The sequence below is a fragment of the Coenobita brevimanus genome, chromosome 46 (genome assembly GCF_032717465.1).
Source record: "Coenobita brevimanus isolate Jiangsu-jjx chromosome 46, ASM3271746v2, whole genome shotgun sequence".
NCBI lineage: Eukaryota > Metazoa > Arthropoda > Malacostraca > Decapoda > Coenobitidae > Coenobita > Coenobita brevimanus.
Genome location: NC_136999.1, coordinates 46027643 through 46171821, shown reverse-complemented (window position 1 = coordinate 46171821; position 144179 = coordinate 46027643).

The following is a 144179-nucleotide window of genomic DNA, read 5'->3' as shown; positions in this document are numbered from 1 at the left end:
GGACTGGCAAGCACCTGTATCACGATATATTTTAACTGATTTCCTGTCATTATTGTCCAGAGGACTGACAAAACCATCAGACAGGAAATTAGCACATGAACTCTTGAGAGGTCACCCACGTTACTGCTCAAAAGAGGAGCTCCATCATGAGAATTTAAGTTACCCCTCAAAGCAGGTTCAGTTAACTCAGTTAAAGAATTCTGGGAACTCTCAAGGGTGGACACTAGACCAATTGACTGAATATTTAAAGACTCCTTTTTGTTCACATCACGCTGTCTCCTGAAACATTTCTCCGTAGTATGACCAAGCTTACTACAATAAGTACATTTACTTTTCTGAAATCTAGAGGTGAAGCTGGTATTTACTTCCTGAGAAACATCATCTTTATTCTCTTTCTTGTTACCTGTACTCTGAGTAGAGGCAATGTCCTTACTCTCAGCTTTCCCTTTTTCTTTAGAATATCTCTTGTGAGTGAGAACATATTCATCAGCTAAAACTGCAGCATCAGACAAATTATCTATTCTTTTTTCATCAAGATATAGGCTTACATCTTTACTAATACACCTTTTGAAGTCCTCCAGCAAAATCATCTGCTTAAATTTACCAAAATCAGAATCCACATTCTTAGAATTTAACCACTGCTCTAACAGATCTTCTTTGATTTTTGCATACTCAACATGGGATTGCTTATCTTGCTTATAAGTTGTCCTAAATTTTACTCTATAGGCTTCAGGAACAAGCTCATAGGCCTTAAGAATCAAGCTCTTAACTACATCATAATTATCAGATTGATCCTGAGGCAAAGATGCATAAGTTACTTAAGCTTTACCGGTGAGAACAGTTTGAAGGAGTACTGGCCAATACTTTTTAGGCCAATTAAAACCTGTAGCTACCCTCTCAAACAACTGAAAATACTTTGTTAAATCAGATTCATTAAAAGGAGGGACAAGTTTAACATTTTTAGCCACATCAAAATCATCAGAGCTAGATGATCCAGTTCCACCTTGTTTCATGCGATACTCATGGTCTGCCTGAATCTTAGCAATTTCAACTTGTGCCTCAGCCTCCTTAGCACGAGCCTGAAACTCAGCCTCCTTAGCATGAGACTCCGCCTCCTTAGCCTAAGACTCCGCCTCCTTAGCCTGAGACTCAGCCTCCTTAGCACGTGCTTGAAATTCAGCTTCCTTCACACGAGCCTCCTGCAGGGCTAGCTGTAACTTAGCTATTTCAATCTGCGTTTGCTCATTTGGAGGAGTTACATTAAACAAGCTTTCATTAATCATGTCAACAATTTGATCTTTAGACTGATGAGAGCGAACAGCAATTCCCAATTGTTGGGCAACAAGCTTAAGTTCATTTTTTGTTCTGTTTTCTACATCACACACTGTTTGCACATTTGACAAAAAATCTTTGGCTTCATCAAGAATAGTAATAGTAGACATCATGAATAAATCACAGTCACAAAATATCGAGCAATATCCTTATGATAATATCCTGAATATCCTGATACGAGGTCGCCAAATTTATGTTACGGAACAGAGAAAGATGATGTACACTTTAAGTGAGAATACTAAAAATCACTACTGTCCTGTAAAGTTCCAGGTTCAAAACAAAAGAGTTAGGTAAAATTACAAGTTAAAGTTTAATGCTCAAACTAACAACAAAACATTCAGGACTCATAAGGATAATGTAATGGCAAAAAACAGGTTAAATATATGACTAACTGCAATAGCCTCTATTAACACGAAATTAGCATGAGTAAATTTATCTAAGTCAGCCCTGATAAAATGACAATACACTGGATAATGCTCAGTTAATGCAAGATAACTTATTACAGATACAAACTATTATTAACAATTGGCTGACATAAAACCTTACATTAATCACAAAAACCTCACTAGGCCTAAGAATTAACACCCCATGCTACACAGCACAAGAAAAAATGCAATAACAGTCATACTCAAATCACACAGCTGCTAGATGGTTGGAGACTTCCTGATCACTCACAACTCTACAGGGGAGGACAGAGATGTGAACAAAATGAGGAGTAGATCTAAGTGGCAATTAATGTAGAGACTGAGCCCATTATATAGGGGCCGGCAGAGCTTGATACAACTTGTAAGAAGGACGCACAAATGAAGCCATGGGGACAAAGAGTTGACAATCCCGCTCTGAACAACAGAAAGAACGACTTACTCTACTATAACGGTAGAAGGGGGGAGTGAGGTAGAACACGCTCGTGATCAAACAGGCAGCACACTGTACGTTAGAATTACACAAAGGATGATGAAATCATAGGCTATGTAACAATATATATATATATATATATATATATATATATATATATATATATATATATATATATATATACTGTATATATATATATAAATACATTATATATATATATATATATATATATATATATATATATATATATATACATTATATATATATATATATATATATATATATATATATATATATTATATATATATCTATAAATATATATAAATACATTATATATATATATATATATATATATATATATATATATATATACATTATATATATCTATATATATATATATATATATATATATATATATATATATATATAAATACATTATATATATATATCTATCTATCTATATATATATATATATATATATATATATATATATATATATATATAATCATATGTTGCCCCATGAGGAGGTAGAGCCCGGGGCTAGGGAAGTTGGTCCTGACATTGAAGATGAGAGTGGCCAGCCTCACTCATCCCTGAGTGGCATTATGTGAGCAATAAACCCCAACCATCCCTTGGATATAAACCTTCACTGGCTTAATGCGATTGGAGCGCCGTAATTACCCACTAAACCACCAGACGCCAAAATTTGGTTATATGGTTACCACCCTGCGTAGGTGCCAGCCATTGTTCGACCTTTTTTTTTGGCTAGAATGATAGATTTTGGTGTGAAAACAACGAATTTCGCCATTAAAATGCTCATTGAAGCTCGGAAATGGGTTTTATTGAGCCCTGCATACTTGTATACAGGTATACCTGCTCTCTCACGCTCACCAGGTAGGTGAGTGAAAGCTGTTTTCTATGTAAGATATACACTGGTATTTATGCTGGGAAGCTATAGCTATGTTCAGTACCTTTTCTGATTACTTATTGCTTCAACATCTATCACAATTTGCATGTCTTTCTCACTGTGAATGCATTATCTTACACTTACTTGAAGATAGGTACAACTTGACTTCATTATATACAGTCCTGGCACTTACAAGAAGGTATTTACAACTTGACTTCACTATAGTCCTTACACTACAAGAAAATATTTACAACTTACACTTACGTGCAAATATATACAAAATGCCTTCACCATGTACAGCACTGGGTAAGGCACACAGGCAGAGTGAGGCAGAGCGAGTGTGAGGGGGATAGCGAGTGAGTGTATGGCCTTGACGGCCTGGGGGATGGTAAAGGAACAGTTACCATACATGCCTGCCAATTTTTATGTGTGAATTTTGAAAAATGCAGTCACAGTGATTTTTTTTTATTTTAAACTGTTTTAAAACGGCACTGGCACTGGCTGCAGAATTATGTCAGGCCGTTTTAAAATGGCACTGGCACGCAGCAGGTAAAAAATATCAAGGGCTACTGCATGAGTTTCTCCGTGCTGGTCAATTGACTGATGGATGGTATGAGTTAAGAGAGTGAGTATTTCAACAGTGGATATGTCAAGGCAAAAACCATACTGTCTATCACAAACAATTAAGTTGTTGGATTCAAGATGTTTAACCATGTGGTCATGACTTACAATCTCAAATACTTTACCAAGAGAAGATGTGATAGCTATTGGTCTGTAATCATGGGGGTCAGAGGAAATTCCTTTCTTTGGAATTGAGTGGATATTGGCTTCTTTCAAAGAATTAAGGAATGAAGAAGCACGCATGGATAGTCTGGATAATTTAGCTAGAACAGGAGCAAATTCTGGGGAACACTTTTTGAAAACAACAGGAGGAATTCTATGTGGACCTGGAACATAGTTAGTTGGTAAATTGTCTAGGATGGATTTTACGTATCTTATCAGTATTTTAAGTGGCGCAATTTCGGGAGAGTCAAGTTCTAGTGCAAGGACGTTCTGACTGTCTTCTTCTGAGGTAGAATTTCTGGCAATGTACTGGCAACGATGTTTGCCTTACTATGCGGGTCAGTAAGTTTATAGTGTTCCCATCTGGAGATTTTAGTGGGGGAATGGGTGATGTCAAAGTTGCTATTGAAAAAAATTTAGGTTTGACCAGAATATTCTTTTGTCATTAGGATTGTTTAATAATTTCGTTGCTTGGTTGTGAGTTGATTTAGCAAGATTTATTACTGCTTTTGCATGGTTTCTAGCAATTTTAGATTGACTAATGGATTCAAATACTTTTATTTTAAGTAAGAGTTATTTGCTAAGGACTGTAGGGTCGTTGCTCTGGCACAGTAGCTGTCAAACCATTTTGGTGAGTTAGATCTTATAGTGAACTGTTGACTGGGTATAAACAATTCCATACCATCTTGTATTAAGTCATTAATATGCGCCTGGTGGTTTAGTGGGTAATTACATCGCTCCAATCGGATTGAGCCGGTGAAGGTTTATATCCAAGGGTTGGCTGGGGTTTATTGCTCACGTATTTCCACCCAGGGATGAGTGAGGCTGGTCACTCTCATCTTAAATGTCAGGACGAACTTGCCTAGCCCCGGGCTCTTATACTTTTCATGAGGCAACGTAGGATTGGATGATGGATGGATGGATGGATGGAGATCTTTTAGTGAACTGTTGACTGGGTATAAACAATTCCATACCATCTTGTTTTAAGTCATTAATGTGGGAGACGATTGAATTAATGTCACTGGAGAAGAAAGACTGCCATGGAATATCATCAAGATAAATTCTAAATCCATCCCAATCTACCCTATCAAAGTGCCACCTGGTCACTCTGACAGGTTCAGAATGGAATGGTTTGGGGGAACTGGCTAATGAGGCTTTGATGAGGTTGTGGTCGAAGCATCCAAGTTGTGATGGTACTTCTATCCTGAACTGATCTGGATTATTTGTCAGGAATAGGTCCAAGAGATAGGCGTTATGGTCATGATTAACTGGTATCTTGCTTAGTTGTTTTACCATTTGTGTGAGATTAAATGATTCAGTGGACAACTCGCATTCCAGACCAGTACCGTCAGTCCTGGCACAATGCAATACTCATTCTACATTATGGACATGAAAATCACCCAAAACAGTAATTTCAGTGTTAGGGGTGAGGTTAAGGTTAGGCAACTGTGTGGATATGGAGTCAAATATGCTGGGTTCTGAAGAAGCATTGGGGGAGCGATAAACTACACAGATATATTTGGTAATGTTTAGATAATTTAGTTTATATAGTGAATAATCAAAATTAGCTGAAGTGAAATTCAAAATAGTGTCAACTGCTAATATAGATTTGATATATCAACAAGTGTCACCCTTGTTACGGAAGTCTGTGAGGAGATGGTAACCAGGAAAACAAAATGAGGATGTGTCAGTAGGAGAGATTTGGGGTTCTGTGAGGAACAGGGCTAGACGGGTTATTAATTGGAGGAAAAAGGGACTGGCATTCAGACTGGTACTAAGACCATGGATATTAGTGAAATATAAGGCCAAATCTGTGTTTCGCTGCTGATGAGCATGAAGAATGTTTGCAACAACCGCTGTCGGTACATTCGCTTGATTGCTACCAGGAGGGCCCTGTGCCACCAGCCCTACCCTGTCGTTGAAGGTAGACGATAACGCTAGTTTGATGCGAAACGAGATATAATGTGGTTTTGTGTTGTGTACTATAGATTTGACTGCTTGTGTGCATTAAGTTTGATATGGATATTTTGTAACTGAAGGGTGAGGTAGGTGTTGGAGAGGAACCGCTTCATGCTGTGGCACCGACATAGTCAGGTGGGGGTGCTGCTTGGTCAAACAAATGTCACTTAGCTCTCTCCATGTCCCCAGCAAGATGGATGGTAGACTGCTGAAATTTGTTAACTTGAGCCTGAAGTGCAGCAGGGTCACGTTTCATCTAAACCTAGGGCTACAACAACAGCAACTACTACTCCTGCTACTACATCATTTCTACTACTACTACTACTGTTATTACTACTACTACTAGTGCTGCTGCTGCTGCTGCTGCTGCTGCTGCTACAGGGATAAGACAGGAAATGTGCATATTGAATCGAATAGGTTGTGGGGTAAATAATATGCAGGTATGTATGAGGTGTGCATGATGCTGTGTGGCGCAGTGTAGTGTGGTTTAATGTGGTGTATGTATGAAAGTCGGTGTATTGTGCTGTGTGGATTTAGAGATGGTGTTTTGATGTGGTGTGGTATAAAATATTTCAGGTAACTGCGTTATTATTCTGATTTGTGTTGTGTGTGTGTGTGTGTGTGTGTGTGTGTGTGTGTGTGTGTGTGTGTGTGTGTGTGTGTGTGTGCTGCAGCTGCAGTACGGAATGTTTTTTTTGTCTCGAAATGTATTGTAATCCGTGCTATAGTGTTGTGTAGTGTGGTGTGGTGTGATGTGTTTTGTTAGAATGACTTGCGTACTATTCTTTACAAGTAAACACATAACAAAAATCATAGCCTGGTGTAGAATATTTTTTTTTGTTGCGTGGTGTTATATAATGTACTGTAGTGTGGCTTGGTGTAGTGCATTGTTGAGTGCTATATGTGTCGATATGTGGTAGTGAACTTTTGGTGTAATATGTTGCTTTTATGCCGAAAAAAGACCCTTCCAAAAACGTCAAACAAGATAAAGCTAAATACAGATTTGTGTCAAATAATCTAAAGATACATGAACACAATTCTGACAGTAAAGAGTCAGACTAACATAAGTTGATCGGGTAAGTGATGAACAGGGTGGTTTTACGCAGTGGTAGAGGATCTGTTAATTCGATATGGGCGATGATGAAAACAGTTGATAAAGCATGTGAGAAGGAATGGAAAATACTTATGGAATTTATGGTACAGAATGAGGGAGGGCAGGTTAAACAGAGTGGAAGTATGGAATAAATGGTTCAAAATAAGGGACAACATGTCAAAAAGAATGGAAACATGGAAGGAGGTATATTCTGTATGTATGTATGAATGGCAAGGATGGTTTAGAATAAGAGAAAACAGGTTAGACAGAATATACAGTGCGGAATGAAAACTGCTCGATGTATCACTGAAAGAAATGACAACTTTTAACAGCTTTTTCTCGCTACATCTAGACAATTTTATCCAATTTAAGAAAGGCTACTAATTGAAGAAGTTAATGAGGGCTATATCTAACCATTCTAACTCGAAGAGTTTTTCTGAGACAGAATTAAATAGACTGGAGTGGCATCGATAAAATATGGACTACGGCACTGAACTGATGAGGTTAAAAGTCATTCTCGTGGCAGCGATGCATAGGTAAATATGATTTTTGGTATGTATCTTACATGATTTCCTGTAAAATATGCTACTGTGAACATGTATTTTTAAACAAACATTTCTTGCTACAGAATCTTGCCGTACTGGTGGTGTGTGGTGTTGATGGCAGTCGCTTTGGGAAGATTTTGGCTTGGCCTGTGGGTGTCCTGCCTCATGGTCTACGCCCGCCTGCCCCGATGCTGTGGTATGGTGTTCGCTTGTAATTAATTATGCTCCGTACCATCACACATGTAATTTTATATGTAAAAATTGTTTTACAGTGCCTTGGGCTATTAAAAAGGAATAATAATACCCATATCGAGGGAGTCAAGGGCCTCTCATAGCAGTTTTATCCAAAAGCAGGTAAAATTCTTATGCTCCTTTAAAGTGTGAGGTCATCATAAAGGAGGAAACGGCATTAATGTTACATCACACCAAAATACCGTGACAGGAAAAAGGAGACAAAATATTACACGAATTTAAGTACCTAAATATCCAGAACATTTACCATCCCTCGAGCATAGAAATATAAGTACCTGGTCCGTTAAAATTTGCAAATGATAAGATCATTTTAATATGCCAGACCTTCTGTAACGATGTGGAAAATATTTATCTCGGGCTATGGTGTGTAACAATATGTAAAATGCAACTCATTTTCTATCTATCTATCTATATATTGCCAGAAGCCTGAATCCCATTCGGGGTGGCCACAAACAAATCGCCTCTACGTCTCCCCGTCCCCCGCCATTTCACTGCCCCGCTCCCAACTCACACACCCCTCTCTCATATACCTCTCCACCCCATCCCTTCATCTCATCCTCGGCCTCCCCCTGCCTCTTCCCCCCTCTACCTCACTCACATACACTCTCTTCGTCAGTCTTTCACCCTCCATCCTCTCCACATGGCCAAACCACCTCAGTGTATTCCTCCTAACGTTTCCTATCACATCCACATCCACACCACAACGCTCCTTTATATTCTCATTTGTGAGCCTGTCTCTCCATGTGACTGCACAGGCTCCTCTTAAATAACTCATTTCCACTGCTCACACTCTTGACTTGTGTCCTTCCAGCAACGTCCAAGCTTCACTTCCATACGTTAGAGTTGGTATCACAATACTGTCATGTAGTAACTTTTTCACTTCCATGCTCACTTCCCTGCTTCTTATCACTGCTTTCAAGGAACCAGCAACCTTTCTTCCCTGCTGTACCCTTTCAGGCACTTCACCCTCCAAACCTCCATCCTTACTCATCACACTACCCAAGTACTTAAACGTACTCACATTTTCCAATTCCTCACCGTCCAACCTCGCTGTACATTCACTGACTTCACCTCTCTCAAAGACCATCACTTTACTCTTCCCTACATTCACCTTTAGATTCCGTTTCCTATACACTCTCCCAAACTCATCCACCAAGCCTTGCAGGTCTCCTTCGTCTTCACTCAACAACACAGTATCATCTGCAAACAACAGCACAGGGAGCCTGCAGACACTACCCCCTCTCTTCAGGGCCACTCCAACATCCACCACCCTACCTTGTACCTCTTTTATTACCCCATCCATGTACAGATTGAACAACCATGGAGACATGACACATCCCTGTTTCAACCCAACCTTCAAAGAGAAAAATTCACTCAGTTCACCATCGACACGCACTGCAGCCTTAGCACCATCATACATACTCTTCACAGCATTCAACAACTTCCCATCTACTCCATATATTCTTAATACTTTCCACAATCCTTGTCTATCCACCCTGCCATATGCTTTCTACAAATCCATGAAAGCCGCATACAACTTCTTTCCCTTCTCTAGAAAATTTTCCACTAAAGATCTAAGACTGAATATCTGATCTACACAACCTCTTCCCTTCCTAAAGCCTCCCTGTTCTTCTCCAACTAATTCCTCTGTTCTTTCTCTAACTCTCAATAAGTATCCTACCATACACTTTTCCTATTATACTAAGAAGACAGGTGCCCCTATGGTTATCACACACTTCTTTTTCCCCTTTTCCTTTGTACAAGGGAATAATTATACCTGACTTCCAATCTTCTGGGACTCGACCTTCCTCCCAGGCCAATCTGCACATTTTCCACATCCATTCTACTGCTGTCTCTTCCCCATACTTCAGCATTTCACCACATACTCCATAAATTCCTGGGGCTTTCCCAAATTTAACTTTCTTCAATGCTTCCACAACTTCTATTCTACTGATTTCTTCCTGTCTTCTCACCTCCCTCCTTCTCCCAGCCATTCCCCAGCCACTTATATTCGCATTACTTCCATCCTCTATGTTCGACAATTCCTTAAAGGTTCTCTCCATCTGCTCACTTTTTCTCCCTTCTCCATTAGTAATCGACCATTTTTATCTTTCACTCTGCTGCTAACTTCACTTCCACCCTGTCTTACTCTTTTCACCTCTTTCCAGAAAATTTTCTTAGCCCTTCCACTTTACACTCAACTTCCTTCCAAATTCCTCATCCGCTCTCTTCTTACTCTCCCTTACTAATCTTTTCATCTCTCTCTTTCTTTCTACATATAACTCTCTCTTCCGCCTCTCAACTTCTTCCACGCCCCTATATTTCATCCATTCATTGTATGCTTTCTTCTTTTGTGCCACAGCCTGTCTTACCTCTTCATTCCACCACGCTGTTCCTTGCACACCCCTCCGTCTTCTCTTCATCCCACACACCATATCACATGCTGCACATATTTCTTCTGTAAATATCCTGCACACACCTTCCACGTCCCCCATCTGTTCCAATTCATATTTGCCCAATCGTTCCTCCACTTCTCTCTTATACTCTGCCTTTTTCTCATCCTCTTGTAACCTTTCCACTCTCCTTACAAATACTCCTTCTTCCCATCCCTCCCTCCTTCTATTTCTCCATCCTAATTGGACCTTGATTCTGGCCACCACCAAGTAGTGGTCAGAAATTCCACTCCCCCAACCTGTATAAGCTCTTGCATCCATTACACATTTTCGCATCCTTTTATCCACACACATATAATCAATCATCGCCTTCCTTTCATTCAGTTCACCACCCACCCTTCTCATCACTCGCCATGTATACCTACAGTATGGATCATCTTGTGCCTGAAGAGGGTATTGGCTATCACCAACCCCCTCCCCGCACAAATGTCCACTAACGCACTGCCATTCTCATATATCTCAGCAGGCACACTCCACTCACCAACTATTCCATCCACCTTCATCATTCCCTACTTTATCATTCATATCACCGATCAAAAACACTCTCATATTCCTTCCAAACTTTTCCATGCACACTTCCACATTTGTCCAGAACTCTTCTCTCACTCTGCTTGCACGATCTTGCATTGGCGCATGCACACACAGAATCGCCCACATTTGTATTCCAACTTTCAATCTTACCTACACAATCCTTGACCCAACTGATCCATACTGTCTTATGCTCTTCTTCCATCTTTTACTCACAACTATACACTCTCCTGCTTTTGCCCTCTCATTCTCACCTACTCCTGCACATATACCCAATCCATACTCCCATTCTCTCACACTCTCACCTCTCCATTTCGTTTCAGTTATTCCGCATACATCAACTTTCGCACACTCAAGTACCTGGACAATCTCTCTCTCTTTCACCTCATCATTCGCTCCCCTTACATTCCAAGTTCCAATTACCAAGTCCTTTGTCCAGTCCTTGGTCGTCATCTTTCGGTCAGTCCTTGTCCGAGGCTTATTGTTTGTCTTTTTAGTTAGTTGTTTTCCGGGGAGGGGCACTAACCCTCCGCCAACCCTTTTAGTCGCCTTTTACGACAAGCAGGGATACTGGGGAAACTATCAGAGTTCCACTGAAATGAACTAGCGACAGTTCACCCATCTTTAAAGTTTGAACTTCAAAAATTCATGGCAACACCTTACTGGCTAAACGAATCACACAAATATTAGCTTCGAAATACGTTGTAGGTTATGAAGAGTGGTACGCACTTCTCCCACTCTGCCGGCCGATGTTTCGTGTGTTGCGGGGACGGCTCCTTCGGTGTTATCTCTGTCTATACTGCATAATTTATTAATTCCCTACTCCCACTGTTATACCCATGCCTACACCAGCAAACTGAGCCATCCATGCAATACATAAGATACATCCAGGTGAGTTCTACTGGAGCGCTCTTTACGGATCGCCCTAAGCAAGGTACTGAACTATTCAATTTCGTGATATTCTTTTGTTCTGATACCGGACAGGGACGCCTTCACGTGGTGGCACCGATATAACTGAGCGACCCTGCCTGCCAGGTTGTATAAACGTTTCTCATTCCTCGCTATCTCCTGAGAGTAAGAGGTGAACTGCAGGAGGAGGACAACTTGCAAATGTCGGGTCCAGGGGTGCACCCAGCAATATTTTTTTGGGGGGGCCATAAAAATGAAAATTGTGGCTAGGAAAGAAGATACACTATTAGTGTATTTCGTTTCTTACAAGGAAGGAAATTTCGGGGGGTCCATGGCCCCCTTGCTCCCCCCCCGGGTGCACCCCTGGTCAGGTCTGAGACACCAACCACCATGTTGATCACGTGATCACTCCGTGGGTATGGTTGCGGGACAACTGCCCGCTCCAATATCTTCCTCCCTTGTGTCGCTCTTGTAGGGGAAGGTCATGTCGGTCCGCTCTCTCGACATGCTTTGTCGATAGGCCTATTTTTGGTCACACCGACCCGACGTTTGTATTTAAGTATATATGTATATATATATATATATATATATATATATATATGTGTGTGTGTGTGTGTGTGTGTGTTGTGTGTGTGTGTGTGTGTACATGATTTTAGTGAATATTGCTCTACAGAGTGACTGTTATGGTGAAATTATGAACTATAGAAATGATATGTGTCACTGATGACCTCTGTGAGTGGTGAGGGTGATGAACTAATTTGTTTTTCTTTGCAGGTATTGAATAATCTTTTCCAGAGATATAACCTTATGGAGGAATAAACATCTTTTACTGTGCACTTACAGGTGTAAATAACCATAAAAAAAAAGGTTCTTTATTCCATGGATGTCCATTTATGACTGAAAAAAACTAAGTAATGATGCTTTGGGAAGTAGTCAGTAAATAAAAAAAAAATTGGTTTGGAAATCAAGGTGTATAGCCTTAGGGAGGAATAAACATCATTTATTGTGCATTTACAGGTGTAAAAAAAAAAATTCAATGGATGTCCATTTATGACTGAAAAAAAACAAAGCAATGATGCTTTGGAAAGTGCAGCATTCGGTATTTTTTTTTTTTTTCCGGTTGGAAATCAGGGGTATAGCCTTAGGGAGGAATAAAAATCATGTAGTGTGCATTTACAGGGGTACATAACTATACAGTAAATTATTATTGCATGTACATTATTTTTTGACTCTAAAAAAAAAAAAAAAACTTTTTTTGTCAAGCTCCTTTACAATGAGCTGTTGTGCCAGACGGTTGTGCCTGCCCCAGCTGATGGTCCAGGGACCTGGGAGAGTGTAAGCATAAGGACAAGTCCTTAGCTTTCATTTACAAGTTTATCATTTAGTTATCTTTGAACATGTAATAATTTTTGCCATTTTTCGTTTTTTTTTTTTTTTTGTCATCCCAGAAGAGTTTAGTTTTCTTTTGATTATGGTATTTGGGTGATGAAAATAAAGTAGAAAGGGTATATTTATCGTGTGTATTTTTGGATTTATTAAATTTTGATTACAAGTGTGGTTTTCGATTTTTACAAAAATGAGTCTGTCACACTCGACGTTTGTGTTAAGTACAGTAACACAGGATGTTTGTGTTCTAGGGTTAAGCCTGCAGTCCACTAGGGTCACGTCTCACATGAATCTGGGGCAGGAACTACTCTACTGCTACTACTACCATTAGTTCTTCTCCTACAACAACAACAACAACAACAACAGCAACAATAACAACAACAATAACTACTACTACTACTACTACTGCTAATACTACTACTGCTACTACTACTACTACTACTACTACTACTACTACTACTACTACAGTTACTACTACTACTACCATTATTACAACAACAGTTACAACTACTACTATTGATACTACTACTAAAACTACTACTACTACTATTACGGTTGTTCCAGACCTGAGTCAATCTGCGGGCAACCTCCATGCTGCACTGGACGCCATGTTGGCCACACAGTCATGCAGTCGCTCCTCCGTGTTTGTGCTGACAGATGGCTCGTACTGGACCTCCCTCGTGTCCAGGGTTAGCATTATATTATCTGCTATTCCCTCTTTTTTATATGCTGGAATCTGGGCATAGGCTTAACAGTCCGTTCCCTTAGGCCCAGCAGTCCTTCGATGTACCACATGACACCACTTCGGCACTAACACCCACCATCCATACTAATCACATCAGGGTTTAGAATAAGTGTGCAGTGATCACAAATTGTGCAGTGATCAATCTGATTTCTGAATTAATGAATCTGATTTCATGTAGTGAAGAAATTGATTATTTGCAATCAAAAATACTTGTTTGGGTAAACGGAAAACGTTGGCAATGTAGCCTACTCAGAATTTCTATAGTAGTCTCGCAAAATTATTTACAAAGAGATAAGTTTAATTTTATTATTTAAGCTTTTTTATTTTATAAAATAAAAAAAGCTTTCCTAAATTTCCCTTTTCCTTTTATATTTTTTCTGGCGATTTTGGCAATCTCAGGACAGGAAATGGGGTCTGAGAGTCTCACAGACCAGTGTATCTAGCAGTCTTGCTGCGCCCGATTTTGTATCCTAAAAACAATAAGGATTGTGAAGATTACCCTAACTTTACTTTTTCTGTTAAACATGGGTAAGGGTGAGAGCAGGATTTATGTTTGAAATAATTTTGTTTTTTGTAAAATAGTAATTAATCTTTCCATTGGTTAAACCAGAAATTTTTAAGAACAGTGTTCATTTTAAGTGTTTTCGAACACAATTACTCAAATTATTTACTTGTACAAATTACTGCATTCATTAGCCTCCATTTATTTCATAATCAAGTTTATGGAAGTGTGTAAGAAGTTTTTTTTAGGCAGCCATAGTTATTTTTTTACTTATGTAAATTAATCTTATTACTAAATATATTTGGTACACGAACTCAAAATTGTTATACTGGGAAATATGACCTTTATATATATATATATATATATATATATATATATATATATATATATATATATATATATATATATACAGTATAATGGATTTCGAAATTTTGCTTTAGATGTGCAGTGATCATATTTCCCTATTTTATACCCAGGAACACATGCTAGGGCTGTCTCATACAGGACTGATGTTTTGATATTAGTGCAGGTGATTTTATGACATAACGGCGGTCCTACGGTAGATCGGGAAATTTTACCTCACTGAGATTCAAATTATTTAAACTGTTCCCTACCCTAGGCAGGATTAAAACCCGCGACCAATGGAACCGTAGACCAATCTCTACTGACTCGTCCTACAATTATCATGCATCTATCAAGAATGCTGACTTGCAAAAACTGATTAGCATAGAATGATGCCTGTCACAAAAAAGTGCCCTGGGGAGGTGAAGAGTCATATATCACAGAGAGTACATTTTACACCTTGCATAGCACATGTTGAACAGATGTTACAATGAGAATGCACTATACATGTTATAGTTGATTTCATTTATATTGGCAAAGTTATGTAACCCTCAATAAGCTAAACTGATCGCCAGATGCTGTGAAATGGGAGAGCAATTTCGACTAAAAATCAAGGAGACTCGTTCCTAACTCATGACCAAGGCTCATCGAAATTCACACAACCATAACTTAAGTATCTGAGTTTTAAGAGTGGAAGCGTTCCGTCGTATGAGAGTAGACAGGCTAAAATGTCTCCACCCCTTCTCTAGAGTCACTATATTCGTTTTATTTCAACAACCTAAAATTGCCATCTCTTCCTTATGAATACTGAGCTGGAACAAGACTTTAACATTCAAATATAATGCTAGTCACAAAGAGATCCTTTGTAAAGGATATAGAGCCCTAGTATTGGCCTATTCTGCCACTGACCTGCATGGTATCAGCTCCAAAAGGACGAAAATCAGGGTCAAATTAGAATGAAAAGGTTACAGCAAACAGCCCCACTAGAACGTATCCAGGGTGTGGCTCTCCGAGTAGCAGGCCAGATAGAAGAGAAGGTCATGGCTAATAATGTATTCCACTGGTACAGGATCTGCCTATGCTGCAAGCACCCTGGGGACTGGCAGTTTTTGAGAGCAAGATTCACGGCCAAGACGAGAACACGACTCGGAAATATATTATCCAGACCGTTAGTGAAGCTGAGAGGGTAGGTTGTATGATACTGTAGTAAAAGTAGATCTACGCACATAATTTTACATGTAGTGTTGTTATAATGACAACAAATCTTCATATTTACTTTATTATTTAACAAAGTAATTTGCTTTCTGTAATAGACGGATTGCTGTCTTTAGCTTTCTTTTCCTCATTTGGTTTTTGTTTTTGACATCATCTTTAAGCAGGTTAATATATATATATATATATATATATATATATATATATATATATATATATATATATATATGCTTATTCAGTTCCACTGCAGGTGGGAGCTACACCAAACTTTGCAATTTATCTTTGGCCTTCTCAAACCCATGCCTCATTTCAATGTGAGTTGCAGTGCAAGTGGTAATTCCCGCCTTGATCGCAGTGGAGCTTGACGTGGGGGAATTCACGTTTTCTGTCGGATCTCTCCACTCTGTTCTGAAGGAATCGAGGACTGAGATCGCTGAAAAGATCAAAAAAGTTTTCCAGACACAAACACCCTTGATTCTCCATTTTGATGGAAAGCTCTTGCCCAACATCGATGGCAGCGGCCGCAGCGATTGCCTGGCGATTGTTGTTACAGAGATTGGAACAGAGAAGATCTTGGCGATCCCTGCTGGAAAGGGCGAAGCAATGGGAGTGGTAGTGGTAAGGACTCTAGATGAATGGCCGGAAGAGAAGACCTGGATTGCAGGGCTCTGTTTTGATACTACAGCATATAACACTGGGTTTCACAACGGAGCGTGCTTTGTCATTGAAAAACGTCTCCATGTCCAGCTGTTGTTCTTGGCATGCAGGCACCACATGTGTGAACTCACAGTGGCAGGAATCTTTGACCTCTTTCTCTCTTCTTCTGGTCCTGAAATTCCTCTCTTCACTCGATTCAAAGAGTTATGGAACAAAATTGACACAGATTCCTTCGATCCCTACGATGATGACCTAGATGAAAAATCTCAGTCGTGGATTGCCAACAGAGCCGAGGACATTGAACACTTCATACTCAACCAATGGAGCATACGCAACCCCGTGATGACTACCTTGAGCTCCTCCAGCTGTCACTGGCTTTCCTCGGCAAGAAGCCAGCATGGATAACCTATCACCGTCCAGGTGCCTATCACAGATCACGTTCGATGACCAAAGGCCTTTACTGCCTCAAGATCTTCCTTTTCAGAAATCAACTGAAGAATGCAACCTCCTTCCCCTTCACATGACATCAAAAGAAGGCCATCAAATGCATCTGTGTCTTCCTTGTCACCGTCTATGTGATGCACTGGTTTGAAGCCCCAGATGCTGTCGACACTACAATCGATGACCTCAATCTCCTGAAGAAGATTGAAGAATTCAGAGAGGTGGATCCCGATGTAGCAAAGAAGGCATTCAACAAAGTTAAAAGCCACCTTTGGTACCTCAATGAGGACCTGGCTACACTAGCCATATATTCGGACAAAGTTTTTGCTGAGGAAAAGCAGGAAATGCTGAAAACTATGAACACAGCACTGCCGAGGGAGAAGGGTCTGCGAGCCGTTTGAACATGAAGATGATTGATAAGGCATCAGATACATGAAGATGATTGATAAGGCATCAGATCTGAAAATCTCTAAGTTTGTCACACAGAAGTCGGAAAACCTCTTCCAGTGATTGAAGCTGATACTCCGGCAAGCATCCATGACCTCTGCTCCATTCCCGATGTCAAGACCCACCTCAAAGTGGTCAGTGACACTGCTGAGCGGCCAGTCAAACTAGCAAAGGACTACAACAGTGGTCTGAGAAAGAAGCAAGAAGAACGACAGCTGATCGTCCATGTTGTGCAGCACAACAGTGCCCTCTATGACTCGACCAAAAAAAATCCCACATGTATTAAACTGATTATGCTTGTTGTATAACTCAAAATTCTTGTTTCTTTTTGTACCACATTGTTTATTTTTACCTTTCTCACCATACCCTTCACGTACTCAGATCAGTTAGATTTACAGAATGCAGGGGTAGTGAGACATGACTTTGCATTGATAAAATAACATAAAAAATTTTTGCTTGAATGCTTTGTTTGTAAAGTGGAATCGATTCCATACTTTGTCCAACTAAATATCCCTTTTTTTTCTCACCTATAAGTGCTGAACACTCTAATATATATATATATATATATATATATATATATATATATATATATATATATATATATATATATATATATATATATATATATATATACACATATATATATATATATATATATATATATATATATATATATAAATATATATATATATATATATATATATATATATATATATATATATATATGCAGAGACTTCACTTCACCGTGAAGATATGTATGCAAACTAACCACAGGAGAAATGAAAGGAGCGACAGTGAGTACTTTCGTATATCACATCTTCAGACAGAGTGAGACAGAAACGTAAAGGGTAGAGGTCTTTTATGCACACCCGCAGCAGGTAGTGGCACACAGAACAATGGATGACCTGAATTTTTACCTGCGGATTAACTTAGGGTCACCTGCAGCAGGGAGTGGAACACAACAAAGGATGACCTAAATCTAAAAAAAAATGCAGGTGACAAACGAGGAGGGAGTAGGAGGGGAGGAAAGGGGAGTGGGAGGGAGGGGGAAGGGGAGAGGGGAGAGTGAGGAGAGCATAAATACTGCTGCTTAAGTTAAGCAGCAGTATTCATCATCGTTGAACATGCTTGGGGTTTCATTCGCTCGGGACTTATCTTGGAAAGATCATTTTACATCTCTTGTAAAATCTGCTTCCAAGAGATTGGGTGTGCTAAGCCGACTCCATTCCTTCTTTACCCCTGCACAATTGTTGACTCTATACAGGGGTTTTATCCAACCTTGCGTTGAGTACAACTTTCACGTGTGGGGAGGCTCCCCACATACAGCTCTTCTCAATAGGGTTGAGTCAAAGGCTTTTCGCCTCATTAACTCTCCTCCTCTTTCTGACTCCCTTCAACCTTTGTCTCTTCGCCACACTGTTGCATCTTTATCTCTCTTCTATCGCTACTTTAATGGTCACTGCTCCTCTGAACTGTCTGCATTCATTCCTCCACCTCAACGACAGGCGCGTAGCACCCATATAGCAGCAAACTCTCATCTCTTTTCTGTCCAACTCTCTAATGCAAGAGTTAACCGTTACTCCCAGTCCTTCATTTATGCAACAGGTCAACTCTGGAACTGTCTCCCTTTGTCTGTGTTTCCTGCTTCCTATGATCTCCAGTTTTTCAAACGCAGTGTGTCCAGGCATCTCAAAATGATCTGATCTTGAATTTGGCTATCTCTTGTATTTTGTTTTTCTCTTGGAAGGAACAGTTTTGCGGGCTTGTTGCCTTTGGTTCCTTCTTCCTTACATAAAAAAAAAAATCAAACACATTGATTCGCATCTTAGCCCCAAAGAGAAGAAGGGACAGATCCTCACTGCACCACACCGCACGAGGGTCAACTGAGCAGTGCAATTAGTGACATCCGCAAACAGCATATCTGGTTTACCCCTGCCACGTCATAATAGGCCCATCCCCTTGCCCCCTCCTGACCTGATCAGCTGATCAGAGCAAATGCTGAAGAATATCCCCTCAGGGCTGCGTCATCATTTATTCATTCACAATTTCTCACCATTTATTTCTGTCACGCACAACCACTCATCCTTGCTCAACAGACATCCCTCTTGCATTCAACGCTCTCTTCACACTGTCCATCCATCCTATTCGTGGTCTTCCTTTCAGCCTTACACCTCCCACGTCAGATCTAGTTATCTTTTTCACCAATCGCTCATTATCCATTCTCTCCATATGCTCAAAACATTGCAACACCCTCTGCTCAACTCGATCAGCCATCTCCCGAACAACTCCAGTTCTTCGCACTTCATCATTTCTCATTCGATCCATACGCGTCACACCACACATACTCCTCAGACACCTCATTTCCATTACATTTAAACTTTTCCTCTCTGCTAAACCCATATTCCATGTTTCAGCCCCATATAACGCAGTCGGTACCACAACACCCTCATATAGGCTTCTCTTTACATCCATTCTAAGCGAACGACATCTGAACACTCTTTTCATTCCTCCCAGCGCTTTTCCTACTTCATTCATTCAACACTTCTGCATCTATTCTTCCATCCACAGCAACATGTGACCCTAAATACTTAAAACACTCTACCTCTTCAAGCAACTCACCATTCAAATCTATATTCATCCTCCTACCATCTACCGACCTCGTATACTATATATATATATATATAATCAATTGGAAATAGCTAGCTGTGTGTAGGTCATAGGTATTACATCTTTTTAATGACAAGGGATTGTGTATTAAAGTCTTATAATGTAAAGTTGCAGACTCACATAATTACTGGTTGATATATTATTGTAGAGTACAGTACGACTGACGTATGCCGCTAGATCTGCATACTTAAAATCCCCTGTATTCATTAGCATAAAACTCTTACTCTTACCTGTCAGTATATCTTACGCATTAAAAAATCCCCGGGTATCAGTGTATATACATGAATGCTTACTCTTATCCACTTGGTACAGAAGAATAAAGATAAAAATTTCTTCCGGAGGACTTACGATTTCCTTCATATAGCCTTCAGACCTCATCACTAGGGGATGATATACCATCATGTCTCTTGTGATGTGATAGGTATATTTTATTAAGGAAAATAATTCAATGGTTTTTCTGCATTCCTTTTCACATTACGTGTAAAGTTAAAGAAAATTTACCGCCACAGAATGAAGAGGCAATCTGAAATGACATTTTCTATCGAGGAGCAGGAAATAAAATTTATTATCCGAGAATTGCACAAAGTTTATGGTAGGATACTTACTGACAGAGTTAGGGGAACAACTGAAGAATTAGTTGGAGAAGAATGGGAATGCATCAGGAAGCAAAAAAGATGTATACATCAGATATTCATCCTTAGGTTTTTAGTGGAAAAGTTTCTAGAGAAGGGAAAGATGTTATATGCTACCTTCATGGATTTGGAGAAAGCATAAGACAGAGTGGATAGACAAAGCATGTGGAAAATATAAAAAATGTATGGAGTAAATTGCAAGCTACTGAATGCCATGAAGAGTATGTATGAAGGTGCTAGGGCTGCAGTACGTGTGGATGGTGTACTGAGTTAAATTTTTTTGTCTGAATGTTGGATTGAAACTGAGATGTGTCATGTCTCCATTGATGTCCAACCTGTATATAGATGGAGTTATAAATGAGAAACAAGGTACTGCAGTTGATGCTGGAGCAGCCCAAATGAGAGAAAGCAGCGTTTGGAAACTTTCTGTTCTGTTGTTTGTAGGTGATACTTTATTAAATGAAGACCATGGGGAACTGGAATGTTGATTGATTGATTGAGAATAATAAATATCTGGTGGCTAAACTGCCAGGGTCATATGCCATCAGACAACAAGGCAAAAGACACCGGAAGAAACTTCTGTCTATTGCTAGACGTCTTAATCCCGTAAGGGATTTAATGGTCACTGCTCCTCTGAACTGTCTGCATGCATTCCTCCACCTCTACGACGGGCGCGTAGCACCCATATAGCAGCAAACTCTCATCTCTTTTCTGTCCAACTCTCTAATGCAAGAGTTAACCGTTACTCCCAGTCCTTCATTTATGTAACAGGCCAACTCTGGAACTGGCTCCCTCTGTCTGTATTTCCTGCTGCCTATGATGTCCAGTCTTTCAAACGCAGTGTGTCCAGGCATCTCGAAATGAATGGATCTTGAATTTGGCTCTCTCTTGTATTTTGTTTTTCTCTTGGAGGGAACTCTTATTGCGGGCTCATGGCCTTTGGTTTCTTCTTCCTCGCATAAAAAAAAAGGGGGTGGCCACAAACAAACCGCCTCCATGTCGCTCTGTCCCCCGCCATTTCATTCCCTTGCTCCCAGTCAACACCCCCCGTCTTTCATATACCTCTCAACTCCATCTCTACATCTCATCCTTGGCCTCCCCCTCCCTCTCCCCCCCTCCACCTCACTCACATACACTCTCCTCGTCAGTTTCTCGCTCTCCATCCTCTCCACATAGCCAAACCACCTCAGTGTGTTTCTCCTAATGCATCGTATCACACCCACACCACAACGTTTCTTCACTTCCTCATTTGTCAGTATCTCTCTCCATGTGACTCCACAGGCTCCTCTCAAATAACTCATTTCCACTGCTCTCAGTCTTTACTTCTGTCCCTCCAGCAAGGTCCAAACTTCACTTCCATACGTTACAGTTGGTATCACAATACTGTCATGTACTAACTTTTTCACTTCCATGCTCATTTCCTTGTATCTTATCACTGCTTTCAAGGAACCTGCAACCTTTTTTCCTTGCTGTACCCTTTCAAGCACTTCACCCTCTAAACTTCCATCCTTACTCATCACACTACCCAAGCACTTAAATGCACTCACATTTTCCATTTTCTCCTCATCCAACCTAACTGACTTCACTTCTCTCCGAGACCGTAACTTTACTATTCCTTACATTCATCTTTTGATTCCGTTTATTTTTTTATTTTTATTTTTTTCACACTCTCCCAAACTCATCCACCAAGTCTTGCAGCTCCGCTTTGTGTTCACATAACAACACAGTATCATCTGCAAACAGCAGTATAGGGAGTTTCCAAACACTGCCCTCTCTCATTATGGCCGCTCCAACATCCACTGCCCAGTCTTGTATCACTTTTATAACCTTATCCATATAGAGATTGAACAACCATGGAGACATGACACATCCTTGTTTCAATCCAACCTTCAAATAGAAAAATTCACTCAGTTTATTATCCGCATTCACTGCAGCCTTAACACCCTCATACATACTCTTTACGGCTTTCAACAACTTCTCATCTACTCCACATATTCTTAATACTTTCCACAATCCTTGTCTATCCACCCTGTCATATGCTTTCTCCAAAACCATGAATCCCGCATACAACTTCTTTCTTTTCTCTAGAAAATTTTCCACTAAAGATCTAAGAATGAATATCTGATCTACATAACCTCTTCCCTTCCTAAAACCTCCCTGTTCTTCTCCAACTAATTCCTCTGTTATTTCCCTAACTCTGTCAATAAGTATCCTACCATATACAGTACTTTTCCTATTACACTAAGAAGACAAATTTTCGTATGACTACCACACACTTCTTTTTTCCCTTTTTCCTTTGTATAGGGGAATAATTATACCTGACTTCCAATCCTCCGGGCCTGTACCTTCCTCCCAGGCCACTCTGCACATCTTCCGCATCCATTTTACTAATATCTCTCCTCGATGCTTCAGCATTTCACCATACACTTCATCAATTCTTGGGGCTCTTCCCATTTTAATTGTCTTCATAGCTTCCACAACTTCGATCCTACTGATTTCTTCCTATCCTCTCACATCCCTCCCCAGCCATTCCTCAGCCACTTATACCCGCATTACTTTCATTTTCTGTGTTCAATAATTCCTTAAAGTGTTTCTCCATCTGCTCATTTTTTCTCCATTCTCCACTGGTAATTTACATTTTTATCTTTCACTCCCCTACAAACTTCTTTGGCATCCTCTCTAACTCTCTTTACCTCATTCCAGAACATTTTCTTACATTCCTTCCACTTTACACTCAAATTCCTTCCAAATTCCTCATCCACTTTCTGCTCACTCACTGTTACTAATCTTTTCACTTCTCTCTTCCTTTCTACATATAGCTCTCTCTCTTCCGTCTCTCAAATTCTTCCACGCCCCAGTTTCTCATCCACTCTCTATATGCTTTCTACTTTTGTGCCACAGCCTCTCTCTTCTCTTCACTCCACCATGCTGTTCCCTGCACCCCCTTCCGTCTTCTCTTCACCTCACACACCACCTCCAATGTTGCACAGATTTCTTTTGTGAATATCTTGCACACACCTTCCAGGTCCCTCATTTGCTCCAGTCAATATTTACCCAATGGCTCCTCCACTTACCTCTTATATTCTGCCTTTTTTCCATCCTCTTGTAAACTTTTCACTCTCCTTGTATGAACTACTACCTCCTGTTCTTCCCTTCTTCTATTTCTCCATTCCACTTTTACTTTGATTCTAACCACCAACAAGTGGTGGTCAGAAAGTCCACTCCCTCAACCGCTATATACTGTTGCATCCATGACACACCTTCTCATCCTTTCATCCATACACACATAATCAGTCATTGCCTTCCATTCATTCAGTTCACCATCGACCCTTCTCATCACTCGCCACATATACCCATGAATCATTTTGTGCCTGAAGAGGGTGTTGGCTATAACCAACTCCCTCCCGGCACAAATGGCCACTAAAGCACTGCCATTCTCATCCATCTCTGTAGGCACAACTCACGCACCAACTACTCCATCCACCTTCCCATTCCCTACTTTTCCATCCATATCTCCAATCTAAAACACTCTCATTGCTTTCAAACTTTTCCATCCACGATTCCACGTTTCTCCAGAAGCCTTCTTCTAAATATTTATAGAAAATGTTATTTGGTTGAATCGTCGATGGGGGAGTCGCTAGGAGAGAGTACTGGTGAGGCGTGTAGAAGTCAGTGAAGGCCTTCTCTGCTCCGATATTCTCTTCGTATTTTAAGTGGGATGATGAAAAAGGCAGATTTGGGTCGGAGGGGTGTACTACAAGACACTTGAATAAAAGTTAAGAGCTTGGCGTGACCGGTATAGTCTATGGTTAGTAGCAGTTTGTGCTAGTGGCTGTCCGTCTACTGTACTCTCACGCTCCTACTCCCTATCTCCTGCCTGCGCCCCGATTGTGCTCTCGGGTCTACTCTCCAACTCCTTCTCACTCTATCTGACCCTTGTGTTACCGGGTCTTCTCTCCAGCTCCTTCTCTTCTCCCTGTTCTCTCTCTATCCCCTTCTGATCTGAAGGGAAGCTCTCCGACATTTTATACACCTTGGAGAGGATGTGTATGTGGGATGTAGTGTCTAGTTACTCACGTGGACTACAAAGAGATTGTTTGAGATACGTCATATGTTAAGAATTCTTGATGGTCTGGGACAACAAGATTGTGAATATATATTATGTGGATTGACATTCCTAGTGAGAAGCTGTGTACGTCTCAAACAGACACTACATCCTGTACATTGTGTTTATGAGATATATACTGATGCCTATATAATGTCTACAGTACATATCGCTCTGTCACGCGAAACTGGCGTACCATCGACAGCAAATATTGTCCTAACATAACAATGCACACTATATACAGTACATATTACAATTAACTTGTAACTTAATTAAGTGAAATAAATAATACTGTAAAAGTAACATAACTGTATGAATATTGTATAATTGCAGTTACACCGCGTTAATGCTATTGTAGTTACATAATTTTAATGCAACTGTTACCCAAGTGTGACTGTAACATAACATTGTGTTACTGTACCTGTTACATAATTGTGTTGGCCATAAAATTGCAGTTACATATTGTTAAAGTAACTGGTACATAATAACTGTGTTGACCATAAATTTGTAGTTACATATTTGTAGCATTTGTAACATAATTCTAGTAATGCTATCGTTTGTAGTTACATAATTGTAGCAACTGTAACATAACTGTAGTAATGCTATCGTTTGTAGTTATATAATTGCGGCAACTGTAACATAATTGTAGTAATGCTGTCGTTTGTAGTTACATAATTGTTGCAACTGTAACATAATTTTAGTAATGCTATCGTTTGTAGTTATATAATTGTAGCAACCACGGCTGGATTAAGCATGTGGGAGGCCCGGGGCCCGCTTGGAAGGGAGGCCCCCTTTCCAACTCCCCCAGTGGCATACACCACAGACTGGTAACCTAAATCCTAATATATAAATAGGACACTTTTAGTTAGGAAATACTGAACGGGGACTATTCATCCAATGCTGTAATATGTAATGCATAAACTCAAAATGAAATGAACACAAGTTGCTCTGGTGGGAGGCCCCCTCTTGGTGGGTGGCCCAGGGCCCGGGCCCCTTGGGCCCCCCCCTTAACCCCTTAACCACGGGGCGTCACTTTCGTGACGCTCGGCTACAATGGATCATACCGCGGGGCGTCACTTTTGTGATTCTGTGTTATTTTGAATTATCCCGGGCTCTCAAGTGGTGGCTTGTATCATATATCAGTACTGCCAATGTCCAACACTAGTTAGCACTCCAAATCTCATCTGTACTCCCATCCATTGTTGACATTTTAGCTATTTTACCCCCTTCCTGACTCCCCTCCCTACCTGCCCTCCATTACCCTCTCCTCTCACCTCCCACGCCGCGCTGCGCTACGGAAATTTCCCCCTTCTCTTTCCACAGATTTCATCCATTGAAATAAACCCTATGCCCTATATTTTTACCCAATAATATATACCAAAAATAAAAAAGGTAAGTGATAGTGTTATACTCCAGAAATTGCCTAATTATCACCTGACAACACCTCACGTGCATTCATTCGCTACATTACCATGGTAATTTCCCATTTGATTTATGCCTTGTAATCGATGTCTGTAATAAAAATATATATCAGAAAGGAAGGGAGAATCCTAATTGACATTTACATTCACCTGGAACTACCTATTTCTTTATTTATTGCCGAGATTTTCTACCTATAAAAAATTAGCATGTAAGTTAGCAGCAGTAAGCCTAAAGTGTCATTGTCAACCCTTCCCTTCTCAGATAATTTACCCCCTTCGTGACTCCCCTCCCTATCTGCCCTCCATTACCCTCTCCTCTCACCTCCCACGCTGCGCTGCGCTACGGAAATTTCCCCCTTCTTTTTCCACAGATTTCATCCATTGAAATAAGCCCTATGCCCAATATTTTTACCCAATAATATATACCAAAAAAAAAACAGGTAAGTGATAGTGTTATACTCCAGAAACTGCCAAATTATCACCTGACAAAACCTCACGTGCATTCATTCGCTACATTACCACGGTAATTTCCCCTTTGATTTATGCCTTGTAATCGATGTCTGTAATAAAAATATATATCAGAAAGGAAGGGAGAATCCTAATTGACATTTACATTCACCTGGAACTACCTATTTCTTTATTTATTGCCGAGATTTTCTACCTATAAAAAATTAGCCTGTAAGTTAGCAGCAGTCAGCCTAAAGTGTCATTGTCAACCCTTCCCTTCTCAGATAAGTCGCGGCATTTAGTTCCTTGTCCTCCACTGCAGAGACAACATGTCGCACTCGCGCCCCGTCATTCCTGCCGCTTCTGCGCCCATTGCAAAGGGCCCCGTGACCTCTACCCCCAAGAAAAGTGTTGAGGCAAGCAGGAAAGGCCTCAGTGACTCTGCAGTGGCACGAGAACTTGCTGAATTGTCGATGATAATAATGGACAGCGATTTTGACGATTCCGGTGAATCGTGTGATGAGTCGGGTGAAGTTATCGCGCCAGAAACAGCGACAACAAGTGCTCCTACCAGTGAATCTGTGTCTAGCTCCAAGGGAAAGGAGCCTTTAGTGCAGGAAGGAAAAGAATTTGGGAAGGGAGTGAAAAGGCAGCGTGTTAGCCCCAGAACAATGCCCCCACGTGACCCAGCCCGCCATGAGTCACGAGAGCATTCACCTCCCCGTTCCCCAAGCCCCGCTTTACTCATCTCGTCATCATCGTCGGCTGAGTTATCTCCGGAGTCTTCGTCGTCGGAGTCACCACCAGTATCAACAGTGAAGGCCGGCCATAGATGTAGAGGTAGATCTAAGAGAGTGAGAAGTAGTGTAGCTAGTAGGGTAAGGGCTGCTAGTGCTGTACGGCAACCTAGGGTCAGTGCGAGTGACCTTGACCGAGATAAGCCTCCCTCTCAGCCAACCTCCACCACCACCACCACCACCATCCCTCCACCGCCACGCCAGGGAATCCTGGACGCCTTCGCGTGGACAGAAGGGTCAGATTTTGTCCCCGAAAACCTGGTTTTCGATGAGAGCTCGTCAGGAGTTCAGCCTGCCTTCACTATGGACGAAAATGCTGAGTGTGTCGACTACCTTTTGGCCTTCCTAGATGACGAAGTCATGCAGCACATATGTGATGAGACCAACAGGTTCGAATCACAACGTGCTGCTAGTGGTACAGGTGCAGCCAAGATGCAACAGTGGACCATGCTGGGAGTGCAGGAGCTGTATGGGTTCTTTGCCCTCATGCTTCTTATGCCACACTCCAAGAAGCATGAGTTGGAAGAATACTGGTCCATGGACCCCTTACTACCCTCACCGACCTTCAACAAGTACATGGCCAGAGATCGCTTCCGGAACATCATGGGAAACCTGCACTTTGCCGATAATGATGTACCTTCCCAAACCGACCCACTCTGGAAGATCCGGGAGATTCTGAACAGAATGAAGGATAAGTTCATGTCATTCTTCCACCCATTTCAGAAGGTTGTCATTGATGAGTCCTTGGTTCTGTTCAGAGGATGTCTTCGGTTTGTCCAGTACATTCCAAGCAAACGCCATCGCTTTGGAATTAAGTTCTTTGTACTGTGCGACTGTAAGACGGGGTACATCCTTGACTTCGTCATATATTCAGCCAGCACTGTCGATCTCGATAAAACACACCCCCTTGGCTTTCTCAGGCTGTGTAGTGAAAGTGCTCCTAGAAAAGTATTTTGGTGGGAATCATGTGCTGTATACAGACAACTACTATACAGCACCGAAACTTGCCAAATACCTTTCTGAGCACGGCACTGGCTCCTGCGGCACTGTGAAAAGTAATCGTGCCAACTTCCCCAAATTCCCAGAGGCGGGAAACTCGCAGCGAGGAGACGTGCACCTACGCAAGTCTGAGAAGATGCTGGCAATACGGTGGCATGACAAGAGAGTCGTGCACATGCTCACCACCGTACATAAGGGGGAGATGAGAGACAGTGGGAAGGTCGACCGTAGGACAGGCGAACCTGTGATGAAACCTGATGCTGTGTTGGACTATAATATAAACATGCGGCTGGCGGACAAGTCCGACATGATGATTGGTGAGATCGACTGCCTCAGGAAGAATACTAGGTGGTACAGGAAAGTTTTTCTGCATCTCATAGATATGACGATGCTGAACGCCTTCATCCTGTACAAGATGAAGGTAAAGCCACCCAAGTCCTTCTCCCTGAGGTTGTTCGCCAGGACTTGTGTCCAGCAGCTGCTGGAAAATATGGTAAGGTGCAAGCAGCAACTCCAAGGCGCCATCCAGTTACACTTCCCGACCGACTTGAGCAGAGGGCGTATATGGATCGGCACAGACTTGAGCTAATGCCTGCCACAGGGAAAAGGAAGGCTGCGATTCGCAGGTGTCAGGTATGTGCGCATACCACACGCCGCATACCTGAGCATAAACGCACCTCTTGGCAGTGTGCTGAATGCCAGGTTCCCCTCTGTGTAACCTGCTTCTTCGATTATCACAGCCAGAAGCAGTTCTAACAGTGCAAGTGTGGAAGCAGAATTATTTGGAAATAATGTGTAAATAATGTGTAAATAGAAGGTGAAAGCAATGGATGTTCAGTTCATATGATTGAACAGTGTATTATAGTTTCATCTTACTGAAAGTGACAGTGAATAACATATTGTAAGTAAAATAGAAGGGTAAATATTGAAAATAGAATAGAAAATGTAAATAGTAATGTAAGTAATTAGTAATATAAGAATATGAGTACAAATAATTTATGTTATAACAGTGAGAGTGAATCCGTGGCTTTCTCTACGTATTTTACTGACTGAAAAATAGAATGACTTCAGTGACAATAAAATAATACGACTGAAGGAAACTTATGGAGAAAGACTCCAGATATATATAAGTGTGATATAGTAATAGAAATATAAAGTGTGAGGGGTTTTATGAATAATAAATGACAGAGTGCCTAGAGCGAACTAGCGCAAGTGCGGCGATCAGACGCGCTCGTAATTTCCATTGCTTTCACACTGTTTTTTTTTTTTAGTATGGATCCCAAACTACTTGAAAATGGCAGAATAGTGTTTATAGTGTTTGTATCTGGCTGTGGTAATCATATAACGGGTTGTCGGGAAGTGTAAAGTGGAGACTTAGTTACCCTACTTCAGAGGTCTCCACAAGTCCTACGGAAACTGACGAAGGCTCAACAATCATTCCAGGAGAAAGCTGAAGGTATGTGCTATAAGCATAAATAATTTTATTATTCTAGGACTAATAACTGATTTTTAGCAAATATTTTTTGAGAGTCTGTTGGAGCCCAAATAACCCCGCGGGACACGCAAGTAATTGGTAAACAAGCCCCCGGTGTAGGGGTTAATCCGGCGGTGGTAGCAACTGTAACATAATTGTAGTAATGCTATCGTTTGTAGTTACATAATTGTAGGAAATGTAACATAACTGCAATAATCACAAGTGTGGCCATTGTAGCTATAAAACTGACACATATGTATAAAATTAATACAATAATAGCAGTGCAATCATATTATGAATCTGCCATAATTGATGTAGTTGTTCATTTGAGGCGTATTGACTTAGTTATGCAAGACACCATAGGTGTATATCAGCTTAGTTATGTGAGACACAATATATGTATTAGCTTAATTATGTGAGACAGTTTGATTTAAGATGACACTCTATGTAACCCTTATTTTGTTATTTTACACAAAATTAAATAATATTTATAATATGTACAGCATTCACATAGTTTCGCACATCACTTGATACTATTGTCCTCCAAAGGTTGTGAAGTCAACCTATTTTGTCTGCTCATTTATAATTCATCTTTAGGTATTGGTTGCAAGTACTAAGTATGTGGCTGTGTATAGTACACTGTTGCTAGCTCCTTTTGTTTTAGTCATTTTCACTTGCTTTCCCTTGTCACTGTAATATGAAGGATACATGTGTACTTATATTTTGATTCTCTGGTTTTACTAGATTTTCATATGTTTGTATTATATGTTGATGTAAAGATATTGTCTCTCACTGTGTAGTTTGTAATATTTATGATGATGAATATATATATAATTGCTTGGTTCGTTAACTATGTGATATTATTTTATGGATAGTTATGTGAGTGGTGAAGTGTTAACTAATACAACCTTGGTTAGAATAAATCAACTCACTAGAACGGCAGTGGAGATATAGTCGTGGTGTTTGTTGATTGTTGATTACATCTGGGGTCAAGACACTCGCTCTCCTCTTCCTGGTGGTGGAGGTTAGATGTCACACACGTCACTCGGTAGGGTTTGGTTGAGGTAGGTTAGGTCCTGGTATGACAGTGTCAGCACTCGGTGTCGTCACCGGGTTAGGCAGACAGGCAGGCAGGCAGGCAGGCAGGTGCAGGATGGTGTTGTCAGGCACTTGGACTGATTGACGGGTTATGACGATCTTAGCAAATGATGACACTGCTGACCTGCTGCCTCACTGTGGTAGTGGTGGTGAAGAAGATGGTGGGGGCCATGGTGGGCAAGGTGGGGGTCGTGGTTAAGGGTGGTGGAGGTTCAAGGAGGGACAAAATGTGCTGATGTTACATCACCATGCTGGGTCAACACACAGATGCACTTCCTCCTTCCTCACTCTCCTTGTTCGCTTCTTTGTCTTCTTAACTTGTACTGATTGATTTTCCTTACTTGTTGAGATTATCTTGCAGATTAACGTAGTTTATCATTGCTACTGATTCTCGTAGATCGTGGAGTTGCGTTTGAGGTGGTTAGAAGCGAGTCTTGTTTGTTTGTTAAATTGCTGATTGTTGCTTGTAGAGGAGTCGCAGACTTTGACTGAGACGTTAGTCGGTTTCGTTTACAACTCGCCACCACTCTCAGTGAACGTTGTGAGGTAGATATCGTAGTATAAACTCGTAAGGCGTAGTTTGTCGTAGTTTACCACTGTTCAATCTCGAGTGGCATAGTTTATCGTAGTTGGTTCGTTATTACCACTTGCCACCAATCTAAATATTTCTATAGATAATGTTATTTGGTTGAATCGTCGATGGGGGCGTCGCTAGGAGAGAGTAATGGTGAGGTGTGTAGAAGTCAGTGTAGGCCTGCTCTGTTCCGTTATTCTCTTCATATTTTAAGTGGGATGATTTAACAGGCAGATTTGAGTTGGTGGAGTTTATTGTGAGACACTTGAATAAAGGTTAAGAGCTTGGCGTGACCCGTATAGCCTATGGTTAGTACCAGCTTGTGCTAGCTGGTGTCCGTCTACTGTACACTCACTCTCCTACTCCCTATCTCCTGCCTCTGCCCCGACTGTGTTCTCGGGCCTACTCTCCAACGCCTTCTCACCCTATCTGACCCTCATGTTAACGGGCCTTCTCTCCAGCTCCTTCTCTCCCTTTTCTCTCTCTATCCCCTTCTGATCTGAAGGGAAGCTCTCCGACATTATATACACCTTGGAGAGGATGTGTGTGCGGGATGTAGTGTCTAGTTACTCACGTGGACTACAAAGAGATTGTTTGAGATACGTCATATGTTAAGGATTCTTGATGGTCTGGGACAACAAGATTGTGAATATATATTATGTGGATTGACATTCCTAGCGAGAAGCTGTGTACGTCTCCAACCGATACTACATCCTGTACATTGTGTTTATGAGATATATACTGATGCCTATATAATGTCTACATTCTTTCACTCTGCTTGCACGATCTTGCATTGGCGCATACACGCACACAATCACCCACATTTGTAGTTCAACTTTCAATCTTACCCACACAATCCTTGAGCCAACTGATCCATACTTTCTTATATTCTTCCTCAATCTGTTACTCACAACAATACACACTCCTTCTTTTGCCCTCTCATTCTCTTCTACTCCTGCGCATATACTCCATCAATATTCCTATTCTCTCACACTCACACCTTGCCATTTAGTTTCAGTTAATCCACACACATATCCACTTTTGCACCCTCATTCACCTGGACAATCTCTCTTTCCTTCAACTCATCATTTGCACCTCTTACATTCCACATAGCTATCCGTACCATGTCCTTTGTTCAGTTGTTTGTCATCTCCTTTTGGTTGGTCCTGGTCCGAGGCTTCTTGTTCGTATTTTTTGGTAGTTGTTTTTGGGAGAGGGGCATTAACCCTCCGCGAACCCACTTGTTGTCACGTAGGGAACACGTGTTGGTTGGTTATAAGGCTACCACCCAGCATTGTACATGCTTTCCTGGTTTACAGGAAATCATTTGGCTTGCCACCCAATGCAGAGCTACTCTAAAAACGGAGTACCAAGACACTAGGTTAATACCCGTTAGTAGAAATAAAACACTGAAAATTACAAAAGAATAGTTTATAAAATATCAATTATTTATAAAAGAGGAAGGAGGCCCGCCTACTGAAGAAAACTAAAAACATAAGTAAAATCACTGGAGGCTCCACCAAGCATCGACGACAGAGAGTAGACACCATCTGCTCCCTTATGCCTATGTAGGAATCTCTGACGTAGGTCCCCCAGACTTGGACATTCGACAAGCAAGTCATGGACCGTAAGGGAAACAAGGCAATCATCACATTACAGTTGAGTCCCAACAATCATCAGGAACCCATGTGTAAGCCGAGAGTGCCCAGTGCGAAGCCTGGCAAGAGCCACCTCCAATCGCCGAGACATGGAGGGGAGAACTCTTGGCACAAGAACTCTCTGAAAGATATCTTTTAGCTTATTATGAGCAAAACCATCCGAATGTCTCTGCCAACACGTATGAATCGCTTACCGCAAGTAAGGTCGGGTAGTTGAATGAGGGCTGTTGAGACGACACAGCTTTAGCTAATGTGTCTGTCCTCTCATTGCCCACCACACCAACATGTGTGGTAACCCAACAGAATCCACACGACGGCCATGACAGCCAAGGAGAGAAGGCCACTCTAAAATTGATAAAACCAATGCATGGGATGCATTAACTCGTGCATTGCGCAATTACCTTTTTTTTTTTTTTTATCCCACCCCGTGGTGTGCACAAAATGAAGGAAAAAAGTTTTGTTTTTTAGTTTTTGTTTTTATAAACTTGTAGATAAACATCCAGGGCATTATCTGGTGAAAAAGAAAATAATCTCTCTCTCTCTGTCAATGTGTAGGGGAGTGGTGTAAAAACAAAAATATTTTTTTTTTGCTTTTGTTTATTATAAACTTGAAGACAAACATCTAGGGCATCATCTGGTGAAAAGAAAAAAAAAACCCTCTCTCTGTCTTTGCGTAGTGCCATGCGTAAGTTTGTGTAGGGGAGGAGTAGTTAGCAGTGATGCACAGCCAGCACAGCCTGAGCTGTGGCTCGCAATCCACGGGTTAAAAGACTCCAGTGCAGACAGAGCACTACAAGCATCACTGAAAGTCACAATAACAGATTGGGGGATAGTAAACATGATTTTGAGAGCATATAAAATAGCAGTAAATTCCGCTGTATACAGTGAAGTAATACCAAGAAAGTTACCACCGTTATTCAAGAAAGGAAAGACAACACCAAAGTCTACTCCAGTATCAGTCTTTGACTCGTCAGTATAGATCGGGGACAGAACCCTCATGAAAACAGGTAAGTTCTAAAAAGAGAAAAGGGACACTTGAGAGGGAAGTGAGCTCTTTTTACCAACAACGGGCCTACAAAATGTCACATGCGGGAGTTATCAAAAACCCACCCTTGCGATCGGATGTGGACAAACTGCCAGTCTCGGAACAGAGATGGCTTACATACAGACCGGGCCATGTAACCAAAGGGTGTCACGAAACTAAGACAGGTTTCATAAATATAAGATTGAGAATCCTGGAAGACGATGGCACAAGAAATTAAGTCCGGAATGCAGTGAAGACTATAATAACACATCATCAATGACTGGCGATGCAAACCCAAGGGTAGTACATCAGCATCCACCAACAAACGTAAAATCGAGGATGCCATGAATGCCCCGGTTGCCAGACGTACACCAGCATGATGCAAGAATTTAACAACTGGAGACGGGTATCTGTTGCAGAGGAGTAGACCTCACACCCATATTCAAGTTAAAAAAGAATAAGAGACCTATGCAAGAGGAGGAGGGTCTAATGGTCGGCACCCCAAGAGGTATGAGCCAAAACCTACAAAAGACAGAACGAATATGAGGAACCCAGGTTCCTTGTCTGTCAAACAGAAGACCAAGAAACCACATCTCTTCCACACAGGATATTCTCCGACCACAGAGATACAGGTCAGGGTCTGGTTGAACCCCCTGAAGATGAAAAAAAAAAATGCAGAGTCACTGTCTTTGTTAAAGAAACAAAGAAGCCACGAGACTCTGCCCAGTCAGAAATTCTATTAAGCGCCAGCTGCAACTTCCTCTCTATCAGAGACATTCTAGATACGGTGGAGGAAACTGAGAGGTTATCGGCATATAGAAAGACTCGTACACCATCAGGAAGTTCAAATCATTACGCTGTTGATGGCCACAGCAAAGAGAGTAACACTAAGGATACTTCCCTATGGGTACTCCATCTTCTAATGCACGGGCATTAGAAAGCACTCCTCTCACTCAGAGCCTTAAATAACGGTTAGATAAAAACTGCTGAAGAAAAACAGGCAAGCGCCCATGAAGACCAAATTCATGAAGAGAAAGTAAAATGCCATGATGCCAGGCAGTGTCATATGCCTTCTCTAGATCGAAGATGACCTTGACCTTGTGTTAGTTAATGGAGAAAGCCTCAGTGACAGAAGATTCCAAGGAAAGTGGTGCATCAGAGGTAGATCGCATTTTTCGACAACTATACTGGACAGGAGATAAGAAATCACCTCTCCAAAAACCACACACGCCTAACACTGACCATCTTTTCCAAAACCCTATATATACAAGAATTCAGAGAAATGGGTCAATAATTCGTCACCTGTAGGTGGTCCTTACCTGTTTGGGGGATGGGAATAACTACTGCAGCTCCCCAACAAGCCAGAAACTCACCAGAACACCAGATCTTATTAAGTAATGACAGCAAAAACGATAGGGACTCATCAGATAAGTGACATAGAAATGCATAAGGAATATCATCACAGCCAGGAGAAGAATCATGGCACTGCGACAGAGCTGCCTGGATTCAGAAATGGAAAATGGGACATTATAAGATTCTCCACCAGAAGAGGCAAAACTGAGACCACAAGACTTGGCGCGGACGTTGACAAGCCGAAGGCGAATCTGTATCCTTCCATGACATACTGGCAAAATGATCATCAAGCAACTCTGCAACAGCGAAATGATCAACCACAGTTCTACCTGCTGCAGATAAAACAGGAGAGGATCGGAATAGTAAATTTTCCTGAAAATTTCTTTACACAGTTCCACACTTGAGTTAGAGAAGTACTCGAATTGATGAAAGAAACATAACCCTTCCAGGATGAATGCCTGGCCTCCTTTGAAACCCGCATTATATGAGCTCGTGCCCTCCAATACACCATCAAATACTGAGGATCCCCTCGGTGATGACGAAGTCGAGAGAAGGTGACTCGTTTGCTTCTCACTGCTGAACTGCACTCAGAGTTCCACCAAGGAACCAGACGTTTAGGAAACTGACCCCTCATTCTTGGAATAAAAAACAGGGCTACAAAGTGCAACACGTCAATGAAATAAGACACCACCTCAGTAAGACAGCCAAATTCAATGAAAGAAAGGGCAATGGAACTTAATTCCCTGAAAAGTGGCCAGTCAGCCTTATCTAGAAGCCACCGAGGAAGACAAGGCCGAGGTCCACCTGCACTAGCAGTTAGGAGTAACGGAACATGGTTGCTGCCATATAGGTCTGGTAACACATCCCAGATGAAATCTAAAACAGCATCAGCTGAACATAAGGACAAATCAATAGCAGTAAAAGTCCCAGTTTAGCTATGGAAATAAGTCATTTTATTGGAGTTTAAAATGCCCAACTCTACATCGTCCACTAAAGAGGCCAGCATAACACCACGACGGTTGGCTTCACTGTTACCCCATAGTGAATGATGACCATTCATATATCCTAATAACAGAAAGGGAGAAGGAAGGCTATGAATGAGGCGTCACCCTCCACCCCCGTTACAGGATGGTTTGGCGAATGAGTTTGGCAGGGTATAAGAAACTAAATTTAGAGATGAATGTAAGGGAGGGTAAAGTTGTGGTCTTCGAAAGCAATAAAGTCACTGAATGCACAGTTTTTTATGCAAGGAAGAAGGAACCAAAGGCAAGAAGCCTGCAAGATTGTTCCCTCCAAGTAAAAACTAAAACAAGACAACAGGGAGCCATACCCAAGATCAGTTCATTTTTAGATGCTTGGACACACTGCGTTTGAATGACAGGCACTAGGAAATACAGAAAAAGGGAGACAGTCCCTGAGTTGACCTGTTCCATACATGAAGGACTGGGAGTAACGGTTAGCTTTTGCATTAGAGAGTTGGATAGAAAATGGATGAGACCTTGCTGCTAGATGGGTGCTACGCACCCTCTGTAATGATGGAGGGATGTAACAAGACAGTTCAGAGGTGAAATAACCACTGAAGTAACGATAGAAAAAAGACAGAGATGCAATGGAGCAGCGAACATGCAGAGGTTGAAAGGAGCCTAAGAGGCGGAGAGTTAATGAGACGAAAAGCCTTTGACTCCACCTTGTTGAGAAGGGCTATGTGTGTGGAGCAATTGCACACGTGAGAGTTGTACTCTATACAGGGGTGAAAAAACTGTGTAGAAAGTCAATAACTGTGCAGGGGTAAAGAAGACAAGGAGTCGGCGTAGCACACCTGATCTCTTCGAAGGAGATTTTACAAGACAGGTAATATGATCTTTCCAAGATAAATCCTGAGAGAATGAAACCTGAAGTATGTTTAATGATGATGCAGGATTGAGTTGGATGTTGTTAAAAATTACAGGATACTCCTGCAGAAGAATCTGTTGGGTTAAAAGATGTAAGAACTGAGTTTTTGAAGCATTAAATAGAACAAGATTATTTTTACCCCAATCGGAGATATGAACCAAGTCAGACATTAGGTGTGCCATGGTCTCATCTCTTGTTTGCTGAAGTAACTGCTGATATGGGTACTCAGAGAAGCGAATGGAAAGGTGAAGGGTGGAGTCATCAGCATGTGAGTGGATAGAGTTAGATGTACAGCTTAGAAAGTCACTGATGAATAGGAGGAAGAGAGTTGGTGACAGGACAGAGCCCTGTGGAACACCACTACTGATGGTTCTATGAAACAAACTGTGGCCATCTACAACAACAGCTATAGAACGACCAGAAAGGAAGCTAGAGATGAAGGCGAGATAGAAGGATAGAAACCGTAAAAGGGCAGTTTGGATATTAATTATTTCTGCCAGACTCAATCGACAGCCTTTGAGATGTCAAGTGCAATGGCAAAGCTTTCGCCAAAGTCCCGAAAGAAAGATGACTAGGAGTCTGAAAGGCAGGTTAGAAGACCGTCAGTGGACGTCCCTGTCGGAACTCATACCGAGTATCAGAAAGAAGATTGTGGGAGGAAAAGTGCTTTAATTTTTTTATGTTAGGATTAGATTCAAAAACTTGTAGAGATACAGGATTTTAAAGCAATTGAGCGATGGTAAGTAGGCTGGGAATGGTCACCCTTCATTGGAACAGGGTGAATGAGAACAAACTTTCGGGCAGAAGGAAATGTACAAGTTGGAAGACAAAGGTGAAAGAGTTTACCTATGCAGTGTGGCCGGATAGTGAGGAAATGGAAATCGTGAGTGCATTTAAGTACTTGGGAAGTGTGATGAGTGGGGATGGAAGTTTGAAGGATTAAGTGCTTGAAATGGTACAGCAGGGAATAAAGGTTTCTTATTGCCTGACAGCAGTAAGTGAGCAAGGAAGCAGAAAATGTCGCTGCATGACAATATTGTGATCTGCACTCTAACGAATGGAAGCGAAGCTGGGTCCTGGCTGGAAGGAGACAAGTCAAGAGTGAGAGCAGTGGAAATGAGTTATCTGAGATGAGCATTGAGAGTAACATGGAAAGACAGACTGGCACATGAAGTGAAGGAGTGTTGTGTTGTCGATGTGGATGTGATATAAAGCGTTAGGAGAAATACATTTAGGGGGCTTGGCCATATGGAGAGGATGGTGAGAGACTAACTAGGAGAGTGTATGGAAGTAAGGGGGGTGGGGGCGAGGGAGGAGACCGAGGACGAGATGGAGGGATTGAGTAGTTAGGTATATGAGAGAGAGGGTGTCAGTTGGTGGGAGGGCAGTGAATTGGAAGGGGACAGGGCGACCTGGTGGAGATTTGTTTGTGGCCACCTCTTAGGGATTAAGGCGTCTGGCTATAAATAGATAGACAGATTGACAGATCTTTTTCGCCAACATTTTTCAATTCCCTCTTCGTCCTTCATCGTTAGCTTAAGCCCATCTTTCCTTCTGAAACCCAAAATTTCAAACGATACCATCCGTCTATGACGTGCTGGGAGAAAGGGCACAGTAGAACAGTGGTAGTTGGGTCAACTTTACCAACTGTGACTGTATAATGCTTAGTTCTTCTGCCAGTGGCATGAAGACATTTTCAACATAATAGTTTCCAAGTTCAATTGGTTAAGAAGTCAAAGTGAAAACTTTTAAAGTTTTGAAATACACCTGAAAAGTCATTCACGTACAGTGTGAAACTTGGTAGATATAAAACAGAAAATTAACAACCAATAAAAACAACGTGATATCAGAAGCTCTGAACAACTTCCTTATTAAACTGGTGTCATTTACAGCTGAGAGAGGTGGTTTGGTGCATGACTGTGGTGGTGGTGAGTGACGATCCAGACTTCCTGTCCACTTTTGCCGAGTCTTCCTTCAAAACTCACCTACTGATGATTCAGACAATGAGGCTGCTTGCCTTCACTTGCCTCCCTCTCCACCGCCTCCACGACCTTCATCACCTTCACAAGACATTCTCTCGCACTGACTCACTCATCGCCATTATTAACGATGATCTGACAAAATTCAGGTAATCCTTTTAATCCAATACTAACCCCTTCACAACAGCGTTGTTCTCATCTGGATGCCCTGTTTGAAGAGATTTTTTTTTTCTTTCAGAATCTGTTAGGAATCTACGTTATCATAATACGACTCATAATAGATAACAACATAAATGTGTTGTCTTAAAAACATGATAATCAAGCTAGCTGTGGGAAAGGAAATGTGTCCGCAAGATTTCAGTAAAGGAATGCAAGATGTGCACCGGAAACGCTACATACTCACAGACACACAGGCTTCTAGAAACTTCACACATGTCCCGTACACGTGACACAAGCCCTCCTAGACAAGAAAGGAGGAATTAGACAGGCAGAAGGAGGCTAGCTACAGGGGCAAGAGGTTGTAGAGGGAGAGAGATGAGAAGAGGGGTCCAGCAAGAACTTAGCTAGCATATATACGCGCCTGTGTAATACACACTGTTTTCAACTTGAACTTTCCTTTTGAAGACAATAATACGATCAAGACCCACTATCCATCTTTAACTTCTCCTGTCACCGACTATGAGTGAATTGAAGTTGTTATCCTCACATATCTACTCACAGTTTACTCCATTTAGGCTACAACTACTGTATTATCAATCTCTAGATTCACATATTTTTGGTGGCACGAACGTCTACGAGCCATCACCTCTACAATGAATTAACAGAAAGTGAGTATACTCCAACAACGAGTAAATCACAAGAAGAAAGGATCAGGAGTACATAGAAAAAGAAAAACAAATCAAGCAAACGAGGAGTGAGAACATCTCACAACCACCTGACCCCACGATTCTCTCCAACCCCCCTCTCCGTTAGGTTCATTACCACACTGACACAAAGGTGAAGAGGTCGTACAACCCAAACAGAAACACCACGCACCTCTCACCCAATTCTTGTTACTCATCTTTACTCACACATTCCTACTCCTACTCATTTATTCTCAAGAGTTATTGAGTGGGAATTCAACATTGTTTGGTGAGGTTCGACTTTGACTGAGGTTATTCTGCATTGCAATCAGCCCTGAGATATCACCAGGCCCTGGAGTTTCCAGGAGTGACATCATCTATCAACACAGCCCTGGAGTTTCCGAGAGTGAGATCATATATCAACACTCCACTGAATTTCCGAGAGCAACATCTTCTATCAACACATCTCTGAGTCTCCGAGAGTGACATCATCTGCCTTTCAAGTGGGTGATTATACTTTTACTTATTTCTTCCCAGTGCTTTAAATTAGGTACAATCACCTCCCTTACTTATTTATATATATATATATATATATATATATATATATATATATATATATATATATATATATATATATATATATATATATATATATATATATATATACTTAATACCTTTCATTTATTACTACTCATTTATTCATCTATTCAATCAATCAATCATTTCCTGTGACACCCCACGGGATGCATAGGGCCTCGATGAACTCACTCCAGCAATATTTGTCTCTTGTCATCTCCTTCAGGTCCCACCAACACTCCTCTCCTGCTTCTCTTTTCATTGTCCTCACCCAGATTTCCCTCGACCTACCTCTCCCTCCTCTTCCTCTAGCAGTCCACTCTGGCATATCCTGTATTAAACTGCATTCTTTTCTGTATATGTGCCCCAGCCACTTCCAGCGAGACAGTCTCACATATTCATTAACTGGTTCCACTCTCATAATATCCCTTACTCCTTCATTTGTAACTCTGTCTTCCCAATTTACCCCAAGAATCCTTCTCAGTATTTTATTCTCAAATCCTAATACTTTCTGATCTGTTGCAATTGTACTATACCATGACTCATGCCCATAAATTAAAATTGGTCTTACCATGGACTTGTAAATTTTCACTTTAGTATGTACCGAAAGCATATTATTTTTCCATACAGATTTCAACATTCCAACAGCTCGCCAAGCCTGTATAATCCTCTCTTCAATTTCACTGTTTAATGATCCATTGGATGATACAATCGTTCCAAGATATTTAAAGTTTTCTACATTCTTTACCACATTATTCCCAATTACGCAATCGATTTGGTTCTCCACGTTCATATTGATAATTTCAGTCTTTCCACAATTTATTACCAATCCTACTTTTTCTCCTTCCTCCATCAGACAATCAAGCACCCTCTGCAACTCGTAATTGCTTCCCCAAATCAGTACAGTATCATCAGCATAGTCCAAATCCATCGGCTTCTTATTTTCTTTCCAGTTAATTCCTGCACCTGTTCTCCTTACAACCTTTCTCATAACATAATCCATAACCAAAACAAACAGCAATGGCGAAAGAACTCCTCCTTGAATCACTCCTGACCTAACTTCAAATGGATCACTCAAAGAACCACCCATCATTACCTTACAAAAAGTACCTTCATGCAGGCTTCTAATAATATTTACAAACTTTTCTGGTATACCATAGAATCTCATAATTTTCAACATAGCTCCACGTGAAACTCTATCAAACGCCTTTTCAAAATCCACAAAACACATACTAAGTGGCATTTTCATCTCATTAGCTTGTTGCATTAGATGCCTTACAATAAAAATCTGATCATTACAACCTCGACCCTTTCTAAATCCTGCATGTTCTCTTAAAATTTTATCAATTACTGACTCTAGTCTGTTCAACAAGATTTTGGAAAAGACTTTTGCAGCTACAGTTGTCAAAGTTATCCCCCTCCAATTGTCACACACACTTAAATCTCCCTTTTTTGGCATTTTTATAATCACTCCATTTTTCCACTCTTCTGGAATTCCACCATTATTCCAAGCCACATTAAAAAGTTTCAAAAGCGCATTCATTAACTCATCATTTTCCACCTTAAGCATTTTAGGAAATATTCCATCCTCTCCTGGGGTCTTAAAATTCTTTAACTCCTTTATGGATTTTGCTACCGCCTCCAAGGTTATATCTCCTGTTTCTATCTGCAGTTCTCTCTCGGCTGGCAAACTGTCCTCTTCAGCTGGGATTGGTCTATTTAGAACAGATTCAAAATGCTCTTTCCACCTTCCTTTTACATCCAAATCTTTAGTCATCAAATTACCATTTCTAGCTCGTACAGGTATTTCCTTCCTTATCTTTTTAGTCCCAGTTAGCTCCTTTATGGCCTGATATGCTGTTCTTGTGCTCTGACCGTCATTTTTACTTAATTTAATTTCTGTCTCTGTTGCCTTCTCATCATATAGCCTCCTCTTATCACGTCTGACGAGTCTTTTTACTTCAGAATGTAAACTCCAGTACCTTGCTCTAAGTACTTCAACTGCTTGGCCATCAACATATTGTTCTTCACTTCTTAACTTCGCCTCTTTCCTTTTCTGATTTGCATTCCATGTTCATTTGACATCCACTTTTTCCTTCTCGCTGTTCCCTTTTTCTTAAAAGTAACCTTGGCACTCTCATGCAAAACCTCTTTTACCTCTCTCCACATTTGATTAATATCATTGTCTTCAGATTCCATCAAAGTCTGCAGGACTAGAAACCTGTTCCTACATTCCCACCGAAACTTTTCCTTCGTGTTCTCATCACTTCTCAGCTCATCAAAATCATAATTATTACCTACTGTACAATTACCATTAACGTTTCTCTTATGTTTTATTTTAATCTTTGACACAACAAGTTGATGATCACTACCCATATCTGCCCCCCTCCTTATGCAAACATCTTGCAAATAACTCCTATGCCTTCTTCTAATTGCAATGTGGTTAATCTGGTTACAATACTTACAACATGGTGAAATCCAAGTAATCTTATGTATTTTTCTATGCTCAACGATAATTCCACCAATTATAAGGTCATTTGCCAAACAAAAGCTTCCAAATCGCACCCCATTTTCGTTTCTTATACCAACACCCTCCTTACCCACACAATCTTCAATGTCATCCCTACAACTGCCAACAATCCCATTAAAATCACCAATGCAAACTAACACATCATGTCTTGCCACTCTATTCACTACATCCTGCAGCTTCTCATAAAAGTCATCCTTCATTTCATCAGCGGCCTCATTTGTCGGAGCATACCCTACATGTAACCATACTGATATTACCATGGTCAGATTTTGAACGAGCATAAAGCAAGCGTACACTAATTGGCTCAGACTCACATACTGCCTTACAAGCATCTCTACTCAGCAGTAAGCCTACTTCTTGGTAATGATTTCCATCACTCCTACCAGAAACCAACATAGTAATACCATCTTCCAAATTCATTTTATCAAGTCCAAGCAACCTTGTCTCTGTAAGAGCACAAATATCCATCTTATATTCCTTGAACACTGAAATAAGTTCTTCCATTTTACCAGCCTGATTGAGAGTTCGAACATTCCAGTTTCCTATTGTTAAGGTTCTTTTTGGATGTATAAACTTATTTCTACACCGTGGGATTCTTAGCACCCCCTGCCCACTTAAGGGCTGCACGGAACTGAGGGCCATTGCTTCGTAAGCAGAGTTCATCAACATTTCTTAAGCATAAAAATATTTTACCCTGGAGCCAGTGGCTCGCAGGAACCAGACAGTGGAGAGAGGAATTTAACTAAATGAAAGTAAAATGCAGAGGGTTGGGACAGACAAAGTACAAGGGAAAGAAAGAGAGCAAAAAGAATTTAGATAAAAGTGTCCCTTTTAGTCGCCTCTTACGACAAGCAGGGAATACTGGGAAAGTATTCTATCCCCCCTTCCCCAGGGGGAATTCATCTATTCAGTAACATATATATAAAATAATGTTCCATAACACCATACCCTATCAAAATGAGTTTATTTTAGCTGAGTGATATGAAGGGAATATTTTTGACACCATCCGTGTTAGTGCCAGATAATATACAGTTAGCAGCCACTGCCGATCCACAATTAGGAGAACAACAGGATAAAAAACCCAACCCACAAAATTCTCCACACAGTAAAGATAAAGAAACAAGTACATCAATTCTAGATGACACTGATGATCATTGGGAAACTCCCTCTCATGTAGCAAGTGAGGACTTCAGCTCTGCCTTACATATCTATGAAAATTTACTTAACCTGCCCCATCCCAGCCAATTTTCCACCACTGACCTCCCCCCAAATCCCGGCAGATTTTGGATTTTTTTTTCTTTTTGGCTCAAACATCCGCTTTTGGTGAGAAACGATGGCAGATCACAGAGAAAGTGCTTACCTGAAAACAGGTGAGCCACCGCGCACGTGGTACCGTATTCTGTAAAGGTGCTCGTCTGCTGTCCCGTTTTCCATGGTTGAGGTACGTATTGGAAATCACTCAGAATTGGTACGTATTTATTAATTTGGAACAAAATAACATGTAGTACAAGAATATATTGGTTTTCACACAAAAATATAGGCGAAATAAGCACTGTTCCATTGAAAGAACATAGTGAAATCGCCCAATTTGGTCACATATGATTCGCTATGACTGTTGTTTCAATATACATTTCATTTTATTTGCTTACATAATAATTTTCCACGAACATTATACCAATTTCCACTTTATAGAACTGTTATCGTATATTTATAGGTCTTACGATTATATGTACAATGAAGGACAAAACTATCTTCCCAATTCTGTCCAAAGATAATTTACACCTGGTGAAATACAATGAGAACCCACTCTCTACTACTGTATTTTGCAAATGGTTCAATTTTTCTGCTACATGTTCGTCAAACTTTGCGAAGATAGTTGTGTCTTTGTACGTAGTGAGTGAACTCGCTATGACTGTAGTTTCAACTTACACTCTGTTTTTCATCTTATATAATACCTTTCCACTAACATTACACCCGTTTCCACTTTATATAATTGTTATCACATACTTACAGGCCTTACAAGTATATTGAGCATCATATTATCGCATATGTACAATGAAAGACAAAACTATCTTCCCAGTTCTGTCCAAAGACAATTTACACCTGGCAAAATAGAATGAAAACCCAAACTCTACTACTGCATGTTGCAAGTGGTTCGATTTTTCCACTATATATTCGTCAAACTTTGGAAAGATAGCTGTGTCTTTGTACGTAGTGAGTGAAACGCTATGACTGTTGTTTCAACGTACACTCTATTTTTCAACTTATATAATATTTTCCACTAACATTACACCCGTTTCCACTTTATATAATTGTTATCACATATTTACAGGGCTTACTATTATATTGAGCGTCATATTATCGCACATGTACATAGTGAGTGAACTCGATATTACTTGTTTCAACTTACACTCTATTTTTCAACTTATATAATCCTTTTCCTCTAACATTACACCCGTTTCCACTTTATATATTTGTTATCACATACAGGCCTTACTATTATATTGAGCGTCATATTCTCGCATATGTACAGGCCTTACTTTTACAGTGAGCATTATATAATCGGAAGCACACACAGTATTAGTAATGTAACAAGGTGTGATATTCCTTGTCAGGGTAGGGGAGAGAGGGTGGTGGGGAAGGGTGGGGAGGTGGAGAGCGGTGCCCTTCCCCATTCACGCTCCTCTTCCCTCTCCCTTTTCCTTTCCTCTTTCCATTCCATTTCCTTCGTTTCCCCACATCATGGGGCTGTGGGGAGGAAGTGCAGGAATACTGCGGGGTGAAAGATGTGCTAGGGAGCAGCTCCTTCTTGCCTGCCTGCTGCCCATGTACACCACATGCTCGCACTGCCTCCCTCCCACCACCACTTTCCCTTTCACCACTCACTCCCGCCACACCACTTTCCCTTTTACCCCTCACTCCCGCCACACCACTTGTCCCTTCCCCAGACAACACAGAAGGACCATACCTTATTTTCCTTCTCGCCGCACCTTCCCTGCGTATACGTACCAAAAATCAAGCACGAAATTTTAAAAATATGCAAATGATAAACCTCGCAATTGAGAAACATACGGATACGTCGTCGGGGGTCACCGTGACAAAATGTGGGAATGTATCCATATGTCATCGGGAAGCCTTGGGTTAACAAAGTTCATAGATCAGGTATAACATATTCCACTATCCCTTCACACAACAATAAAGAACTCCAAGTGAACCTAACAAAACAACCAACCAAAATGAATAACGAAGGCAATGCCACAACCCAAACATACCCACCTCATGTTTACGTTTATAATGAGGATAAAAACATCCCAAAATTCTCAGGCACAGAAAAAGACCACATTGATGTAATGTCACTCATCAACCAATGTGAACAACTATTTGTTAAGCGACATGTAACAGATGAACTGGAGAAAACAGCAATATTTTCCTCCTGGATTAACCAAGAGAGTTGTCCAGCAGGTAATTTACTTAGATCAGATAAGCTCCTTCGAGCTAAGACATATGAATAGTTTAAGGCAGAATTCCTAAAGAAATTCTCTGGAGATATAAACTTTGTGCCAAGTATAATCCCAGAATTACATAAGACTGTAGATCTCGTAAGAGAACATACAACAAATCATGTATTAAGCGAAATAACACCAGATGTTTCCACAATTAAGAGAACATTATTAGCTACTTCAGAAAATTCAAACCGGATAACAGGTGTTGGAAATATGTCACCAGTGCTTGTCATTGACATCATTGGTTATGTAGCTGCCGTGTGTATATTACTTGATAGGCTCCTTAAGATTGCTAAGACGATTTCATGCACCCCAGGAATATGCTTGCCAGATTTTATGAACGAGGTAGAGATGAATTGTAGCAAAGCAGGGGTGACCGAAACACAATCAAATTCTACTAGAATGAGAATGACACACACTGTATCAGCCGTGAAAACAGCTACAGCTGCCCCAAGCAAAGAACAATATCAGTCGTGACCCACAAACAGACAGAACAATTACACACTTAGAGGCAGCGATATCAAACACCAGGTCACAGGCAGTCACATAGGTTTGCATGTAGTCTGAGCAGAAGCCGTGCCACAGATACCACTAAATATGGGAGGTCATCTCGAAGATCACATTCGGGATGTACTAGTATGCTTTGCGATCCAGACTTTAGCGTGGTCAAAATGGGGCAAAAACCAAGTCACTAGTGATGACCACTGCATGCTGGAATGGTCGGGAACTCAGATTGAAGGAGACTCTCTCCCACTAGCGGCCTCTTTGGTTATGCTTGTTACTTTTAGAGTGGTCAAGTTAAGAGTGGTAGCATGCCAAAATGACGGGGGCAGTCTCCAACTCGGGCAACCCAAGCCTGACCTTCGCAATTTCCCAAAATACCCCTGGGTTACACATTAACAAGCTACTAGGTCAACTCTATACCACCAGTTCTCAAGGATTATACAAACAATAAATTTCAAGTTAGAGGAAATGTGTATTAACAGGACCAAAAAATGAGTAGAAATATTCCCATCTGCTAGCCTTACAGAATAATTCTGAATCAGTTGGCACGTTATTCAACAAACATATGACCCTAATATCCACAAAACTTAGCTCCCTTGTCCCAGGTCCAGTCCACTGTAGCTCTCCATAATCGTCCCTCTGAGCTCATAGTTCACTGGTCCGGACTTCTAATATTCTTGACCTTGACTTCCACACTGGGACCTTGACCTCCACACTGGGACTTTGACTTCCACACTTGGACTCTGACTCCTTCACTGGAACCTTGACTCCCTCACTGGGATCCGCTAGAAATTAATATGTACAGTAAATAAGTATTCTCCCTAATTCAAGTACTCCCTTCACATGATCAAGAGTCTCATAATAAAGAAACATAATAACACATGATACTACAGACACATAGGTCTGCTCAAAATAATACAAATTGTAAGGATAACACAGAAAAGTACTGTAACAAACTAGCAAGAATAACCCTAACCTAAACATGAAAAACATCATTGCATCGATATCATTGTGCCACACAAAGTAACTACGTGATCATTAACTCACAACTAGCACAGCCCTAAGAAGTACTGATTTGCAAGGTCTTTCCAACATATTAATAAAGAATTCAGTTCCAGGGCACCTGATATTTGGCCCACAAAAATTACACATTTATCTGAGGTTCAGACAGAACTCTGCTTTTTAGTTACATTCTCATATTCCAGTTATTCACTAAATAATAATGTAAAGTACGATTAAAAATATATGCAAAATACCTCACTATCCAGCTCACAGAATACAAGAATGGTGAGCAGGACTCAGGAATCACTCTTCAAATGAAGCTACTGGTGTCACCTCGCATGATCAACACAACACTTCCTGGGGGACGACAACACTTGATACTAATCCGAGTCCATTTGTCTATTTTCGTCACTATTATCACGAGTGGGGAATCACTTATTTGCACTTCAACATATCAAACATCACCATTATCAAATTTCGGAATTCCTTGGAGGAAGGGGAGGGAGAATGAAGACAGTACCGACCATCCGTCACATTACACGGTCGGTGAGCGAGTGACACGCCAGTCTTGTGTGGTGCAAAAGTTAGGGGGAGGATGATGGCTTACACAATTTAAAACTTTCATTACTATAGACTCGTGATCGACCCAATGTGATGCCTTTCCCCTTACAATTGATTACCTGAAAAAAATGACATTCCCTAGTTACAATAATTACTCTACAACAATCTCTATACCCTTGTATCAAAAAAACACTATAAATCATTGTGCCTTAAATCCCTTTGTGCATGGGTACATTATGCTGGATTACATGACCATAGGCACATATTCCTACCCGCTCGAGATTTTATTTATAAAGAGACTTAATGCTACAGTAGAAAAAAAAATGACTTAAGCACTAGGTGACTTAATATACATTCTGATCATGTTCACATGGAAACAGCCATACCCTTGCCACACTCTCTCACTAAACCGAACTTTTGGTCATGAAATCACCAAAATACAACTCATTATCACTTCCGGGCACTATATCCGCCCACGGTTAGGAAAGACCAAAAGTTCGGGTGACTAGACCTGAACCCCTTGGAAATACCCAGTACCCATATTTAACAAACCCTGTATGTAAATTCACCTACTTGACCAGTCTTCGTTAATACTGCTACTGTGGGGTGTTCCACACACTTCTTGCTCGTGAGGGGAAACCAATCTATATGCCTCCAAAGACACCAGCCAATCTGTCCTATACTGCGACTGTGGGATATTGCATAACCTCCGTGCTCGAGAACAGTTGGTGGCTATCCTGTCTGAAAAAAAAAAAAAAAATCCTCTACCACGAGTAAATATTCTCAAGCTATTCACGGTATGCAACCAACAACGTATGCCACTTTCCAGGTATATTACTCACAAGGAGAATGCCCTGCTACGAGGAGAGTCTTCATGCTGAGCTGAGAGTAACACGAGCTGCTCCACTGCGTTCTGTTCAGAGAGGCCGAGTGAAGCCTACCTACCTCTCCTAACATGCGAGACCCCCATACATCAAGTTCTCCAAGCCCTATAGAGAACCTGGAAACTTCCTCTCTCTCTCTGAGCAATCCTATACTGCAGTTTGTGTATTACACATGGCACTCGAGGTTCTCAAAGCAAGTAGGAAACCAAGTAGAACTGCCCCTCACATGTACAATTCCCTAAATCTGGAAAAAAAATATCCTGTGAAATCTCATTTTCCCTAAGCCAAACAATCTAACTTAAAGAAAAAAAAAAAGATTAGAGACAAGGCAAGAACGACGGTCTATACACCATGGTGTACTCAATTTGACAACAAGCAGCTTCCACGTCTCATTTCTCCAAAAGCTGGACATACCCTAAACAACTACTCAACCCTATTAATCAACCTGAAATTACAACTCATAGGTCTATCTATCTATCTATCTATAGCCTGACGCCCTAATCCCGCAAAGGGTGGCCGCAGACAAAACGCCTCCAAGTCACTCTGTCACCCACCATTTGACTCCCCTCCCCCCAACTCACCCCCCCTCCCTCATATACCTCTCACCTCCATCCCTCCACCTCATCCTCGGTCTACCCCTCCCTCTCCCTCCCTCCACCTCACCTACATACACCCTCTCAGTCAGTCTTTCATTCTCCATCCTCTCCACATGTCCAAACCACCTCAGTGTATTTCTCCTAATCTTTTCAACCACATCCACATCTACCCCACAACGTTCCTTCACTTCTTCATTCGTCAACCTGTCCCTCCACGTCACTCCACATGCTCCTCTCAAGTAACTCATTTCCACTGCTCTCACTCTTGACTTGTTCCCTTCTTGCAAGGTCCACGCCTCGCTTCCATACGTCAGGGTAGGGATCACAATACCATCATGCAGTGACTTCTTAACTTCCATACTCACCTCCCTATTTCTCATCACTGCTTTCATTGTACCAACAACCTTCCTTCCCTGCTGTACCCTTTCACGTACTTCATCCCCCAAAGTTCCATCCTTATTCATCACACTACCCAAGTACTTGAATGCACTCACATTCTCCATATCCTCACCATCCAACCTCACTGCACACTCTGTGACTTCATTCCTCTCAAACACCATAACTTTACTTTTGTTTGCATTAACTTTCAGCTTCCTCCTCCTACACACTGTCCCAAATTCATTCACCAAACCTTGCAACTCCCATTCATCTTCACTCAACAACACTGTATCATCAGCAAACAGCAACACCGGAAGCTTCCAAATCTCACCCTCATTCATTAGGGCCACCCCCACATCCACTGCCCTACCTTGAACCTCCTTTACAACTCCATCCATATATATATTAAACAGCCATGGAGACATTACACACCCCTGTTTCAGTCCCACATTGAGATCAAAGAACTCACTCAGCTCACCATCCACTCGCACCGTAGCCCTAGCTCCCTCATACATACTCTTCACAGCACTCAACAATTTCCCCTCCACTCCATATATTCTTAATACCTTCCACATACCTTGCCTATCTATTCTGTCATAAGCTTTCTCCAAGTCCATGAAGGCAGCATACACTTTCCTTCCCTTCTCTAGATACTTCTCCACTAAACATCTCAGAACAAATATCTGGTCTACACACCCTTTTCCCTTCCTAAATCCCCCTTGTTCTTCTCCAACTAGCTCCTCTGTCATATGCCTAACCCTATCAATGAGTATTCTACCATATATTTTACCAGTCACACTAAGAAGGCAAATACCCCTATGGTTACCACATACTTCTCTCTCCCCTTTTCCTTTGTACAGAGGAACAATTATACCTGATTTCCAGTCCTCTGGAACCCTTCCCTCTTCCCAAGCCAATCCACACAACTTCCATATCCACTCCACAACAATCTCACCCCCATACCTAAGCATTTCACCACACACTCCATCAATTCCTGGGGCCTTTCCCAGCTTAATCTTCTTCATCGCTTCCACTACTTCCGACCTACTGATCTCTTCCTCCCTCCTCTCATCTCTTCTTCTCCCAGCCATTCCCCAACCACTTATACTCACACTGCTCTCACTCTCTACATTCAACAAATCCTCAAAGTGCTCCTTCCATCTCCTCACTTTCTCTCTCTTCACCAACAATCTATTATTCCTATCTTTCACTCCCCTACTATTTCCCCTTTCACACTGCCTTACTTTCTTTACCTCCTTCCAAAACAATTTCTTACTCTCCCTCCATTTCACACTCAGATTCCTCCCAAACTCTTCATCCACTTTCTTCTTACTCTCCTTCACCAGTCTCTTAACCTCCCTTCTCCTGCTCACATATACCTCTCTCTTCTCTCTCTCATCTTCTCCCCTACCTCTACTCGCCAACCATTCACCATATGCCTTTTTCTTTTGTTCCACAGCTCGTTTCACCTCATCATTCCACCATGCTGTCCCTTGCACACCCCTGCATCTCCTCCTCACTCCACAAACCGCCTCACACGCTGCGCTTATCTCTTCCGTGAATATCTTACATACGTCTTCCACCCCTTCCATCTGCTCTAGCTCATACCTTCCCAATCTTTCTTCCACTATGCTCTTATACTCTGTCCTTTTCTCACTATCTTGCAATTTCTCCACTCTTCTCACAGGAGCTGCTTCCTCCTGTCTTCCACTTCGCCTCCTCAACCACTTTCTTTGCAGCTCTACCTTGGCCATCACTAAGTGATGGTCCAAGACTCCATTCCCCCACCCTCTCCACACCCTTGCATCCAACACTTGTCTTCTCATTCGCTCATCCACACACACGTAGTCTATCATTGCCTTTCGTTCAACAAGTTCACCATCCATCCTCCTCATTACTTTCCATGTATACCGGTGGATCATCTTATGACGAAAGTAGGTGTTGGCTATTGCCAACCCCTTACCAGCACAGATGTCCACCAAAGCACTACCATTCCCATCTACTTCAGCTGGCACACCCCACTGACCAACCACTCCATCCACTCGTACATTCCCAACTTTGCCATTCATGTCTCCAATCAACAGCACTCTCTCGCTCCTCTCAAACTCATAGGTACTGGTAAAAATGACAAATACACAGGTACAGTCTGGAGAGACCTGGAAAGGCACACCTGACTCAATGTTTCCAGCTAGTTAAGGCAAGGACAAGACGTGCTCAGAGAAAAAAAAATGAATATGTACAATATATACACCATACATCCATCATCTATGTGTACTAATTAACACCATACTCTTGTTCATTCACCACTTCTGCCACTCTACGCTGCTGTCTATAACCCCTTTCTTTCTCTAATTCTGAAATAAAGATCACGTCCATTCCCAGATCTTTAAACAACTCTAATCGTTCCCTAATGTACTGGGGTACACTACGTAGCACAGCTTTCTTCCACATCTGCTCCACATTGAGAGGGCTAATATGGGGATGTTCTCTACAAATTGCCCTAGTTACTATGAATTGTCTAACAAACCTCTCAGGTGGATCCTCAAAGTTATACTCGCTTTGAGCAAGCTCGCAGAATGCATCAGTGATCCCTGCAGGGCCTCTGAACTCTTGTTGCAATAATGTCTTAATGTCCCCATACGTACCACCTGCCTCACATAAGCTTAACTCTCCCAGAACATAGGTACGCAACTCTGTGTCCATACGGGTGAGCGCTACCGCCATCCACTGTTCTAAGTTAGCAGTCACTGACTCCACCTAAATTAGGAAGTGATCCACCAGGGTCCTAGTATGTAGACCATACATTTCACTTTTCCCTAGAAAGTCAACATCCTTGCACTCAGGTATTACCGAATTTCCCTGATAGCTCTGCATACCTCTTACAGGCAAATTTGACCACTGTGAAGCTGACTGGCTAAACAGATTTCTAGACTTTATGGCGGTATACTGTGGTGGGTGTCCAATCTTGGTCGGGGTGAGTCCAGGTGGGCTTAACATCTCCTCCAAAGCTCTAATACGCTCAAAACACCCATCAATTGTGGATGGTTCCTGCTTTACACCCACTCCCTCAGGCATTTCAGTCTCAAGGTCGATTAATTTTTCAACCCGGGACTCCATCATGAATTATACAAACACAACCTCAGCAGGTGAAGCTCAGCCATTAAAATGCCCAACTGCAACCAAAATATTACACACTACAAATACATATAACCTATAATTCTACATATAATTCCAAGTACATATACCTTTGAGAACTGGGGGATGAGCTATTACCATAATTAGATTTAATGACAATCCTCTAGATGACCTCTCAATTATTGCTTTCAAGGTTAATTACCCTCACATTAATAGGTCACCCCAACGCTGCAACACCACTTGTATGCTCTGTGATCCAGAGCTTAGCATGGTCAAAAGAGGGCAAAACCCAAGTCACTAGTGATGACCACTGCGTGCTGGAATGATCGGGAACTCAGATTGACAGAAACCCTCTCCAACTAGCGGCCTCTTCGGTTATGCTTGTTACTTTTAGAGTGGTCAAGTTAAGAGTGGTAGCAAGCCAAAATGACGGGGGCAGTCTCCAACTCGGGCAACCCAAGCCCGACCTTCGCAATTTCCCAAAATGCTCTTGGGTCACACATTAACAAGCTACTAGATCAACTCTATACCACCAGTTCTCAAGGGTCATACAAACAATAAAATTCAAGTGAGAGGAAATGTGTATTAACGAGACCAAAAATAAGAGTAGAAATCTTCCCATCTACTAGCCTTACAGAATAATCCTGAATCAGTTGGCACGTTATTCAACAAACATATGGCCCTAATATCATATTCCACAAAACTTAGCTCCCTTCTCCCAGGTCCAGTCCACTGTAGATCTCCATAATCGTCCCTCTGAGCTCATAGTTCACTGGTCCGGACTTCTAATATTCTTGACCTTGATTTCCACACTGGGACCTTGACCTCCACACTGGGACTTTGACTTCCACACTTGGACTCTGACTCCCTCACTGGGACCCTGACTCCCTCACTGGGACCCACTAGAAATTAATGTGCAATGAATAACTATTCTCCCTAATGCAAGTAATTCCTTCACATGATCAAGAAAGTCTCATAATAAAGAAACAAAATAACACATGACACTACAGACACATAGGTCTGCTCAAAGTAATAGATATTGTAGGGATAACATAGAAAAGTACTATAACGAATAAGCATGAATAACCCTAACCTAAACATGTAAAACATCATTGCATCGATATCATTCTGCCTCACAAAGTAACTACGTGAACATTAACTCACAGTTAACACAGCCCTAATAAGTACTGAATTGCAAAGTCATCCCACCACATATTAATAAGCAATGCACCGTTCCAGGACACCTGATATTTGGCCCACAAAAATTACACATTTATCTGAGGTTCAGACAGAACTCTGCTTCTTTGCTACATTCTCATATTCCAGTTACACACTAAATAATAATATAAAGTACGATACACAAATATATGGGAAATACCTCACTATCCAGTGCACAGAATAAAAGAGTGGTGAGCAGGACTCAGGACTTGCTCTTCAAATGAAGCTACTGGTGTCACCTCGCATGATCAACACAACACTTCCTGGGGGACGACAACACTTGATACTAACCTGAGTCCATTTCTCTACTCTCGTAACTATTATCACTCGTGAGGTATCACTTATTCTCGCTTCAACATTCAAACATCATTATTATCAAATTACAGAATTCCTTGGAGGGGAGGAGGGAGGATGACGACAGTACAGACCATCCGTCACATTTTAAGGGCGGTGAATGAGTGATATGCAAGTCTTGCGTGGTGGAAAGGGGAGGGGGGAGGATGACGGCTTACACAATTTAAAATATTCATTACTATAGACTCGTGATAGATTCAATGTGATGCCTTTCCACTTACAATTGATTACCCGAAAAATGACATTCCCTAGTTACAATAAATACTCTACAACAATCTCTCTCTATACCCTTGCATCGAAAAAAACACTAAAAATCATCGTGCCTTACATCCTTTTGTGCATGCGTACATTATGCTGGATTACGTGACCATAGGCACATCTTCGTACACGCTCGAGATTTTAATACTAATAAATTACAGTAGGAAAAAAATGACTTAAGCACTAGGTAACTTAATCTACATTCTGACCACGTTCACATGGAAACAGCCATACCCTGGCCACACTCACTAAACCGAACTTTTGGTCGTGAAATGACCAAAATACAACTCATTATCACTTCCAGGCACTACAGGGAGATAGGTCCACACTATGTTATTATTGTGCGAACCCGGGACACACAAAGAATGAATGCTTTATCAAAACAAAAGAAGATAAACAAAAGGCACAAGGGTGTGACCCATACTGTAGACATCACAAGTCCCAAGGTCATTGGATCTCCAATTGTAAGACAGTAGAAAAAATAATTTCTGTATTTAAATCAGGGGAAGGCCAAGTCACGACAAAAAAATTACCAATCGTAGAGAAAGCCAAGTCTAAAATTCACATATGAGGCATTTTGGGAAGTGAGTATATCTTGATACCAGCTGTATGTGAAGGTCAAAACGTTTCTTTTTTCATGGATACAGGATCTCCAGTGAATTTAATAACACAAGAAGAATTAGATAGGATTTTTAGAAATACAAAGAAAGTAACTTTTCTGGAAGAATCTGGTTTAGACTTATATGCAGTAAATGGCAAACAAATTACAGTAAAAGGCATGATACAGTTATGCATCAGTTTTACAGAGACTACAAGACCAATTTCTGCATTTTTCTATATTGTTGAAAACTTAGCAATAAAAGCTATTATGTTGCTAGGCTTAAGATCATTGAGAACAGAGAAAATAACTTTACTCCCACAAATGAATGAGATAAGACTTTAATAATGAGCTCATAGAAGAATTACGATCAGATTTCTCTGATTAAAAGAGAACCAAAAAGAATTAGAAATATTAAAACCTTAAACAGAAATACACAACAGACGAAGGTATAGATCCTCTCACACTACCCCCCACTACCTCCTGGACTAGAGACCGAGGTAAGAGTGTTGATTCATCAGTTGTTCCCGCCCATCTCACCAATGATTTAGTTGTTCCTCCTAACTCATACATGAAATTTACCATAAAGAGCAAATTGAAGAATAGTACCGTTCGTGTCTTAGAGGAATTATGTAAAGTGAATGGACTGTCAGTAGAATACGCATTGTCAGGTGGATGACGATGGGCAAACTCAGGTATTCCTAATTAATCACATGAATGGAGAAGTACAGTTGAAAAAGGGGACTTGTATAGTTAATATTGAAAAATGTTCTGCCCCTGTAATGGAGAGTTTCAGCTGGAATGGCAAGTAAGATAAAATCTACAGGTAAAGAAAGCATAAAGGTAAATTTGATTCACTCAGGACAATTTAATAAAGAAACTGATCTGTTAAATTTATTGGAAAAACATCACTAAATGGTAGCATTACCTGGAGAACAGTTAGGGTGTACTAACCTGATTAATCACAAGATTAACATGCACCCAGACACACGACCTATTTTTGTACCTGCCTATAGGGTCCCACAATCACAACGTACACTTGTGAACCAGTATGTTGACGAAATGCTAAAACTTGATGTTATTGAGCTGTCAGTCTCCCCATGGAATGCCCCATTATTTTTCGTGCCCAAACGAAACGGAGAAATGTGTGTGGTAGTAGATTACTGTAAACTAAATAATCACACATTCCCAGACTGGTTCCTTCCCCATGCCATTGCTAAGTGACGTCCTGCAAAATATTGGACCAGAAAATAATGTATTTTCCAAAACCGATTTGCTTAATGGCTATTATCAGATACCATTAGTTGAGGAGTCATGTAAATAAGCTGCCTTCTTCACAAATACAGGACATTATCAATACAAGCGAATGCCAGTGGGATTGGGGACAGCGCCTGGCATTTTTCAGTGCTTGATGACATATATTGTCCGGAATCCTAGGAAAAGGAAAATTAATCTATCTTGACGATATAATTATTGTAACTAATGACATAAAAGAACATCTCCAGAAATTAGGCCAACTCCTACAAAAGCTTGGTGATGCTGGTTTAAAAATTAACCTATCTAAATGCTAATTTTGCTTAAGGGAAATAAAATTCTTAGGCCACAAACTGAATGCAGAAGGAATCCATACATCCGATGACAAAATACAAGCAGTAAGGGACTTCTCTGAACCAACTAATATAGAGGAAGTTAGACAATTTTTAGGTCTGGCGGGATATTATAGGTCTTTTATCCAACAATTCTCTCATATAGCTTTTCCTCTATTCCAACTACTCAAAAAAAGATGCTATATCCCAATGGGGAGAAGAACAAAAACAAGCATTTAATGAATTAAAAGATAAACTTACAGATGTACAGTGCTTGGCTTATCCTGATTTCACAAAACCTTTTACAATTTGCACAGACGCATTTGTTAGAGGATTAGGGGCTGTATTGATGCAAGAAGATAAGAGAGGAAAGAATCAACTAATTGCATTTGCCAGCAGACAAATAAAAGGTGCAGAGAAAAATTATTGCACTACAGATATAGAGGAACTTGCAGTGGCCTTTGCATTACAAAAGTTTCGAAATTTGGCATATGGTTACGAAATTCATTTATTCACCGACCATAAACCACTAGTGGGTATGTTCAAAGAAAAACTCTCTGAGAGGAGAGCAAGATGGAAATATACAGTCGAAAACTACAATGTATGTACTCACTACATACAAGGCAAAATGAAATTAGTAGCTGATGCATTATCTAGGAACCCGACCACAATTCATGTCGCAGCATTAGATCTCACAGGAATCATCCCAAACCATGAAGTAATCGTGAAAGCACAGAGACTTGATCAAACGTGGTCTAAAGTTATATACAAGTTAGAAAATGGAGACAACGTATATACCACCCGAACAATTCACAGTAATCAATAATGCCTGATACAGGATCAACCCAGGACAACTGAAACGCGGAAGAAATAATAAACATTTAATGGTACCTAATGACGTGATACCACAAGTATTACGAACGATGCATAATAGTCTACATTCAGGACATCCTGGAAAAGACAGGACATTTAAACAAGCACAGCTGTTATACTACTGGTCATCATTACAAAAAAATATAAACAATCATATAGATTGATGCGAATCATGTGCAAAACACAAAGGCTACCCGATTACATTTGCGCCTATAGGTGCAGTAGCAAAAGCAATAATAGATAATGTCATGTCACTTCACGACCCCAAAGGTACTAATAAGCAACAATGGAGTTGAATTTAACTCTGATATCTTACAAGAAATAGGTAAACAATACACTATCAAAAAGGTTAACGTTTTAGCCTATCACCCAGTATCCAATGGGTTAGTAGAGAGACAAAACAAAAAAGTAGTGGATGTACTACGACACATTCTCAGTGAAAAGTATGCAAGCTAGGATTATTGGATTCCCAGAGTAGGAGCATCAATTAATTGATCTATAAATAAGTCTACAGGAGACACATCACATTTCATTATCTACGGAACAGATAGAAAATTACCATATGAAATTCCCGAAGGTGAAATTCTGCCCATATACAATTACGATGATTACCCTAAACTGTGTTTACGTGAATTCCAGGATATACACAAGAAAGTGAAAAAACAATTATCGATGTCCAAGGAAGAAATGACGGAGGCATTCAATAAAAAGACGAAAGAATCACCTATCAGCTTAGGAGACATTGTCCATGGTGTCATTCACACGAGAGACAATAAATTATCCCCCAAATTTGAAGGCCCATGCAGAGTAATCAACAAGACAGCAAACAAAGTTGTAATTAGGCCAGTGTCAAGTGGCAAAGAAAAACAAATTCATGTTGATCATTTAAAACGGGTCCCAAGGGAATTAGCCAGCGATTATACGAGCTCGGACACCACCAAAAAAAACTAACATTACTCATGAGACCAATCAAGAAGACAACAATAATTACAGAAATAAATTAAGGTCGCGTACCAAACAAACAAACATAGGAGCAACTGTTCCTAAATATGCTACAATACAGTAATGACATTATCTAGATATCGATTTAAACTCCTTCTATAAGTGAAACAACAAACAAGTTACTGTTCTCCATGAGCAAACTGTAATGCACATCATCACTATCATCGACCACAGCAAGACTGGATTAGGAAATTAATAGATTTTTTTCGGAAGGTAACAATAAAGGGACTTATACCATGGATTCTCCTCTACATAGCAAGAGGATATGCTCACTTAGACCCTCAACGTACGGCAAGGATGCCTCATTGCTCCAACGGCCTCGACGTCAAGCGTAAAAGATGTCATGAGCACTGAAATCAGTTTGGATTATTTATACGAATTACCAACTTATTTGGAGAATATTGCCAAACCACTGAGAACCCTGGACTTCATGACAGGAGGCTATGTTTCAGAAGGCCATAACATAAAGGAAGTGACTGAAAATGTGAAGTTAGTGAAATGGAAGATAGAACAGCCTAAATCAGTTATGCTCATCATGATCCAAGATCTTCCATCTCATGGAACGGAGGCACTGACTGACACGAACAACATCACATGTACTCGCCAAAGGCGCGGTTTGTTTGACCTGGGTGGTGCAATGCTGGGGAACATCTTTGAATTGGTTACATAGGAAGATCTTCAAGAAATAATCAACAAATTTAATAAAATCGCTCAGGTACTAACATATCAAAACAAGTTCGTTGCCGGCCAAAACACAGGAATGAAGACAATTGCAAAAAAACTAAAATAGGAAGAAAGTATAACTCACCAGAATGTGGACAAAAAAAAAAAAAAAAATTGCCAAGGAAGGAAACATGACACTTTTCCAACACTTCTCAGTCATCACGGAACATATTGACACAATAATTCTGCAGTTAGATAACACTAGAGTTCGTTATAGGGCATTAGGCTCAATCGATAGAGAGGTGGCCTGCCGTCCTAACGGACCTAGGTTCAAATCCCGCTGTGGCAGGGAACAGTTTAAGGATTTGAATTTCATAGAAATCAGACTTTACTGATCTACCAGAAGACCAGCCGACATGTCGTAAAAATCCCCCCCGCTAATACCAATACACCAGTCCTGTATGAGACAGTCCTAGCATGTATTCAGTATGGACGGTGGGTGTTAGCGCCGAAGTGGTGACATGTAGAGGTGTACAGTACGTAGGAGGACTACTGGGCCTTGAAAACAGGCTGTGAAGCCTATGCCCAGAGTCGAACACATAAAAGTAAAAAAATTATGCAAGGAATTGCAAATGCTGGTAATGGCAAGATTACAACTGACCCACTTCCAGTTCATGATCTATGTCAGATAATTAATCAAGGCATACATAAACATGGTTTGAAGCCTTTGTTCTGGGGTAGGGATTTCATGATATATAATCCATATTTAGAAGCAACTCTAACACCAGCATCAGTAGCAGTTCATGTACCATTCTGAACTGACGATCTGTTCACAGTCTATCAAATATACCCCTTCCCTTCTAAGAATAATAACACTTTGGTCATCATCAACATCGACACAGACACTGAACTCATCATGGTCTCCAAGAGACGGGACACTGTCACTTTTGCCAGTGAATCAACGATTGAACGAAAGTGCTGTACATTCATACATGCTGTTCGCCTTTGTCCTACGTACATTTTCACGTTTCAGCCTACTGGAACAGTCCCTTGTGAAATGGCTATCATAAGAAATCATGACATTCATCACCATTGCAACTTCCCATTTGCTTCAGTATTGATTACATTAACCCCTAAACCGAGGGCTTGTTTTGCTCTGACCTGCGTGTCCCGCGGGCATATTCGCGCTCCGACAGACTCTCTAAAAATATTTGCCAAAAATCAGTTATTAGTCCTAGAATATTAAAATTACATATGCATATGGCACATACTTTCAGCTTTCTCCTGGGATGTTTGTTGAGCCTTCGTCGAGTATCGTAGGACTTGTGGAGACCTCTGAAGTTGGGTAACGAAGTCTCCACTTTACACTTTCCGACAACCTGTAATATGATTACCACAGCCTGATATTATCACTAAAAACATTATTCTATGATTTTCAAATAGTTTGGAATCAATACTCCAAAAAAAACACCACTGTGAATGCATTGAAAATTGCGAGAGCGTATGACCTTCCCACTTGCGCTCGTTCGCCGCTGGTGTTCTGATATTTATTATTCAAAAAAACACTCACACTTTATATTCCTATTACTATATAACACATATATATCTTCAGTCTTTATCGATAAGTTACCTTCAGTAATAGTAGTTTATTGTCACTGTAGGCAATCAATTTCTCTTTCAGTAAAATACATAGAGAGCCATGGTTTCACTATCACTGTCATAACATCAAGTATTTGTACTCATATTCTTATATTACTATTTATTTACATTTCTATTTACATTTTCTATTGTATTTTCAATATTTACACTTCTATTTTACTTACACTATGTAATGCAATGTCACTTGCAGTAACTTATAAAACAATATTACACTGTTCCATCATATTTTCATCCATTGCTTTCACTTGCTATTTACACATTATTTACATTTTCCACTTGCACTTTTAGAACTGCTTTAGGCTGTGGTAATCAAAGAAGCAGGTAATGCAGAGGGGAACCTGGCACTCAGCACACTGCCAAGAGGTGCATTTGTGCTCAGGTGTGCGTCGGGTGGTATGTGCGCACACCTAGCACCTGCAGATCGCAGCCTTCCTCTTGGTTGTGGCAGGCATTTGCATCAGTCTGTGCCGATCCATGTACGCCCTCTGCTCAAGTCTGTCGGGAAGTCTTACTGCATGGTGTCTTGGAGTTGCTGCTGTCACTCTACCATATCTTTCAAGCAGCTGCTGAACACAAGTCCTGGCGAACAACCTCAGGGAGAAGGACTTGGGTGGCTTTACCTTCATCTTGTACAGGATGAAGGCGTTCAGTATCGTCATGTCTATGAGATGCAGAAAAACTTTCCTGTACCACCTAGTGTTCTTCCTGAGGCAGTCGATTTCTCCAGTCATCATGTCGGACTTGTCCACCAGCCGTATGGTGATATTGTAGTCTATGACAGCATCAGGTTTCCTCACAGGTTCGCCTGTCCTACGGTCGACCTTCCCACTGTCTTTCATTTCCCCCTTGTGTACGGTGATGAGCATGTGCACGACCCTCTTGTCATGCCACCGTATTGCCAGCATCTTCTCAGACTTGCGTAGGTGCACATCTCCTCACTGCGAGTTTCCTGCCTCTGGGAATTTGGGGAAGTGGGCACGATTACTCTTGACAGTGCCGCAGGAGCCGATGCCGTGCTCTGAAAGATAGTTAGCAAGTTTCGGTGCTGTATAACAGTTGTCTGTATACAGCACATGATTCCCACCAAAACACCTTTCAAGCAGCACTTTCACTACACAGCCTGAGAAGCCAAGGGGGTGTGTTTTGTTCGGATCGACAGTGCTGGCTGAATAGATGATGAAGTCAAGGATGTACCCCGTCTTACAGTCGCACAGTACAAAGAACTTGATTCAAAAGCGATGGCGTTTGCTTGGAATGTACTGTACAAACCTAAGACGTCCTCTGAACAAAACCAAGGGTTTGGGAAGGTACATCGTTGTTGGCAAAGTGCAGGTTTCCCATGATGTTCTGGAAGCGATCTCTGGCCATGTACTTATTGAAGGTGGGTGAGGGTAGTAAGGGGTCCATGGACCAGTATTCTTCCAACTCATGCTTCTTTGAGTGTGGCATAAGAAGCATGAGGGTGAAGAACACATACAGATCCTGCATTCCTAGCACGGTCCACTGTTGCATCTTCGCTGCACTTGCACCACTTGCAGGACGTTGTGATTTGTACCTGTTTGTCTCATCACATATGTGCTGCATGACTTCGTCATCGAGGCAGGCCAAAAGGAAGTCCACACACTCAGCATCCTCGTCAAGAGTGAAGGCAGGCTGTATCCCTGAGGAACTCTCGTCAAAATTTAGATGTTCAGGCACGAAATTGGAACCTTCAGTCCACGTGAAGGCATCCAGGATTCCCTGTCGTGGCGGTATAGGGTGGGTGAGGGTGGAGGGTGGCTGAGAGGCAGACTGGGCTGTTTCAAGGTCACTCGCACTGACCCTAGGTTGCTGAGTAGCACTAGCGCCCTTACTCTACTTGCTACTCATTTTTACGTGTTAGGGATTTACCTCTTCCCCTACAGCCTGCCTTCACTGTTGGTGCTGGTGGCGACTCAGACGACGAAGACTCAAGAGAAAATTCCGCTGAAGATGAGGAAGAAATTAGTAAAGTAGGGCTGGGGGAGCAGGGAGGTGATTCACCTCGGGACTCATGGCGGGCTGGGTCACGCAGGGCCATTATTCCGGGGCTAACCCGCCGCCTTTTCATTCCCTTCCCAAACTCCTTCCCTTGCTGCACTAAGGACTCCTTTCCTTTGGAGCTAGGGATAACTTGGGACACTGAAGCACTCGTACTAGGAGTTTCTGTCACAGTTTCCTCCCCCGGCTCATCTCACGATTCTCCTGAAAGATCAAAGTCACTATCCATCATTATCATTGATAATTCAGCAAGTTCACGTTCCACTGCTGAGTCACGTAGTCCTTTACTGCTTCCCCCACGAGTTTTTCTAGGGGTTTAGGTCACAGGGCCCTTTGCAATGGGCGCAGAAGCGACGGAAATGGCGGGGCGCGAGTGCGAAATGGTTTTACCTCAGAGGACAACAAGGAACTGAATGATGCGGCATATATGGGCAGGCAAGGGTTGACAATGACAACAGGGTGACAGCTGCTAACTTACATGCTAAGAAATGACTGGTAGGAAATCTCGACAATACATAAAAAAATAGGTAGTTCCAGGTGAATGTAAATATCACTTAGGCTTCTCCCTTCCTTTCTTATATATATCTTATAACGAGAATAGATTATACGGCATATTTCAAAGGGGAAATTAGCATGGGAAATTAGCGAACGAGTGGACGTGAGGTGTTGTCAGGTGATAATTAGCCAATTCCAGGTGTATAGCAGTATCACTTACCTTTTTTCTTTTTGGTATATATTATTTGCATAAGAATAGGGCATAGGGTTTATTCAATGGATGAAATCAGTGGAAAATTCCGGGGAAGCTTTGCTTTAGCGCAGTGCGGCCGGGCAGGCAAGAGGAGAGGGTAATGGAGGTGAGATAGGGAGGGGAGAGAGGGTAATGGAGGAGAGGTAGGGAAGGGAGTCAAGAACGGGGAAAAATGGCTAAATTGTCAACAATGGATGGGATTACAGATGAGAGGAGGAGTGCTGGCTATTGTAGGACAATAGCAGTACATGCTAAAAAAAATGATTGGTAGGAAATCTCGACAATACATAAAAAAATAGGTAGTTCCAGGTGAATGTAAATATCACTTAGCCTTCTCCCTTCCTTTCATATATATATTTTTATTACGAGAATAGATTATACGGCATATTTCAAAGGGGAAATTATCGTGGGAAATTAGCGAACGAGTGCACGTGAGGTGTTGTCAGGTGATAATTAGCCAATTCCAGGTGTATAGCACTATCACTTACCTTATTTCTTTTTGGTATATATTATTTTGTATAAGAATAAGGTATAGGGCTTATTTCAATGGATGAAATCAGTGGAAAATTCTGGGGAAGATTTGCTCGGCGCAGCGCGGCTGGGCAGGCGAGAGGAGAAGGTAATGGAAGGGAGGTAAGGAGGGGAGTCAGGAACGGAGAAAAATAGCTAAATTGTCAACAAAGGATGGGAGTAAAAATGAGGTTTGGAGTGCTGACTAGTGTTGGACATTGGCAGTACTGATAGATGATACAAGCCACCACTTGTAAGCCTGGGAGAATTCAAAATAACACAGAATCACAAAAGTGACGCTCCGCGGTATGATCCATTGTGCCCAAGCGTCACGAAGGTGACGCCCCTCGGTTAAGGGGTTAAAGTATACCAATAGGGTATATGTGTTCCCCCAAGACTTAACATATATACAATTCAAATTTCTCTATCGCCTTCCTTTACCCTCGTTGTTTATGGTAGAAAATGCTGGGCCTTGCAAGTATGGTTGCTCATACGTTCCCGTGCCACACTTTACAGTAAGATGGTGTTTGGTTGATTATCATCACACTATATTACACAGTCTTTAATTATGTCTAAACACTTTGTATGGAATACGTAAAAATACTGTGAGACTACAACTCATCATGGAAATGATGTCCAGCACCAGAACACCAGTATCCATCTTAACTTCTCCTGTCATCGACTACGAGTGAACTAAAGTTGTTTTCCTCACATATCTACTCACTATTTACTCCATGTTGGCTACGACTACTATAGAATCAATCTCAAGTCTCACAAAACTACTTTTAGCCTTCAGAAATTTTCAGTAAGTTGCACTGATTAAGATACTGTAACATCATTCCTTGCACAGGAATTTTCCTGGTGTTTCGATATTTTTAGCACTTCCTGCTAGACTAGCTGAAACCGCTATTTCATGCAAGTTGTATTAATTTTGTTAAATACAGCCGGCCATACCGGAGCCCCCAGGAGGCTTAAAATTGGGGTACAGACGTAAATTAGCATGGGGAAGAATGTAGACATGGTGGCATTGGCCTCCGAGAAGACCGTTTTGAGGCTGCTACTGTTATGGCCTCCAGGTCAGGATGGCCAGCACTGCCCTTAGGAGGCCGAATTTGTGATTAACCGCTAAGGTAATTTTCAAATTTATCTTTAGATCATTCTGTTTTCCATTTTTTCTGATGCAGTAGCTTAAGCAAGTGTGTCCATGTTCACGTAGTGACAATGATTCCCGAGGTCGACCATTTCCGGTGAGAGCAGCCTGGCATCAGAGAGCATGAGAGAGAGAGAGAGAGAGAGAGAGAGAGAGAGAGAGAGAGGAGCCCACAGCTGCTCCCACACAGTTTTTTCCCACCAAATTTTGCACACACCTGTGGATGCGCCAATAAACGTCACATGGAAAAATTCATTAAACACTAGTCACTTTGATTTTTTTTTTAAAGAGGGTTAAAAAGCGTCACCCCTTCTTCAACAAATGTCCGCTGCCCAGCATCAGTAGGCGTGTCGTCACCGTGCCAGCCAACAGTCTTGATATTTCTCTCTCTAATGACGGCTGCTGCACCATAAATCTACTGGTCCCCTGCCAGCTTAGGACATCCAACTTCCGAGATTCATACCTTTTTTAATTTGTATTTTTTTTTTTTTTTTTCAGTTTACGACGTCTTATTGTATTGACTAAAGGGTGAAACGATGGAAGTCTGACATTATCAGCATAAAGTAAAGGGAATGGATAGGTGTTTCAGAAATAAATGAGAGCGAAATGGAGTGTATGAAAAATCAGTGGAGAATACAGTCGGCGAAATTCTAAGAATACACACAAAGAAAACGCTTTAGGAGATACGAGAATTGTAGTGGCATCAGAGAGTGTGCATAAGACACACAGAGAGGGGAGCATGCGGCCAATTAGCCACCATTCGTAACTGAGCCAATAGAGCTGGCTATCTGTGTGTGATGTGAATTGAGCAACAAAGCAGTACATGCCAACAACTTATCAGTTCATGGTGCATTACAAACACTCAGAACAGCTTGGTACAGCAAGCCTGTGTTTTGAGCACCAAAGTGCTCCAAAAAATGCAACAACGAACAGCTTGCTATCACCCAGAAATTTCATGGACTGGTGGCTAATGTCTACGCCAAGGAGATTTCCTTAACTCTACCTTATTCCTGTGAGGTGTTTTGGCACCCCAAAATTTTTTTAGAGCTCATATTTCCTAGGTGGCAACTTGATTAAATTTTCTCTGCATTCCAGTACTCACCTGATTCAGTAAGGGGGAGGAGCACGTGGAGTCGCGCGGTCCTGCATGTGCTGTAGTGAGAGAGAGAGACACTTTTTTTCCACCCTTGGGTGTCCAGTCACACCACCAGACTAACTAAGGTATATTTTCACGATTTATGAAATGTTTTTCGTTTCAATGGGGAATGAATTTATGTAGATTTGTTATGAAGAAAATATATCAGTCCTCTCTCTAATATAAGTTTACAATGAATTGATGCTCTCCATGTATTTTATTACTCATTCAGTCATATAATTATGAATTTAGCTAAGACAATATTGCATATTTTCATATATTTGTTTTATGGAAACTTTCTCATTGATAAAAATTATCCATCTTTTCAGGTACAAGATGGATGGAGCCGAGAGGCTAAGGATTCAAAAGATGTTGGAGGAGGCTGTTGTAAGCAGCTCAGAAGATGAAGAAGATGTAGAAGGGGATGAGCATGTTCCTGCCTCCGACACTGAAGGTGAAGATGGTGTCGTAGAAGAGGATGAGCATGTTCCTGACTTCGACTGTTATGAATCAGAGCCAGATGATCTACCAGTTGAGCCCCAAAAGAAAAAGCCATGAAGTGAGGGATGGATGGGAAAAGACAAAACACCGTGAGGGAAGAAGAATGCTCCTATTTTAGTAGGTCGTACCCGTGCTCACAATGTTATCAAATTTAGAGCAGGGCCAAAAGGACCAGCCCTATATTCCCATTCACCTACTGACCTTTGGGCACTCTTCATTGCACCAGAAATAATTGATTTATGGGTCGAGTATACTAACTTGACAATCAATGAGAAGAAAGGGAAGTATGTTGAGCCCTACAGAACACGAGACACTGACATAGTTGAAATGAAAGCATTTCTTGGCCTACTTATGTTAGCTGGTACTTATCACGCCAACAGGCTGCACCTTGCTGATATATGGAAACCTGAAGGTACAGGAACAGAGATATTCAGACTGACTATGTCACTGAATCGCTCTCGCTTTCTGTTGTGTTGTCTAAGATTTGCCGACAAAGAAACACGTGAGGCAAGAAAGAAGGTGGATAAGCTTGCCCCAGTCAGGCAAATATATGAGATGTTTGTAGAAAATTGTAAAAAGAACTACACTTCATCAGAAACTGTGATTATAGATGAAATGCTTGTAGCCTTTAGGGGCCCTTGTTTCTTCAGGCAATATATTCCCAATAAACCAGCCAAGTATGGCATCAAAATACATGCACACTCTGATGCAAAAACTTTCTACGTATATAACGTGGAGATATATGCTGGAATACAGCCAGATGGGCCATACAAGGCTGACATACAAGGCCGTGGTCACAAGGCTCATCTCTGAGATCTCCGGGTCTGGCAGAAATATAACATTTGACAATTGGTACACTACCTTTCCACTAGTATTATCACTACTTCACGATCAGAAATTGACTGCCGTGGGAACACTCTGAAAGAACAGACGTGAGATTCCCCAGCAGTTCTTGGTGACAAAGAATAGACCTTCTTGTGATGGTATGTTTGGATTTAGAGAGAACCTTACATTAGTCTCATACATACCAAACAGTGAGACTAAGAACAAGAAGAAAAATGTTGTACTCGTGAGCAGCATGCACCATGATGACAAAATAGACCCAAAAACTGGTGACGATAAGAAGCCTGAAATCATCACTTTCTACAATTCATCCAAACATGGGGTTGATGTGGTCGACATGATGGTAGGGAAGTATGACTTCTCGAGAAACAGCCGTCATTGGCCCCAAACTTTGTTCTTCGCTCTCCTCAACATCTCCATAGTAAATTCGCATGTCCTATACTGTATGCTCACAATCTACAGAATTAGCTGAGCTGCCGCAAATTCATCATGAAGGTATGTCTGGTGCTTATTGAAGACAGTCTAAAGAGGACTCTGCAGAACATGCATCTCCAAAGAGATCTCAGAGCAGGAATTAGAAGACTGTTGCCCACAGCTGTTGGATCTTCAACAACCTCCCAGCCACAGTCATCACAGAGGACAAAGCGGTGTGCATTTTGTGCCATGTCACAGGATCGAATGGTGAAAACATTGTGTAGTACTTGTGGTAAACATGTTTGCAGTGATCACAGCAAAGGTGATTGTGAGTTACACTGAGTGGCAAGATACACTATCAGGCGGTGAATCAGTGATCGGAAATGGTGAGGATGTTGGGCAAAACCAATGTCTCATCCATGGCTTTGTAATGAGCTCACATGGATTTTTCCTGAAATTTCATTTTTGTTGGAACATTCTGTGGCTATTCTTGATGAGTGATACATTTCTCTATTATTGCATTGGTGTGCTTTAAATAAAATATACAAAATATGTTTACGTAACTTTATGTTAATTTCATTACACTGACATATATTTGTGATTTAGATCATAATGTGAAACAGATTGGATTGGATTTTATTTTCCCATATTTTTTTATGATAATACTGGTAAAAAATAATAAAATTATTTTCCTGCGGCGCTTTACCTAATAAAAATGTTTTGAATCCATTGTTTTCTTTTATTACCATTTTTAATAACTTATTATATTTATTTTAAAATAATAATAAACACCAGCTACAAGGCATTCAATCTGTTCATTAGTGATTGCAGAGATATGCCGAAGCGGCAGTATGAATATATTTAACATGCTGGTATCACTACATGTATTTTTGTACTGGGGTGTTGTAACACCCCACCTAACCAACCATGTTTGAAAACGCCACCGGACTAACGAAGGGTTAAAAACGACCCCAGGAAGACGCCTCATGGACGGGGATGGAAGTCTTCCTGACTGTCAGGAAGTAACTACTATAAAGGCGCAATAATTGTGTAATAATCATAGGAACACTAAAAAAGCTTCACCTATCACGATTTCATCATATGTAGTGGGAGGGTGTGAAGCGTGTAAGTTACATGCATGCGTTTGTGGGATGAAAGACTTGCTTTATTAAAGAATGATGAATAATAAAGAAAAATGGAAGACTGCTAAAGCATAAAAATAATCAAGGTGTCTATCACGTCAAGTTCAGTCGTAATTCGATGAAAGTGTTTTTGATCACTGTGGCTACATCTGGTTCTACGGTAGGTGAGGAGGACAGGTTTAGGGATCAACTAGGTGGAATGATCACCCAAAAGATACAGGGTTTTGTGACAGCGGACTTAAATGAGGGAGTGCACAATGGCACTGTGAAAGTAATGTAATAGGCTGTTCCGGAGTGGAAGGCAAGATGGACAACGGACATTGACTGAAGGCTGTTTATAGGATTAAATGTTATAATATTTTAAGCACAAAGAACTACACAAGTATACGTGATATTGTGAGACTGGTAAGAATGATCAAAGGTGCCTGACGGAATACATAGAGAAAAAGATGTTTGGAAATACTGTTGACATTAGAGTGGGGAATGAAATATGCTGAGGTTTGCCTGTTCATGTGATTTTTCTGTGCGTGGTAAAACCGAGAAGTGTGTGGTTGATAAAGGGAGAAGAGAGTAGCCTACACTGAGAGAATAACTAAGAGTGAAGAAGTTGAATAAGAAACCAATGTGTATCATTATTATCAACATCATCATTACTGTCGCCTTTGCTGCTCTTTTTTCCTGCTGTTGCTAGTGTTATTAATACAAGAGGTCTTCATTTTATTTCCTAGGCCGTTACTTTTGTTGATGTTTTCAGAGTGAATCTGTACTCGTCGTTGCCGTACGGTAATTCATCTACTCTGCCACAACGAGTGGCCACCTGGACTGCTGACAGAGGCCTGGTTCTTGCCCCCACAACCCATCTCTTCCCTTCAAAGTTTATGAAGTAAGTGAATTATTCCCAGGTTTGTCAAGTAAATGATGCATACCTGTAGAAACAGAAAATTTACCTATTCAATGCAATATTTAACCCATATGAAGAAATACTTTACTTACAAAACTCTATTTTACCAGGTAAAATTTACCTACACAAATAAATAGTTAACCTATTACGGTTGAGTAATAATTTACTTATACCATCACGTAGTTACACAGAGCAACAATTTACCTTTACAAGGCATTATACTCCTCGTCTATCTATTGCCAGACGCCTTAATCGAGAGACTGTTGGCCACAAATTGCCCTCTACGTCACCCTGTCCATTGCCATTTACCTACCCTCCGTCCAACTTCCCCCTCTCTCATATGTATCTCCATTCAGTCCCCCAGTCTCATCTTTGGTCACTCGTTCCATGGTCAATCTCTCATTCTCCATCCTCTCTCCATGACCAAACAAATATTTTTGCGGACAATAGAAACAGATGAGCATGGCACCTGATCGTGAACACAGCTGTGATTCGGCCCCTTACCCCTTAAAGCATACTGACATACGATTATTCAATTGATATGCGATTAGACTTCAGTGATATACGATTAAGCCTGAGTCATCAAATGTGCCATTATGTCTCAGCTGATTCGATTAGGGCTCGACTAATATACGATTAGGGCTCAACTGATATACGATTAGACTACAGTTGATATGCGATTAGGCATCAAATGATATACCACTCAACATCAACTGATGTATAATGGGGCTTCAACTGATATACGATTTGCCATCAAGTTATATACAGTTCAACTGATATACGATTAGGCATCAGCTGATATACTATTAGGCATTAACTCGTATATGATTAAGCTTAAACTGTTATACAATTATCCATCAACTGCTTTACGAGTAGGCTTCAACTGATGTATGATTAGGTTTCAACTGATTTACGATTAATATATATATATATATATATATTGTTACGTCCCCAGCTGTCGTCACTCCACAAGCACGCTGCAATAGTTAGGTACAGCAAGAAATTCGTTCGGCCTGCAACTCCTCATTCCCGGGCCAGCTGGATAGCAACATGAGATTTCCACCACAAATACTGTATCATCCATCACACTATCAATGATAATGAAATAGCCTAATACACTATTTACATATATTTACAAATAAACACACTGATACTTAAATAAAGAATATGCTTAGATCACTTATGCTATATCCCCACAATGATCTTCTCAACACCAAATGACACTCAATAATAACCATAATATCTCAAAACAATTAACAATTCTCCCTCACATGTTACTCTATAATATTAACCACACAAATACTCCACAATGGTTCACACAATAATAATCTCCACTATCACAAGTACACCACCACGTGCACCATAGGCTATCTTGTGGCCACCCACACCACGCTCTCTCTCCCCAACACCTGTATATTCTCCTCCCACAAGTAATACTCATCAATATATTCACATAATTATCTCACCACTTCCCTTGTATAACACCTCACACTGTGTGACCACGCTGCTCTCCCAAAATCACCACGTGTCTCCTCCAACACGCCCACCCGAGCAGAAACCCAGAACAGCTCCTCACACGCCGCCAGCCACAAAGAGAGAGAGAAGCCACGCACTCTCCCGTCGAGCATACATAACATATCTCTCACTAACGGGATCACAATACGACAATATAACCTTACATGTTAACCCTTAACAGCTTCACAAATATTAATTCATTTCTACATTCTCCAAAGATAAACTCCAACACAATATACAATCACATTATACAGTAATAAACATAATATTCATTACATTCATGATACACAACAAAAGAAAACGTACTGTATGAAATAAGGGATAACTCCTCGTAACACCCCCCTTCCAGTAAAGATGTGAATTCTCCCTTTAAGAGGATTCACATCTCTCAGGAACGCGAGAGAGAGCGTCTGCTATCACATTCTCTCTTCCCTTTACATGAGTCACAACCAAATTATATTCTTGCAACAGCAGACACCACCTCATTAACCTCTGGTTAGAGTTCTTCATCCTATTTACAAATACAAGAGGATTATGATCAGTGAAAATTTGCACGGGCCTCATGGTACCCTTCACATACAGTTCAAAATGATTCAAACACATAATCAATGCCAAAGCCTCCTTCTCCACAGTACTGTAATTCATTTGATATGGTAACAACTTCTTAGAAAAATACCCAATAGGATGATCAACCTGCTCCACTTCCTGCATTAATACTCCTCCAATTCCCTCACCACTGGCATCCACATACAATTTAAATGGCTTATCATAATCAGGAGTGACCAATATGGGTGCATTTACTAGCATATCCTTAATTTTCTTAAAAGCCTCCACACAGTGCTCACTCCACATAAATTTCACCTTCTTTGACAACAACCTGGTCAATGGCAATGCAATGGCTGAAAATTTCTTACAAAATCTTCTGTAATACCCACTCATTCCCAAAAAACTCAAAAATTCTTTCCTATTTGTTGGAGAAGGAAAGTTCAGAATATCTTTCACCTTAGCATCCAATGGCCTCACTTGTCCTTGTCCTACTTTGAATCCTAAATAGTCCACATAAGCCTTCACAAAATCACTCTTTGCTAAATTCACTGTGAGATTTGCATCATCTAACTTTCTAAATACCTCATTCAACAACTTCAAATGCTCCTCCCATGTATCAGAATACAGTACTATATCATCAATGTATACAGTACAACACTTCACTCCACTCAACACTGCATTAACCAATCTCTGAAAACAACTGCTACTGTTCTTCATTCCAAATGGCAAAACTTTATACTGATACAACCCATCCATGGTAACAAATGCTGACAATTCCTTAGCCCTTTCAGTTAATCCAACTTGCCAAAAACCCTTAAGCAAATCTAACTTTGTCACATACTTAGCATTTCCTAACTGATTAATACAGTCATCAATCCTGGGAATAGGGTATGAGTCAGTCTTAGTTACAGTATTCACTTTTCTAAAGTCAGTACAAAATCTGTAACTATTCCCTCCAGCCTTAGGTACAAGTACACAGGGTGAACTCCATGGACTATTACTTGGCTTAATTAAATCATTTTTCAACATGTACTCTACTTCCTTCCTCATAATTTCTCTCTCTTGTGGAGTCACTCTGTATGCATGTTGCTTAATTGGCCTTACATCCTCTACTTCCACATCATGCACAATAACATGGGTTCTTCTAGGAGCATCAGGAAACAAAGATCTAAACTTGTTAACAATTCTTTTTACCTCTCCTTTCTTATCCTTATCTAAATGCTTCAACTTCTCATCCAAATTATTTAATATGACTGAATTTTCCAAACTCTGACCTTCACAATTCATCAAGTCATCATCTTGACCATCACTCTTCTGCACCTTCACAACATTACCACAATTTACTTCATCATTTACATCCAATACTTCTTCCCTACCATAGTATGGCTTGATCATATTTACATGACAATTGAGTTCCCTTCAGTCTCCCTGGGGTTCTGACTATGTAATTTACATCACTGACTTTCTCCTTAATGGCCCAAGGCCCACAATATTTTGCTTTCAAAGGATTATCCTGCAATGGAAACAACACCAGCACCTTATCACCAGGCTGAAAACTTCTATCTCGTGCCTTCTTATCATACCAGGTTTTCATATTAGTCTGTGACTCCTTTAAATTCTCACAGGCAATCTCTCTAGCTCTCAACAATCTCTCCTTAAACATAGTAACATAATCCAGCATATTTGGCACATCATGATTTCCCAACCACTTCTCCTTCAACATACGCAGAGGTCCCCTGACCTCATGTCCATACACAAGTTCAAATGGACTGAAGCCAGTGGACTCCTGTACAGCATCTCTTATGGCAAACAAAGCTAGTGGCACTGCCTCATCCCAATCCTTATCCATTTCAGTACAGTATATTTTTAAAGTCTTCTTTAGAGTTTGGTGAAACCTTTCCACACATCCCTGCGACTGCGGGTGGTAGGCACTCGATAACTGCTGCGTAATCCTCAACTCTTTCAACACCTGACCAAACAACCTTGAAGTGAAATTACTGCCCTGATCTGACTGAATTACCCTCGGGAGTCCAACCCATGAGAAAAATTTCACCAACTCCCTCACAATCACTTTAGCATGGATACTTCTCAAAGGAATTGCCTCTGGAAACCTTGTTGACATACACATAATAGTTAGCAAATATTGATTGCCTCGCTTAGAACGAGGTAGAGGACCTACAACATCAATACACATCCTGCTGAATGGTTCATCTACAACAGGAATAGGGTGCAATGGTACCTTTACAATATTCTGGTTAAGTTTACCAACAACCTGACATGTATGACAAGTCTTACAATGCTTAATTACACTCATCTTTACACCTGGCCAATAAAAATTTGCTGTCACTCTACTCAAAGTCTTTCTTACACCAAAATGTCCTGACCAACTATCTTCATGAGCCAACTCCAAAATCTTACTTTTGTACTTCTTAGGGACAACAATTTGGGTCATCATCATCCAATGATCAGATACTGGGCTATCAGCAGGTCTCCATTTTCTCATTAAAATTTGGTCTTGCACATAATATCCCACATCTCCATCAAGAATTCCTCTCTCAGCCTCACTCCACAACGCCTTCAGACTTTCATCATTCCTTTGTGCATCAATTAAATCCTCCTTTTTCACAACAAAGTCTGGCAAAGTCTCTACTTCCTTCCCTTTCACCTGCTCTGCTTCATCTCCAGGTTCACAAAGCAAGGATGAGCTTAAGTCTAACTCACACTCCTCATCTTCCTCCGCTCTTTTAGCACTAGCCCTTGTCATTACACATGCTGGATAAATCATACTCTCCTCAAGTCTCTCACCATCCTCACATACTTCTGGGTCTACGGTTTCACTTTCCTGGTCAACCTCAGGATTCTCCACAATTTCAGGCTCAGGGACAACTTTATTGCCTGCCAAATCATTCCCTAATAGCATGTCCACTCCTGACACAGGCAATCCTTCACTTACTCCAACTTTCACATTTCCTTTGACAAATCCACTCTCAAGCCGCATACAATGTACTGGTACTTCAAGCTCTGAAGAACTCACACCCCTAACAACAACATTTTCACCAGGAAAGGACTCATCACTACACTCTGCAATACCTTTACGTACAAGACTCAGGTTAGCTCCTGTGTCTCTCAGTATCACAATCTCCTTTCCTTGTCCCTCACCCACCTTCATCTGACCTTTGGTGATAAATGGCTTAAACTCTACTGCAGGTAACACCTTGGATCCTGTACATACATTTGCTAACAATTGTTCTACATGTTCCTTCCCAGTTACAGTCAATCCAGCTTCCTTGGAATTCTTCAAACTATAACATTGATACTTCCTGTGACCTACTTTACCACAATGTAGACACTTGGGTTGCACCTGATTTTTCTTACAACTTATACTTAAGTGTCCAAAATCACCACACTTATAACATTTGATTCCTGACTTATTTTGATGTGAGGCATTACTGACCTTATCACTCCTAAACAAAGGTGACTCTACAGCCTGACTTTGAACATGTCCAACATTAGATTTCAGAAAATTATTTGAGTTCTTGAAACTGTTTTGGTTAGCTGTACCTTGTTTACCACCCCAAGAGTTGGTGGACTTGTTAACCCAGCTCTGGTTAAATTTACCTTTATCAGCACCTTTGCTCATCTCATACGCAACAGCAAGCTGATCCGCTTTACGTCCAGCCTCAATCATATTTCTAATGTCTAGTTTCATTATTTCATACCTCAGTGCTGGTTTTAAAGTATTTCTAAAATGTTCTAACATCAATAAATGTATCACATCTTCCTTGCTTGTCACATCCTCAGATTTCAACCATTTACCACACTTCAGCACAATCTCTCTGGCAGCTTCCAAATAGGTGTTACTATGTGTCTTTCCAACGTCTCTGAAAAGCTGTCTATAAATTTCTGGATCCACCCTCACAGTCTGTAAAATTGCCTCTTTAACATCATAATCACTGCACTCATCAATACCCAAACCAGCATAAGCCTCTCTTGCCTTGCCCTTTAATCTAGCTTGCACCAACAAAGCCCACTCTTTCTTTGGCCAACTTCTCAATTCAGCAATTTTCTCAAATTGTATAAAGAAATCCTCAGCCTCTTCCTCTACAAATTCTGGCATAAGTTTCATCTTTGTATCTGCTGAATTTCCTCTGTATTCCCCTTTTTCTACTTCCAACCTTTTTATCTCCACCTGAGCCTTGATTCTCTCCTCCTCAACTTCTGTTTTCATCAAAGCCTCTTTCATCAAAGCCTCTTGATTCTTTTCCCTCTGTAACATTATCTCCATCTCCATTTAATTCACTTTCCATTCCATCATCTCACTATCAGTCATTTCTTTGTTTCTTTCTACATACTTTTCATCCTTTTCCATACTTTCTTCTTCACACTCACTGCTCTCTACCCAAAATGCCAGATTCCATCAAACCCTTTATCAGTTCTCTCTGCATATCCTCCTTAATATTAGTTTTTAACTCAATGCCATAAGTGCATGCTAACTCCCTCAGCTCTTCTCTTGTGCACTGGTATAGAGAATGTACATCCCTACTGCTCATAAATTTTTGCACATTACTCTCTGCCATGATTACAAATAATTTCAAGGCTCACCACAACACAGTAGTCCAGAGGGGAGGGCTGGCAAGGAAGGCAGGTTCTCCTGGTCGCACACACTGGGCTCATGGACAGGTGGCGCACAATCACACAGATATCCCGGTCAGGCCCCCAATTTTCTGTTACGTCCCCAGCTGTCGTCACTCCTCAAGCACGCTGCAATAGTTAGGTACAGCAAGAAATTCGTTCTGCCTGCAACTCCTCATTCCCGGGCCAGCTGGATAGCAACATGAGATATCTCCACCACAAATACTGTATCATCCATCACACTATCAATGATAATGAAATAGCCTACTACACTATTTACATATATTTACAAATAAACACACTGATACTCAAATAAAGAATATGCTTAGATCACTTATGCTATATCCCCACAATGATCTTCTCAACACCAAATGACACTCAATAATAACCATAATATCTCAAAACAATTAACCATTCTCCCTCACATGTTACTCTATAATATTAACCACACAAATACTCCACAATGGTTCACACAATAATAATCTCCACTATCACAAGTACACCACCACGTGCACCATAGGCTATCTTGTGGCCACCCACACCACGCTCTCTCTCCCCAACACCTGTATATTCTCCTCCCACAAGTAATACTCATCAATATATTCACATAATTATCTCACCACTTCCCTTGTATAACACCTCACACTGTGTGACCACGCTGCTCTCCCAAAATCACCACGTGTCTCCTCCAACACGCCCACCCGAGCAGAAACCCAGAACAGCTCCTCACATGTCGCCAGCCACCAAGAGAGAGAGAAGCCACGCACTCTCCCGTTGAGCATACATAACATATCTCTCACTAACGGGATCACAATACGACAATATACAGTAACCTTACATGTTAACCCTTAACAACTTCACAAATATTAATTCATTTCTACATTCTCCAAAGATAAACTCCAACACAATATACAATCACATTATACAGTAATAAACATAATATTAATTACATTCATGATACACAACAAAAGAAAACGTACTGTATGAAATAAGGAATAACTCCTCGTAACAATATATATATATATATATATATATATATATATATATATATATATATATATATATATATATATATTTTGAAGAGGTACCATGCGTTGCCTGGGTAAAACCTACGATCGTGCATTACGTGGGACCCTGCATGGCCACTCCTTGCGAGGGAAGACCTTCGGGTTCCCATTTTTTCCTTGGGCCCATTTCCATAGGGTTATATTCTCCATGGACCAATTTTTTACCATGGACGTATTTCCTCACTACCTACCCACCCACCAACACTGCCCACTTATCCCACCAATCAGTTTACCTACCCATCAGACCCTCTGTTGCTAATATTATGATTGGAGAAGAATTACTGCGCTATTTGGCTGCCATCTTTCCGCGACGCTGACTTGAGTAGTTCCAATTAACTATAGTCTTGGCCATCAGAGGAGCCACTTGAGCTAATGTAATGTGCATGTTTAAAAAGTCTTAATTCGTTGTAAGAAGTTACACTTGTCAGAGCTCTTAGAAGTGTTCTACGTGCATCCCCCTTGATTTCCATAGAGGACACAGACTGGCAGACAAACTCTCTCTCTCTCTCTCTCTCTCTCTGCAGAGACATGAAACTCCATAGATATGCCCTGCCGCATTTACCGCATAATATAACATTTTGGGTAACTGGAGGCCCATTGCACCCGTTTTATTTTTACGCATTCTTTAAGTTAGCGCATTTTAGGTACATTGATTCAAAAATTGTTGCGCAGTAATGAACAGTTTTGGTTAATTAGAGGGTACAAACAAACAGATAAACAGAATGTGAATTTTAGTAGTATATACTGTAGATTAGGCCGTGTACCACCCTCGAATTCTAGAGCACAGGATTAAATATAATTCAGAAGCAGAAAGGATAATACTCGGACACTTTCATCTCTACTGTTGCTGATTTCCATTCTGTGTATCGCTGTTGTATCTTTTCTTATACAGGAAAGTCTAGGTTAGGCTAGACTTGTTTTCTTAGAATTAGGTTACGTTAGCTTACTGGTCAGTTAGGTGAATCTGTTAAGTATGGGCAGGGTAGGTCACGTTAGGTTAAAAAAAAAAAAAATTACCATGACCTTCTGCAGTATAGACAGGGTGTCCTAGGAAATGTCTGTCAAATTTCATTTTCTTCTAGGGATAATTTTGAGTAGAAAATGCTGTATCAATACGGACTGAATTCTCAGCCGATATGAGGGTAAAATTATTATTGATGACCATATCGGTGGAATGGTCTCTATGATTATTAACCCATAAGATTATCAGTCAAAGAATTTTCGTATCATTAACTCTCGTTCTCTTACTGACTCCTTTCAGCTTCTGTCTTTTTGATGCACCGTTACATCTTTATCTTATTTCTATCTTTACTTCAGTGGTTACAGCTCCTTTGAACTGTCTTCTTGCATCCCTCCACCATTACGACGGTCCTGTAGCACCCATCTAGCAGGAAACTCACCCCTTTTCTGTCCAGGTTTCTTATGCACAAGGTAACCAGTACTCCCAGTTCTTCATGTATGCAACAGGCCAACTTTGTACATTTCTGTCTATGACTTGCAGTCTTTTAAACGCATTGTATCCAAGGATCTTGAAATGAACGGATGTCGAATTTAGCTCTCTTTTACTCTTTCTTAAAGGAAACACTTTTCTGGGCTTCTAGCCGTTGACTTCTCCTTCCTCAAAAAAAAAAAAAAAAAAAAAAAAAAAGCTCCATTATGTCGCGAAATGAAGTCATGTTGATAGCATTTTTGACTCAAACTTACACCTAAAATATCTTCCTGAAGTTTGGCAGACATTTCTTGGGGCACCCTGTATAATGACCTCTTTTAAGATATAATGACTATGAGCTAAAAGTTAAGTGCTTATAAAGTGAGAACGGTTTCTAATGTGCAGATTATGTCCTTGGAATTATCAGCATAAGATATGTGCTTTTTTTAGAGGTTCATTTGTTCATTTTCTCTGGAAAAATGTCTTAAATTATTTCAATCCACATAACTTCGACATTTCCTTTTCGTGTCCTTCGTGGTCATTGGAGTTTGTGAAGTGTGAAAAAATTAGTGTAAGGTAGATGGATTGTGTAAATAATTAGTGATTGGGATTCACTCAGTCTAAGATTGTTAAGGGAGACAATACCCAAGCTTATAGACATAGTCCACATCCAAGTAGTATTTCCTATTCTTTCCTCATACAGGTGTGTTGAGTATACTCAGTTTGCTTTAACTTGGCCAAAAATCGCCATCTCTCCATCTTGACTGCCGAGTTGTACCAAGATGTTAGCATTTAAGTATGGCACTAGTCACGAAGAAGTGCTACGGAAAGAATGCAGAGCCATAGTGTGGTCTTATATTGCCAATGGACTACCTGGAGTAAGCTGAAAAGTGTCGAAGATCTGGCCCAAGTTAATATAAAAGATGAATAAGAATATGCTCTCTAAATTTTGATTCCATTATACCATGAAGCACTAAAATCCAACTAGGAAAGCTAAAGGTACCATTCCATCCTAGGTTCCCTCATCAACCTCATCTGGTGGTATCACAAGAAGAGTTTCCGACACAAGTAGCAGCGATGGTGGACGACCCCACAGCGCCGGGGGGTAAGCGGCTCACCTTTACGGGGCCCATACATAATGTTGTGGACTTCCTTGCGAAAAGGATTAATTTCACGTAGGTCACACTGGTAGTCTAGTTTAACCCACTGAGTCCAGGAATTATATTATTACCTCCACCAAGGAGGTTATGTTTTTGCCGGCATTGGTTTATTTGTCTGGTTGTCTGTTAGCAGGATCACTAAAAAAAATTGCGAACGTATTTTGTTGAATTTTTTTGGAGGGATAGGGTATGGCCCAAGGAACGATCCATTAGATTTTGATTGTCACCCGGATCATCATCCGGATCCAGGAACTTTTTGTTTGTTTGTCCACACAATAACTCCACAAGTACTCAATGAATTTCAGTGAAATTTTGTGGACGAATGGGACTTGGACAAAGAAAGAATTGAGTACATTTTGTGACGGATCCGGATCCTGCAATGCCATTGGCGGAGGTGTGCGCTCTCTGAATGCTTTCTAGTTCTTTATGTACTTTTGTCCTCTATTGACGATTTTATTAAGCTTGGGATAGACGTTTTAAACTATAGTAGGACTCGCCTAAATTTGCGGCTTTGGTGTGGCCCGCACCTGTGTACGGTGGTGCCACGTTTTCTATACCGTTATCTCTCTCTCTCTCTCTCTCTCTCTCTCTCTCCTGCCGGGAGATATGAGCCACCCTGAGTACTTTTGATTCTTTTATGTTATTTATAATTGTGCTCTCATTTGTTAAATTGGTTTTGTTATATTTAGTGATATCATTTTTTGTATACGGCGACAGATGACCTGTTATTGCGGTACCATGACTGATTTTCATTCATTCATTCTCTTTCCCTTTCCCCCCTCACGAGTGAATGTTTTTTTTTTTTACTTCGGTATTGGCATATGTCTACTATTTTGTCCTACATATTAGCTTATGATTATAAATGTGATTATTCCTCGCCCTTAAAATTACGGTAAAAGCCAGTAAATGTGAGCATTTTTCCCTAGCAACACCTGTACAAGCTATGCTTGGGTCTATGGAGGTACTTACTTTACCTTAGGCCAGACTGGGTGTGTCAGTGTTGCCACTCACAAGAATTATATGAATTATTTCTTTTACTTTGGATATTGGCATATTTCTTCTTTTTTCAGGCTCATTATCTTATATCTATAACTGTGATATTATTACCCACTCTAAAACTACGCTAAAAACCATTAAAAGTGACTACAATTTCTTTTAGCAACACTGTACAATATGTATGCCATGTTTCTGTGTTACTGTATAAATATTCTATGCATAGTAAGATTACTGTTGATTCATCCATCTAAATACACAAGGGTAAGTTTTATTCATCTGAATTTATCGTATTTGTGATGCCTTGTACATAAAAGGCTTCCGTTTCACATCACAAGTTGGGGAAACGTGGCACCATTGTACGCAGGTGCGGGCCACACCAAAGCCGCAAATTTAGGCGAGTCCTACTATAGAAGTGTAAGATCTACCCTTAAGAAGTCTGTTCAGCATCAGAGGACTTTCCTTACTTGTATAAAATTTTGAGGTAGCAGCAAGAAATAAACTAAATAAAGGCGTCGCCCGGATTCAAGGCAATCTAGAGAATATAGGAATGAATTTATCTGTGTTTCCGATCTTTTGTCTCCCGAAAGTAGGAAACATTTACGGATATAGCTATATTTCCATTAATGTATACAGGATTTACAGTTTTGCTGTAAATTGTGTCGTTCATTTATTATTACTCTTTTGCAGTCTGAACGATACCCTTTACAAACATAACATTGCCATACCTGGATGTGATCCAAAAATATAATGAATGAACTACACAGAATTTTAAAAATAGTTATCTAAAATCTGACCTTTTAGCCTATTCTAATCATATCATGGGGCAATGGCAGGTTGACAATAAATAAATAAATAAGTAAATAAACACATGAGATCGAACACCGGCTGGGAGAGAAATCAGTTTGGGAATTCGAGGTAAGGGGTCATCCTCATGATAGGTCCGTCATAATAAAAAATATATTTCTATTATTATTGTAACTTGGAGCATTTCGAATCTTTTGACAGTGTGACATGTAGACTACCATTTTGTCCAGATGTACGAGCCACACCTTCCCTTTGACGACAGAGAGGAAATAATCCACGAAATCCAACACTGCCACAGCGTCATGTGTTATTCCTAAAGGGAAGACAGTCTGCCAATAGGGTTTTAATTTTCATTTGTAATCCTCCTCACTGAAAGTCAATGACTGAAAACCGGTGCACCTCAGGCATTGTCTTTAAGTAGCCAAATCACAGGGTAGAAGTTTAGTGCATCCTTGATAGTGCCAGTCATCCTTGTTGTACACGATCAGTAGATGGATGACCAAAGAATACATAAGGGCTCCTGATTACTTGTGTTAAGCAGCTCCTGAACCTGCCCCTCCCTCCCTCCCTCTCTCTCTCTCTCTCTCTCTCTCTCTCTCTTTTCTGCATGAGTCTGGATGAACTGGTGGTCCTCTGGTGTCGATGTAACACACTGACCACATCATTCTCACCATTACCTGTGTTCAGTACCTCCTAAGGAAAATAAGGGTGAATTTGTTTAGTGTTTAACACTTTGGATGCATATCTTCCTAGACTGATAATCTTCACTATACAACACTGAACAGCCATGGCGATATCACAAATACCTATCCCACTCCACTATAGATATGGAACCAGTAACTCAAGGTGCCGCCACACCAAGGCCAGAACCACACTTACTCTTTCATGAATTGTCTGATTAAGTAAGTTAGGAGTAACGCTGGAATAAGAACACCTGGTTTCACTGTGTCACATTCTGACCAGCCCATTTTCACTGTTAGACATGATGCTCGTAACAGTGAGAAGTATTATGGTCAGAATGTGACCCAGTGATACGAGGTAATCTTATTCCAGCATTACTCCTAACATACATAATCAGACAATTCGCGTCAGAATAATCCTGGTTCCGGCCATGGTGTGGTGGCACTCAAACACCCGGGTATCTACTAGTACTGTTAAACAAGACTTGCTACTTTCATAGAAACTTAAAGGAGTTATTTAATTTTCTCTCCCCCAATACATATGAAACATCTCCTTTAGATTTATTGTATTTAGTCAATTAAAAAGAGATCTTCCGTTAACAACAAAATAACTTCAGGTACTCGTACGTGAGGCCAGATGACGGAGAGTGGGGCACGCAATCGAAGGACGGCTCCTGGCCTGGTATGTTAGGCCAAGTATTCAGGGAGGTTAGTGTTTCAACATATTAGTATAAGCCAGTACAAATGAGAATAATCTTTTGGTATTATTGACTTCAAAAGTTCCGCTCCTCCCCCCTCAGTTCATTAACTCATAATTCTTAAGTAGTTTAGGTTATGTTGCAGTTTAGGTGAAATTGCATAAAGACACCACAGTTTGTCTGGTTTGTTCAACAGTTAGTGTTAATCAACTGTTAGTTTTAATTACCCTAACTGATACAGTGTTATAACTTACAGAAATCCAGGAAGGGGAATGGAACTTTTGGTGGTAACAGTACAGTAGTCTAAAAGGCAGGATGGGGTGAAAATGATCTGTTGTTCACATTCAACTAGAATCCCTATGAGATGAAGTGCAGTATATCTAGTGTCACGAGAGATGGAGATCACTAAACCACATGTTAAAAATCTTGACTGTAGTGACCTAGCCTCAGGACCCTTCACCTCTCAAAATACCTGATGTATGGAACTGATTATTACTGTTTCACAACAAATATAGACATTCACAGTCAGCATGAAAATGCCTCCAAATTTAGTAATGTTCATCAACTCAGTAATAGTTAATACACTGTAGCGTTACTGCCTGTTCTCCTTGTCACGTAATTTTTTTCCAGATATATAAATACCATACATAGGTTATTCAGTAAACATCCAGTTCCTTATTTACCAGTTAAGTGCGCTTTGTGAAACCAAGACGAGCGAGACGAGTGCCATGGTTTCACAATTTCTCGCTGATATATTATTCCTTCATGATGGTAGCCAAACAATGAAAAATGTTCTGGAACGAAAGACATTCAGATACACCCTCCCCCCCACACACACAAAGTGGAAGCTAACACCATCTTGATCATGGCCGTCACAAAGTTCTTCATCAAGCAATGTTTCAAATGAAGTGGAGGCATGAATGCCTTTTCAAGGTCAATAGAAAGTTTGTGAAGACAGTTGAACCTTCCAGCCATATCTTTTGGTCGCACTGGCCATTCCTTTTGTATGTAATGCTTAGCGCCTGCTTGGCTGTTCCATTAACAAAGAAAACACATGTGCTTTATTTAACCTTGCTGAAGGCCTATAAGCAAGCAGATCACCTCAGACCCCTACAGATGTTCCACAGATGTGTTTAGTGGTCAATGGCAGTCAACAAAGTATTCAGTTTCATAAATTTCATTCATTCCATGGGCTTCGAATTTTTTTTTTTTTTTTTTAGTGCAAGGAAAAAGGAACCAAAGGCCAAGAGCCCGTAAACCGTTCCTTCTAAAAAAACAAAAAACAAAAGAGAACCAAAATCAAGATCCGTTCATTTCGAGATGATTGGACACATTGCTTTTGAAAGACTGGAGATCATATGAAGTAGGAAATACAGACAGACAGAGACAGTTCCAGAGCTGACCTGTTGCATATACGAAGCACTGGGACTAACAGTTAAATCTTGCACTTGAGAGCTGGACAGAAAAGACATGAGAGTTTGATGCTAGAGGGGTGCTATGTGCCCTTCGTAGAGGTGGAGGAGCAGTAACCATTGAAGTAGCGACAGAAACAAGATGAAGATGGAACAGGGGGATGAAGAGACAGAGGTTGAAGGGATCCAGTAAGAGAAGGAGAGTTAATGACATGAAAAGCCTTTAACTCCATCCTGTTGAGAAGAGCTGTATGTGGGGAGCTCCCCACACGTGAGAGTTGTACTTTACTCAGGGGCGAATAAAGCCCGTGCATAAAGTCAACAACTGTGCAGGGGTAAAGAAAGTACAGAGTTTGCTTAGCACACCTAACGTCTTGGAAGCAGATTTTACAAGAGATGTAATATGATCTTTCCAATATGTCCCGTATGAATGAAACCCCAAGCATGTTCAAGGATGATGCAGGATTGAGCTGTATATTATTAAGCATTAGTGGTTACTCGTGTGGAAAGTTTTGTAAGGTTGATAGGTGTAAAAACTGAGTCTTTGATGCATTAAAAACAAAAGATTATTTTTACCCTCGTAAGAGATACAAGCCAAGTCAGCCATTAAGTATGCCATAGCCTCATCCTTTGCTTGTTGAAGTAACTGCTGAGATGGACGTTGCGGGAACTGAATGCAAAGGTGAAGGGTGCAATCATCAGTGTTCAAGTGGATAGGGTTAGATGTACAGCTTAGAAGGTCATTGATGAATAAAAGGAAGAGAGTTGGTGATAGGACAGAGCCCTGAGGAACACCACTTTTGATAGATCTAGGAGAAGAATGATATCCGTCTACAACAGCCGCTATAGAACGACCAGAAAGGAAGCTATGCATCAAGGTACAGATAGAAGGATAGAAACCATAAGAGAGCAGTTTGGAAATTAAAGATTTATGCCAAACTCGATCGAAAACCTTTGAGATGTCAAGTGCAATGGGAAAGAATTCGCCAATGTCCCGAAAGGAGGATGACCAGGAGACTGAAAGGTAGGAGAGAAGATTGCCAGTGGAGCATCCCTGACGGATCCCATACTGATGATCAGAAAGAAGGTTGTGATAAGAAAGATGCTTTAATTTTTTTCTGTTAAGAATAGACATGAAAACTTTTGAGACACAGGATGTTAAAGCAATTGGACGATAGTTAGAGGGTCGGGATAAAAGATTGACTGATTGATTGATTGTATTAAGATCTGGTGGCACAACTGCTAGGATCATATGCCACAGGACAACAAGGTAAAAGACACAGCAAATAAAAAGTACATATTTAAAATAAAAATATCTGTTAGTAGGAATAAAACACTGAAAATAATAAAAAATTAATTTATTAAATATAAATTACTTATGAAAGTAGAAGGAGGCCTGCCTCCTGAAGAAAACTTGAAATATCAGTATAATCGCTAGAGGGTCCACCAAGCATCGAGGAGAGACAGTAGGCACCATCTGCCCCGTTATGCTTATGGAGGAATATCTGACGTAGGTTCCCCAAACTCGGACACTCGACCAGCATGTGACAGACAATAAGAGGAACAAGGCAATCATCACAGTAAGGTTGAGACTCACCACTCATGAGGAACCCATGTGTAAGTCTAGAGTGCCCAATGCGAAGCCTAGCAAGAGCCACCTCCAATCACCGAGACATGTAGGGGAGAAGCCTTGGCACAACCACTCTCTGAAAGATTTTTGTTTTTAGTTTATTATGAGCAACACCATCCCAGTGTCTCTGCAAACACATACGATTTGCATACCACAAATAAGCTGTTACATCAGAAGCACGAGGCAGGTAGTCGGTTTGGGACTGTTGAGAAGACGCAGCTTTAGCTAATGTATCTGCCCTCTCATTGCCCACCAAACCAACATGTGCGGGAAACCAACAGAAGTCCACATGGCTGCCACAACGGCCAAGAATAAGCCACTCTAAAATTGATAAAACCAATGGATGCGATGCATTAAAAGACTCCAGTGCAGACAGAGCACTATGCGAGTCACTAAAAATCACAAAAATGGATTGGGAGAGAGTAAAAATGATTTTGAGACCACATAAAATCGCAGTCAGTTCAGCCATATACAATGAAGTAATGCCAGGAAGGCTACTGCTCCTATTAAAGGGCAGGAAGGCAACACAAAATCCTACTCCAGTATCAGTCTTAGACCCATCAGTATAGACGGGAACAGAACCCTCAAGAGTGGAGACATGTTCTAGAAAGGGAGAGATGGACACCTGAGAGGGAAGTGAGCCCTATTTTCAACAACAGACCTACAAAATGTCACACAGGGGAGTAGCCAGGAACCAACCCATGTCATCCGATGTGGACAAACTGCCAGGCTCGGAACAGAGAAGGCTAACATAACAGACTGGACCCTGTACACAAAGGGCTTCAGGAAACTAGGGCAGGTGTCATAAACAGAAGATCGTGAATCCAGAGAGACTATGACACACGAAACTGAGACTGGAATGCAGTGAAAACGATACCAACATCTCATCATGAACAACTGACAGCGCAAATCCAAGTGGACTACACCAGCATCCACCAACAAACTTAAAATCGGAGATGATCTGAATGCCCCAGTTGCCAGACGTAAACCAGGATGATGCACAGAATTTAACAACCAGAGACAGACATCTGTTGCAGAGGAGTAGACCTCACACCCATACTCAAGTTTAGGAATAAGGGACCTGTGCAAGAGGAACAAGGTCTGTTGGTCAGCACCCCAGGAGGTATGAGCTAAAACCCTCAAAAAAATCAAAGCTTTTAGACATGTGGCCTTAACAGAAGGAATCTGAGGAACCCAGGTTAATTATCTATCAAACAGAAGACCCAGAAATAGCATCTTTTCCACACAGGATATTCTCCAACCATGGAGATACAAGTCAGGGTCTAGGTGAACCGCTCGGAGACAACAAAACTGCATAACCACTGTCTTTGTTATAAAAAAAAAAAAAAAAAACGCAACTGCAATACTCTCCCCAGTCAGAAAATCTGTTAAGAGCCATTTGCAACTTCTTCTCTATCAGAGACATTTTAGATACAATGAAGGAAATTGAGAGGTCATCGACATATAGTATGCCTCGAACAATGTCAGGAAGTACACTGATTATGCTATTAATGGCTATAGCAAAGAAACATTATGGATGCTCCCTTGTGGTACTCAAAGAAGTGCATGGGCATTAGACAGCAATCAAAGCACCCCTACCACTCGGACCCTTAAAAATCAGTTAGATAAAAACTGCTGAATAAAAATAGGCAAGCGCCCACTGAGACCAAACTCGTGAAGAGAAAGTGAAATGCCATGACGCCATGTAGTGTCATATGCCTTCTCCAGATCGAAGAAGACTGTGACCTGGTGTTGGTTAGTGGAGAAAGCCTCACAGACGGAAGATTCCAAGGACAGTAATGCATCAGAAGTAAATCACATTTTTCGAAAACCATACTGGGCAGGGGAAAAGAAGTCATCTCTCTCCAAAAACCACACAAGCCTAACACTGGCCATCTTTCCCAGAACTTTACATATGCAAGATGTCAGAGAAACAGGCAGATAATTCGTCGCCTGTAGGTGGTCCTTACCTGGTTAGGGATAACTACAGCAACACCCCAACAAGCCGGAAACTCTCCAGAACGCCAGATCTCATTACTGTAAATAGTGAAAACAAAAACGAAAGGGACTCATCAAACAGGTGACATAGAAAGACATAAGTAATATCACCATAATCAGGAGAGGAATCATGGCACCGCGATAGAGCAGCCTGGGGTTCAGAAAATGAAATGGGAACACTTACAGGACTCTCCCCCAGAAGATGCAAAACTGAGATCATGAGACTCTAGGCGTCAATACTGACAAGTGAAAGACGAAACTGCATCCTTCTGTGACATGCTGGCAAAATTATCAACAAACAACTCTGGAATAGCAGAAGGATCAGAAACAGTTCCACCTGCTGCAGATAGAACAGGAGGGTAAATTTTCCTGAAATTTTCCTTAACTAATCCAACACCTGAGGGAGGGAAGTCCTCAAACTGATCGAGGAAACATAACCTTTCCAGGATGAATGACTGACCTCCTTTAAAACCCATCTCAAATAACCTTGTGCCTTCTGATACAGCACCAATTAATGAGGATCCCCACAGTGATGACGAAGTCGAAAGAAGGTGACTTGTTTGCCTTTCACCGTGGAACTGCAATCAGGGTTCCACAAAGGAACCAGTCATTTCGGAAACTGACCCTTTGATCTTGGAATAGATAATAGGACTGCTGAGTGCAACATGTCAGTGAAAAATGACACCGCCTCAGTAAGACAGCCAAACTCATCGACAGAAAAGGAAATGGAACTTAATTCCCTGAAATGTGGCCAATCAGCCTTATCCAAACGCCAGAGAGGAAGACTTGGCTGAGGTCCACCTGCGTTAACAGTCAGGAGTAACGAGAAATGGTCGCTGCCATACAGGTTTGACAACACATCCCAGGTAAAATCTAGAACAGCATCAGCTGAACATAAGGACATATCAGTGGCAGTAAAAGTTCCAGGCTGGCTGTGGAAATAAGCCATTTTATTGGAGTTTAAGATGCCCAACTCTTCACCCTCCCTAATGAGACCAGCATAATACCCCGAGGGTTTGTTTCACTGCAGCCCCAAAGTGGATGGTGACCATTCATATCGCCTACTAATAGAAAGGGAGAAGGAAGGCCACGAACAAGGCGTTCCAGATCCTCCACTCAACAGTAGCACTAGGAGGAAGATAAAGGCTGCAAACTGTATACTGCCTATGTAAAAACATCCAGACAGCAACAGCCTGCAGGGGAGTGGAGATGTCCAGATGACTGTATGTTAATATCCTGGAAAAGGAAGATATCAGCACCTCCACAATGACCTTGGCCCGGCACAGGATCAGAATAAAATGCATGGTAACCAAAAGGACAGGAAGAGCATCACCAACCATGCACATGCATAGAGAAGGGATTTGAGAAACAAGATGACACAGTTTCTCATAGTTAACAGGTAAACCCCAACAATTCCACTGAATGATAGAACCTATAGAAGGGGGATGATGATTGAGGGACTGTACACCTGCTGACAAGTGAACGGATTTGGACTGATGCTTAGGAAGGCCCTTGGGAAGAGACTGCCTATTACCAGGAACCCGCACCCTATGTTGAACATCCGTAGGGAAACGTGATGACGAGCAAGAGGGGAATCTTACGATACTCTTCTTCAGAGGTGGAACACCACTTGGCTTGGAACCGTTATGGTGCACAGTGTGCCACCCGGATGAAGATAAGCTGGAGGAGGAAGAAGGGGGCCAGACAATGGTCTTCTGTGGTGGCGCAAGAGAAGGCTTGGTAATGGCAAGCTCCCCTAGCCGTAGTAGAACAGGCAGTGCCACCATGAGAAGAATAATCGGTAGCAAAGCCCACAATACTGGAACCCTGGGAGGGCAAGGCCTAATGCAGCTGAGCAGGCACATCAACGACCTGGGTACCACTGCTGTCTGGTGAGGGTTGGGCCATCAGTGAAACGCCATCCCCAGCCTGCACTCGCCCTGACCCGTAAGCATCCCAAGTAGAAGTAGTGGGCTCCACAGCAGAGATCTTTTTGGTAGCAGTGGTTCTATCTCTGAGCATTCTGAGGAGCCACGGCGATGCTAGCCATACACAGGAGGGACGTTGGGAGTTCTGGATGTGTCAAGACACGGTGTAGTGTCAACACGGGCATTTGCCACAGGAGGAGCCAAGATGGGGGAGGTGCTTCCAGATGCAGGAAACACCACCCCAGACAGGACACCCCCTGAGACAGGAGGTGCCTCCCTAGTGGAAACACAGCCGTTATCAGGCTGCACCCTATCAGTAGAACCTTCGGCTGAGAGGGCAGGGAAGTAAAACCCCAAGAGATTAATGGGGTATTGTGTGATGGCAGGAGCATCTGCCAGGTAGCTTTACGGCAAGACAAGACAGCAGCAAAGGTAACCCCAGGGCGAATGAACCTCTCCCTTACCCTGGCCTTTGCTTCAGAAAAAGAAAATTTCTCCTTCATTCGGACAGAAAAAGTCTCAAACTCACACTTGTACACATCGCAATCCCTTCAGGAGGCTGTGAGTGCTCCTCCAGAGTTCAGATATTTAGAGGGTTGAGAACAATCAACCATACCACGGAAAACACCACCACAATTTCGACAGACCTCAAGAAGGCCAGACGCTTCCAGCTGGCAGGAACAGAAAATGACCTAACCTTTGACAAAAATAGCAACTTCTAGGTCAGGAAACATAAGGTTTAACCTTAAGCTTCCACTACGAAGCAGTGACAACCTCTGGCAAAGTAAGGTGATCAAATGTCATAATTCTCAGTACTTCTACAATTCCCTGAGGAGCCATCCCCTCCAGGAGGGAATAATCAGAATAAGAGATCAAGTCACAAGAATACACAACCCCATGGGCCTGATTTAAGGCCATGTGATGAGAAGCAGACACTGGATAACCGGCGGCCATAGTAAGAGACTGGATGTGTGAACTCTATTCATTCGTGTCCTCTAGCAACAGACAATCATCGTCCTGCAAGGAGACCTCGGGGGTAAATCCACATGCAATAACTAAACCATTGTGAATCTGAAAACAGTTCAGGTTCCAGAAGGAAGTACCGTCAGCCATTTTGAGCACTATGTACTTTGTATAAGAGTGGTTCACAAAGATGTCAGGCAACAGCTCGATAGAAGGGACATCTGGATTCGCAGGTTTGTTAGGTGACCTGGAGGGTATAGGGTTGCCGGCCAGAGAGTGACCAGGCAATGGCGACTTGTGCAGCTGGTCACCGACCACATAAGTGGTTAAAGAAGTGTTTAACCCGCCCCATCCCGACGTTTTCTGGGCAGTGGTACACCCCAGTCCCGACATTTTTGGACCTTTTTTTTTCTGGCTCAAACATCCGCTTTTGGTGAGAAACATCGAAAATTCATAAAGAAATCGCTCACCTGAGGTTTAAAATACTCGATCCAGGTACGAGTTCCTCCTTACCTGACTGGGTTTTCTAACAGGCTGGCACCAAAGAAAACGAGTTCTATGGGAGGGTAACTATTTTATCCTCATAAACAGTATTTATTTATTTACTTGGTACGAATTTATACGTAGTACAAGAGTATATTGGTTTTCAAACAGTAATATAGGCATTATAAGCATTGTTTCACTCACTATCTCATCACCATTCATGACCTTTTTTTCCCACATTACCTGATCATCATTTCTGACTGTTTCTTCCTCTAATGCTATGTAAACTTTGTCCTCCACATTGTCATCGATTGGGGAATCACTCTGGGCCTGAATGTCTTTATTGGCCAGGTCACTGGTAATAGGTGAATTGCCGAGACAATGGCGTGGAGGGGGGGGATAGGTTATGCGGTGTAAGGCATTGTCCCTGCTTGGCATCTTGTAGAGGAATAGAGGAAGGTGTCCCGTGTATACGTGCCAAAAATCACTCGCAAAATCACTCGTGAAAATTGAAAAATGTGCAAATTAAGCAACTTGCTATGTTGCCATGTTAATTCACGTTGCCGGGACATGAGTGCACATCATGTGCGGACGTTAATTCACGTCGCCGGGAGGGCGTGGGTTAATGTATCTATATGTATATTTGTGACAGTTTAAATGGCACCAGGAGCCAAGGGAAACCACCTACCAGGGAGTGAGGGGACTGAGTGCTGTCTGATGCGAGCAGGATACCTCGTCCACAAAGGGTGACCCGAAAAGGACACCCCATGATGTGAAAGTTTGCTCACACCAGTGCAAAGACCCCCTTCCCCAACACCCCTCAGCCCAGACACCAAACCAACCAACTCAGGAAGGCACCAAGGCGACCCCTCTGGAGAGCAGATATTTACAGAAGAAATATGTGCAGCATGTGATGTGGTGTGTGGAAGGAAGAGAAGACGGAGGGGGGTGCAAGGAACAGCGTGGTGGACTGAAGAGGTGAAACAGGCTGTGGCACAAAAGAAGAAAGCATACAATGAATGGATGAAAAATAGGGGCATGGAAGAAGTTGAGAGGCGGAAGAGAGAGTTATATGTGGAAAGAAAGAGAGAGGTGAAAAGATTAGTAAGAGAGAGTAAGAAGAGAGTGGATGAGGAATTTGGAAGGAATTTGAGTGTAAAGTGGAGGGACTGTAAGAAAATGTTCTGGAGAGAAGTGAAAAGAGTAAGACAGGGTGGAAGTGAAGTTAGCAGGGGAGTGAAAGATAAAAATGGTAGATTACTAGTGGAGAAGGGAGAAAAAGTGAGCAGATGGAGAGAACACTTTAAGGAATTGTTGAGTGTAGAGGATGGAAGTAATGCGAGTATAAGTGGCTGGGGAATGGCTGGGAGAAGGAGGGAGGTGAGAAGACAGGAAGAAATCAGTAGGATAGAAGTTGTGGGGGCAATGAAGAAAGTTAAGTCGGGGAAAGCCCCAGGAATTGATGGAGTGTGTGGTGAAATGGTGAAGCATAGGGGAGAGATAGTAGTAGAATGGATGTGGAAGATGTGCAGATTGGCCTGGGAGGAAGGTAGAGTCCCGGAGGATTGGAAGTCAGGTATAATTATTCCCTTGTACAAAGGAAAAGGGGAAAAAGAAGTGTGTGGTAATCATAGGGGCATTTGTCTTCTTAGTATAATAGGAAAAGTGTATGGTAGGATACTTATAGACAGAGTTAGAGAAAGAACAGAGAAATTAATTGGAGAAGAACAGGGAGGCTTTAGGAAGGGAAGAGGTTGTGTAGATCAGATATTCATTCTTAGATCTTTAGTGGAAAAGTTTCTAGAGAAGGTAAAGAAGTTGTATGCGGCTTTCATGGATTTGGAGAAAGCATATGGCAGGGTGGATAGACAAGGATTGTGGAAAGTGTTAAGAATATATGGAGTAGATGGGAAGTTGTTGAATGCTGTGAAGAGTATGTACGATGGTGCGAAGGCTGCAGTGCGTGTGGATGGTGAACTAAGTGAATTTTTCTCTTTGAAAGTTGGTTTGAAACAGGGATGTGTCATGTCTCCATGGTTGTTCAATCTGTACATGGATGGGGTAATAAAAGAGGTACAAGGTAGGGTAGTGGATGTTGGAGTGGCCCTGGTGAGAGAGGACAATGTTTGGAAACTCCCTGTACTGTTGTTTGCAGATGATACTGTGTTGTTGAGTGAAGACGAAGGGGAGCTGCAAGGCTTGGTGGATGAGTTTGAGAGAGTGTGTAAGAAACGGAACCTAAAGGTGAATGTAGGGAATAGTAAAGTGATGGTCTTTGAGAGAGGTGAAGTTAGTGAATGTACAGCGAGGTTGGATGGTGAGGAATTGGAAAATGTGAGTACGTTTAAGTATTTGGGTAGTGTGATGAGTAGGGATGGAGGTTTGGAGGGTGAAGTGCTTGAAATGGTACAGCAGGGAAGAAAGGTTGCTGGTTCCTTGAAAGCAGTGATAAGAAACAGGGAAGTGAGCATGGAAGTGAAAAAGTTACTACATGACAGTATTGTGATACCAACTCTAACGTACAGAAGTGAAGCTTGGACATTGTTGGAAGGACACAAGTCAAGAGTGAGAGCAGTGGAAATGAGTTATTTAATAGGAGCCTGTGGAGTCACGTGGAGAGACAGGCTGACGAATGAGGATATAAAGGAGCGTTGTGGTGTGGATGTGGATGTGATAGGAAGCGTTATGAGGAACACACTGAGGTGGTTTGGCCATGTGGAGGGGATGGAGGGTGAAAGACTGACGAAGAGAGTGTATGTGAGTGAGGTGGAGGGGGGAAGAGGGAGGGGGAGGCCGAGGATGAGATGGAGGGATGGGGTGGAGAGGTATATGAGAGAGGGGGTGTGAGTTGGGAGCAGGGCAGTGAAATGGCGGGGGACAGGGCGACTTGGAGGCGATTTGTTTGTGGCCACCCCAAACGGGATTGAGGCGTCTGGCGATAGATAGATAGATAGACGTTTTGGGCAGTGCTTAGTCAGACCCCTCACCCACAACCCTACCCGCATGGGAGACCCTGCCAGATGTCATTACATCTGCGGGCAGGCTTGTGGGGTCGCAGGGGCACACAAGCTCCCCCACCACGACAAGTGTCTGCCCACAGGGAAGGAAGCTCATTTCCATTATCGAGAAGGACTGCCTTCAGTGAATTCTTCCAACAGTTTACGAACAACCGCCATTCTCCTGTTTGATAAGGACGATACTTACAAAGACACTGCATTTCCGATATGGCGTCATAACAGTATCAAAACATATCATCCATCTTGAAGTGTATTGAGAGTTCTGCATGTCTATGATGGAAGGTGATGGTACAAACTCCATCTTGTAGCAGGCTCCATTGCTTGAGTCAAGATCCAAAGAGTTCAATTTCTCCTCGTGCATGTTGAGGTCTCTTATAAGGCCATGCAGCTCCACCTGACTGAGGAAGTGCGGCTCCATGCTCTCTAAATCTTTTTGAAAGTTGACACCTATGCAACAGTCCTCCTCACAAGGTTCTCATTCACTTGTGGTACTTAATGGAGGGTGTGGAACTTGAAGCTCAGGCCATGGGGTACTGGCCTAAGAACAGAGGGTACGTTAGGATACATGATCTTGGACCAGGTTTTCACTGATTCCCCTTTGGTGTTAGTGAGAGAAAAGTAACAGTCGGTACGGTGATCCTTGGTTCGCACCAAACCAGTGGTACGGCAAAAGGCATACCTAATGGCTTTCATTCATTGATGTGGTTTACACAAGGCTTGCATGCTATATGGGGTGCCCACGTCTTGTGTTGATCACCAACAGGACATTTGAAGTAATGTTTGTAAGCAGCTTTAAAATTCCTTGTAATTGATTTCTTCAGGCTTTCAGGTGTAAGAGCCAGTAGATATAGCTGGAAATGTCTGATGCATTCATACAGTTACGACACTCCATTGCATACCAACACAGATCAAGGCACACTGTAGCAGTAAAGAAAATCTGCAATGGAATAATGGCAAATATATGCTTACCTATGCATGTCTTGGTGTCCCCCCCCAAACCAAAAAAAAAAAATATATATCTGCTTGATCATGGGAAAATTTTACCCAACTTTGGCTATGACTGATTCATTTTGAGTTACTAAATATTTTGTGATTCAGGTACTTAACTGAAAATGATATAACCGCCACAAGATCTAGCTGAAGTGCACCTTTATAAGGTATATCTATTTCCGTAATAGGAGTCTGGTCAGATTTTTCCACATAAGGACATATTTTCCTATGGTATATTGGTTTTTGAAAACTGGACGTGCCAGAAAAGATTGGATATCATATTCGAAATTTACTGGTTCATGTTGCTATTCTTAGAATCATCTCAAAATACACTAGAACCATAACACGGTTTAAATTTTGTCGACAAGTGTCATTTACAAACTTAAATGAGAGTTAACATTGCTTGCTTGCTCATAACAATTGTTATGGTATGTGACATCCACCATGCAGTACTCTTGCAGCCATTATTATCCCAAATACATTGCTAGCAATGGTCATGATACTTACCTTACAATGGGCTATTCACACTTTTTCTACAGTTTTACAGAACAGGATGTAAGATAATGGTCACAGCTTATTTTCCCTTCCAGTGGAGCAAGTCTTCATACCTGGGTCACCTGGCATAAATTTTCTCTTTTTGGTACTTTTCTTTCTTATTATTTTCTTTTATTATAAACAGGCCAGTGGACCTTCATTACATTACGTTTTCATTTGTACATACATCTTTTCAACCCCTGAGAAATTCTCACTGTTTTTCTTACAGTACTTTTATTATTCAACCATGATGAAACAGGGTGGTCTTGCATCTTGTGGGGGCTTTATGGCACCAGGACAAAATTGCTGTTAAGACAACACTACTAACACTGACCCTTACTCACTATCGAATCTTGGATGAGAACTTTTAACTTTTCTTGACTGTATGACTGATTGCTTGATTGACCAAAATATAAGTGGTAAGGTAACTGCCAGGGTCACATGCCGTCAGACACCAAGTCAGAACATGATAATGAGGAGACAATAAAAGCAGACAATAAAATATAGATTAATGAACCCTCTGAGACATGTTGACGCAAATTGCGTTCTTTGTGGTTTCACATATAAACACATGAAGATGCGAATCGCATTGTTAAGCAGAAAAAAACACCATCAAAAGGAAAGTTTTTGGCCGATTTGTGTCAAATTTTGGTGCATTCTAGTGGGTGCATCTCTCTTCCGAGGTAAACACTTGGCAATACTGTGACTGCTCTGATGAGGCAGTGCGCAGCAGAAGAACCTCAGTATCTCATGACCAGGCAGTCGTCCCTTTAAATCCGACATTTCCCCCCTCCCACCCGAGGCAGAAGCCATTATTGAATTATTGTGATTGTACAGTGTTCTTGACTATAATGTGAAGTGGTTGTGTCTATAGAAGATAGATTTATTGTTTGTAAATCATTGGGGCCCGTTATCAGCCGTTAGGCCTAGAGGCAGGAGTGTGGTTTGTTATAATAGGGTTTCCACTCTGCTTCACCCTGCCAATAAATGATGTATTTTACATTTAAAATGAAGCCAGTACTTATATTTTGTGAAACGTATGGTGCCTGGATTAGTGAAATAACTGACCTACCATAGCAGGCATTATGTATGCCGTAAAGATATGCCATAGTTGCTAAGGAAACAAGCGGTCACGTACACCATAGAGTCAGGAAGGGATTCATAGAGGAGGTTGGGATGGAATCATGTGGTAATGTTTTATATTGCATATGGTTCAGTGTGAAATATACTTATAAAGTAGTGCAGCGAGTGTTCATTGAGAAATATTGTGTGCATTGACTGACTTAACTCAAACCTAGCGCAAGTATCAGAGACAACAAATACGCCACACAATCACAGACTTCATTGAAAAGGTATTGTACCAATCTCAGACAGTGCTGTATTGCGTATGGTCTAGTGGGAAACATACAAATAAAATAGTGCAGCGAGTGTTCCTCGAGAAATATTTCATGTATTGAATGACTTAGTGAAAACCTAGCACAAGGATCAGAGACAAGAAATATGCCACACACATATACATGTCATGCAGCGAATGTTCATGGAGAAATCTATTGTGTGCACCGCATGTGCAGTGCAAGGAGGAGAGAACAAAACACACACACACACACACACACACACACACACACACACATACACCAACACTCTCACACTACGTAACTCCTCGTCTTCAAACCTATCACGGTCCTGTCAACATCTCAATACCTCTGGAGGAAGTGAGTTATCCGTATTTTGCTGATTTGTATATTGACCTATTTCTATATTTTTTACACAAGTACTGTTTTTTACATATACACATATGAGACGGAAGAAAGTTCAGTTTCAGTATTACTACCTAGCAAAAAGACTGATCGTCATGTCATGTTTATAAAAGCACTGTCAAAAAGCTTATGATATTTTACATGTATACTTTGAGTAAAAAAAGAAAATAATAAAACCTAACAAGCAAAAATATATAGATGTGGCTGAGGCAGGGAGTATTCTACGTTTGTCGTCTATTTACTCGAAAACTATTGGATGTATTTATTTCCTGTAAGAACCATGATAAAGATCAGTGAATTCTATGTATGTACAGGACATAACAATATAATATCTCTGATGAAAAGTCGTTGATGGAAAACATTCGAACAAGGATGTTGGGAAGTGAAACTGACTCGGAAATGTTTATTCACTGTGAACCTAATGTACTTTTATTCGTATTTTTCTTTTTCTGTTTTCTCGCTTATCCAGTTAGAACAAATATCGGCGAATAAGATAAGTAGGTTTCATGGCAATATATAGAGGTTTGGTTGGTGAAAATAAGGCGAGAATACGTGTTTTCAGCAGGGTTCGGGCAGGCTGGCGGGGAGGGGGGGGTGGAGTAAAATCGTGTGTCGGCAAAACTTATAATACTTGTGCATGTGCGAGAGGGTTAAAATAAGTAGAAATAAAGGGGCTAACTGCATTGGAGTTATCAGAGATAGTCCTGAGTTAAAAAAAAAAAAAAAAAAGTCTTCCCTGCTCAAGTGATTGCTGAGTTGCCTGGTCTCAGCTACAGCCAGGAATTCAGCATTGTTAAGTTTCATGGGGACCCTTTTAGTAACTGCGTTCAGATGTAAGTTCGTTTTCCTCGATCAGCCTTCAGATGTCAAAGCTCAAGGTCGCCGGGCAGGGTCAAAGTCCGGCCCATGTGTGAGTGTCTTGGTAAAATAACTCAAACACTTCTGATCTGAATTTAACCAGATTTACTGGAAGGGTTGAGGGTTAGACAAGGAGTCAACCCATTGTTTTTTAGAACATTGAGTCAAAAGTCGAGGTCATAGAACAGGGCCAAATTAAACAGTTTTCTTCTTAATTCAATCATATACTGTAATGGGATTGACAATAAGGCAAATATAAAAGGATTCGATTTTGAGAACAAAGTTCAAGGTCACTGGAAAAGGTCAAATGCCAAGGTGACAGGGCAAGGTTAACTCAAACGTTACTGATATGATTTAAACCAAATTTGGTGGAATAGGTAATGGTCAGGCAAGAACAAAGAGTTTCAGTAACGATTATAATAAGTCAAGGGTCAGTCCCACAGGGCAGAGTCAAAGTTTGATTCTGTTGTTACCTAATTGTTCACACCTAATTGTATTTTTACAAGAATGAGTCAAGCTCATATGTCCAGTGTATTAAACCTATTTTTATCATACATATCCTTAAATTTATGAATTGTTTTGGCACACACTATTTCAGTCGGTAGTGTATTCCACTGATCAATTGCCTTATTTGGGAAACTAAATTTCCTTACATCTTTATTACCACTCCCTTAATGCAGTTTTTTGCAGTGTCCTCTTACTGATGCCTCCCCATAGGTTATATACTCATTTATGTCTATTGTCTCCTTCTATGATATGCATTTATATAAAGGTAGCATAAACATGTCTCCTCTTTTCCTTCTCTCCTGTATTGTTGGCAGATTCAGTTTTTCTAGTCAGTCTCAGTAGCTTAGATCCCTTAAGCTTGGTACCCATCTTGTAGCGGCCCTTTGAGCTTTTTTAATCTTATCTACATGTTTCTTCAGATGAGGATTCCAGACTACTGATGCATACTCCAGGGGTGGTCTGATGAATGATGTTATTATCTGTCTCAGCATGTCTTCATTTATGTATGTGAATGTTATTCTCATATTTGCAAGCAGTGTATACAAGTTCCGTACCTTCTCACTGATGTGGTCAGCCGGAGATAGTGTGTTATTAACCCTTTAGTGACCGCACCATGAAGGAATTCAAAAATATACACAAATATGCAAAAACCGATTAGTTTAGATCCATTTTATGATATTGAAACAAATTTTGTTTTTATACATATATATATTTTTGTTTTTTATATGTTCCCAAAATGGGAACGTTGGGCACTTAGGGGATACATTTATGGTGTAAAATCTGTTTTACAAATTATTTTCATTTTACTTAGGAAAATTTACAAACTAAAACCTTTTTTTTTAAAAATACATACAAAAATCCATCCATATAGCAAAATATATTGCAATTTTCATGAAATCAGGTGAATTTTGATAGCGAAAATATATGTGCTCTCATGTTCTTGTCAACGCTTTCATGTTCATGTCATTCATTTGTCGACTCATGTTCTTTTCTTATGAAATGCGACACTGCATTCCTTGTGAAGTCTTTTTTCGCACTTGATGCAGTGCAGACGTGTGTTTTTCTTGCATACATAGCATCTTCCTTGTGAGCATTGCTGAAGAAAGTGGTTTATTTCATCATATCTTACTGCCTTTGGCACAGTTGGTGTTGGCCCTCCTCCTCGTTTTCTAGATGTCTGAACCCTTACAAGAGTTCGAGCTATTTCACGCCTAAAATCTTTATGGGTTGCCTGACTTTGAGGATTTACATGCTGGTAAAATCTGAAGCTAGCTACAATGGAAAGATTCAGCAGTTGAGCGAAAAGGTTCCACCACCATTTCTTGGACCTTAGTCTTGGCCTGTAGCTTGAGAGCATTTTGTCACATACATCAACCCCACCCATGCCTTTATTATACTTACTGATCAGATATGGCTGAGACACGGTTTTCTTCCCTTCCTTTTTCACCCATCTGGTTACCTTCTGGACTGGACTGACTCCGTAATAATTACTAGCAATTGTGACAACGCTGTTATCATTCCACCTAGCACATACGACTGTATCATCTGACCTGTAATCATATGACCCTCTCTCTGCCTTCCCAATATCCTTCTTAGACACTAGAGGGCAACTTACTGTGCGGTTGTCTCTGATAGTTCCACAGGCTCGAAATCCTTTTTGTGCAAGTTCAGCCATCAATGCATGACTGGTAAAAAAGTTGTCAAAAAATACATGATTATCCTTATTCACAATAGGTTGTAACATGTCCATTACCACTTGAGAACCCACAGGTAGCTTTCTACTTTCATCTTTGCCACAGTAGATCGAAAAGTTATAGGGGTAACCATCTGCACTGCACATCATCCACATCTTGTAACCAAACACGATCAAACATGCCGATGAGAAAATCAGGGTATCCAGCATACCTAACTGTCCAACGTTCCCATTTTGGGAACATTTTACAAAAACATTCACAGTGATATATATATATAAAGAATCATATGGGATAAAATTTGTTAGTGAAGAATAATCATTAAGGACATAGATTATGAAAAAAAAAAATTATCTATAGCACTTCTTTTATTTTGAAAAAAAAAATTGTTTGAAGTCATTCTATTTTATGAAAATTCAAGGTAAACATTCAACAATATTATATGTGTAATATGAAGAACCCTACTACATTATGCATTACAATAGTTGCCTAGACATTAAATGTTATGTTTAACATGAAAAAAGAATAAGTTTCAAATTATTAATATTTTTGGAGAATTTTTAAAAAATGTTCCCAAAATGGGAACGTTGGACTGTAAAGGGTTAATAATCACACCCAGCTCCTTCTCTTTTTCTGATATGTATAAGGTTTTACTTCCTAACTTATAATCCCAATCTGGTCTTTTTCAACTTTTACCAAACTTGATTAAACACTTCTCCACATTGAATTCCATTTGCCATGTATTACTCAGTTCATGAAGTTTACTTAATTCTTCTTGTATCTCTTTACAAAAGTCTGTGTTAGTAATTCTCCTTTTTATTTTTGCATCATCATCAATCATATTTAGATAGCTTTCATTTCCAGTGTTATTATCTGTGTTATTTATGTACACTAAAAACATAATCGGTGCCAGCACTGAGCCCTGTGGAACTCTGCTAGTCACTTCCCTCCATGATAAGAGTTTCCCCCTAGTACTATTTTCATTTCCCTTTTTCTAAGAAAATCTTGCATCCAACAGTACAGTTTGCCTCGGATTCCTCCTTAATGGTGCAGTTACCTTAAAAGTCTTTGGTGCGGTATGCTGTCAAATGCTTTCATGAAATCTAGATAGATACTGTCCACCCACCCTTCTCTTTTCTGTAATGTTTCTGCAACTCTGTCATAGTATCTTGACAGATTAGTAACATAATTTTCCCTTTCTGAAACCAAACTGCCATTCTATTATCATTATGTTCTAAATAGTTTACCCAAACTTATCAGCATTTACAGTATCTTGCAACACTGGTTAGTGTTACAGGTCGGTAGTTGAGTAGATTTTCTCTGTTCCCTTTTTTGAATAAGCGAACAATGTTTGCTTTCTTCACATACCAGGTAGTTTACCTTGACCCAAGGATTCCTTGAATATTAAAGATATTGGTCTACTTAACTCCTTTGCACATTCATGTAGCACCCAACATGAAGTTTCATCAGGATCATTTGCTTTTCCTTTGTCTAATTTAATGAACTCTGCCTGTATTTCTTTTTCTGATATTTGTATATCTGGTAATATGTGTGGGCATGGATGTTCCATATCTTCCCTCTCAAATTTTTTTTCTCTGTAAAAACTTAGAACTTTTCATTTAGTGTTTCACAAATATCTTTCTCTTGTGTATAGATGATCCCTTCGTCTGTAATGGATTGTATTTTATCTTTTACTTTGGTTTTGCTTCGGATGTACCTGTAAAATAGCTTCCGTTGACCACTACTTTTATAAAGTTTTCCTCAAACTGTCTTTGGGCTTCTCTCCTTATTCTCGTATAATCGTTTCTTGCCTGTTTATAGTTATTATATGCCCTCTCACTATTGTGTCTTCTGTATCTATTCCACAACACGTCTCTTTTTTTTTTTTCTTTTGATTTTTTTACATTCTTTGTTAAACAATTTTTTTATTTCATTTCTGCTTCTTTGTGCTGTGGAATGTAATTTCATAAAGTTCACTGATTTTTCTATATATAACATTTCAATCTTTTCCTCTAAGGTCTTTTTCCCAATCTGTTTCTAAGAAGTATTTCTTTAGGTCATGATAGTTGCCCTTTTTGTAGTTTAGATTTTTTCCATTACTTTCATTACTGTTAACTGTGTCATAATTATGCAATCCTGAAGTTGCAGTTTAATACTCCATAGTCGCTTTTGTGGAATGGAGGGTGATACATTATATTGCCAATATCATTTTCTTGCCTTGTGATTATAAGATCTACTGGTAGTACTGATGGTACAGCCAGTCCTTTTTCTCTGGTGTTTTCCTTTACATGTTGTGTTAGGAAAAACTTCTGCACAAGATCCAGGAGCTTTTGGTCCCAACAGCTTTCCTGACATTTTTATCTGGGGTAATCCAATTTATATTTGTACTGAAGTGTCCAGTTAATATAATTCTTTCAGATTTCTCCTCCATTCAAGTAATGCTCTTAAACTCTGAATTGTACTTTCTGCCAAGTCTTCATATTCGCCTCTTTCCCAAGTGTTTCATCTGGGTGGCTGTATAAAGTTTCCACAATTTCTTTCCCTTCACATGTATTAATCTCTACTGCAATCAGCTCTACTTGTGAGGGTATATCTTGCTTTATTTCTTTGACTTGTAGATTTTTCTTTGTTATTATTATAATCCCTCCTCCTGCTTATTTTTTTTTTAAGTTCCCATCTCTTCTCCATATATTGTATTCCTCTAGGTTTAGGGTAGCGTTTGATATCCTTGGTGTTAATTTTGTTTCAGTTAGGCAAGTAATATGTGGTTCCTTTTCTTTGATATCATTCATCTTTAATATTTAGATACCATTCCATCTACATTTTAGTATGGTACATCAACTTAATCATCTTGTTTACATACTTGTCATGACTTGGGTCTACTACCTTCCTGCTTTATATTCCCTTCTGGTTATGTACCACTTTCTTGCCTGCAATCGAATTACTTCGTAAAATAATTTATTCTTCTCTTCCTCTGATCTTCCCTCGTTCTATGTTTTTGCCTCCCTCTTGTCTTTTAGTAATCCCAGTTCCTCTTGAGTTAGGCATCTTTTTGTCCATACGTTTGTTAATTCCTTTTTTTCCCATAAGTTTGCATTTTTTTGGTATCTCCACAGTGTTTACACTCTGGAAGGTTACACTCAGAGGGCCTTGACTTACTTTTCTCATATTATCCCAGCCTTTTGTTTTCCGCTTTGTCTTGACTACAGATTTCCTCTGATATTTCCTTCAATATACTAATTATATTTGCTATCTCCGTTTTGTCTCTCGAAATCATGTTTTTTTATTTCTTCCTCATCTAAACCATTGATTACTGTAGATTTGATGATATCTGCTGAATCACTGACCAATTTTGGATTGTTTTGGATTATTTTTTTCACTTCCTTTTCCATGTTTTTTTCTTTGACTCTAGTTTCTAAATCTTTTTTTTATTTACTTTCATCATTTCAGGATACGTAGTTTCCACATCATTTTTGTAGCTTTGCATCGCTTCATTTACCTGGGTTATCCTCTCAATATCACAGCTCTGATCTATCAGAATGCTTGCTTGCTTATGTGTGTGTTCTTACCTAATTGTTCATACCTAATTGTATCTTTACAGGAATGAGTCAAGCTCGTACTGTCTCGTGTCTTAAACCATATTTATCGTACATATCCTTAAATGTATGAATTGTTTTGGCACACACTATTTCATTCGGTAGTGCATTCCATTGATCAATTGCTCTGTTTGGGAAACTGAATTTCCTTACGTCTTTATCACCTTTCTTCTTATGCAGTTTTTTGCAGTGTCCTCTTGCTGATGCTTCTCCATATGTTAAGTAATCATTTATGTCTATTTTCTCCTTCCCTGATATGCACTTATATAGCATTATCATGTCACCTCTTTTCCTTCTCTCCTGTAGTGTTGGTAGATTCAGTTTATTTAGTCTTTCTTCGTAGTTTGGTATCCATCTTGTAGCGTCCCTTTGAACTTTTTCAATCTTGTCTATGTGCTTTTTGAGATGAGGACTCCAGACTACTGATGCATATTCCAGGGTTGGTCTAATGAATGATTTTATTATCCTTCTTAGCATGTCTTCATTTATGTATGTGAATGCTATTCTCATATTTGCAAGCAGTGTATACATGTTCTGTACCTTCTCGCTGATGTGGTCAGCCGGAGATAGTCTGTTATTGATAATCACACCTAAGTCTTTCTCTCTTTCTGATGTGTATAGGGTTTTATTTCCTAACTTATAATCCCAATCAGGTCTTTTTCCACTTTTACCAAACTTGATTACATGACACTTGTCCACATTGAATTCCATTTGCCATGTACTACTCCATTCATGAAGTTTATTTAATTCTTCTTGTAGCTCTTTACAAGAGTCTGTGTTAATAATTCTCCTTTGTATTTTTGCATCATCTGCAAACATATTCAGATAGCTCTCATTTCCAGTGTTACTGTTTATATCATTTATATACACTAAAAACATGATTGGTGCCAGCACTGAACCCTGTGGAACTCCACTAGTCACTTCTTTCCATGATGAGTAGTTTCCTCTTAGTACTGTTCTCATTTCTCTTTTTATGAGAAAGTCTTGCATCCAACAAAACAGTTTGCCTCGAATTCCTCCTTGATGGTACAGTTTCCATAAAAGTCTTTGGTGTGGTACTGTGTCAAAAGCTTTCTTGAAATCTAAAAAGATACTGTCCATCCATCCTTCCCTTTCCTGTATTGTTTGTCACTCTGTCATAGTAGCTCAACAGATTAGTAACACATGATTTTCCTTTTCTGAAAGCAAACTGTCTTTCTGTTATCATACTGTGTTCTTCCAGATGATTTACCCAAGCTTTTCTTATAAGCTTTTCTAATACCTTGCTTACAACACTGGTCAGTGATACTGGTCGGTAGTTGAGTGGATTTTGTCTATTTCCTTTCTTGAAAAAGGAGACAAAATTTGCTTTTTTCCAAATATTATGTAGTTTACCTTGACTCAAGGATTTCTTGAAAATTAAAAATAATGGTTTACTTAACTCCTTTGCACATTCTCGTAGTACCCAACATGAAATTTCATCAGGACCACTTGCTTTTCCTCTGTCTAATCTACTTAACTCCTCCTGTATTACTTTTTCTGCTATTTGTATATCTGGTAGTATGTGTGGACATGCATGTTCCACATAGTCCCTCTCAAAAATTTTTTCTTCTGTGAAAACTAATTGGAAATTCTTATTTAATGCTTCACAAATATCTTTCTCTTGTGTATAAGTGATTTTCTCGTCCGTAATGGATTGTATTATATCTTTTACTTTGGTTTTGCTTCTGATATAGCTGTAAAACAGCTTTGGTTGATCACTACTTTTATTTATTATATCCTCCTCAAACTGTTTTTGGGCTTCCCTCCTTATTCTTGTATAATCGTTTCTTGCCTGTTTGTAATTTTTATACGTCCTTTCACTATCATGTCTTCTGTATCTATTCCACAACAAATCTCTTCTTTCTTTTGATTTTTTACATTCTGTATTGAACTATTTCTGTATTTTCTTATCTGCTTCTTTGTGCTGTGGAATGTACTTCTGGACTCCTATTTCATAATATTCACAGAATTTTTTATATACAGCATTTAAATCTTGTCCTCTAAGCTCATTTTCCCAATCAACTTCTAAGAAATACTTCTTTAGGTCTTGATAATTTCCCTTTTTATAGTTTAGGCTCTTTTTGTAACTGTCATTGCTGTTTACTATGTCATATGCTATCCTGAAGTTATAATTTAGTACTGCATGATCGCTTTTGCCGGGTGGAGGGTGATATATTAAACTGTCAATATCATTTTCTTGCCTAGTAAATATTAGATCTAGCACTGAAGGTACAGTCGCCAAACTTTCCACCTGGGCCACCCAGCCGCGAGAGGTGGGTAACCGGTGCTGGCAACAGTGTATCTGTTTGTTCGTATGTACATGCTCGACGAAAGTTCGGATCATCAACTCTTTTCGTCCAAATAAATCTCTGTCGGAGTCAGAGTTCATTCCATAGATGGCTGGGTACGGAGTTGGGTGGGGAAAAAAATGTCTCAGAAGTAAGGCGGCTCTCCCATCGGCTCAGCCAGTTGTATGAAACTGGTTGCACGGAAAACTGTATGCCACAGATCACGCTGACCAAGGCCAAATAAATATCTATCTATCTATCTATTGCCAGACGCCTCAATCCCGTTCGAGGTGGCCACAAACAAATCGCCTCCACGTCGCCCTGTCCCCCGCCATTTCACTGCCCTGCTCCCAACTCACATCCCCCTCCCTCATATACCTCTCCACTCCATCCCACCATCTCATCCTCGGCTCCCCTCCACCTCACTCACATACACTCTCTTCGTCAGTTTCACCTTCCATCCTCTCCACATGGCCAAACCACCTCATTGTATTCCTCCTAACGCTTCGTATCACATCCACTTCCACACCACAACGCTCCTTTATAATATGACTATATTAATTTTATAATACGGTAATGTATATAATGATATAAATATATACTATTGTATATAATACAACAATATAAATTATACTATTCTTATTTGGCCTTGGACCGTGCAACCAGTGGCACACAACAATTCCATGCAACCGGTTTCCTGCAACTGGTCTAGCCGGTGGGAGAGCTACTTAAGGGGTGAGCCATGATCTAAGTAGGGGGGGGGGTCAGCCAGACAGCACGCTGCGTGAGCCCGCGTGACGTCACATCAGTCCTCTGGCGAGCGGGTTCAGTTTGTCCCATTCCGTGAATGAATGAATGAATGGGGACACCATAATCTAGACACCACAGCATCAAGCCCTGGGAGAGACAGAGAGAGAGAGAATGAATATATATTATATACACCAATAATGATGGTTGTATTTTTTCACACAAATAAATGATGGAAATTACATTGATCTCTTCATTTATCCCTCTAAGAGCCATCATAAACGTTGCTCGCGTTTTATAGATAGATAGATAGATTGATTGACTGATAGATAGATGAGTGAGAATGTGATCGAATGTGTATTTGTGTGTGGAGGTTTTTGTTATTTTGTTATTTTGTTTTCCTTAGTCGTATCGCTAACCCACCTTGGTGGGAAGGTGCGATTAAATAAAAAGAAAGTAGATAGATAGATAAATAGAAGACGCATGAATTATGTCCTGCTGTGGAATGTAACAGGCCGACGTTAATGTGATTTATTGACGTACTGAGTATTGTTATGGTAAATGGTTATAAAGACATATAATATACTATAGGAGAGATGAAGCTATGAATGAAGCACTGTGGTCGAATCTCAGATAGCGCGTCCAGGCCGACACCAGCCAGCCAGCCTTGAGAGCAAGGATTGGGAAAGCAGTGGGGCACGTGTGACGTCATTCAGGCGGGGATTCCCCGCTGTCTGGCTGACCTCCCCTACTTAGATCATGGGGTGAGCTTGGCATAGTGATGGCCAGGGCAGGCGCCGGACGGGGAGGGGGGAGGGAGGGTTACGTTATTCATGCCGTCAGTGATAATTGCCGAACTAGTTTTTGATATCCATTAGCGTTCTACTAAATATTTGCATTCTTAGCAATACTAAACATTTTATTTTCTATGTTGTTCTTACACTGTTACCATAAGATGTTAATACACTATCTACTGGAATTGCTTCAAGCCTCTCTCTCTCTCACTCTCTCCTTATATCAGTAATTCCATTTCATATGGTGATCGCTTGATACCATTATCAGTATAGGTTGAAGGGGAATGCATTTACCTAACATCTACATCCAGCTACAAGTAAGATTACCTGCCATAATCACATCATGAATGACACTGGCCAGTAAACTTTAGAATGATGTTCAGACACTGTTAACGGTTGCTTATTTCCTCATTGATAGTACTTCAGGTATGTGTTTATATGTGTTCTATGGTGGACCACGGAGAGGTAGGAGGTTAAAATAGTCACCTCAACAGGCAAAAAATTTATGCCTACCGCTGTCGAATGTGGCTATTATATCAGCTATGATGATGACTTACCGTCTCATATTTCATATGACTATGGTCATTACAGCACACCTTTGTAGTCCGATGATCTAACGAATGGCTGAGTAACACATTACAGGGAAAACTGATTGTGAGCGGTGCCGCTTTTGTGTGAGGTCACACACTTACACGCTCATCGATTATTCACTGAACAACATTATCTCACATAACTGCAAGATGAAGACACCACAGCTACATCAAAGTATGCAAAAGCTTCCAGTCATTTTAAGCACAATTGCTATTGATTCATGAATTCTTGGGACATTTATATCACCATTGTCTGTGATATTACTTATGTGATTGGTAAATGCAACATAACGAATATGAAATTATCATTACAGGGTGGAACACTGATTTTTTTATATTTCTTAGCTATTACTATTATTATTATTATTATTATTATTATTTATTTATTTATTTTTTTTTAAATCCCAAGAACAGGCGCTTTAGCGCCCGTCACCGAGGCCCGGGGTGCGAGGATTTGTGATGTTGGTTGCTGACTGGCTGCTACTAAGACCTATGTCATAAGATAAGGGCCTGGTGTTTAATAGGAGAAACCCATCTCTTCTGACGGGGTGGAACCACGTCGCACGGATCGGCTGGCGGAAGCGTTAAATACCACGTCACCCACAATACTGTTTCACATACTTAATATATATGAACTATCAAAACACTTGCCGTGTTTGCATTGCAAGCACAGTGATCGACGTAATGATTAAGTGATGAGCCATGGGTTTATCATGAAAAAGAATACGTTTATAAATTTGTAATATATGTAAAGATGTGGTCTTTTAGATTATTTTACTTATTGTTTTCAATACTTGCATTATCCAATACTATCAAGAAGTTCCTTTGAAATTCTGAGGGCTAAAAATTTACTACTGAATATTGGGATGAACTCTGGCTGAGGTTCACTACGGAAGACGAGAGTTGATGATCCTAACTTTCTTCGAGCATATACACACGAACAAACATATACACTGTTGCCAGCTCCCGTTACCCACCTCTGGCGGCTGGGTGGCCCAGGTGGAAAGTTTGACGACTGTACATCAAGTCCTCTTTTTCTGGGGGTTTCCCTCACATGTTGCATTAGGAAGAACTCTTGTACGAGATCCAGGAGCTTTTGGTCCCAATAGCTTTCTTGGCTAATTATATCTAGACTATTCTAATTTATATTTGTATTGAAATCCCCAGTTAGTATAATTCTTTCTGATTTCTCTTCCATTTTATGTAGTAATGATCTTAAACTCTGAATTGTACTCTCTGCCAGGTCTTAATATTCATCTCTTTCCCATGTGTTTGATCTGGGTGGCATGTACAAATTGGCTACAATTACTTTACCTTCAGATGTGTTGATCTCTACTGCAATCAGTTCTACTTGTGATGGTATATCTAGTTTTATTTCATTGACTTTTAAATTTTTCTTAGTTAATATTATAATTCCTCCTCCTTTTTTTAAATTTCTGTCTCTTCTCCATATATTGTATTCCTCTAAGTTTAGTATGTCATTGGATATCCTTGGTGTTAATTTTGTTTCAGTTAGGTATATTATTTGTGGTTCATTTTCTCTGACATAATCATTCATCTCTAGTAATTTAGATACCATTCCATCCACATTTGAGTGTGTGTGTGTGTGTGTGTGTGTGTGTGTGTGTGTGTGTGTGTGTGTGTGTGTGTGTGTGTGTGTGAACAAATCAACCAAAGAAGTTTTGGTCTGTTTTAGATAAAAATTGGTGGATGAGTTGACACTCATCCTAGAGACTGATATATATATATATTTTTTTAGATTAATTGGTTTAAGGATCACATGGCAAAGTCAACATACAGTTTTCATCTCATTTGCACAAAACGTTGTGGCAGGGATGAGGTTAACACACGGATAAAGAGATCTATTTTGAAAACAGTCAAGGTCAAGGTCAAAAGGAAAGGTCACCGGGAAAAGTCAGCTCAAACAATCTTGATCTGATTTGAACCAAAGTTATTGGATGCGTTAAGGCTTAGGCAAACATGAAGTTATTTGATTCTGAGAGTAATTTGTCGAAGGTTAAGATCACAGGCCAAATTAATATCATCGGCCCATAGACCAGCTGTTGGCCGTGTGTTTTGCATTCTCTTAAGTGTTCTTTTTTGTTTGATCGGTGTGTCTGGCAGGTTGTTCAAAGACTGACATGTACCTAAGAGAGTCCGTGTAACTCTCCCAACAACGATGCATGGACAATGGGTATACTGAGGTCACATTGAGCTAATTGTTTCCTTGATGTACAGCTCTGGTCAGATTTTCTTGATACAGTCAGCACTGCCAACGCCAAAGCGTCTGTGGTTCAGAGTTCGAGAATTTCGACTCGCGTGTCTGACACACACACACACACACACACACACACACACATATACAGTATACACCTAAGGCATGGTAACAGACATCGACGGAGCGTCTCCCTATCTCATTACAATCACGACCATTATTTCTATGAAATATAATTATAATCTATATCCTTTTGTATATGTAAAAGGCTAGTGATTTTTTTATTACTTTTTTTTTCATTAAACATGAATTAATGTGGTTAGGCAACATACAGTAGTAGAATACATCCTATACTTGTATAGTCATAGCTAGGAAACGCTGACAGGTAACATTTTACCATATGCCTTGCCCTTTGCAACTGATATTTTAATTTCAAACTACATTTGTGTAGTAAATAGATGATGAAAGTATAGCACACCTGTATCTCCTGTGTAGGCTATGAAACACACGGATGGTCGGGTCTCCTTACATCTTGTCTAAGCTATAGGTTAGTCACATAAATGACAGACGCTACCACAACGTGGATAAGCGTCTCATTTTAAATTATGACTGGTGAAGTAAAATCGATATATGTTTTGTCTCTTAATAATATTATAACCGTAATAATAAACACTGAAGGGGATGAAAGACTCAATTACATTGATGTTTATTAATCCCATACTTAGTATCCAGTCCACTCACCATATTTCTCAATCACTTTCTGTAGCCGCCACGTCATTGATGCCAGAAGCGTTTGCATCAGTTCTGGCCTGTACCTGTGATACTCCCACTGCCGTTGAACTTGGGCCATCAGGGTGTTAGTGTTTCTCTCAATTTCCATTTCCCAGGCGTTGACATTCTGGGTCCACACGTGCTCAGTGATTTTCATGTCAGCTCCTTTGATGGGCCAGTCAAGGAGCTGAAGCTTATCCTGCCTCTGAAAGCACCTTTGTGCAGCGTGAGCAGTGTGGATCGGGCATTTATCTTGAATGAAGAGAACGGGCTGAGGAGGAAAAAGGTAATCTCTTTCTTGGAGGGAAGGCAGGAATCACTCCTCTAGAATTTTTATGTATTTGTATGCTGTGAATCGACCTGCTGTTTGAAACACGTCACCCATGCCATGTTGACACACCCAGCCCCAAACATTGCACGTGACGTGATCTGAGCGGGACTCCTCCAGAATATTGTGTCGGTCAAAATAATAAAAAATAAGCGTGACAATGTCCCCTCGTATTAGTCATTCGTAATATACAGTATTTTCTAAGTGGCAATATGGGTGTTCATTTAAAGAAATATACAGTATTAATATTTTACCTTTAAATGAATTGGTGCAAAAGAGTCAAATAAATTGTTGCCACAGAGACATGATGCACATAGCTTTCATTATTGGTGTAACACAACATGCATATAGAGAAAGTAACTAAAGGTTTCTGTTGTGGTCAAATGCCACACTGTTCTACTCTGGAAGAATATTCGTCGGATATATCTATATCTATCTATCTATCTATATATTATATATATATATATATATATATAGATAGATAGATAGATAGATAGATACTGTAGATAGATAGATAGATAGATGATAGATATATATAGATAGATAGATAGAGTGATTGACTGATAGATAGACAGATAGATAGATAGATAGGTAGATAGATCTATACATATAATGAAGGGTGTACAAGGGACAACGACGGCGCAATGTGATAACGGGGGTGTCGCGACGCTGGTAACCCAGACCCTGTGCTTATGAAAAGGACATTTTTGTTTTATTTTTCAATGTGCTGTGGAAGGGACACAAAGTTGGGTCACAGTAAAAGGTGTTTGGAGTGTAAATGTGATGCGCATGTAATCCCTTAATTGCCTCATCCCGGCAAGGCGGGGTCACGATAAACGCAAAAAAACTAAAAGAACCATGCAAACTTGGGTCACATTTGCATCACATCCACACTCTCAGCACCGTAATACGTTTTACAATATTTAAATCTGTGATTATTAATTTACAGTTAAGCCGCATATATTGCGGGAATGTCGACAGTTCATATCTTACCATGTATTAACCCTCTTCCAACAATGGACTCTGCCATGGGAACTAGAAGAGAAATGCATCTCATCTGTAAAGATGGCTCTGCTCCAGAAGTCGTCAACCTGCTCAACATGGAACTGTGCAAAAGTCAGCCTTCCTGCACGGTGCTGGTCCTTCAGGCATTCCTTCTGAGCCGGGGTGTGATGGTGTATTCCAGCGCGATGTAGCCTTCTCCTCAGTGTTCTGGCTGACACTTCTAACTGCAAGTCATGCCTTATTGCCTTTGCATTGGCAAGGGGGTTAGCTTCTGCTGCCGCAATAATGTTCCCATCCTCTAATGGTGTCGTCCTCCTTGGGGCCCTTGTTCTCTCTGAGAAAAGGAATTTGCTGTAAACCCAACGAGGTTGTGATGCATTTATTGTGGTATTCTCAAACGTTACTATTATAGTTTGCATGGGTCTTTCCTAAGGAAATGTAAGGTTTTAGTGCATCCGTCCGACTCTGTGAATTCTGAACGACCTGCATACACAATATCGTATCACGGCGCGAAAGTCACTCTCTCACGTTGTTAGAGCCACTCAGTGGGGAGATGTTGCCATATGCAGGTTGCTTAGTTGTATCAGTATGGACGAATGGACTACGTTACTACTTCGCGTGTTAACACTGTCACCTCCATAGAATCCACAAAAGTTTGACAACGCATTGTTAACCAGTTGGGACAATTTCCATATTGATATCGATAGAGGAACGTGGTGAATGGAGCTGTTTATATTACTCTATACACCCATATATTTTCTCCTCATCCTTTATCTGTTATTATCAATGCTCGCCCCTTTTCCGCTAAAATTGGTGGAAGAGGAATCACGTAACACAGTTATGTCGCATTATACGAATCTTTTTGTAATGTTAATGGATTCAAAATATAATCAATTGTTTAATCACCAGCTATGCTTAATGTGTGAAACAATGATGTGGATTTGTAGTAAAAGGGTATGTGGAAAACCTAGTTATCTCCTTTGCATATAATATACCATGGTCATTTGAGAACGGGAGGGTGGGAGAGATGATAACATTATCGGAAGACTAAAGAGGAAGCCAGAGCTGCAATGCGTTTTGGTCACGTCTTTGCTACAGCCAGGTTCAGATGCACTAAATAAACATGGATAACATATAAATATAAACTACTACTATACTGTAATGCTACTGTAAGTCATATGTTACAGTGAACAATACTTAACCATCATAGCACGCTTGACAGCTTAGCACAAATCTCCTTTACTCCAACCCCATTAGTGACAGGACTAAACACCTGATACCCTACACAACCCCACCACCAACCAGTAATGCAGGTCACAAGACAACTGTTGATGGTTGCAGATGTTATCGCAAACAATATGTATTCTCGTAGAATATGATTATCTATAATACTGAAAACTTCAATATAATAACTATAACTTCATAGGTAAAATATTTATAATTGTTCACCTGCACTATATCTTATGAATACTCGTACTATAACAAATCCAAGTATGCACAGAACTTAAAGAACTTACACAGGTTGTTTAGGTTTCCGCTGGTGTTCCACCTCGTAATCCACTTGGCGACGATCCTTGGTGCCAGGCCAAGTTGCTGAGCGATAGCAAGTACAGACAGCCCACTATCGTGCAGAGCGATGATGTTGCCTCAACGACAGGTTTTGCTCCTTCCTGTTCATACCGTATTTTCCCGGGGACTGGCAACCCCCACATCCGTAGGATACAAAGAAATCTCAGGTGATTCCCTCAATCCTTCCCTCTCTATCAGTGTCAGACACGCGAGTCGAAATTCTCGACCTGTTGCAAAAGCTTGTGGTATCAATGACGCGAAGGCTACAGAAAGTGATTTTGAAAAGTGGTGGGTGGACTGGATATTACGCGTATGGGATTAATAAATATCAGAGCAATTGAGTCTTTCATCCCCTTCAGTGTTTATTACAATTAAAATATTATAAAGAGTCAAAACTATATATCGATATTACCAATCGTAATTTAAAATAAGACGCTTATCCACGTTGCGGTAGCATCTGTCATTTATGTGACTAACCTATAGCTTAGACAAGATGTAAGGAGACCCGACCATCCGTGTGTTTCATAGCCTACACAGGAGATACAGGTGTGCTATACTTTCATCATCTATTTACTACACAAATGTAGTTTGAAATTAAAAGGTCAATTGCAAAGGGCAAGGCATATGGTAAAATGTTACCTGTCAGCGTTTCCTAGCTATGACTATACAAGTTTAGGATGTATTCTGGGTAAATGTAATACTATGTTGCCTAACCACATTAATTCATGTGAAATGAAAAAAAAATAACAATAAAATCACTATCCTTTTACATATATAGAAGGATACAGATTACATATTTCATAGAAATATTGGTCTTGATTGTAATGAGATAGGGAGACGCTCCGTCGATGTCTGTTACCATGCCTTAGGTGTATACTGTGTGTGTGTGTGTGTGTGTGTGTGTGTGTGTGTGTGTGTGTGTGTGTGTGTGTGTGTGTGTCATACACGCGAGTCGAAATTCTCGAACTATGAACTTCAGATGCTTTGGCGTTGGCAGTGCTGACCGTACCGGTATCACGATAATCTGACCGGAGCTGTACTTATAACAGAGTACCATCAACTAAAGACATGTCATCTCTCCTGCTTTTCTGGTTATGATCTTTGAAAATTAGTCTTCTGAATCTGAAGCAAATGACACAGATGACACTGATCTATGGCCAAATAAAGTAATCAGTGTCAGTTGATGTAGAATCACCAGACTGAATTTCAAAGTCCATAGGGAAGGAAGTAGGAGAGGCGACGGGACTTTTATTGTCAGGGGTACAGTGTCCCCCAAAAAAAACAAAAAAAAAAGTGTCGGAACAACTTTGTGGTAAACAAACTGAAAAACTGACAATGTGATCCTAAACACGACTGAGGCTTTGTGACACATGCTGGTAGCCCTGAAGATCCCACTTGCAATGTGACATATGTATACTATGTGTTATCATAGGCATTTCCTAAAGTTGTGATGTACCAATGCTATATTTAATATTTGTGTATAATTATTATAGAGGTGAATGTATGATTTCAAAAATATTAACCTCCAAGTGAGGATACAATTTTTAGACATTGCACATAATGAAGGGATACACTGAGGTGGTTTGGACATGGGGAGAGAATGGAGAATGAAAGACTGACTAAGAGGGTGTATGTAAGTGAAGTGGAGGGAGGGAGAGGGTGGGGAAGACCGAGGATGAGGTGGAGGGATGGAGTTGAGAGGTATACGAAGGAGGGTGGAGTGAGTTGGAGGGAGTAAGTCAAATGGTCGGTGACAGAGCGACTTGAAGGCGTTGTGTCTGCCGCCACCCTTTGTGGGATTAGGGCGTCGGGCTATAGATAAATAGAATAGACATAATGAAAGTGACTGTTTTCATTATTACTTTAACCCAATATTCAGTTTTCTTTCACTCAAAGGTACACTTACTAAATTAAGAAGAGTTTTCTATATCAGTCAGCAGAATACTGTACGCAAAAATGTGAAGGCTTACACAGTACACAATACACAAAATAATACTGTGTGTTTTTTTTGTTTCAATTACTAATAAGCAGAGTAATTACTAATGATCATATTTTGAATTTTGTTTGTTTTCACTCGGCCGTTTTATTAAAGAAAATCAATATGTTAATAGAATTAAAGGGGACCCATAAATTGCGCTTCTCAACTCTCACGTTGCATTATTTATATGCTGCGAGAACGACTCAGTCGGCTAGTGTGTGCGTGGTTGTGGAAGTAGGAGTAGGAAATTAATAAATGATGCAGGGTAGATACTCACAACGCTCACTACACCATCCCCAAAACACACAAGATATCACCCCGCTGAGTGGAAGTGGAGCGTTATATATGGACCAGGCTGTATGTTCAGCTAACTGCACTTTTCTTCAAAAACTCTTCTCTGTTCCAGGAGGCTGATATCAGTGGTGGGCCACATGGCCTCATAGCGGAGAAGAAAAAGTATTTCTACTTCAGTCCTGTTGTGTTTATGACGAATCATAAAATTTTCGCTGCCCGTGGTCGCCCTGAGGTGGACCCGTGGTGCTTCCTGTTGCCTCTGTCACCGGTAGTGTGGATGGCTGTGGGATTGGCACTGCTGGCTGTGATCACTGCTATGCTACTTCTTCCTTCTTGTCTTCCCCCGCACACTAACCACCCACCAAGACAAGAGACCAACATATTCAACTGTATTCGCATCCTCCTCCAAGAAGGTAGCGTGAATGTCCCAGTTGAAACCATCCCCCCCCCCCCTTTTTTAATATGCCTTCTTTAGACGTCATTGAATTAATCGCTTTTGTTTTAAACAGATGTGTCCAAGCCATCTGGGTGGTGGTGGTGGGAATCTGTGGTGCAAGGGGTGTGGATGCTGATGATGGTGGTGTTAACACAAAGCTACGTTGGTAACCTCATGTCGCTCCTGGCTGTCAGACACATCAGTCATCCCTACCAGACCCTCAGAGATGTCATTAACGATCATAATATCAAAATACTTCTCATTGCTTACGTCCTAGAACTGACATTATTTAAAGTAAGGATCACAGCATTTTATTTACAGTCAACAGTTAAACTATAGATATTGACACTACAATGCTTATCTTCGTTCAAATAGTCCTCCTTTCTCTAGCTTATATCACACAGTTTAGTAGCAGAGAGAAGCAGGTCTAGTACATTCTGTCCCTAGCACTTCTTCGTGACCAGCATCATCATGCAGCTTTAATTTATTATTACGACTACTCAGTGGAGAACTGGAGATGGAAATATGACAGTTTTGGGCCAAAGTAGAGAAAATTTATTCAGGCAATATTTACTTTCCGGCTCCTTCTCTTCGGCGGGTTTCCTCCTCCTCATCACCTTGTTTTTATGCTGTGTGGGATGGTTTGATGCCGCAGATTGTCGGAAACGCGTTTTTAGATATTAAACAGACCTCATCAGTCCCTGCATAAGATAAAGGGGACGAAGTGTTTTTGGTGAGCGATGGGTGACATTTGTTGTGCAAGGCGAAGTAGTATGAATACGCAATAATCCCGCTGGTTGGGTTAGATGAGGCTAACTTAATACCTTAAAAAAAAAAAAAAAAAAAACGTTTTCAGCAACCGTCAACATTAGATCAGCCATTCACAGGATAAAAACATGCTGGAGAAAAAGGGAAAACCACAAAAACAGTGGAGAATGTAAAGTAAATACTAACCAGGAACTCTATCAGTCTGTCCATCGATGCCAGCACACTGAAATCCCGGAGAGGGATGGTAACAAATCAATCGCCTCTGTCACACTGTCCTCTGCCACTCACACATCCCTCATTTACCGTAGGCCTACCACTCCTCCCACTACTCTATCTCATAACAAAATGTATACATGTATGTATGCATGTATGTATATACTTTTTTTATGTGCACTAGTCTCGACAGAGGCATAACAGGCCGTTCCTTGAGGCCCAGCAGTCTTCCCACGTATCATGCACTTCCACGCCACCACTTCGGCGCTAAGCACCCACCTTCGATACTGACTACATAGTAGGACTGTCTCTTATAGGACTGGTGTCGTGGTATTGGCCTTTTTTTTTTTTTTTTTTTTTTTTACTTGGCGACTCTTATAGTAGATCAGTAAAGTCTGCTTAACGAAATTTAAATCCTGTAAACTGTTCTCTGTCCCAGCCGGGATTCATACCTGCTTTCACTGGGACAGTAGACCACCTCTCCACCGACACGGTGAAAATAAATATAGGCACTCACAGCAAAGAAAAAAAAATCAAAAGTTAATATTGCAGACCAATTCACTGGATCTCCTCAATGTATAATTTATGGAATGGTAATGTAGTATTTCAATGTTACTTATCATATTTGTTTATTAGGACTTGGTTTTCGTATCCAATGCCCTCCCTGTCTCCCTTCCCCTCTCCCTCCCTCTCAATATGCAAAATAAGCATCTGCCTACTTAACTGAACATAATGCCTTTTGTAATCTTCCAGTTTTTTCTTGCGGTTCCATAATGTTTGAACCCTCAACGAGGGAAGGCCTTGCGAAAACCCAGTTCCTATGCATGGAGTCTTTTGTCTTTTATATTATTCTGGTCAAGAATTCCGTCCTTTTACAGCGTATTCTACGTAGCTCAATTGCAGAATAAAACAATATTTCACCTTTAAATCCGTTCCATAGCACTTTTTTGTGACTAGCATCGTATTCAAGTGTTAATCTATTGTTAGAAGTCAGTATCCAAGATGGAGAGATTTCAGTTTTAGCCCAAGTTAGAGTAAAAAGGGTAAAGTGGAAGGTTTCTTGTAGTCCACACTTAGTTTAGGTGCAGGGCTTAGATACTCGAGCATATTCACGATCGATTTTGTGTCGTAACTATGATTTCTTTTTGTAGGAAGAATTAGAGATATGACAAGACTGTTCCTTTCCGTGTGCTTCCTGAATAAACATTAACAACCTAAGGTATTTGTTCCTCTAGTAACTGAGATTTGCTTTTTTGTAGGATTGATTCGAGACTTCAAAACATTCTGCACACTTTTTTCCTTAATCTTATTGCGAAAACAATTATAAACTACGACAGGGAGGCTATGGCAAGCTCGTTTGAAGATCCCACACCGGATGAGCATGGGACTGCAAGAGCATCAGTAATAACATCTATACTCCTTTTACTTTAATTTGGCCTAAAATTCCTCTTTTCCTACCGTAATTGTTGAGTTACAACTATAGGTTACCATTAAGATATGATGCTAGTCATGATGCAGTGAAAAAGAAAGATCGTAGAACCATACTCGTTTTGTAATTTCGCTAGGCAGACTTTACTGATTTACCATCAGATTCGCCAATAAAAAAATAAAAAAAATACGCCAGTGCCACTACACCATTCCTGTAAGTGACAGCCCAACTCTGTATTCAGTATCGACAGTGGGTTCTTGGCGCCGAAGTGGTGACGTGGAGGTGAACGTATGATATGTGGGAGAACTGCTGGGCCTCACGACGCCGGCTGTTATGCCTCTGCCCAGATTCGTGCACACACAAAAGTATATACATATATACATACATGCATACATATATATACTTATTTGTGATGAGACAGAGTACTAGGAGGAGTGGTAAGGTACATGAGAGAGGGGTGTGTGAGTGGCAGAGGACAGAGTGACAGAGGCGATCCGTTCACCATCCCTCTCCGGGATGCATATTTCCGAACTGTACTGCTGTAGAGACAAAGGGCGGGGTTTGGACTGTGACGTCACTACGAGTCCACCCTCAGCGCAACTTAAATAAAGGTTTCTCTCTCGATTTCATTGCTTTGGGCCTGCGATTGTGATGAACGAAACTCCTATATTCCTATACATTTTATATGCCATTACATTTAAAACGTACTATATGTGTATCTATCTATATACATTTTATAAATGAACACAGAATATTTGTCATTGTATTATAGCGTACCTTAGTTTATCATTGTATTACTGTATTTTGCCCCAGTTTGTTATTTACAAGCTTAACACGACATAAGTAATTGTGCGCTGAAACCATCAGTACTCAGCAGTGCGAAATTTCAGGGATTTTGGCGAAAGTTTAGGTATTCTGATCTACAACCAACAATTAATGGTGCTATTGGTCACTGGTATTGTAATATCAACATGAATGTTCACTGCTTGCTACCAACAAGATATGTATTGAACATAATTACCTTACTCAAGATCACTCAATGAACATTGCAATACATAAAAAAAAAAATATACAAAAGAAAGGAAAAAATTAAGTGAAAATACAGAAAACATTAAACAAGATATATATTGAACAAAAACACCTTACTCTAGTTGAATGGGCATCGCACAGAAAAAGACACAAAAACAAAAAATACAAAATACAATAAAAATACAGAAGACAAAAATGCTAGTGTCATAAAAAATATATAGATCACTACACTAATGAAGATAAGTTGCAATGAGGTTGGGCGCGTAGTGACGTCACAGTCCAAGCCCGCCCCTTGTCTCTACTGCAGTACTATGCATTTAAGGCGCCGGTGTATCATTAAATCGTGAGGACAGTGAAAACCTGAGGACGAGGGCACCAGGCACACCCCAAAAATTCTCTTCTCAGCTAATTTTCACCATTAATAAGTGTATTCATCGCCATAAAACCTACATCATCGTCTTTGTCGATGTTTTTTTCCAGCTGATAAGCACGAAAAAAAGGGGGGGAAATCAAATACTAGCACCTTAAGGTGAGGAAAATATATACTCACACACAGTTAAATGAATTCCCAACGTCTCAGCTCGAAAGTTTTCACGGACACCCTATAATGTTAGGACATATATCGATAGAGAATTTTATCAGTTTTCTAATGAGACAAATCTCATTGTTGTATGATGAGTAGTTGCAGAGAAAATAAGAAAAAAGCAGAAGACATTCTAAATTTGAAAAGGTTTTTTGTTACGGTGTACCTCCTAACTTTATCCTCAGGTGTAATGTTTCCATTTTTTTACAGTCTTATAGAGTATTTTATGGGCTTTCTCATGGTGAAATCAAATTTTATGTATGACTCATAGTTTTTGAATGAAACGCAAAGAAATCACAGGTTACTCATCCTAGCCCACAAGGGCGGAAGTACACGTGTTTCCTTGCTATTATCAGTGTTGCATTTTTGGTGAATTTTCCACGAAATCTAGCGATTTGGGACTTCCATCTAGCAAGAACATTTGTTATATAGCGAATAGCGTTTTTTCGGGTTTATGAAGTATCTGTCGGATTTCTAGCATTTTTTTTTTTTTATTGTGTACAGTGAAATCAATAAGTCACTGAATGCACTTGGTTATTGTATTAGAATACATATCTAATTTTTAAATTTTAGTAAGATTTTTTATGCATACAGTGCTACCCTGTGTTTTGTCTGACATCCAGTTAGTGGTGTTAAAACTTTAAGTACTTCACCATAACTGTCTTGTCCTGAATTGCAGTGCCCATGATTATAAGGACTATAACAGTATATAACCAGCTCTCATTAGTGCTGAATGAATGCCACGTAAACAGAATTTCCATCACACGTTATGTCTAAGCTACATTAACCCGCCCCATCCCGACCACTTTTCCACCACTGACTCCCCCCAATCCCGACCATTTTAGGAAAAAAATTTTTTTGGCTCAAACCTTCGCTTTTGGTGAGAAACATCGAAAATTCATAGAGAAATCGCTCACCTGAGGTTTAACATATTCATTACAGGTAGGAGTGCCTCCTTACCTTACTGGGTTTTCTATCAGGCTGGCACCAAAGAAAACGAGTTCTATGGGAGGATAACTATTTCACACCACTCATAAACGGTATTTATTTATTTACTGTTAAGAATTTATATGTAGTACTAGAGTATATTGGTTTTCAAGCAGTAATATAGGCATTATAAGCATTGTTTCACTCACTAATACCTGACCTTTTTTTGCCACATTACCTGATCATCATTTCTAACTGTTTCTTCCTCTAATGCTATGTAAAGTTTGTCCTCCACATTGTCATTGATTGGGGAATCACTCTGGCCCTGAATTTCGTACCGTGGCATGGCATGGCTATACTGGCCAGGTCACTGATAACAGGTGAATTGCTGAGACAATGGCATGCAGGGGGGGGGAGGAGGTCATGCTGGGAAAGGCATTGTCCCTGCCTGGCATCTTGTTGAGGAAGGTGTCACGTGTATACGTACCAGAAATGACTCGCAAAAATTGAAAATTGTGCAAATTGGGGACCTTGCAATTTTTTCGCATTTATGTAAGTCGATGGGATTGGCAGTGACAAAACGTGTGGACGTAAAAGAACGTCTCGACGGGACGCTGCGGGTTAAACACTGGGTTAAACACATCAGTGTAACTTAGAAGGGAGTGGTTGGAGCACTCATCACTAAGAGACCGCTTGCTGATGTGTGCTGGTGACTGGGTGGTAGCTTAATCAAATTGTAAAATTCTGCATTATCTAAAAGTGAGGTACCCAGGTACATTGTGATCATATTCAATAAATGTAAATGAAATATGAATTTAGTGGATTACAGGGCAAATCTAGCGAAATTTGGATTTTGACCTAGCGGAATCGTATATTCACAGATAGATGGCAACACTGGCCATACTCTGCCTGGGGCCTCAGCCACACGTATCTATGAGAGACTGTAGTTCCGCCCTGGAGAGCAAAGGAGAAGCATACACTGAAGTACACCTCCGCTAGAATTGATGTAATTAGGCAAGATCATGAATAAAGTTTTCAAAATTTTTGATAAATCAGATAAATGTTGATTTTCTTAATGTAAAATTTCATTTTTGTCTGGAGAAATTTAGACATTATTATTTTTTCTTATTCTGGGATTAAGCTGCCAAAATTTTGGACACTACGAACATTAAAAATGTCTCAGCAAACCAAAACTAACGTATGGCGGGATGCCCCCAAAAAAGTATGAGGAAATTTTTAACTATTTGAATAATGGAGATTATCCTGAGGCTATTAAATCTTTAAAAGAAGGCAAAGGAAAAGCTATGTGGAGCTGGCGAAGATCTTGCTCTAAATATGAAATAAAAGGTAATATTCTTTGGTTCAGGCCCAGACCTGAACCAAATGAATTTGAGAAGAGAACTCAGGGTGAAGAAATGAGGCAAGTGCTGAAAGAAGGAGAAGCAGAAGAAGCAATTGCAACATTACATGATTGTGAAGAGGTATTTTTGGGAGCAAATTACAAATGATGTGGCCACTTTTATCAAAAATTGCCACACTTGCCAGCTCAACCAGCCATTTGTGGATAAGCCTGCTGTTCTCAGACCAATTCCTCCACCCTGCACAGCCTTTTCTGTGTGGTCAATGGATTTAACAACGATCAAAAAAACAAAAGAAGGCTTCATTCACATACTGGTAATTGTTGACTATTTGACGAAATGGGTTGAAGCTTTCCCATTAAAGTGCAAGGAAGCCAAAGAAGTGCTTAAAAATTTTGAAAGAAATATCTGTTTCAGATATGGTTTTCCCAAAGTTATAATAACAGATAATGGTACAGAATTCTGTAACAAGAAATTTGACGAATTTTGCAAGAAAAACTACATTACCCATACAGTGACGTCACCATATGATGCTCAAAGCAATGGTTTGGTTGAAGTCACTAACAAGGCTGTGAAGCAAGGTCTAGGAATGCTCTTAGCTATCAAAAAGGAGCTGAAGAGTAATCTGAAAGACAGTGAAGATTGGACTGAAGGTTTGGACAAAGTGCTATTTTCTTTGAGGACAAGAAAAAGAAAAGCCACCAAGTTTTCAGCTTTTGAACTGGTCTTTGGATGCACTCCCAGATTGGCTATTGACAATGAATTGAGCAAAAAAGCAGAGGAAAAGGATAATGGAGAGGGAAAGAAAGAAGAAGAAAATGAGGAGGAAGAGGTAAAAGAGAGAACAGAGGGAAAAAGCAGAGAAAATGGAGGAAGAAAAAAATGAAGATAGTGGAAGTGATAATACTGAAGATAGTGACGTTGAAAGCCAGATTAAAATGGAGGAAATGAAAGAGAAAATGCAGCATTTGGAACAAGAGGCTAGAAAAAATATAAAGGGTGAGCAGAAAGTGCAAAAGAGGTATTTTGACATCAGAGATGCCTCTTGTGCTGTTTTTAAAGTTGGCGACATTGTTCTTGTGCAAACCTCTAGAAAAAGGACAAGACAAGGATCAGTTATGGAGCCAAATTTCACTGGGCCATACAAAATTACTAAAACTAAAAGACAGACTAGTGCCAAAGTGGAGCCATTGGATAAAAGTAACAAAGCAATTCAGGGAACTGTGAGCTTTGCCAGACTGACGCATTATGGAAATATAAAAGACAAGAAAGAAAAGTAAGTAAAAAAGGTAAATGGTATTACCCAAAAAGATGATGGGAAAGAAAGTGAAAGGGGAGAAGAAAATGAAGATGCAAGTGATAATGGTAGTGATAATGAATGTAATGAAAATGAATGTAACGCAGAGAAGAGATTTAAGAAAGATGACATACATTGTGATGGAGAAGTGTTGCACAAAAAGTCATATATATATTGCCAAATATAACTTGGATGACTCAAAGCTATCAGATTATAGAGATCAGTTCTATACCCAATGATTCTAAATTTAGCAGGGCTCCAGTTAGCAAATTTGAGCATAAAAAAGGCGTATATATATATATATATATATATATATATATATATATATATATATATATATATATATATACACCGCATTATTGGTGATGGAAATTGCCTGTTTCGTGCTTTGTCTTTTGCTGTAACTGGAACACAGAACTCACACAAACAAGTACGAGCAGGAATTGTTGAATATATGAAAAATAATGAAGATCCTAGTTTGGTGGAATTAATGGATAATTGTAACAGTGTACAAGAGTATTTGAGTAGAAGCAAGATGCAACAACAAAAAACATGGGGCACTGATACTGAAATAATGGTTATTGCCAGGCTGCTGAATTGTGTAGTTTACCTGTGGAACCCAAATCAAGAAAGTTGGCTGACCATGTCTGATAGACCAATGGAAGCTACTCGTATTGATGAAAGAATGACTGCTATTTTTTTGGTTGGGGGAAATGGGCACTTTGACATAGTACTGGACCCAAGGGCTTAAGAATTATGGCTGGTCAGAATTGTTTTTTTCTGCAGAAGCTCTATTGAGCATTGTAATATCTCTCTAAGACACTGATATAACTCAAACTGAACTTGTGCTTTGAACTACTGGACATGGACTTGTTTGATCTGGACCATGGATTGCAGTCAGAGTAGTATCTTCTAACCTGTCATAAAGGCTATGACGCTAGCTCTGAGGCGACTAAGAAAATGGGGGTTTTGTGCAGAAGCTCAATCCAGCGTTTTAGCAGGCCACTAAGACACTCTGACCAACCCAACCTTAGTATGATAGTTTATTAATTATACATAAATAGAATTTTTCGTAAGTAATGTTGGAGTGTATCAATATGATGCTAGTTTTGCATACAAGAGCATAGGATTGTAAAGATTTTTTTTTTCTCGTGATATAAAAAAGGAATTGTAGACATGCCACATATAAAGTTTTGTTTCAGGATTTTTTTTTCTTATGATTAAATTCACATAATGCACAACATGAACATTCATAATTGTTCATGTTTAACATTATGTGACAACACGAGGAGGCCCATATATATATATATATATATATATATATATATATATATATTGTTACATAGCCTATGATTTCATCATCCTTTGTGTAATTTTAACGCACAGTATGCTGCATGTTTGATCATGAGCGTGTTCTGCCTCAGTCCCCCCCTTCTCCCGTTATAGTAGAGTAAGTCGTCCTTTCTGTTATTCAGTGTGGGATTGTCAACTCTTTGTCCCCATGGCTTCATTTGCGCGTCCTTCTTACAAGTTGTATCAAGCTCTGCCGGCCCCTATATAATGAGCTCAGTCTCTGCATCATTGCCACTTAGATCTGCTTCTCATTTTGTTCACATCTCTGTCCTCCCCTGTACAGTTATTATTATTGTGAATTTCTCAGGAAGTCTCCAACCATCTAGCAGCTGTGTGATTTGAGTATAAGTGTTATTGCATTTTGTTCTTGTACTGTATAGCATAAGGTTAATTCTTAGGCCTGGAAAGTTTTTGTAAATTGTGTAGAATTCATTTTGTCAGCCAGTGGTAATAATAGTTTGTATCTGTAATATTTTATCTTGCATTAACTGAGCAGTGCCCGGCGTATTTTCATTTTATCAGGGCTGACATAGATAAATTTACTCTTGCTAATTTCGTGTTAATAGAGGCTATTGCAGTTAAGCATATATTTAACCTGTTTTTTGCCATTACATTATCCTTATGAGTCCTGAATGTTTTGTTGTTAGTTTGAGCATTAAACTTTAACTTGTAATTTTACCTAACTCTTTTGTTTTGAACCTGGAACTTTACGGGACAGTAGTGACTCTTAGTATTCTCACTTAAAGTGTACATTATCTTTCTCTGTTCCGTAGCATAAATTTGGCGACCTCTCATCAGGATATTCAGGATATTATCATAAGGAGATTGCTTGATATTTTGTGAGTGTGATTTATTCATGATGTCAACTATTACTACACTTGATGAAGCCAAAGATTTTTTGTCAAATGTGTAAACAGTGTGTGATGTAGAGAACAGAACAAACAATGAACTTAAGCTTGTTGCTCAACAATTGGGAATTGCTGTTCGCTCTCATCATTCTAAAGATCAAATTGTTGACATGATTAATGAAAGCTTGTTTAATGTAACTCCTCCAAATGAGCAAACGCAGATTGAATTAGCTAAGTTACAGCTAGCCCTGCAGGAGGCTCAGGCTAAGGAGGCGGAGTCTCGTGTTAAGGAGGCTGAATTTCAAGCACGTGCTAAGGAGGCTGAGTCTCAGGCTCGTATTCAGGAGGCTGAATTTCAAGCAAATGCTAAGGAGGCTGAATTTCAGGCAAATGCTCGTATTCAGGAGGCACAGATACAGGCACAAATTGAACTTGCCAGGATTCAGGCAGACCATGAGTATCGCATGAAACAAGGTGGAACTGGATCATCTAGCTCTGATGATTTTGATGTGACTAAAAATGTTAAACTTGTCCCTCCTTTTAATGAATCTGATTTAACAAAGTATTTTCAGTTGTTTGAGAGGGTAGCTACAGGTTTTAATTGGCCAAAAAAGTATTGGCCAGTACTCCCTCAAACTGTTCTCACCGGTAATGCTCAAGTAACTTATGCATCTTTGCCTCAGGATCAATCTGATAATTATGATGTAGTTAAGAGCTTGATTCTTAAGGCCTATGAGCTTGTTCCTGAAGCCTATAGAGTAAAATTTAGGACAACTTACAAGCAAGATAAGCAATCCCATGTTGAGTATGCAAAAATCAAAGAAGATCTGTTAGAGCAGTGGTTAAATTCTAAGAATGTGGATTCTGATTTTGGTAAATTTAAGCAGATGATTTTGCTGGAGGATTTCAAGAGGTGTATTTATAAAGATGTAAGCCTATATCTTGATGAGAGAAGAATAGATAATTTGTCTGATGCTACAGTTTTAGCTGATGAATATGTTCTCACTCACAAGAGATATTCTAAAGAAAAAGGGAAAGCTGAGAGTAAGTACGTTGCCTCTACTCAGAGTACAGGTAACAGGAAAGAGAATAAAGATGATGTTCCTCAGGAAGTAAATACCAGCTTCACCTCTAGATTTCAGAAAAGTAAATGTACTTATTGTAGTAAGCTTGGTCATACTACGGAGAGATGTTTCAGGAGACAGCGTGATGTGAACAAAAAAGGAGTCTTTAAATATTCAGTCAATTGGTCTAGTGTCCACTCTTGAGAGTTCCCAGAATTCTTTAACTGAGTTAACTGAACCTGCTTTGAGGGGTAACTTAAATTCTCATAAAGAAGCTCCTGTTTTGAGCAGTAACGTGGGTGACACTCTCAAGAGTTCATGTGCTAATTTCCTGTCTGATGGTTTTGTCAGTCCTCTGGACAGTAAAGACAGGAAATCAGTTAAAATATATCGTGATACAGGTGCTTGCCAATCCCTTATGCTGACCAGTGTTCTAGGCTCTAATGTTAATTCCTCTGATGAAACTGTAATCTTACAAGGTGTAGGGAGTAATTACTTCTCTGTCCCTCTGTGCAGAGTGAATTTAGAGTCTGGTTTTGTTAATGGTTCCGTTATGGTTGGGTTGGTTGAGACACTCCCAATGTCAGGTGTAACTTTCTTACTTGGAAATGATATTGGTGGAAGTCAAGTGTGTCCAGCTCCTCAGTTGTCTAGTGAGCCAGTGGCTGCGACCCATGATTGTGATGTCCCTGATGTGTTCCCTGCATGTGCTGTCACTAGGGCTAAGTCTAAAGTTACTGGTGATTTAGAGGATAATGATGATGATGATGTTATCCTAGCTGACACTTTTCTTGCTAATTTGGACCATTCACCAGATGAGGCAGTACCCCGTAGTGTTGATAATTTGTCTCGTCAAGAGTTGGTTGAGTTGCAGGTTGCTGACCCTGAGTTGAAAGGTCTTGCTAACTCTGCTTGCAGTGAGGAAGAGGCAACTGGTGCTTCTACTTGTTATTATATAAAGTCAGGGGTACTTATGAGGAAGTGGAGACCCCCAGCAGCATCAGCCGACTGTGAATGGGAGTTTGTACATCAAGTTGTCATCCCTCGTGTTTGTAGGCAGGATATCATTAGAGTGGCTCATGATTCCAGTTTGGCAGGACACCTTGGAGTGAGGAAGACTGCGGCGCGCATTTTGAAACACTTCTACTGGCCAGGTATCTTCAGGGATGTTTCCTGGTATTGTAAGTCTTGTCACACCTGTCAAGTTGTGGGGAAGTGTAATCAGACCGAAAAGGTTGCACCTCTAGATCCCATTCCTCCTTTTGAGGCGCCTTTCACCCGTGTGTTGGGGGATATTGTGGGCCCTCTTCCTAAGACTTCTTCAGGATTTTCTTATGTGTTGACCCTGATTGATATGGCTACTCGTTATCCTGAAGCCATTCCACTTAGAAATATCTCAGCAAAGAACGTGGTTAAGGAAATGTTAGGGTTCTTCACAAAGTTTGGTCTGCCCAAGGAGGTACAGTCAGACCGAGGAAGTAATTTCATGTCAAACGTTTTCAAGCAGTCTCTGAAAGAGTTGAGCATCACCCAGATCACGTCTTCAGCTTACCATCCCCAGACCCAAGGAGCGTTGGAGAGATATCATCAAACACTCAAATCGATGCTCAAGAAATACTGTTTGGAACATCAGAAAGACTGGGATAAAGGTCTTCCATTCGTTGTGTTTGCTGCAAGAGAATCCCCAAATGAATCACTGGGCTTCTCACCATTTGAACTACTGTTTGGCCATGAAGTAAGAGGACCCCTTAAGTTACTCAAGGAATGCTGGCTGTCTGAGAAAGATGACGTCAACCTGCTGGAGTATGTGATGAAGTTCAAAGAACGGCTGTCCACTGCTATACAACTGGCGAGAGAGAATTTAGGAGCTGCTCAGGAGAAGATGAAGACTTGGTATGATAAGAAGTCCAGGTTACGCCACTTTCAGCCAGGAGATCAGGTTTTGATTCTGCTACCAGTTCATGGGCAACCTCTTCAAGCCAAGTTTAGTGGTCCTTATTTCGTGGAGAAGAAACTCAGTGATGTCAACTATGTCATCGCCACACCAGATCGTAGAAAGAACAAGCAACTATGTCACATCAACATGCTTAAGTTATATCACAGGCGGGACGAAAATAATTCAGTCTGCACTGTAGCTGTTCCACCCGAGTCTGCAAGTGAAGCTCTCCCATGCAGTATGAGCCTGAGTGATAGTTTGGGGAAGAATCCTGATATCATGAATGATCTCCAGACTAAGCTTTCTCATCTATCTCCCGAGGAAAGGCAGGAGTTTTCGGCATTACTGCAGGAGTACCCGCAAGTGTTCCGTGCCACTCCAGGAAGAACTACTGTGTTGATGCATGATGTTGATGTTGGAGACGCAAAGCCAATTAAATTGCCTCCTTACCGTGTGAACCCAGTGAAAGTTCCTCTCATCCAGAAGGAGCTTGGCTGCCTGTTGGACCACAAGATGACTGAGCCCTGTCAGAGCGAGTGGAGTTCTCCTGTCACTTTGGTCCCTAAGCCAGGTGGGTCACAGCGACTTTGCATTGACTACAGACGTGTTAATCAGATCACCAAAACAGACACTTACCCTCTCCCTCGCGTGGAAGATTGCATAGACAAGATCGGAAAGGCTAGGTACATAAGTAAGTTTGATTTGTTAAAGGGATACTGGCAAGTACCTATGACTGAACGTGCTAGGGAGATCTCATGTTTTGTAACACTAGGAAAGACTTTTGCATGTTCTGTAATGCCATATACAGATTGTTTTAGAGTAATAAGAAATTTCCTTTGTAAATTTTTTTTTTTTTTGTGGGGAGGTGTTACATAGCCTATGAGTTCATCATCCTTTGTGTAATTTTAACGCACAGTATGCTGCATGTTTGATCACGAGCGTGTTCTGCCTCAGTCCCCCCCTTCTCCCGTTATAGTAGAGTAAGTCGTCCTTTCTGTTATTCAGTGCAGGATTGTCAACTCTTTGTCCCCATGGCTTCATTTGCGCGTCCTTCTTACAAGTTGTATCAAGCTCTGCCGGCCCCTATATAATGAGCTCAGTCTCTGCATCATTGCCACTTATATCTGCTCCTCATTTTGTTCACATCTCTGTCCTCCCCTGTACAGTTATTATTATTGTGAATTTCTCAGGAAGTCTCCAACCATCTAGCAGCTGTGTGATTTGAGTATAAGTGTTATTGCATTTTGTTCTTGTACTGTATAGCATAAGGTTAATTCTTAGGCCTGGAAAGTTTTTGTAAATTGTGTAGAATTCATTTTGTCAGCCAGTGGTAATAATAGTTTGTATCTGTAATAATTTATCTTGCATTAACTGAGCAGTGCCCGGCGTATTTTCATTTTATCAGGGCTGACTTAGATAAATTTACTCTTGCTAATTTCGTGTTAATAGAGGCTATTGCAGTTAACCATATATTTAACCTGTTTTTTGCCATTACATTATCCTTATGAGTCCTGAATGTTTTGTTGTTAGTTTGAGCATTAAACTTTAACTTGTAATTTTACCTAACTCTTTTGTTTTGAACCTGGAACTTTACGGGACAGTAGTGACTCTTAGTATTCTCACTTAAAGTGTATATTATCTTTCTCTGTTCCGTAACAATATATATATATATATATATATATATATATATATATATATATATAGAGAGAGAGAGAGAGAGAGAGAGAGAGAGAGAGAGAGAGGTTACGTACAAATAGGCGTAATATGAAGGAGAAGTTTCCTATATAATTTTCTTGGGAGGGGGTGTGTCTTGCTCTGTGACCAACGTTCACGTCATGCAAGATGAACAATTTGAAGTGACCCGGAATTTGTATGAGATCTAAAAATGTTAATATTCTTAAACAGGCAATAAATCTGGGTACTCAGATTGACCAATAGGTCACAAACACTGAGCTCTATGGAGCTCTGTGGTCACAACAGATTTTTCCGTTTTTTTTTTTTTTTTTCGATTTTGAAATTTGGTAGTGGTTTTAAAAAGAAATTTTAAATTTTTGATTTTTTTTTTTATTGTGACTCTCTTTAGCAAGTATTTTTATCCATTAGTTTTTGTAATTTTCAAGTAGGCTGTTTCTATTAGGCCTATTTCTCACCTTTTGTGCAATTAATCTGAAGTGAAGGGAGGCATACCCTAACATCGGTTGGCTACATGGTCAACCACCCTGGCATAATGAATGGTTTCCTAAAACCAAGAAACCATTCGGCATGTCACTCAGTGTTTAACCACCTAACGTTAAAGGAGAGCACTACATTGAGTGAGTATATGGTGGGTGCCCCCACTTATCTTCACTAATACCTAGCTAACATCGTCCATGTCTATGGTAGTGACATGGACGATGTAGTGAGGTAAAAGTCAAAACTGAGTGGAGTGGAATTGGGCTATTTGAGAAGTGCATGTGGAGTGACATGGAGAGATAGAGTGAGGAATGAGGAAGTACAAAGGCTTTGTGGTGTGGAGGTGGATGTACTGTAGAGTGTGAAACACAGTGCATTGAGATGGTTTGGATACATGGAACGTATGGAGAGAGTTAGAGATTGACTAAGAGAGTGTATGAGAGTGAGGTGCGAGGTGGTCACTGGGGAGTAGTAGGGCTAGACCAAGAATGAGGTGGAGAGATGGAGTGAAGAGCTATGTGAGAGAGAGTGGTATTGAAAGGGAGGTGGTTTGTCAGCTGGCTGGGGACAGGTCAGCCTGCAGACGATTTACTTGTGCTCCCCCCCTCTTTTCAGGGATCATTGCGTCAAACAATAGATAGAATAGATAATATTTTTGTTAATAGATTATTACCTATAAACCCACCAAAAACTTCGCCATATAACAAATATTCCTGCTAGATGGAATTCCCAAATAGCTAGATTTCGTGGAAAATTCACAAAAAATGCAACACTGATAACAGCAAGGAAAAACGTGTACTTCTGCCCTTGTGGGCTAGGATGAGTAACCTGTGATTTCTTTGTGTTTTATTCAAAAACTATGAGTCATACATAAAATCTTATTTCACTAAGTGAAAGCCCATAAAATACTTTATAAGACTGTAAAGAAATGGAAACACTATACCTGAGGATAAAGCTAGGAGCTACACCGTAATGAAAAATCTTTTCAAATTTAGAATATATCTCTTGCTTTTTTCTTATTTCCTTTGCAACTACTCGTCATACAACAATGAGATTGGTCTCATTAGAAAGCTCATAAAATACTCTATCGATATATGTCCTAACATTATAGGGTGTCCGAGAAAACTTTCGAGCTGTGACGTTGGGAATTCATTTAACTGTGCATGAGTGTCACGAATTGGCGCGATTCTGTACCTAAACAAACTCATGACATTGAACTTTTGTGGGAAACCGCGAATTCTAGTGGAATCCCAATAAGTATCACTCAGTTTAACCGTCCCCGTATTCACCCGATCAGGAGTGTTTTCAGAACATTTTTCACTGTTTCATAAGTGATTGTCCTTGTGCGCAACATTGGCACTTTCGCTGAGTGAATTGCTGTGAGCATGTATCGCTCACATTAATTCCGAGTGCTGTTAGCAAGCGTGGCCCGCACTCGCCCCTCTCTCACAATTTGAATTAAGTCAGGATTAAGACGCCGTGAGTGCAGGATCGATTGGGCCCAGTGTGGAGCAGTGCCGCCGTTGTCCAGAGAGTTCCTGAATCTCCACTTAGTGATTTGGCATAGAGGTCTAGCATATTGCAGCGTTCATCCTAGCACCGACACCCAGTTCATTCCGCTCAGTCCCCTTAACTGAACAGTATTTTTTTTCTTTCGTTTTTCCTAGGCTTAAGAGTTTAGCTTTTGAGTGAGCGAGTGAGTGTGTTCTCATTATTTTGAATTCATTTCTCATGTAACGTAATATTTGTTTCATTGTAATTAATAAATTTAGTTCTTTTCTCTTGAGCTTAATGTAATGTAAACTCATGTTTTATTTCTCCACATTAAGCTTATTTTAGTTACCCCTCCTAGTTTGTACAATGCTTTGTATTATTCATAACTGGTACTTAGGACAGTTCTTTTTATTAAAAACTTGAATCCGTTGTGCCAACTTGGAGTTAATCCATCAGCAAGAACCAGCTTATCATTCATAACATTAGTTATTGATTGTCAGGGGTGGAGTCAGTTTCTTGTGAGGCTAGCAGTACTAACAAACAGCATTTTTGAGTAATTAGTCTCTGCTGTGTACTGCTGAGAAAGTAAATAAATTCTCGTCCTTAGAGAATCGGCGAAGTAAGCTGGAATAAAGTAATCATTGCTTGATTTTCACAAGTCAATTCTTTGTCCTGCTCTCAAGCAACTTTTAAAATATTATTCAATAATTTTTTTTTTATTAAAAAATTTACAAAACCCCGTGACAGTGAGTATATATTTTCCTCGCCTTAAGGTGCTAGTATTTGATTTTCCCCCCTTTTTCTCATGCTTATCAGCTGGAAAAAAACATCGACAAAGACGATTATGTAGGTTTTATGGCGATGAATACATTTATGAATGGTGAAAATTATCCGAGAAAAGAATTTTTGGGGTGTGCCTGGTGCCCTCGTCCTCTGGTTTTCACGGTCCTCACGATTTAATGATACACCGCATCTCTTAACGGTGTCTAAAGATATGGTGCTGAGGCAGAATCAGTCATTCACTCAGCATGGGCGCCGCCATCTTGCACCAAGATCTGGCGCCTGAAGTTAAGCGCTGGGGGGACATACCTCAATCTACATCACAACCTGGAGTCAGTGTGTTTATCAAGTATGCAACCTCTCGGCCTATCGTTTGCCTTTGTCCCTCTTCACTTCTAATCAGTCTCGTAAAAGAAGAAATTGAACAGACAGAAAGATAAAAGATGTGCCATAATCGTTTTAAATGCTGCTAAGAAATCTGGCAATACTTATTTCTTGGCAAGGTAATACGAATGTGTCAAAAATAAACATGCCACCGGGAAAGCCTCCACTGGGGCCACTTGGGCAGTCAGCTGCTGATTTTTACTGTACAGCGATGGAGCTTGTGGCTATGTATTTAGCTCACCGACATTTACGTCGGGAGAAAAGGTTCAGAGACCCATTAGACCCTCTCCATGTGCCTGATGAGCATTTGCAACGGTATTATTGGTTTCCACGACATGAAATCAGACTTTTGGAAGTTCATGGGTTGATAATGGATGTGCTAAACAATGACGGTTTGATATACTTAGGTGATTAAACTTATATGAGGACAATAACTTTATTCCAGACATGGCAGTGGAATTAAGGTGTTAAATAAACCTAACAAACAATACCTAAACAAAGCCTATGCGATACAAACCATTTCATGCATCAATATCCTGGATAAGGTAACAAGGAAAATCAAAAGGAATGACTTCTTTAACAATATGAATGCTTAACTTTAGACCAAAGCAATATTATTACTGATTTATGGGATCAATTTTATCCTTTGGGATATAGGAAGTTTTTCTAAGGTAATTGCTTACAATACCAAATGATACTTAGTCATTAATGCCAAAATCATAACCCACCTCCCTCACCCCCCAAAAAATGAAATGACTTCTTAGTTTTAGACTTTTATGATCAAGCTAACCAAAGTGTTATAATCAAAGCCTACCTCTACCAGTAACGCCTCAGGAATGGGTTAGGTTTGTTTGATATGGTAAGTTAGAACAAACAGCTTACATCCTCATAGGCACTATGTAACTAACAACAGAAATATGCATTTTTTTTTTTTTTTGTACCTAAAGTTTTCTTTGCCTGCCTCATTGCCTTGGCTGCCTTCCCCTTAACTTAGTGATCTGAAATCACGAAATTATTTCCTCACTTCATTGCTCTCCCTTTTCATTCTGCTAACACTATTCACCCTATAGGTAACAGTTTCCCATGCAAGCATCTTTCTTTGTAATGTTTGTGTCTAGTGAGGAAATAAAAATTGTTTTTGTTTTGGAGACTTCATTAATCAAAACTAAGAGGGTCAATATTTCCTTTATTGTCGTTTCCTAGTTTTGGTGTTTCGATTTTTTTTCCATTTGAGTTTTTTTTTTTTTTTTTTTAGTTCATCTGAGTGTTTTGAGACCTCATTTGATGTGCAAATGAATAATAACCATAATATGACTTTGACAATATGATCGGAAATATTAGTAACTGTGGAAAGAAACAGCCTACTCTAAGTGTTTAACTAAACCTTACCTAACCTAGCTTAACTGTACCTAATAATTTAATCCACCCTAACCTAACCTAACCTAACCCAGCACCCCGGTGGGAAGTTGGGAAACGAAATGCTCCTTTCAGTATGTTGAGCAAGATTCGGTAATATTCATTTGCACACAGTAAAACACATACAGACATACACTATATGACAGCACAAATCCACTGGGTATGGTAAGATTGCGCGCTAAAGAAACGGCTGGTAAAGGAAATAAATACCACAGAGAGTTCGTCACTTCAAAGGTTAGGGCGTTTTTCGTTTTGTTCTGTTGGACTTGGAGTTTTTATTTCCACTATATATTTCGCTAAAAGAACTTATGTCGAGTTAGTATCTGATGTCACTTCCCTCTGTTGGGTTGAGGGCTGTGTTTTGTGTGTTGTGCATGCTGTCCCATCTGCGCTTGTGTTTACATTAGGTAGACAAACAGCTGACATGAGGGTTCGCTCCGTGATTGGTTGATCATAACAAAGCCTCACTTGTAAGATTCTCTGTCATTGGCTGAGCAGAAATCAGCTGATGACCGCCGATTTAAGGCACGTACAACTTACGACTGAGGTACGGCGCCGTAAAAATTTTTAGTGAATATCAAACTCTGGTGAGAGATATGGCGCCACAGGAGTACGTAATCTGAGGTGCCAGATCTTGCTCTGGCACCTGAAATTACGACCATGTTAGTGAATCCAGGAATATGCCTCCAGGATTTCAGTGTACTCATATCGATGGACAGACTGATAGAGATCCTGGTAAGTATTTGCTTTACGTTCTCCACTGTTTTTGTGGTTTTCTATTTTTCACCAGCTTGTTTTTATCCTGTGAATGTTTGATTTAATGCTGAAGGTTTTCTGAACGTGTTTTTTTTTTTTTTTTTTCAGATATTAAGTTAGCCTCATCTAACCTAACCAGTGGGATTATAGCATATTCACACGGCACTACTTCCTCTTGCACAACAAATATCACCCATCCCTCACCAAAAACACTTCGTTCCCTTTATCTTATGCTGGGACTGATGAAGTCTGTTTAATATCTAAAAACGCGTTTCCGACAATCTGCAGCATCAAATCATCCCACACAGCATAAAGACAAGGTGATGATGAGGGGGGAACCCGCCGAGGAGAAAGAGCTCTAAAAGTAAATATTGCCTGAATTATTTTTTCTCTATTTTGGCCTAAAACTGTCCTCTCTCCATCTCCAGTGCCTTGTTGTAACATATTAAAACTGTATTATGATGCTGGTCACGAAGAAGTGCAAGGGACAGAATGTACTAGACTTGTTACTCTCCTGCTACTAAACTGTGTGAAATGAAAGAAGCTGCAAAAGGAAGAAAATTTGGGCCAGGTTAAGATGAAAGATTTATAGTTCGGTAAGTACAGGAGAAATTACGGAATTAAACTAAGAAAAATAAACATTTCTTTAGGCGCTCGCTTAAGCATGCTAATATTAACCCAAAATTGCATTTGAACATTTTATGTTATAAGCATAGTCCACCACGGCAGCTTTTGTCATTAACTAATCACAGGATGGGATAAGTAAGTAAAATGTAGCAGACTTGTTGTTCTGCTGAATTTTATGCAGCATATTTCAGAGACAAACACTTGGAGGGAAATACACACAGCGCAATAAACGTATTAACAAATGTGTTTGGCGACTGAGTGACCTGCATGGTACCACAGACGTTTTCAAAGTGGCGATAATAGAATGACTGTGGGAAGTACAGATATATATAAGATCAAGTGAACATTTGGTGGACAGTGGAGCTGAGACAGGAGAGTACTTGGGCACTGTCAATGTTATTTTCACATGATAATTTTCTATTCCAAATGCGATTTGTGCCAGAACAACTAAATTTATTAGTGTCGAATTTTCAACTACCTTGTAGTCCCCAAACTCGTAAGTGGTTATCTGACTAGATCTGTTGAGTTACTTTAGTTCTGTCAGTGTAAACAGTGGTCTGCTTAGCAAAACAGTGCGTCAGATAATCATTAATTACACAAAAAGCTTAAGTGCAGTAAAGTGCAACATCTTATATGATATACTGGAATTATAGACAACAGTGATATGGTTTCATTGCTAAACAATCTACCGTAATTTCTATTCTGCTCTGAGATTTATTTCCCTTCAGACTGTGGAATCTGGGGTGTACCGTGAGCTTGCAGACCTGTTTGACACAGAGCGAGTGACCGTCTCGACGTATAGCAACTTAGTGGCAGACGTGAACAGGTTGGCAAGGCCTGGTACTCATGTCGTCTTTGATGTCGATATCAACTTCTGGAATTTCATGGCTGCAGATTTCTCTCTGGCAGGTTTGGACTCACTGCACCAATGTTCACGGAGTGAGAAAGGGTGTTCTGACTTGAGCCGAGCGCGCGCGCGCGTGTGCGTGTGCGTGTGTGTGTGTGTGTGTGTGTGTGTGGAAACAGTACTGTACATATCAAACAGTTTTTGTACAGTTTAAACCAAGCTTTGTGGAAGCATTTAGGGACAGCCCTCGAGGAGACTTATATTATATTAGTTTGTTTTCCAGTACATTAGATCAAATATCAAGGTCACAGGGCTATCTTAAATGTTGGCAAAATCACTTTAGCCAATATTTATTCATTCCAGACCGAACTTGGAGGAGGGGTTGGGGTAATTCAAGAATGAAATGGTTTATTTTTTATAACAATCAAAGGCCAAGGTAACAGAGCAAAGTCAACATAATCAGCCGTTTATCGAATGTTTGCGGAATGCTTGCAGATAAGGCGAAAAAAATCAATAGAAAAATAATCTGTCAAACGTCTCAGTCGCAGGGAAAGGGCGAGTGCCAAGGTTACAAGTAAAGGCCAGCTAAAACATGTCTGATCTGATTTAAACTAAACACAGTTGAAGTATTAAGGGTAAGGTATGAACGAAAGGATTCAGTTTTGAGAACAATCAGTCAGTAGTCAAGGTCGCAGGGCAAGGTCAAAGTTCGATCTGTATGACTGTGCATGAACAAAATAAACTACTACTGTGAACATTTGAAAGCATTTTATTTCTTAACTCTGTCTGTCTTTGTCTCTGACTCTGTCTGTCTGTCTGTCTCTGTCTGTCTGTCTCTCTCTCTCTCTCTCTCTCTCTCTCTCTCTCTCTCTCTCTCTCTCTCTGTTTTTGCTAACTCCAAAACAATAATTTTCCGTGATCCTGTTGGAGTGAAGGACTAAAATGGGTTCGTTCGTTCGTTGACAGATTTCCTGTATATGCGATCTCTTTAAAAACTTCCACTATGAAAAACTACTCTGAACATGTTTTTAAGAAGCAGGCTTGCTAGGTAGGTGACAGTGGAAAGTTCTCGATGGTTCGTGCGTTTTGAGTTGCCAGACAGAGTTGCGAGGTAGCCTGCTGTTGAAAGCGGAGCTATTTTATTTGGTTATGCATTATTTTTTTTCCTCTATAATGTTGTATCTGGATGATTTTTTGTTAATTTATGTAATTTAATTTCAGTTTGTATGATGTGTTAAGAGTGCTATGTAATGTAAGAAAGCTCTGAAATATTTTGGATATCCCCGATTTGGAAAAGTTTGGAAGGAATGAGAGAGTGTTTCTGATTGGTGATATGAATGGTAAAGTTGGGAATGTGAAGGTGGATGGAATAGTTGGTGAGTGGGGTGTGCCTGCAGAGATAGATGAGAATGGGAGTGCGTTAGTGGACATTTGTGCTGTGAGGGGGTTGGTGATAGCCAATACCTCTTCAGGCATAAAATTATCCTCAGGTATACATGGCGAGTGATGAGAAGGGTGGGTGGTGAACTGAATGATAGGAAGGCAATGATTGATTATGTGTGTGTGGATGAAAGGATGCGAAGATGTGTAAAGGATGCAATAGTGTATAGAGGTTGGGGGAGTGGACTTTCTGACCAATACTTGGTGGTGGCCAGAATTAGAATGCAAGTAAGATGGAGGAATAGAAGAAGGGAAAGACGAGAGGAAGGAGTAGTTGCAAGGAGAGTGGAAAGGTTACAAGAGGATGAGAAAAAGGCAGCGTATAAGAGAGAAGTGGAGGAACGATTGGGTAAATATGAATTGGAGCAGATGGGAGACGTGGAAGGTGTGTGTAAGATATTTACAGAAGAAATATGTGCAGCATGTGATGTGGTGTGTGGAATGAAGAGAAGACTGAGGGGGGTGCAAGGAACAGCGTGGTGGACTGAAGAGGTGAAACAGGCTGTGGCACAAAAGAAGAAAGCATACAACGAATGGATGAGAAATAGGGGCGTGGAAGAAGTTGAGAGGCGGAAGAGAGAGTTATATGTGGAAAGAAAGAGAGAGGTGAAAAGATTAGTAAGAGAGAGTAAGAAGAGAGTGAATCAGGAATTTGGAAGGAATTTGAGTGTAAAGTGGAGGGACTGTAAGAAAATGTTCTGGAGAGAAGTGAAAAGAGTAAGACAGGGTGGAAGTGAAGTTAGCGGGGGAGTGAAAGATAAAAATGGTAGATTACTAGTGGAGAAGGGAGAAAAAGTGAACAGATGGAGAGAACACTTTAAGGAATTGTTGAACGTAGAGGATGGAAGTAATGCGAGTATAAGTGGCTGGGGAATGGCTGGGAGAAGGAGGGTGGTGAGAAGACAGGAAGAAATCAGTAGGATAGAAGTTGTGGAAGCAATGAAGAAAGTTAAATCAGGGAAAGCCCCAGGAATTGATGGAGTGTGTGGTGAAATGCTGAAGCATGGGGGAGAGATAGTAGTAGAATGGATGTGGAAGATGTGCAGATTGGCCTGGGAGGAAGGTAGAGTCCCGGAGGATTGGAAGTCAGGTATAATTATTCCCTTGTACAAAGGAAAAGGGGAAAAAGAAGTGTGTGGTAATCATAAGGGCATTTGTCTTCTTAGTATAATAGGAAAAGTGTATGGTAGGATACTTATAGACAGAGTTAGAGAAAGAACAGAGAAATTAGTTGGAGAAGAACAGGGAGGCTTTAGGAAGGGAAGAGGTTGTGTAGATCAGATATTCATTCTTAGATCTTTAGTGGAAAAGTTTCTAGAGAAAGGAAAGAAGTTGTATGCGGCTTTCCTGGATTCGGAGAAAGCATATGACAGGGTGGATAGACAAGGATTGTGGAAAGTGTTAAGAATATATGGAGTAGATGGGAAGTTGCTGAATGCTGTGAAGAGTATGTACGATGGTGCGAAGGCTGCAGTGCGTGTGGATGGTGAACTAAGTGAATTTTTCTCTTTGAAAGTTGGTTTGAAACAGGGATGTGTCATGTCTCCATGATTGTTCAATCTGTACATGGATGTGGTACGAGTAATAAAAGAGGTACAAGGTAGGGTAGTGGATGTTGGAGTGGCCCTTGTGAGAGAGGATAGTGTTTGGAAACTCCCTGTACTGTTGTTTGCAGATGATACTGTGTTGTTGAGTGAAGACGAAGGGGAGCTGCAAGGCTTGGTGGATGAGTTTTAAAGAGTGTGTAAGAAACGGAATCTAAAGGTGAATGTAGGGAAGAGTAAAGTGATGGTCTTTGAGAGAGGTGAAGTTAGTGAATGTACAGCGAGGTTGGATGGTGAGGAATTGGAAAATGTGAGTACGTTTAAGTACTTGGGTAATGTGATGAGTAAGGATGGAGGTTTGGAGGGTGAAGTGCTTGAAAGGGTACAGCAGGGAAGAAAGGTTGCTGGTTCTTTGAAAGCAGTGATAAGAAAC